At 44.5% G+C, this 117,423-nt stretch overlaps 10 protein-coding genes, 1 long non-coding RNA gene and 2 pseudogenes across 16 annotated transcripts; 7 read left to right on the top strand and 6 right to left on the bottom strand.

The window, feature by feature from the left end:
* Positions 1-12,693: 12,693 nt before the first annotated feature.
* On the bottom strand, positions 12,694-17,227 carry LOC133901817 (uncharacterized). Its single transcript, XM_062343326.1, has 12 exons — positions 17,020-17,227; positions 16,835-16,896; positions 16,364-16,432; positions 16,164-16,245; positions 15,583-15,653; positions 14,784-14,885; positions 14,614-14,703; positions 13,835-13,909; positions 13,716-13,748; positions 13,563-13,643; positions 13,351-13,410; positions 12,694-13,255 (listed from the first exon to the last, which is right to left on the bottom strand). Exons 1-12 carry the CDS (start codon positions 17,072-17,074, stop codon positions 13,088-13,090), a joined length of 948 nt encoding a protein of 315 aa, XP_062199310.1. The 5' UTR covers positions 17,075-17,227; the 3' UTR covers positions 12,694-13,087.
* Positions 17,228-17,322: 95 nt separating this feature from the next.
* LOC133901814 (putative BPI/LBP family protein At1g04970) lies at positions 17,323-21,846 on the top strand (annotated as a pseudogene).
* Positions 21,847-22,283: 437 nt separating this feature from the next.
* On the top strand, positions 22,284-25,827 carry LOC133901815 (tRNase Z TRZ2, chloroplastic-like). 3 transcript variants are annotated; one of them, XM_062343324.1, is made up of 9 exons: positions 22,284-22,774; positions 23,038-23,200; positions 23,276-23,346; positions 23,472-23,567; positions 23,653-23,766; positions 24,317-24,385; positions 24,505-24,579; positions 24,650-24,749; positions 25,386-25,827. In XM_062343324.1, exons 1-8 carry the CDS (start codon positions 22,373-22,375, stop codon positions 24,737-24,739), a joined length of 1,080 nt encoding a protein of 359 aa, XP_062199308.1. In that variant the 5' UTR covers positions 22,284-22,372; the 3' UTR covers positions 24,740-24,749; positions 25,386-25,827. The 3 variants fall into 3 exon arrangements, with proteins under 3 accessions (XP_062199308.1, XP_062199307.1, XP_062199306.1); XM_062343323.1 differs by having other exon boundaries at positions 25,474-25,827; XM_062343322.1 differs by lacking the exon at positions 25,386-25,827 and having other exon boundaries at positions 22,285-22,774; positions 24,650-24,998.
* Positions 24,827-27,866, bottom strand: LOC133901818 (uncharacterized). The gene is made up of 2 exons (XR_009906779.1): positions 26,437-27,866; positions 24,827-25,832 (listed from the first exon to the last, which is right to left on the bottom strand). It is a non-coding gene; the product is annotated as an uncharacterized LOC133901818 (long non-coding RNA).
* A 414-nt stretch (positions 27,867-28,280) lies between these two features.
* LOC133901908 (heat shock protein 81-3) lies at positions 28,281-31,787 on the bottom strand. The gene is made up of 3 exons (XM_062343442.1): positions 31,561-31,787; positions 30,868-31,290; positions 28,281-30,028 (listed from the first exon to the last, which is right to left on the bottom strand). Exons 1-3 carry the CDS (start codon positions 31,684-31,686, stop codon positions 28,478-28,480), a joined length of 2,100 nt encoding a protein of 699 aa, XP_062199426.1. The 5' UTR covers positions 31,687-31,787; the 3' UTR covers positions 28,281-28,477.
* Positions 31,788-32,843: 1,056 nt separating this feature from the next.
* Positions 32,844-47,014, bottom strand: LOC133902376 (sodium/hydrogen exchanger 6-like). Its single transcript, XM_062343961.1, has 22 exons — positions 46,819-47,014; positions 45,506-45,557; positions 45,322-45,381; positions 45,218-45,242; positions 45,046-45,131; positions 44,846-44,957; positions 44,649-44,711; positions 44,532-44,551; positions 44,362-44,456; positions 44,172-44,200; positions 43,405-43,436; positions 43,278-43,325; positions 43,134-43,194; positions 42,847-42,944; positions 42,697-42,772; positions 42,569-42,588; positions 34,517-34,614; positions 34,331-34,440; positions 34,028-34,114; positions 33,434-33,537; positions 33,159-33,253; positions 32,844-32,967 (listed from the first exon to the last, which is right to left on the bottom strand). The coding sequence occupies exons 1-22, from the start codon at positions 47,012-47,014 to the stop codon at positions 32,915-32,917; spliced, it is 1,620 nt and encodes a 539-aa protein (XP_062199945.1). The 3' UTR covers positions 32,844-32,914.
* A 3,757-nt stretch (positions 47,015-50,771) lies between these two features.
* LOC133902377 (uncharacterized) lies at positions 50,772-51,107 on the top strand. Its single transcript, XM_062343962.1, has one exon. The coding sequence runs from the start codon at positions 50,772-50,774 to the stop codon at positions 51,105-51,107; it is 336 nt and encodes a 111-aa protein (XP_062199946.1).
* Positions 51,108-55,446: 4,339 nt separating this feature from the next.
* LOC133901270 (aspartyl protease family protein At5g10770-like) lies at positions 55,447-58,184 on the bottom strand. The gene is made up of 2 exons (XM_062342576.1): positions 57,953-58,184; positions 55,447-56,942 (listed from the first exon to the last, which is right to left on the bottom strand). Exons 1-2 carry the CDS (start codon positions 58,137-58,139, stop codon positions 55,699-55,701), a joined length of 1,431 nt encoding a protein of 476 aa, XP_062198560.1. The 5' UTR covers positions 58,140-58,184; the 3' UTR covers positions 55,447-55,698.
* Positions 58,185-67,800: 9,616 nt separating this feature from the next.
* Positions 67,801-69,517, top strand: LOC133901174 (plant UBX domain-containing protein 10-like; annotated as a pseudogene).
* A 1,138-nt stretch (positions 69,518-70,655) lies between these two features.
* Positions 70,656-78,559, top strand: LOC133902102 (uncharacterized). 3 transcript variants are annotated; one of them, XR_009906829.1, is made up of 6 exons: positions 70,657-71,000; positions 71,104-71,140; positions 71,248-71,369; positions 71,480-71,543; positions 77,853-77,976; positions 78,140-78,559. XR_009906829.1 is itself a non-coding variant. In XM_062343684.1 (5 exons), exons 1-4 carry the CDS (start codon positions 70,764-70,766, stop codon positions 71,540-71,542), a joined length of 459 nt encoding a protein of 152 aa, XP_062199668.1. In that variant the 5' UTR covers positions 70,656-70,763; the 3' UTR covers position 71,543; positions 78,140-78,559. The 3 variants fall into 3 exon arrangements, 2 of the variants coding, with proteins under 2 accessions (XP_062199668.1, XP_062199667.1); XM_062343684.1 differs by lacking the exon at positions 77,853-77,976 and having other exon boundaries at positions 70,656-71,000; XM_062343683.1 differs by lacking the exon at positions 78,140-78,559 and having other exon boundaries at positions 77,853-78,101.
* A 6,345-nt stretch (positions 78,560-84,904) lies between these two features.
* On the top strand, positions 84,905-88,951 carry LOC133901568 (probable WRKY transcription factor 2). 2 transcript variants are annotated; one of them, XM_062342923.1, is made up of 6 exons: positions 84,905-85,491; positions 86,208-86,686; positions 87,134-87,304; positions 87,421-87,809; positions 87,901-88,098; positions 88,184-88,951. In XM_062342923.1, the coding sequence occupies exons 2-6, from the start codon at positions 86,231-86,233 to the stop codon at positions 88,716-88,718; spliced, it is 1,749 nt and encodes a 582-aa protein (XP_062198907.1). In that variant the 5' UTR covers positions 84,905-85,491; positions 86,208-86,230; the 3' UTR covers positions 88,719-88,951. The 2 variants fall into 2 exon arrangements, with proteins under 2 accessions (XP_062198907.1, XP_062198908.1); XM_062342924.1 differs by lacking the exon at positions 84,905-85,491 and having other exon boundaries at positions 85,500-86,686.
* A 492-nt stretch (positions 88,952-89,443) lies between these two features.
* Positions 89,444-90,257, bottom strand: LOC133901570 (uncharacterized). Its single transcript, XM_062342926.1, has one exon. The coding sequence runs from the start codon at positions 90,181-90,183 to the stop codon at positions 89,629-89,631; it is 555 nt and encodes a 184-aa protein (XP_062198910.1). The 5' UTR covers positions 90,184-90,257; the 3' UTR covers positions 89,444-89,628.
* A 1,370-nt stretch (positions 90,258-91,627) lies between these two features.
* On the top strand, positions 91,628-92,982 carry LOC133901569 (tricin synthase 1-like). Its single transcript, XM_062342925.1, has 5 exons — positions 91,628-91,832; positions 91,927-92,006; positions 92,107-92,251; positions 92,327-92,461; positions 92,553-92,982. Exons 1-5 carry the CDS (start codon positions 91,737-91,739, stop codon positions 92,844-92,846), a joined length of 750 nt encoding a protein of 249 aa, XP_062198909.1. The 5' UTR covers positions 91,628-91,736; the 3' UTR covers positions 92,847-92,982.
* Positions 92,983-117,423: the final 24,441 nt, after the last annotated feature.

A 117,423-nucleotide genomic window follows, 5' to 3' on the forward strand; every position in this document is an offset into this window, starting at 1 on the left:
GGTGGCCTGGGTGACGGATCCGATGACAGGAGACACAGAGACATGATAGGAGGGTGGCACGTGAGGGCATCCTGCCGAAGAGAAAAACAACTTTTGCACCGGGGTAGTCGACACGAGGAAGGGGTGGCATGTCATTCTATGAGTCGCTTCCTTTTTGCCTATGGAAGGGCAAATGATGACGGGGTAAGCCAGTTATTCTCCTACGGGACGTCATGGGAAATTGAAGGAATGCCAGGTAGACAACGGGATATTTAACAGGGAGATACGGTTGGATTTGGACTGTTGATTTCCATCCAAACACTACTATAGAATAGGTCATAAGTAGCGTCTCATCAGTGTCGATTCGAGCGTAACCAGTACTGTTGATGTATCAGTGCCAGTTCTTAAATTCCCGCGCGTAAACCATGATTGAGGCTCCAAGAACTGGCACCGATAGCCTATTAGTGCCGGTTCTTAGAGCCTCAATTATTGCTTGCTCGCAGGAGTTTAAGAACCATCACTGATAGTCACTATCGGTACCGATAGGAACTAGAATCGGCACCGATGTCTGTGTTATATGTATATCTAGCACTTAGCTGCTCTCCTTGTTTGCTCCATTTAGCTTGACGTTGCTCCTCCTCCCCGACTGTCACCTCCTCTCCGTCCGCAACCTCCTCGTCACGCGTCGGCTCGTCGCCTCCTCATCCTCGTCCTCGTCGTGCGTCGGCCCGCCTCCTCCTCCTCCTAGTCGCGCGCCATCCACAGCCTCCTCATCCTTGTCTTGCATCAGCCCGCCGCCGCCTCCTCGTCCTTGTCACGCGCCAGCTCACTGCCGCCTCCTTGACGTCCCCATGGCGAGCAACAGTGGTAGTGGAGGTGGAGGGTGTAGATCTAGGCAGCGTGGAGGCGGCCGCTCCATCCTATCTGGCTTCCCGGGTTTGGATGACCACCCTCGTACTGCCGGCCTCCAGATCCTCAACGGCGTATCCCCTTCTTACCCGGAAGGGCCACGAAACACCTGGGTTAGTTCTCAAATTCAAGTTAGCAAATTGTAGTTTGCAATTTTAGTTAGCCAATTTAGGTCATGAAAGTATATGTGTATTTTAGTTTAAAATATGTTGGCTTATTATTAGATATGTATGTCATGATATTAGATGTGTCGCTATATCGGTGTTTTAGATATTACCATAACTTCCTAGTGAGTAACTAGTTTGATACTTTCTTGTTCTGCAATTTATGACTTGACATAATTGCGAGATTATTCACATGTACCGCTTGATATGGTATTGACGTTTTGTTTCTCTAGGCATATAGACTTACCTATGACTTGTCATTGATACATCTGCATGCTAAAGATGAAAATTCCTTCGTTATAAATTATAAGAAGGTTAGTTAATATTGCAGTTTGTAGTTAACAAATTCAGAAACTAATATGTCGATTGATGTAGATGCTTCCTCATCTACAATGGCTACATGACATTATTACGGACCTTGGTGGCACACCACCTATGGTGACGACTACATTGGCTGATAACAATAAAATGAAGATCACTATCTCTTTTAGCATTGCTTTTCCTATAGAATAATATATCACTTTAACAGCATTAAGCTCCGAAACAGACGAAAGACTTATGACTGAAAGATCTGCTGTCCATACGCTTGTACAATCGGTCAACCTGCAACTTGGATACATATTTTCGAACTACCGCTATTTCAAATTGAAAGCGATTGAACAGAATGAGGATGTGCTTGCAATGACTTTTAGGCTCTCGCGGTTACATGCAGCTAAAATGGTTGGTGATATGAACCTGTAGTTTGTAGCTAGGATTATTCTAATAATATTAAATTTTTTCTCTATATTATTGCTCTTTGTCTGTAGGATTTTTATTAGAACACTCAGATGCGGATGGATCATAGCTTGACTTCAATCTTACGTCTTCTTGCCCAGCAGTGGGGGTACATATTACTTGATACTCAATGCAGGAATGTCCGGGAAGGAAAGTATCAGTCACACCTTAAATTTCAGTATGATAGTAACAGTTTTGTTATTTACGGAAGTTCAATGTAACTTCTATTTGAAGCAACGCTAGCGCGCTCATTTATGCACTGAATCATTTTGATGTAATATCTAGAGTTAAAATTTTAGATATCAACTATGCATATAATGGTATTTGATGTAATTTTAGAAATACATGTAGTTTGAATTAATGTATTGATTTTTTATCGTGACTTAAACATTAGAAGAATGGATGCATGTGCATGTGATGCATTTTAAATTGTGCAATTTTTTTGACTGCCAAATATCTATCAGTGTCGGTTTTATTTTAGAACTGACACTGATAATCAGTGTCAGTTCTGATTCCTAATATAGAATCGGTACTGATAATTTATTATCAGTACCGGTTCTATACCCGATATTGATAGTCACTAACTATCAGTATCGAGTAATACTAACTATTAGTATCGAGTAATCAATGTCGGTTCAAAACCTGTCACTGATGGTAATTTTGAATAGATACTGATAATGTATTCTGGATTAGTGAAGGGACTAGAAAACGCATGATTTTTTTGGTGAAGGAATCATGCGAAAGCTAAATAGAAACACACATTTATTAATTGCATCAAGAATTGGCCCTGGTTCTCTTTTCCCACCACCTAATCACGAAACTCACAACCGAACACTAGTCTACGAAGGAGCTAGTACTGGCCGGTTCGATGGATAGTCAAGGGTGAAGTCTGCACGCTGAAGGCACCCAGGACCCCAAAGGCAGAGAAACGATCGATCGAAGAAGGCGTACCATCGCATATTATTTTCGCTCCATCAATGGCTCTTTAATTCCAAGGACGAGCTAGATCGATCTAGTGTGCGTTTGTGCACGCACAACACAATCTGATCGATCTGAACGGTCCTGTACGCGACAATGTACCGGCACGTACATACACGCCGGCGTGGAAAGAAGCATCAGAAACGAGAAGAATTTCACGGCAACAAACTGAAATTTACGTTCTACTACTACGCCGTTGCTCAGCCGCAGCAGCTGTACCGAAACGGTATAGGTACTGCACTGACCGTCCTCGGGATCCGTTTCTCTTTCCCTGGCTGCACGTGTGGTGCCGCGAAACTAGTACGCTGCCGCGGCACCCGCGGCATCAGGAAAGATGGGTCATTAATCCGCCTCGGTTTGTTTAAGCAGCCTAGCTAGTTGATCCGATGGCGGCAGTCTCCTCCTTGAGCTGCTGGTTTTGACTTTGGTGGCACCAAGATGCCATGAGAATTAGTGTCCGAGACGCCAGGGAGATGGAAGCTTCGACACAGTAGCTCGTGTGTGCGTGTGTTTGCAAAGTTTGCACGCGTCGATCAACTGCTCTCTTTTCTCAATATGGGTGTGTTGGTTTACTTCAACCATGCGGACTGTATACACAAGGTATTTATCCGGACAAATTGGTGTAATTTTTTATTTGTTTAATCGAATCTGAGACTATATGAGCAGATGTAAAAGTTAATATTGTGATTGATTACTCATATTAATATGATTTGTGACAATTATAAAGTGAACATGTCTATATTTATGGATATAGGAGCTTGTATCTGACGGGTCAGACTGCGGAGTGAAACTCGATTCGGAAAATCTAGCTTCACTTTTAGACCAGACTGAAGCTTATATTTACATCCATCGGATCAATTTGGAATAGTAAATACGGATAACCAAACACATTTCTTTCTAATATTATACGCATTCATCAAATCAGGTGTCACAAATTCAAACAAGCAAACACACACTATATCGATCGTCATGCATGCAGTTATTTATTAATTCTTCTGGTGTTATGTCAGATGGGTCTGTGCTGGTGACCATTCAAAAATCTGCAGCTTGCATCGCGCACCACATTGACTTTCTCCTTCCATCCCAGTAAATAAGGCAAAGCTCAAACGTTTATTTAGGTGTCTAAGCTTAACCGTCCATGTTTTGGGTTAAGAAGCCAGATTCAAATCGAATGTGTACGTACTGTTACTATTTATAAAATTACTGTTCATTTTCTATTTATCGTTATTATGTTCATTGATAATTTTAGATAGAAAAAGATGCATATACACCCATCAGGCACAACGTAGCTTCGCCCCTGGGCCCCCTGCGCGTTCCAGCTCCACTCAAGGAGACCTTCAACAAGAGAATTAAGCACGCGCATTGCTGCACGCTTTCGACCGCGGGGCTCGAACTCGCCGTGATTTCGGTGTCATCCGACGGAATGGGGCCGACGCGACTGGCACACCGTCACCGCGCGCGTGCGCCTTGGGGGCGAGGAGAGAGCCCAAAGCGCACGCCAAAGGCGACGGCGAGGTGCCGTGTGCCTGGGCGGGCCGGTCGTACGGCTCGTAGCACCCCGTGCGCGCGTGCGTACGCATCCGTCGCGTCGGCGCCTGTCTCGCGCAGCCGACCGAGAGGACGGGCTACTGTGCGGTACCGACCGTGCAGGTTCAGAGATTCGCGCGTGCAGATTAATTACCGGCAGCTGGATGGAAAACGCCTACGTGTTGCCAGGTGCCAGCCAAGCTCTGACAGCCCATAGCAGCCATCCCTCGTTGGCCAAAATTAACTCCAAGTAAATGAAAAGGAAAAGAAGAACAATAGAGTTGGTAGGGAGGGGTTAGAGTAAGCGAACCCATGCACACCACCGAAGCACGGACGCCTTGCCGCCCGACCCCGTCGAAACCGCATAGGAGTACATGGGCTCTTTGTTGGGGCGAACCCCAACTCATTTTAACCCTCCGGCCCTTGCCCCGGCTCTCCCAAACCAAAACCCAGCCCCAGCCCCTCCTACTTGGCAGGCCCAGTTCCCTCCAAAAACACGCACTCACCAACAGGCGGTGGCCTCTGCCTCTTGGAGAGCTTTTTTTATTTTTATATTTTTTAACCTAAAAAATTAAATAAATAGCCTCTAAATAAAAAAATTTACAGAAATAGATGTCTACCGTCCAGCCCCTGAGAGGACGGTAAGGATGCCACCTTGCAGCCAACTGATAGGCGGGTAGGGTACTGTTACTGTGATGAACATTACTCAGTGCTCAATTTTTTATTCTCATCTCCTCTGTTTAAAATAGTGGTCTTTTGTTATTCCAAAAATCTTAAAAAATTTTGTACATGTTCCATAATATATGTGCAACCCGTTTTAACTAGATTCACTTAAAAATCATGTGTATAATTTAAACTAAAATTCTCTAAAAAAAGGGTACTTTATAACTTCTAGAAATTGTCAGGGCATCAAATAAATTCTCAAAAATCTATAAAAATTCACTAATATTCTTCTTATATGATGGACTAATTTCTAAAATTAATTTCAGCACTAGGTTTTTATAGGTTTGAATTCAAATAGAGTTAAAAGAAGAATATCACATGGAATTATAAAAATACATATAAATGGAGCATTACAAAGGAACTCATTTTTTCACCATATAACCTAGGGAAGAAATTAATTTTAGAAATTATTCCATCATATAAGAAGAATATTAGTGATTTTTTCTAGATTTTTTGAGAATTTATTTGATGCCCTAACAATTTCTAGAAGTTATAAAAGTACCCTTTTTTAGAGAATTTTAGTTTAAATTATACACATGATTTTTAAGTGAATCCAATTAAAATGGGTTGCACACAGATTATGGAACATGTAAATTTTTTTTTAAGATTTTTGAAGTAACAGAAAACTACTATTTTGAACAGAGGAGATGAGAAGAGAAAATTGAGCGCTGAATACTGTTCATCACGGTAACACTACCGTACCCGCCTCTCAGTTGGCTGCAAGGGCTACCTCTGAGAGGATGGTAAGGCCTGTGCTTGCCACCGTGGCATCCTTACTACCCTCTCAGAGGGTTGAGAGGACGGTAGGTGTCTATTTCTGTAAAATTTTTCATCTGAGGACTATTTATTTAATTTTTTAAGTTAGAAAATGTAAAAATAAAAAAACTCCCTCTTGGATGCCCAAAGCCCAAGTGTAACTGGCAGCACACTCCAGCTCGGGGCTGACCCAACCAAATGCACTTGGTGGGGTCATCGTCTTCACGGTGATCACCCACACCGATGTCGTTGAGCTGCGATTTGACACAACGGCTTTTATCGAGAGGGGGTGGGGCTGGGGGCTCAAGCGTACAACCCCTCCCAACAAAGTCTTTAGCCCTCTGAAACTGGACTGCTGGAGTGGCAAGCTCGCGCGACCGAGCCCGGTTGATGCGTTGATCGAGGCGCGCTGATTTAACTTGAATATTACTCCCTCTGTTTTTCTATAGTGGGTAATTTTGATTTTTTTTCATACTTTGACTAACAATTAGTTACTGTCGGGATGATAATTGACATTAATTCTGCATATACTAGATGATAGGTGTGTTGATTCACGTTTTCTATACGTGTATCAACCTAGACTAACAACACAAGTATTTATATAGGTTTAGATCTTCCATGAAATAATAGTCATACATCATATATATTATCTTATGAATTAGGTGAACTTATTACAAAATATCCTCTGTAAGCAAAGTCTCTTTATATATCAGGGGCAAAAATACACAAACAGATGGCTTATGCTAACCATATGGCAGACCTACCGTGACGGAGTCAACTAGCCCTAGACCATCATGATGTTGGATATGTATGGCTGCTCTGCTCTGGTCATTGTGCGTGTTATGTACCATTACCGAACACAGACATGCTCACCCGTCGAACCATCTCGCAGCATTAAATGCTACGAGACAGGTCACTGTAACTCCACACCACTCCACGATCATGCATCGCCGAAAGCAAGTGACTGGGGAAGGAGAAAACAATCGAGTATGTAGCATTAAATGAGATTTGACTGGGTGGGTGAGTACCTACTCTGGCTGGTCATAGACCTCGTTTCGTGACCAAGTGGCTGGTCGTGCGATGTAGCCGTGGTCTTGACAATACCTGTTGTTGGCTGACGCTTGGCAGCGCGGGACCCGCCACATGGAGTATCCATTATCTATTACACCGACAGTTACAAAATATTTATTGAAGTAAAATGGATATGGTATCATTAGATTTGCCATCAGAAGTACTTTACGAATGCTACATGCTTAGAGCTGTTTGTATATGTATTTGCTAGAAATCAATGGTCAAAGCATGAAATCAAAAGTCAAAATTGTCTGTTATTAAAAAATGGGAGAGTATTAACTTGGACAGCAGTATATTACTGATACTGTTTGACAGAGTTCTAGCTTACAGTTTCACATGATATTTTAAGGCTGCAGGTTATAATAAAATGATTTAAGTTACTATTTTTATTTTAAAATAGGAACAAGATGGCTCACCCATAGAGATGGCAATGAGATCAATCCCTGTCGGGGAATGCTTCCCCATCCCCGTCCCTATTTAGTTATTGGGGAACATCCTCATCCCCACGGGTAATTTTACGGGGAACTGGTCCCCAATGAGTATGTAAAATTGAATCATATTTGATTATTTCTATATATTAACAATGTGTACGTAGTATAAATAAGTAATTTATTGATGCATACGAGGGTAATTAATACAAGATTAATTAAATATCGTAGGTTAGACAAAAAGAATAAGAGTAATTTATTATTTACTATATGTAATGTAATATCTGTGTATTTATATACTAAGAAAAATATGTATATATGTGATATCGGGGATATAGCGAGGAGCGGGGATTGGGAACGCCTTCCCATCCCTATCCCTATATGAGTTCGTCGGGGGTGAAATCTCCCCATCCCCATCCACTAATAGGGGAATTTCCTATAGGGAATCGAGGATCAGATCCCCATTGACATCTTACTCACCCAACTACCTTTAGTGTATCCAGAGCTCTAGCTCCACGAATTTTAGAGTTAGCTAGGTATTCTTAGCTTCAGAAATTCATGTAGTTGTAGCTGTGGGTACACTAAGGATAGTTCGGTGAGTCATCTTATTTTTATTTTAGATTAAAAATATCTACTTAAACCACTTTATTATAACTTACAACCTCAAAATCTGACGTGGAGCTGTAAGCTAGAGCTCTCCTTGTTTGGCAGAGCTCCAACTATAGTTTCATCCCAGATCTAATGTTTATAAGCTAATATAAAGTACTTTAAGTATCTATTTTCAGTCTAGAATATAAATAAGATGACTCACTTAAATATTTCCAGTTTACTCTTAGCTATAGCTCTATAAATTTCTAGAATAGAAATACCTATCTCTAAACATTCTTAGATCTGAGCTTTACATGAAGTATGTATGGGAGATGTAGAGTTGTAGACGTTGGTGTTTTCGGATCTTATTGTTTTTTTTTTTTGCACCGTGCCGTTAAAACTCCACACTTCATGGGCCTCCATAATCCACAAGTGCGTGATGCTCTCCAACCTCTATCCACTCTACAAAGACGCCTTGGCTAGTTGGTCACGCAGGATAGCAAGGAAAAGTAATTTTGGAAGGCATTATACATATTGTTTGTGATATGTTTTAAAGGCGATCGTGTATACAGATTGAATTTGTGGATGAGATTTAATATGATTAAATGTCTATTAGGGTTTAGAGTCATGATAAATTTTAATGTGATTAAAAACTTATTAGCATGCTCTATATAAGAGGAGGCAGGAGCTATGGACACATGAGTTAATTTGGCCACTAAAACTCTCGCCGTCATCTCTTTCCAAGCTCCCTGCGAAACCCTAGTCAGGCACACGGTGCTAGCATACTGGCGTACGACGTTCCATCTCTGTACGTGTGGATACCATGGAGGCACTGATGCGATTGTTGCGGTGCTAATCGACGACAATGACACTAGGACGAGTTCGACTACTTCCTCTACGTGGTCGCGGAGGTGATCGACTACATCCACGTTGGTCTCAAATGTGGTCGAGGAACACACGGTACTGCTCAGAGCTGGTCGAGGATGCGATGCACGTGGTTGAGTTGGTCGAAGACGCAGTGCATGTGGTCGGGGCTGGTCGAGGACACATACAAAGTTGGATCGGTCTACTCCAACTCTTCTTTCGCTGCGCTGCGTGTCTAGTGGTAATGATCTATGATCCCTTACTCGCATAGTTCCTTGGTTGAACGTGATAGAGAAAATTGTTTTATGCTAGTGTAGCCTACCCGTTTCCTAACATATATGTACTCTTTAAATCAGTCTGGCCCGACGCTAGTGGCGCGGTGTCCCAGTGGCTGGTCCCGCACATCCGGCAGCGTAGCGCAGTGGCCTGACGGCTAGATCGGCGCTGGGCGGCCCGATGGTGTGCTGCTACGTCCTGATGTGGCAGGCCTAGCTCCGTGTCCTTGGTGTCGCTGCGGCTTCGTGTAGTGGATGACCATGGTGCGGCAGTCTGGTGGTGTTATGTGGTGGCGTGGTGTTCTCGAGCCCGCGCGTTGGCGTGCTGGGCGGCCGTCACGCCATGATCCTTCTCCCCGAGACCTATTAGCGCCGACGCACTCCATCTTCACCTGCGTCGGCGCAATGGTCGCTCGTGTGTTGATTCGAGGACAATGACTCACTGCTCCGATGTTTCATCCGCCTTGCTGCCAAACTGAGGGGCTGCCACTTCTCATCTAGAGTTTCTAGCATTACGTGCTCGCCGTGGTTAGTCTCAATCATGGGCAGCTTGTGGTTCATCATGTCGCTGCTTCTATTCTTCTATCTCAAACTTCTTGCGGCAGTGATCCGCTGCAATGTCTAGGCCATCTCTAGGTCTGATATGTTAGTGTGCCTTTGGTTGGGGTTTGGTATTTGCTTTGTTCGGCGGCTAAGTGGGATCGTGAACACCGGGTGAAAGCCTAGTTCGGTGTCCTTCCGATGCCAGCGCTGGAACATCCTCGGGCTTCGTTTCCCTTCTTGGAGGCGGTGATGTGGTATTTCCTACAGATCTTGGGAAGGTCTCCGGGTGAAAACGCAGGTCCAATGTTTCGGATTGGTCGATGGTGGTGTTTTTGGTGTCGTTCCCTCCTTAGAGGCGTCGTCTAGGCGAGACTATCTCCGCGGGTTCGACTTTCTTCTGCTTCAGGGTGTTGTCGACCATCTCAGGCCTAGTCTAGCTAGGCACATGGTTTAAGAGTTGATGTCATCTCTGCAGTGCTCTAGGGATAGTTTATCTAGGTAGTTTGCCCATTGTGTCTAGTGGTTTTCACTCGATTTTTCCTCAATTAACTAAGCAATTCAGTTTGTCAGACTTTCTTCTACAGTATTACTCCCCCGAACTATGCCTTTGGTCCGGATAACCCCTAAATTATTAAACCATCCATTTTACTCTCTCGGACTATCGATATCGGATCACTTTACCCCGTACAGTAGTTTTGTACTCGGTTTTGCACACGTGGCTGCCGCATCACCAATGAAAAAGTCCATTTTATTCCCCCGCCATGCATGCCATCCTCTCTCTCTCTCTCTCTCTCTCTCTCTCTCTCTCTCTCTCTCTCTCTCTCTCTCTCTCTCTCGGCCTGTCGCCGCCGCCATCACGCACTACTCTCCTCGCCACCGCCGCTTCTGTGCACGCCGCCAACGCCTCTCACTCCCTCTGCTTACTCCTTCCCTCCCATCTTTCCCTCACGGCCGACTCAGAGAGCAGCGCGCCAAAGCCACTGCCTGCTAAATCCCGACGCATCGTCGCTAAATCCGAAGTGCCGCTGCTGAATCTGTGACGCCCCTCACCGTCGATCTGCACATCGATCTGCCGGCGTAACGAGTTCACACGGCGGAGCTCACTCCTAGTCGCACTAGCGACAGGGGTGTGCGCACACGCACACGTGAGATGTGATGTAGCGCGGCATAGTTAGAGGCGGCGACGGCGACCAACGACGACGACGGCTTCGATGAGGGAAGGAGGCGGGAGCACGAGCTATTCCCCATGTTAGGGAACTCCCTGGTGGGGTTTCCCAAAGACGCTGAGGCGTGGAGGGGGCTAGCAGCAGAGGGGTAGCGTGGCGAGGAGTGAGATTTGCCACACGAACTCGTCGGTGGCGGATGGTGAGCGGAGGTGGCTTGCAGAGGTTCGGGGAGGTGAGGCGGAGGTGGTCGGCTCGAGTGGCGAGGCTGGGGCAGCTCCAACATGTGGATCAATGGTGTGCACATGCGGCGGTGGCCCCGGCGGACGATTACGGCAGCGAAAGAGGCTCACGACCGGTCTTGGTAATGGCGCGACGAGCGCATGCGCCAGGAGGGGCACAAGGGAGGGGAGAATAGGAAGATGACTCCAATTTTGGTGGTGGCTCACTGTGCTTTTGGTCGGCCGGGAAAGACTGTGGCGCGGCGGAGTGGAGCTTCGGGCTGTCGGTGGCGACCTCGCTTCGGTGCATGTTCGTCGGCGAAGCTCACACGCGCTTGAGCGTGGCCGCCCTCTCTCTCTGCTTTGGGTGGGAAGAAGAAACAAAAGATATATATATATATATATATATGTATGTATGTATGTATATATATATATGTATGTATGTATGTATGTATGTATGACGTGGCAGCCACGTAGCAAAAAAACTGGTGATGTGGCAGCCACGTGTGCAAAACCAGGTGCAAAACCACTGCATAGGGTAAATTGATCCGGTATTGATAGTTTGGAAAAGTAAAATGAACGATTTAATAGTTTATGAGTTATTTAGACCAACGACATAGTTCGAAGAGTAAAACAGACTTCTTCCTTTAATATAATATGCATATCTCCTGCTGGTTCGATTAGAAAAACACGATACAGGCTTGCTCCTACGCCCTCTTTGGCATTGTAGCTGATTTTCTATTTGCATCTATCCCAATATTCTTAGCGTAATCTGGGTCGCAGTCGATAATATTCTATTTTATGACGCTCATATGAATTACCTGCACCGAACCTTTACAAACTTTCGTATTTATTTGCATTTTTTGTCATCGCTGTGGTGTTGCTTGTAATCGCCTGCTAGCTACTAATATGTTCAGTAAGAATTCCTCGAGAGAGAACATATGTTCAGTGAGAAATCCAAGACGGCTGTAAGGCACAGAGGACAGAGACAAAAAAAGAAAAGAAAAGAAAAGAAAATGGCCCAACTACACCTGGGAGCTGAACGAATAACACAGACCAGAAATGCTGCGGACCCAGCATGGCACTTCGACACCGATACACCACGCTGTGCAGGGTGTACATCACAAACTGGACATATGTAACTAGCAATCTTTGTTTTCTAGAGGTGGAACCAACAATCTTTGTATTGTCTCATGTATAGCATGTTGGACCGTTGTGCAGTGCCTTCGGTTCGTTTCTGGTGAACATACGTACTTGAGGACTGCTCGTTCTTCCGGGTCTGGCCATGATAGTTCCGCGTCAACTCTCAACAGGTACAAACACGCGATGGGCACGACGGTGATAATACGGCTGACAACTTGACAATGTATGACCAAGCCTGTAGTCTCAAGTTATTGCGCTGTCATAGCTACAAATACAGGAGGCTCGTTTCGCAGCGCTCTATCACACGTATAAACAGCCTAACGTACAAAATGTATAGAGGGTTAAGCTTCAGCAATGTGACTCCCTCCATTTCAAAATATAGGACTTATTAGAATTCAATAAAATCAAACTTCGTAAATTTTAACCAACAATTAGTCAAATTATATACATGTTCAGTGTATAAAATATGTATCATATTTCACATATCATTTAGTAAGATAATTGTTTCGTAGAACTTGATAATATATTGTAAGAGAATTTAATGATCAATGTACACTTTGAAAGACTTTTTAAAATCCTAATAATAATACTCCCAACAAAAAGAAATGGAGTAATAGGTAAAACATTACAAAGAGGCAAATTACAGTTTACAGACCCCGAAACACCAATCCATGTTCCCTAATGTGTACCCCGTAGTTTCTCCACCAATTTGACAAGAAAAAAAGTGTTTTATTTATTCTTTCGAATCACTTGTATACATCATAGAAAGCATCAAATCAAACCACAAAATGAATCAAAATCCAAGAAAAACAAATGCTAAATGGGTGGAACCGGAGTTATTTTCAAATTAGACCAATGCCTCGTGCATGTGTATTCCGGAAAAATTCAGCCACTCCAGATGCAGGTTATTCTTCTGTGTTTTCTGAGTATCAGACAAAGCTACCAGGAAGGCAATGTACATCGCAAGCAGAGAGACTTTGATCACAAAGCGAGGCCTTCCTTCCGAAAGGAGAATCTGCTGGACCTGTGCACCGCGGCACTCTTTACAGCAGCAGGTTTCATGGGCTTTTCAGTGTCGCTTGTGAGTGTATTTGGTTTGGAGTCTATTTCCTTATGTTCCTTGGTGCTCTCCAGAAATAATTCAAGTCCCTAGAATATACAAGCCATCAAATAGGAGATTTGGCATCAAGAATCTCGAATCACCTGGAAGGAGGGCAAACAACCGAAAAGAAAGGGGCATATACCTTCACTGTCTTGTTTTCAAGTTGAGCTGGATGTGAAAGCTTGAGCTTTTCACTGGATTCCTGTGGAATGAAGAATAGTGATGGATCATCAAAAGAAAAACAACAGCAGAACAAAGAGAAATGTATCCTTACACGTTAACTTCACATGAATGAATAAATAAGAACGATTGATCGTGTACAGACTAGACAACCGGTATTAATTATCTGGCCACCTGAAAAAACTTGGAGCTTATTCCATCTTTTATACCTCCTGCGACTTGGCAGAGGTACCATATACCAGCATTAGCCACATCCTGTTCGGGAAACACAAGATGTTAGGGTAAGGAAAAACATGATGACATGGCTCACTAACTATATTCAGCTACCTGTTTGTTCTCAAGTAACTCGATCTTTCCTTCCTGATAACAAAAAAAACCAAGGTCAGGATAATCGAATAACTTTGACAACAGTTCATGACCAAGTTTAAGAGAATGCTCAAACTCACCAATCCAGCAACCATTTGTTGAATTGCTTCAATGTCAAATCCAATTTGAGACAGGTCATCTTTAACTTCATGGACCTTCACATATAGAACAAAACTATATGAATACCTTGAAACGACAATTACTAAATTGTATTTCATATATTGACAAATTACAAGTAGGGACAATTTCGTTTTTGCCATTAGCAGAGACTAAATCTTGCTTCCGCCATTGTCTTTTATCATGTTTCGTTTTGCCACTCCTTCTCCAATTTGATGTTCAGAAACGCCACCGCAGTTTGCAGCAGTATGGTCATGCTGGGTTGACTGTTATAGGGACTTTTATGTGACCATTATGCCATCGAGTCACTGCTGATGGGACCGGGTGTGAACCACTCACTGCAGCTGGGGCTCGGAGACCACGCTACTATCTGGGTCTCAAGTGTTACTTCACTTATTTGCAGGCTGGTTAAGGGCCCAGGTTTTTTATTTTAGGGCAGCTATCAACATATGGCCATGGCCCATGGATTACAAGTACCATCAAATAAAATCCCTGTATACATTTCGAGATGAATTACAGAAATTGAAGCAGTGTAAGTGCAGAACCACTTATGCAAATTCATTTTACACATACATGGATATCAAAAGGTATTAATCAGATGCAGGCATAGTATTGGAATAGAAATGAGCATTGTTGCTCAGGCTCAGCAAAGAACAGCCCTTCAGAGGCCCATGTGCATCATGTAAATATCATAATATTACTGCTCAGGAGTCAGGATTAACATCATCTTAAATGAACGAACCTCATTCCTAATGGTTTTGGAGACCTCTACTTGTTCATCCATTTTGCCATCCAAATTCTCAAGCCGTTGAGTTAGATGTCTTTTTGTTGCCTGAAATTAATTGCACTCAAAGGTCAGTAGAGATGACAGGTGATGCAGTAAACATTAAATGAAGTGGGAGTAAAGCATACAGCTAGTGCTGATGAAACTTGCTCCAACTGCTTTGACATGCTCTGAACAGCATTAGCCATGTTGCGTTTTGTGACAAACATGACATCTGAGAGAGACAATCCCTGCATGGCATTATTAACATGTAAGAAAGCCAAAGAGGAATAAGTGAAATTTTACAGGCATAATTTTTTGCAATTTATGTATTCTAAACATCAAGTTATCCATATTAGAAAAGATTAGTATGACTGCAATTTTTCTCCTATTGTTTGGTTTACATTCAGTAATTTTTTGTTAAATGGAAAATTCTCAACTTCGGGCCATCATTAGGATTTGAAACGTCTGATCGTCTTGCCTCTAAATCCTAGTGAATCCATCGGAAATTAAGTGCCAGTAAACTCGAAACCATGAAACTTGATCGGATATTCCATCACCTACCAGGAAGGTGCCATTATAAAATTAAGATAGATAATTCATCTGTGGTGTCCACATGGATGAATACCAATTATTCACATTTACAGTTGCATCCACGTAGAACCCTAGTGGAACTGAATGTTGTAGCATCAGTGAAATGATGCATAAATTTCTATATTAAAACACACAAAAACATAACTTTTAGTACTTACTGCAAAAAACAAAGCAGAATGGCTAACATCAACAATACAAAGGGAACAATTTTTTATTTTCTTTTATTCAGTTACAGATTCAATAAAAGGTTATCATGAAATAAAAAAAAGAACACAGACAACTTGCAAAGAAAAGAGTGAGGGAATGAAGGAAAATAATAATCCACTAGTCAAGGGCAAATATTTTGCATCTTACCTTCCACCACATATAGCAATAACCCATTGCTCCAACTGCAGCTGCGGGCAGTATGTAGAATGATAAACTGCCTGCAAAGGGAATGTGTTACACAGTTAAGCAATAATAAAAGAGCTTGCAAAAGGTGCCTTAGAATGAACGGAAGTTAGTGCTGTTTTCATAGCCTCATAGGTTTGTAAATGTTGTAGCCTTCAAGGACGCACAGTTCATTCAGTTGAATATACCAGCAGCATCCCCCCACCAATATAGTAAAATGCTATAAGCTAATAATCTACATGTCTCAAACTGTCAGCTTGGAAGTACTTCGGCTTCATGAATCACTCATTGTCAACTTTAGCCCTGAACATGCTTTCATGAGTTTTTAGCAGAATTACTACCCGGATGACCTCCTTTCAGATGTGGTCTCTGTTTTAGAAGAGCACATAGGGGCTTAAGTAACTATTTCCTTAAACTTCTGTGAACATTCATTGGGTAAATATCTGAAGTGAAACTAAAGCTTTACATGAACAATGGTTCTTTTCTTAGCTACCTAAGAGTGAAAATTGAGAAAGGAATGAAGAAATAGTCAAACAGGCACTTACCTCCTGAGTTCGAGTTGCCACTCAATATTGTAATGGGCCTTGATAAAGTCAAGTCTCTGACTTCTTGCGCTAAATTCCGGATCTACTCTCAAACACCAGCATGCAAAATTAAAATAAATTTTATCGAAATTGAAGGCACGAAGAGTGACTTCCATACACACAATCACGCTAACATGCAATAGATAGAAACAACTGCATACCTGAGCTTGAATAAGGGCAATGTCGTAGGGGCCAGAAGCCTGTCCTTGATTGACACCCTTCATAAGCTCCTAGAAACAAGAAAACACAGCATTATTTAAATAAACATTTCTAAATTTCCAAGCTTAACATGTGTGATTACAGGCGAAAGCTGAACAATATATATCAGCAAAATCTGTACCATGTGTATGGTACTATACCTACTGAGGCATAAATTATGCATTATTTTCGAATGCAAATGGTGTGCATCGACTAGCAGAAGTCGTTGATGCTGATTTACAATACAGTGCTAATCCATACAGGCAAAATTAATGCTCATAGTTACATTACCCTACTGCCAACTAAATAACGGCTTTAATCTTCCAAATCTCAACGTGCGAATACAATTAACAAGGCAGCCGCTTATGGACGAACCGCTTGACAACACGCGTAATCAAACGGAACATAAAATGGGGAGGAAAAAAATTACCGACCTGGAGCTCCCCCAACACATCAGACAAGCGTCCATTCCGCAGCAGGATCGAGCCCGTCATCCCTGCAGAGACACCAACTCACCACGTCAGGGATTGAAACAGAAGCCGATCGGAAGAAATCGCATCCAATCGGTGAGAGATTTGAAGAGGCGAGAGATCGAACGATGATGACGTTGAGAGAGGACCTGCGCCGACGAGAATGAGGACCTTGGAGGCGGCGACCCCTGTCTGCGTCGCCATGCCCTTCCGCTTTCCGGATCGCCTCCGGAAGGTTCTAGAAGGGGGCGAGGGCGGCGGCGGCGGCGGCTCCGGGAAGGGGAGGCAGGTATCTTTGGGGAGGGGAAAGCTTCGGGGCGAGAAGGGCGCTTGGACCCGGGACCTGACGCTTTCGTAGGTGACAATCACCAGTGGGCCCCACAAGTCGGTGAGGAGGTGGGTAGCAATTCTGCGAGCTGGCGCTGCGGCCTAGCTAGTAGCCACGTCTCCGCCACGTCGGCAACGGCGAGACCCAGTGCACCCCAATCATTCGACCCATTGCCGGATAAAACCCGCGCGGAGGTCGCCTCCTCCGCACCGCCACCGCGCATGTCTTCTTCTCCCTCACGCCACTCCCGCTCCCATCACCATCACCATCACCACCTCCTTGAACCCAAGCCTCGCCTCCTCGCCGCCATGGGCGCCCCTCTCCTCCAACTCCTCCTTGTCGCCGTCGCTCTCCTGCTCTTCACCGCCGCCCCCTCCGCAGCCGTGGAGGCCGCGTCTCCGCACATCTCCGCCGTCATCTCCCAGTCGGGCCTGGACTTCGCCAAGGACCTTCTCGTGTCCCGCGCCGCCGAGACGCTCACGCCTCTGAGCGTGCCGGACATCGAGAAATCCGTGAGCATCCCGCTCGTCGGGACCGTCCGCATGGCCGCCTCCGGGATCGTGCTCCACGACCTCGCCGTCGCCAACTCCACCGTCGCCGTCGGGGACACGGGGGTCGTCGTGGCCGCCTCGCTGCACAGCGCGAACCTCACCATGAAGTGGAGCTACTCGTATAGCGCCTGGGTCGTTACCATCTCTGACTGTGGGAATGCTTCGATTCAGGTATAACTGGCGAGATTCATGCGATGGGCTTGATGTTGGATTAATTATCTTTCTGATGCGTGGCTTGCTGATTGGTAGCTGTTCTAATTGCATTTTGTGATGTTGGCGGATGGTGCTTCATTGAAATGTTTGAAATCTCATTCCCAGATGTTCAATTAATTATATGACGACTAATTCACACTTATCAACATGTTTAAATTGGGACGTATATATACACTAGAGTCCTGGATGCTATCAAATTGAGTGATTCTGAAGGTGCTTTCAAGTTTCCACTCTCCAGAGGGTGTATCATGTATGGGGTACCGTATAAGCAAAGGCAAAACGATCTGGTTAGCAATGTGTATTCTTCAGTACCTGTTACCTTTTGAAAAATGAGATATGTGCTATCTTTCATTAGCAGCATGACATTTGTACTCGCGCTTCAACTCAAGCTAATCTAAACTAGCTTTCTCACACGACCTGTAGGATAAATTTAATCAGCTCTACATCATTTAGCACAAATGGAGTTTATATTTTTTTTTACGAATTAGATTGTTCTAAGCACCTATGGATGCGCCATATGCACCTTAATCTTAGAAGTTAGAACCTTGCCCAGCTGTATTTATGCAGTTAGGTTGCATTTTTGGTAGTTACAATATTCTTTGCTATATTTTTCTTTAGTACTAGACACTTTTGACATGTATGTGCACGAAGGAACAAGGTTTATCCATGAATCCTTTTCGCTAAGGTTGAAGGAATGGAGGTTGGGGTTTCCATGGGGATGAAGAACCATAATGGATCTCTCAATCTGTCTGTTATGGAATGTGGCTGTTACATGAAGGACTTAGACATAACATTAAATGGTGGAGCATCTTGGTTTTATCAAGTGTAAGTGGTTCACAATTTCATTATATATGTAAATCTTTGATAATTCGTCTGAGGAGATTCGCTGAATTGTTTTTTCCTGCACGCCCATAATTGGATAACAATGCACGCTTCTTTGCATTTCAAATATTATGCAATGATTTCAGATTTACTCTTGTTGTTACAGACTTACAGGATATAGCAGTTTATGCCACAAAATCTTTCCGAATCCTCTAGAATACTTCAATATGTGTCTGAAGTGAACCAAGCTATTTTCTTTATAGATGAATTTTAGTGCGCATATGCTCGTTTACCCAGATGACAACACGAGTAAGATGTTTCTTCCTCTTACTTTTTGTAGGTTTATAGATGGTTTCAGCAATCATATAAGATCATCAGTGGAAAATGCAATTACGAACAAAATAATGGAGGGTGCATTGAAGCTTGACTCATTCCTGGGCAACCTCCCAAAGAAAATTGATGTTGATAGTGTTGCTGCTATGAATGTGTCTTTTGTTAACGATCCACTCTTCAAAAGCTCCTCTGTTGAATTCGATATAGATGGCTTATTTATTCCATCTGATGGAACTGTTGTTCCGAGACACATGCTTCTTGGTGATATTGGATTTGCACCACCTCTTGGTAGCTCTTCAAAGATGCTGTGGATTTCATTGGATGAAGATGTTTTCAACTCTGTTTCAGCTCTCTACTTCAAGGTATATTAGAGTACATAAAATGTAATTCAGAGATAGAAGATGTTATCATGGTTGATGGAGACAAGTAAAACTAAATGCTTGATTTTTTCTTTTTTTGCCAAAAGAAGAATACTTTCTTGGCTGTATCAGTGTGGAGTTGTGGACTTCGACCTAGATCCTTTCTCTTGCTTGAACTGTAGTTGTTCTATTCTGATTGATCCTTTCTCTTGCTTGAACTGTAATTTTTCTATTCTGATTGATATTATACTTTCGATCATTCAGGCTGGTTTGCTGCAACGTATGGTGGACAAGATTCCTGATCAAATTCTTTTGAACACTGCTAGCTGGAGGTTTTTGATTCCTCGATTGTATCATAAATATCCAGATGATGACATGCTACTGAATATTTCTGCAATTTCGCCTCCCTTTGTGAGGATTACAGTGGATAGAATTGATGCCACTGTTGACTTAGATGTCACAATTAATGTTTTGGATTTTGGTGAGATAGTTCCGGTTGCATGTATATCAGTGGTGAGTCCTTTTTTCATTTTTCAGCTAGCTATTTTGTTTGCTTTTATAGCTAGCCGCTCAAGCCACAGCAGTAACCCGTTTGAAGTGGCATTATACTGCAGCTTCTGGATTCTGCCATCTGACATGTATTGCATTGTCCAGTTCATATTTATAACTCAATGATAATATTAAAATGAAAACTACTATTGTGTATACATTTTGCTTGCCCCCCCCCCCCCCCTACTAAATTGTTCTGCTTGATACGCACAACATATATCCATTGATTTACATGTGAAGCTTATAATATTTTACTTTTTTGTGTGCCCTTTTGAAGCTGTATGTATTGTCCAGTTTCATCCCTGTTCTATTGTAGTTACCCACATAATTCTTTTGCTTCTGTAGTCAGTTGCTGTTTCTGGAGCTGCAGTAGTATCAGGCAATAATCTTGGTGGAGGAGTTGAATTGGATTATTTCTCATTTACCTTGAAGTGGAGCAAAGTTGGCAAACTCCGCACCATTTTAGTTCAGGTAATCTTTGCCCAACTATATGTTTGTGTTGTCTTTACTTTTTCCTATTTTTGTCGCCTAGGGCAGGGCCTTCAATTGCATGCAGCGCACCCCTTAAGAAACGTGCAGCATGGAGATCATAATGTAATGCTAGCAAGAGGCAAGCTATGGGGAATTATGATACTATATTTAGGAATTTATCTGGTTTTCCAATAAAATTTACGCCTCTATGGTGCTAGCTAATTGAAAAATATCATCTTTTAATCGAATATACGTTTTTTATAGAGGTTTTTGGTATGTCATTGTCGGCCGGAATCTTTCAAAAGGAAATGCTCTAGGAACAGCACGGCATGATAGACACTTTGATCAGCATTCATACTGCAAAGCCAAAGTGTTGTAGTTTCGGCAGCATGGAGCATTTTTGTCTTTTTAACTCCGCTGGTCATTTGGTCTTATCGTCTTTGGTCCTTTAATAACATGATGTCACTATGTCAGAAGGAACATGTGCCAGTTACTTGTAGAGTTGCATGTAAATTTCGGCATTCATTTGATATCTTGTGTTGAACTTCACATCTTGCCTTCAGGATGTCTAATATGATGCAAATTTTTTTATACTCGCAGACTGTGCTGCGAATTTTCCTGAAAAACTTGTTTGTACCCTACGTGAACTCATATCTCGGGCAAGGCTTCCCATTGCCTATCATCAAGGGGTTCTCCGTCAGAGATGCATATATCCTCACTTCTTACTCAAGAATGATTGTTAGCTGCAATGTCGCCTTTCTTCAACCAGATGCTCTGCTCCCTCTCCAAGTCCAACGAAAATTTATCGTATAAAGTTGGTTTGCTGGTTGTATCGGCGAAAATATGGCAACCACCGTTAAACGAGTAGTGTAAATTCCTTTTTTTTTAAGAACCGGCCCCCCTTCCCGGAGCATTTGACGGGGCTTGGGTGGAAGGGGGCTCGAGCCCCCGTCGGACTGGCTCCTCCCATGAAGCTCTACCACGGCGCTACGTGTACGTCCCCATTAGTGTAAATTCCTGTACATAAAGTGTTATTTCACTGTATATCATATTGTTTTTAGTTGTAAATAACCGTGCAATGTATATATATGCCCATTAGTCGATAGATAGGAGCCACGCAAGTAGTCTGCTGGTTGAACTGTTATACTAGGTTTGAATGGAGGGAGGTATGGATAGTTGTAATGTACAATCTACGATTCTTCCAAATGAACAACAGGCAACTACGGCGTCTGTATATAATACAAAGAACTCCATATAATCTTTTGTTTCTGAATTTTCGAGGATTGTTGCTTTGGTGCTTGTTATCATAATGTGATCAGTTAATAAAGCAGCATGTTGCTCTCTCGGTAATGCTTTGTCTACTTAAAGTATTTACAGAAATGCTACTAAAAGCTGACGTGCTAGTGAAAAATACTCCGTGCTCGTGAATCAAGAGAACCCGATGTGCTGCTGAATTAGCATGCGACTGCCACTTCAGTCTCGCTGCTCTCTAGTCTGTTGTCTTTTATTTAAGTCTTCCAGCCTATGCTGTTGTCTGATTGTATCAGTCATTTGTAACAAGTCGTCCTTATATTCTTCGCTGTGACTGCATCATAATTCAAAAGCACAAATCCATGTCCTGGAATGTTCTTCATTTGTACAGTATTGTCGATTCTTGAACGTTTGTCTGGCATTTTACATGAAGATCCTCCACATCTCCACAAATCACTAGCTATTGACCCTGCAAAGTTATATTGCGACAAAGCAGGCGCTGCAGTGCAAAATTGCGTCTCGTTATCCCCGAGCCGAGCGAGCTCAGCTCACCAAAACGGCAAAACCCAAAAACCCCTCGTCGTCACCACTCACCACCTCTATATCCCCAATTCGCAGCAGGGAAATGGCGACCACCTCCCTCTTCTCCCTGCCCTCGCTCCGCCTCATCTCCCGCGCCTCCGCCTCCGCCTCCGCCTCCCGCTTCCAGACGCTCGCCGCGAGAAAGCCGGCAGCCTCCACCGTCAGCGGCGACGGCGGCGGCGGCAGAGGAGGCGGCGGGGGCGGGCTGCTGTCGGTGCTGGACCGGGCGCTGGCGGACGAGGAGGAGTACCGGCGCGCGCGCGCCCAGGTGCAGCGCAAGGGCGTGGAGGTGGAAGGGTACGCCATCGAGGGCGTCTCGGTGGGCGGGCACGAGACCTGCGTCACCGTGCCGTCACTGAACGTCGCGTTCGACATCGGCCGCGGACCGCACTTCGCCGTGAGCCAGGACTACCTCTTCATCACCCACGCCCACCTCGACCACATTGTGAGCGCCCCGGCCCCTGCTCTGATTTGCCTAGGCTCTAATTTCGCTTTTACTTGGTTTCCTTATGCATCCGAGATAAACTTAGAAGCGCCGTTGCTAAGTGCAGCTCTTACAGGTCTGTTAGAAATATCCCGTCCCAGAACAATGTTGCAGTTCTTGTAGGGAGAAAATGCATGATATCTTAAGTGCATCCGCATCCATATCCACTTGGACTAACTATCAGTTATGCTTGATGCATCAATTCTGATGTGATAACTGTTCAGGGTGGTCTTCCAATGTACATAGCAACTCGTGGCCTCTACAACTTGAAGCCTCCAACTGTATTTGTACCGCCCTGCATCAGGGATGATGTTGAGGAGCTGCTTCAGGTCCATCGTAGAATGAGTCAAATTGAGCTGAAAGTTGAATTAGTTGCACTAGATTTGGGTATGGATATCTTTTCATCATTTTCCTGTGTGTTTGCTCCTTGTTTGTTTCTTATGATGCAACAACCTTTTTCAGGAGAGACATATGAAATACGTAATGACCTTGTTGCCAGACCATTTCAAACTTACCATGCTATACCCAGCCAGGTACTGCTCCTTAAGTCAATTGAACTGTTAGAGTTAGCAGACATGTATCTTTAATTATTGAATATGATTTAATGCTTACTGCATTGTCCATCGTTTACCCTTTGTAACCTTTGAATGGCGTAAAGGGTTATGTCATCTACTCCATTCGAAGAAAGTTGAAAAAACAGTATGCTCACTTGAAGGGTAGTCAAATAATGAAATTGAAGCAATCAGGCACTGAGGTAAGCTATTGGCGTACTCTCAAAGTGGCCTACCCATGATTAGGAATATCTCTTACGTGTTATTCACTGCACGATTTTATATTAGATTACAGATACTATACTGTACCCAGAAGTTGCCTTCACTGGAGATACAAAGTCTGATTTTATTCTTGACCCACGAAATGCAGATGCCCTGAGAGCAAAAGTTCTCATAACTGAGGTATGGGCTTTACACCTCCAGTGTTCTGTGGCTACATTGTTTTTCCCCCTGACAGCACACTTAAAATGTCGCATTGTTGTTCTTGCTGCAAAACCTGTAAAAGTGATTGTTCTTGATGTGTATATATTATTTGAAGAAATAGAAATCAAGACTGAAAATGTGAAATGTTAGAATATTGGCCACTTTAGGGCCTGTTTGGAAGAGGGGGGGGGGGTGTTGCTCAATGAATTTTTAGAAAGTAGTTTAAATTATGAACTAAATCTTAAGGAATTGGATCCAAGTGCTAACTTTCCAAACAGCTATACAATAGAGAATGGTGTTCCTCAAATATCACTAGAGAGTATGTGTTAGAATGTGATCTTTGTAGTGTGGTGCCATTGCTTATATAAACCAATAATGTATTATTTGTTGTTACATACTGTAAATAAGAAAAGAACTTCGTTAGTTTGTTCATCAGATAATACTTCAAATCGGAAACATGAGAAAAGCAATTTGAACTTCCTCCAGTTTTTCTATCATTTAGTAGCATTATAATTTGGCAATTTTGCAGGCGACCTTCCTAGATGATCACATTGATGTTGAGCATGCTAGGGAGCATGGCCACATGCATCTGTCTGAGGTAACAATTACCATGCTGATACTTCCTACGCATGATAAGGGGTCCTGTGATAATTATGATGATTAGAGGAGATACTTGCTGGTTCAGTCACTAACCTACACCCATTATGTCATGAATAGATAATGGAGCATTCCCAGTGGTTTAGAAACGAAGTGATCGTACTCACTCATTTCTCAAATCGGTATAGCCTTGAGGTATGTTGCCAATAACGTATCAAATCATTGTCAATGATCAATTAGTCTGACCTGAATGATCATTTTGTAGGATATTCGACAGGCTGTTTCCAGGCTACAACCTAAGTTACATTCAAAAGTTGTTGCTCTGACAGAAGGCTTCAAATCTGAATATAGATAAGTGTATATAAGTAATACAATTGGTGTTTCTCGATCTTGCCCTAATTTACTGAGTGTATGTTAACATTAGGAACTTGCCATTTTGTTAAAAAAAAATCTACTTATAGATATGTCTGTGTTGTGCGCTCACTTGTAATTTTCTTATCTTTTTTCTCTCAGAAAATAGACTTTGTACAGCTTATTGAATATTTTGATGGGAATGTGTTTTTATACTTGCACTGGTAGGAGATTCTGTAAAATACAGAACCTTTTCTTGGATATTCTCCAGTTTACAGGACAAGGTGGAAATGATGTCTATTACAATACTCTGGAAAACTGAGGGTGAAATACATAAAAGAATATACTCTGCAGTCCTGGATGGAATATGATAGGCCTAAAGTGGCATATGGTATATTGCTTGATAAAGCAACCATCTATGCAAGCACATACATCAATTATTCTAGCACCATATGTACCTTCTCAGAAAAAATTTATCCAGTGACAGGCTTGTTCTTCATGAGCTTCTTTTCATGTAGTCTGGTAATCTTGATGTTGCATAGCAGACCAAACCTAGTAGTACCTGGTTATAACATAATGAGGTTTCTTTGGATAAATGTTTTCTTCACTTACATCCTCCGTGGATTCATCTTTGGTGGAGTAATCATCAGGATCTTTGCGTGCGGGAATGATGAATATGTCAGATTCGTCAGGTAATCTGAAGCTAACCCTCCTGGCTATGCTATTTTGGCGCCTCAGGGACATTCTATCGGTGGAGAAGCTATCCCTGACATTAGGAGAGCTGTTCTCATAAGAGCAATCCAGGTTCACTGGGCAGACCTTCGGAGAATGCCTCCGAGGAGAAGGTGCCCCAACTGCCTCGGCTTCGATGCTCTGCGGAGAATAAAGGATGTCTTCAAGTGTGTCTCGTCTTACTTCTGCTCTGCCCCTGGCTGTGTCGGTCTCACAGCGCCTCTGCTTCCCTTCCAGGCATCCGGGCTTCATTCTGCCCAGAATTGCTTTGACATGGCTAGAACCACAGCTCTGCGAGCCCATCTTTTCCCTCTCTTGTGAATGCTGGATGAATTGGTATGGCTTGACCAGTTCATGGTAGTGCTCTGGTAAATGTATTTATAGATATGTCATGTGCGCATGCTTAGTACCTTGTGCGTTGGAACTGAAGTAATTTGCCATCGTATACTTGGTTATGACAAACCTTGGTCATGTCGAACTAGGATAAACCATGGTGATTAGGGCAATGAATGTGCGAATGAGACAGGGATCACTTAGTTTGGATTAGCTTTTTTTTAAGGACTACAGTGGGGAAGCTCCTACTGTTGTATTTTATTAAATATAAAGGAGGAAAGTACGAGACTGTACTAGATCCAGCACCCTGGGCGAATAAGGAGACCAGGTCTGAACAAAACTAGGGAGGCAAAGAAAAGCACAGTAACACTATAAAGGGAAGAAAGCCAAGCAATAATCAAAGAAGCAAGCGTTTGGATTAGCTAGGCTATCGAATTTTTAAGTGAAATTCAAAGATAGATTTGGTGGTTGTTGCGTCGGTATCTTTGTGCCAACTAGGCATGTCAATCATGATAACCCTGTTTGGATTTGGAACTTCACAGAGGCACTAGCGGAGTATATGAAGAGCTATTTGGATTGGAATCGTGACAAGAAAAATGTGGATGGTAGTATGCAACTATGAAATTTTGTCGTTACCTGTGTTCAGCACATTGGGATTGGGTTGGAAGTCCAAGTGAAGTAGCGAACCCACAGGATATCCACTGCTTCTATGTGCTGCGTAGAGGATACCTAGAAACAGAACATCCAAAACATAGGTTTCTTCACTGTCCTATCATCGCAGTTGTATTTCTGCCTGTCTCTTGCCTTCACATGATTTTAAATTGTAGGACAGTGAAATACTCGGAAAGTGTAGTCCTCCTAGATTTTTTTTATTTAAAAATGAAGCATCTTCACTGCCTTTTCCTTTGCATAATTGTCGTTTGTTCCTCCCTGCCTTTTCCTTTGCACTAACTTCTTTTTTAAAGGTTTGCCTTCGCATGAACTGTATCGGAGTGATACGCTTTTGAACCACCTAAAAACTCAACAAGGAAGTTAGACTTGCTGTGGTTGATATATAAATTTTCCGAGCATGTAATATGGCATAATTCCACCGCACGTACACAAAAAAAGTTCTATTCATTATTGAAATTTGCTATTTTCTAGCACGTAGCGAACTCCTTATGTTACTTGAAGATGAGCTTGCTAATATTTTTAATCCATACTTTTGTCCAAATACAAGGCATGCCATGATGCCAGCAAGGAATATCTCTAGGAATACATGTATTATTGATTCTGTATTACTGATCCACGTGGTCAGAGCACGGACTCTATTTTCACTTCTTAGCATATAAACAAACTTGTACTAAAATTCGGTATGTCGGTGATGGAATTACCAATGCTTGATTGCAGCAGTAATCACAAACAGTATTAGGATATAATAAGCTACTCTGTTTCGTTCTTTGAACATAAGGACACAAGTATTCGAGTGGCAGGCAGGCAGGCGGGAAGATCAGCCTAAAAAGCTTGCTGATAGCAAGAACTCCAGCTCCATGTACTGCCTGCTAGTGTTGCTGCTGCTCATTTGGCTTGCTGTGCAGTGTTTCTGTTTCTGTTTGATCTAGAGCTATCCTAAAGGGAACTCTATTCTTCCTCTTTTTCTTCCTCCTTCTTAACCCCTGGTTTTCCCTTCTCCAGCGGCTAGGGGGAGGGCTTGAGCCCCTCCCGCCCCCGTAAGATCCGCAGCTGTTTGAATCATTAGCAAGCTGAACGGTGCAATTAGACTGATATATCATCTGAGTGTGCGATGGCATGTCACCTAGGGAGCTTCTCGACAAGTATGACACCGAATCAGCTACATACACCACTCTTATATCTTGTGGTAATGCTCACTGCTAAGGGTTTGTTCTACTTTTGTATTAGTGACTTGAATCGAAGTTGTGTTGCTACTGTGATAGCGAACCTCAAAGGCTCCCACTTTGCGGAGCGAGTTAAAATTTAAATAATAAAATTAACATTGCTAAGTATTCTGAAACAGAGGTAGTATGATAAATGCTATTAACACTATCTATGCTTGATTTCAGATTCGAGAAGATTTCAGATTCGGAAGAAAAAACTATGATACAAAATAACTAATATTCCTTCAAAGTATCTGAATATTAGATATTAAAAAAACTATTATAATTTCACTTAAAGTATTTGAATAATAATATTAAATACTTTTATTTTCACATTTTAATGATCATTATCTCTACAATCACTTTGATTACACCTTTTACTGTTTAATATATTATATGTGGATACAAATAAAGTAAAAAAAAATATCTATCTAACTAACCAAAACTGTATCTCCAACTAAAAAATATAAAATATAATTATCCGAGCCCTTGACTCTAACTTAAAAAATAAAATAAAAGATTAAATTATATAAATCCGTATCCGATTACACCCTAGTCTATGACGCACCAAGAGATTTGCTTAGCACACTAAGATAAAACAGAATATGGAAAAATCTACCATATAAGTAGCATTACGAATAATAACGACGAACTGTTCGACAGAGTACCATACGGAACAGCTTAACCACACTCACTGCCTGGGCAGCTGAACAAGACAAAACGGATAACATGCCAAAAGCATCGAACAGCAGTCAGATTAAGCTACGACAGGTAACTAGGGATAAATGGCAGGCATCAAAAGCTTAGTCGACCTCCTCCATCTTGCTCTCGCCGGCGTCGTCCTCCAGCGGCGGCATCTCAGCGTCCGCCTCAGCTGACTCGTCCTCGTCGATGCTCAGGCCAAGCTTGAGCATGCGGTGGATCCTGGTGCCGAAGGTGTTGGGGTCGTCGAGGCTGAAACCGGAGGTGAGGAGGGCGGTCTCGAAGAGCAGCATCACGAGGTCCTTGACGGACTTGTCGTTCTTGTCGGCCTCGGCACGCTTGCGGAGCTCGTCCATGATGGGGTTCTCAGGGTTGATTTCCATCGTCTTCTTGCTCGACATGTAGCCAGCCATGCTCGAGTCCCTCAGGGCCTGCGCCTTCATGATCCTCTCCATGTTGGCGGTCCAGCCATACTCGCCGGTAACAAGGCAGCACGGGGAGTCCACAACGCGGTCAGAGACGACCACCTTCTCGACCTTGTCGCCCAGCACCTCCTTGATGACCTTGCACAGACCCTCAAACTTCTCCTTCAGCTCCTCCTGTTTCTTCTTTTCATCCTCGCTCTCATCAAGCTTCAGGCCTTCCTTGGTGGCAGAGACAAGCTTCTTGCCCTCAAAATCCTTGAGCTGACCAACAGCATACTCATCAATGGCGTCAACCATGTAGAGAACCTCATAGCCCTTCTTCTTCAGCTTCTCAAGGAAGGGGGAGTTCTCCACGGCCTTCTTGCTCTCACCAGTGATGTAGTAGATGTCGTTCTGTCCCTCCTTCATCCTGGTCACGTAGTCCTTGAGGCTGGTCAACTCATCGCCACTCTTGGTGGAGTGGTACCTCAGGAGCTCAGCAAGCTTGCTCCTGTTCTGGGAGTCCTCGTGGATGCCAAGCTTCAGGTTCTTAGAGAAGGCCTCGTAGAACTTGTTGTAATCCTCCTTGTTCTCAGCAATCTCAAAGAAGAGCTCAATGCACTTCTTGACAAGGTTCTTGCGGATAACCTTCAGGATCTTGTTCTGCTGAAGCATCTCACGGGAGATGTTGAGGGGAAGGTCCTCTGAGTCAACAATGCCCTTCACGAAGCTCAGCCACTCAGGGATCAGCTCCTCGCAGTTGTCCATGATGAAGACACGGCGCACATACAGCTTGATGTTGTTAGCCTTCTTCCTGGTGTCAAAGAGGTCAAAGGGGGCCCTCTTGGGAACAAAGAGGACAGCCTTGAACTCGAGCTGACCCTCCACAGAGAAGTGCTTGACAGCAAGATGCTCCTCCCAGTCATTTGTCAAGCTCTTGTAGAAGGCAGCATACTCTTCCTTGGTGATCTCTTCTGGCTTCCTCATCCAGATGGGCTTCTGCTTGTTGAGCAAGGACCACTCATGAGAAACTTCCTTGATCTTCTTCTTCTTCTTTTCCTTCTCTTCCTTCTCCTCGTCAACATCCTCAACCTTGCCCTCCTCAGTATCCTTCTTCTCTTCCTCATCTTCATCATCAGAAATTTCCTTCTCAGTTGTCTTCTCAGTCCACAGGGAGATAGGGTAACTGATGAACTCAGAGTGCTTCTTCACCAAATCTTTGAGGCGACGCTCCTCGAGGTATTCCAACTGCAAGAGAACAGTTCATGGATGAATAAAAGCAACAACACTGGGTTCATATGAGAGCTATAAATAACTCGGTACACCAAACAAAGCATTATTAATTCCATCAAGGATTTTGACAGGAGATGCAATCATACAATTTGAAGTGAAACCATTTGGTGGAACCTATAAATAACTAGCATAGAGCAACGTGCATATTTGACTATTTGGGCAACATTATGAACAGAGGGAACAAAATGCATGTACTAAAAATAGAAGTGCAGGTAACAATTAGCTCAGTTTCAAAAATCTCTGTACTATAACATGTTACATGCCCAATTCTGCACGATACATAGATTGATGTAACAACGAAGAACAGAACCATAACTCTACCACAGCAATAAACGAAAGTTGGATACAGTTCTAATTTCCAATTAAGATCACGATTTGCAAAACAGCATGTTGACAGTAATAAAACAAATGGATTTAATAGAAGCAAGAGCCTCATCGGCATGACCATAGACATTAACACAATGAAGTAACAGCAAATTAATTAGGTCACCACAAAAGAACATACAAAATTCAGGTAAAGAGACTTTAGGAAGTAGACTCGATTTACATATTTTGATATATCCTTAGAGTAAGACGGATGACAACATGCTGACCAAATATGATATCTATCACTACACAATATGGCTATCTTATCATGAGCCTGAACATCTGAAGTCCACGAACAATAAATGAAATAAGCGTAACACAATCAATCTAGACTCGACAGATATGACCTTCTGCAGAAGGGAACTCAGGTGCTACTATCGTGTTGGCACAAAAAACTCCGGATCACAAGACTTGTACAGAGTGCATACCTGATCGTCCTTGAGGTAGAGCGTGATCTTAGTACCCCTGCCAAGCTGCTCCCCGGACGTGTCACGAGTAACGGTGAACGACCCACCGGCCTGGGACTCCCACACGTACTGCTCGTCGTCGTTGTGCTTGGTGGTCACAACCACCCTCTCGGCAACGAGGTAGGCGGAGTAGAACCCGACACCAAACTGCCCAATCATGGACACGTCGGCGCCAGCGGCGAGGGCCTCCATGAACTCTTTGGTCCCGGACCTGGCGATGGTCCCAAGGTTGTTGACGAGGTCGGACTTGGTCATGCCGATGCCGCTGTCGATGATGGAGAGCGTGTTGCTCGCCTTGTCGGGGATAATGTGGATGAACAGCTCCGGCTGAGCATCGAGTTTGCTCTTTTCCGTGAGGCTCTCGAACCTGATCTTGTCCAACGCCTGCAGAAATCACACAGAGAGAAAAATTTAGATCGCACAATCAAGCATCAGAAACAAAATCAACCGCCCCTCACGATCTACGAATCATGTTCAGAACTCGCGAGATGCATAGATTCCTACGGCTAACTAAAAGTCTACATCTCTCTCAGAGTCCAGATCACATAAGACTCACAAATCAGCACTTGAAACAGTAAAACCAAGAGATGGATACATATTCCGAGATGCTAGGGGACGAATGGAGATTGATTCCCGGGGGGGGGGGGGGCTTACATCGGAGGAGTTGGAGATGAGCTCGCGGAGGAAGATCTCCTTGTTGGAGTAGAAGGTGTTGATGATGAGCGAGAGCAGCTGGTTGATCTCGGCCTGGAAGGCGAAGGTCTCCGTCTCCGTCGCCATGGCGCGCCTGAGCTCTTCTGCTCTGTGCGTGCGAGGAGAAGCTTGCAGGAGGCGGCTAGGGTTGGGAGGGGTTTCGAATCGCGAGGGATGGTGGTGGTCGGGGTGGGAGGCTATTTATGTGGAGGAGCGGTTCTGGAAGGTTCTACATGGGCCTAGAAGCCGGCGAGGCTCGGGATCGCGTTGACTAGTCGCCGCTCTCCGGGTGGTTGCCGGTGGGCCTCGCGTGTTTGGAAAGGAAATGGGCCTTGTGCTCTTTGTGGCCCACCAAGTCCGGGGTTTCCATTTTCCTCTCGTGAAGGAACCGTGGACAGAGAATTTGGCATGGTAATAGAAGGTTCTGGACATTGGCTAGAATGTTGAGACAGTAAAAGGTAGGCCATGTTGTAGTGAGTACAAAACCGTGTACAATACGTAGTACTTGTTCGTAGTGACCATATTATGTGCCGTGGCACAACTCTAACTGAGGGCATGTTTGGCGGCAGGAATTTTACTGGCACTTTTAAAGAAATTAGTTAAGTGTATGCGTTGGAATGAAAATATATTAGACATGGTAACATAACATATTAGATATGATAACATCAAAGAGTTTGTATGAAGATATTGATATGTGATAGAATCATCACTGAACGAATATATCGAAAACGATGCCATCGTTCGATTTTAGATGGGATCTAAAAATTTACAATAAGGTTATCTACTAATTTTTCTTCTAATTTCTTTATTATTTTTATTAATAAAATAGATCTATATCCGTAGCCGATAAGGAGCGGGAAAGCAAAAATAAGATAGATGATAAAAATAGGTAATTATTGAATTTTAAGAGTTTTTATTAGATAAGAGTAGAGTAAGAAAAAATGACGTGTGAATTAACTTATGTTTTATATAGTATAGATTTTATTTTCGAAAAAGTTATCACGTCCCAAACAATTTGGAGGAACCTGCAACTGGCACGGGTAGACAAGGCATATGAAGGCAGATGCATTTGTACGCACAAAAATCCAACTGGAAGAGAGGGACCAGAACAAAATTTCAAGCTTCCACAGGAAGGGAAGCAGATAACGTGGTAGATTCCACACAATGTAATGTTTGCTTACATAATCCTAATGCTGAGCTATCCTAATGTACGACTTATATAGTGCTCTTGGTCTGAAATGTCTAATTGCACTTTCACTCGCTTTGATAGGTGCTGTGTAAACTCTAGAAGCTGATCACTTCATATCCGCAGCCGTTAATCATGTCCCTCCAAATCTCTAGGCCCTCCAGATATCGTCAATGCTTCGTCTGTATTTGCATCCACAGATACAGTTAGTCTGCAATGAATAGCTGAGCGAATAAAGGGCCACTTTGTAAATGCTGGTGAACAAGAAAACGGAATAAAGTAAGCACATTCCAATTTTATGCCTCTTCAAGGAAAGAATTCCTAAGCATAATTATAATAAGAAAAAGAGGAGGTAATGATATTTTTCTCTTACTGGGATCATCCTCAGCATCATCGTTATCGTCCCCAGTTTGAGAGGTAAAAATGGGAGTAAGGTAATTTTTGTCCAGTAAAGCGAAAGAGGAAGTGCTGCAAGAGAGAGAGTACATCCGAGTGAGTAGATGCACCTGGGTCTGTTTGCTATGTATCGAACGCAATCAATTAAAACAGTGTGTAGGACCAAGTTTTGTTGGCACTAATTTTCAGCAGGACCTAAAGGTTCTTCAAGAAAGCAAGTAAAAAAGGGTTGCGACATTCAATGGCAGATACCTTCTCCTTAGCTCTCTGAGTTTCAGTCTGAATTTATTTGAACTGGATGTTCCTTCATCATAATGTTGTCCCATGTAACCAGTATTGTTCCCATCAGAATTCTCCTGCATTTGCCAAGTACCTCGTTCATAACATGCAAACCACCAGTAACGCTCATGTGTTCATCAATGAGCAGGGAGATATGAAAGGATGAGCACAAGTTAAATACTCGAACTTTCAAAAAGAAAAACACAAGTTTAATACTCAAAGTGCATATGGTATTCGGCGACATCGATGATCCACTTTTAAGTGTCAGAATAGACTGGATCACTGGATAACTCCATTGTTTTGTACTAGACGGCAAGTAGGCTGCATTTAGGAGACAAACAATTCGGGAAGAATGAATGGAACGTAATGTGGGTGCATATTTTCTTTCTAGTACCATTAGGCATTAAGGTAATACAACTCAAAAGAACAAAAATGATTTTTTTTTCTTCGGAAAAAGAACAAACTTCTTGGTTTAAAAACTAGATGTCTATACAACAAAGAAACATGATGATGAAATTTGAATAATGAAAGTATATACTTGTCGTTGCTAACTGCAATAGTACTTGCCTCATACGGATGGTGATAACGATTGCTGTCCCCAACTACTTGTAGGGCTTCAAGCATGGTTCCAGTTGAGCCTCCGATCAGAAGTACCTTGAATGTTACAATAACAGTTATTTAGGGACTCTTCTTAATATCATTTTTTTGCAGGAATTTCACAAGAATCAATTCAGTTCTAATAGAATGCTCCAAGCGAAGGGCTAGGATGCTTCAGAAAGGCAGAATCATGAGGGATATCTCTCCAAAGTCCTTATAAATATTCTTGGTTCAATTTGGTATAAGTCCAAAGATATACATCCAGCAACTTACTGTTAGAACAACAATAGATGTGGTAGCAGTGAATATTGTCTCGCCATGTCCAGCAGGAAGGTCATGAACAGACTGAAGAGCAAGAGCAAAAGCCATAGCCCCTCTAAGCCCTAAATAAGCAAAAGCATCAGTATTTAGAAGGACAAATTTGATATTATCTGATGACATGTTTCATTGCATACATACCACTATACCAGAGAGCTAGCTGATACTGCCTAGGTATTTGGCACTGGGGTGGGCGTGCCAAATTCATTATGTATGAGCAAGAAAAGACATTTGCAGCCCTTCAAAACGAGAGGAGATGAGAACATTGATACTGTTAAGTAGTTAAGCAACCTAAGCACATACAAATAAATGGAAAGCATTCTCCAAAAGCTCCGCAATCAGGTTGACATATGTCACACCAAGCAAATATAACCACAACAACAATAACAGGCAGTTCTCTTTGGTGCAGGGCGATGGCGGCCGCAGCTGGCGCACTAGGCGGTCTCCAGAGCGCCGCACGTCTCACCAAGCAAATACAACCACAACAACAATAACAGACAGTTCTCCTTGGTGCAAGGCGATGGCAGCCAAAGCTGGCGCACTAGGCGGTCTCCAGAGCGCCGCCGCCCTGAGCGAGAGCGCACCCGCTTGCCTAGCCGTGGCGCTGGACGCTATGGTGGAGGCCGGCGGCACTCCATCTCAACCGACCAAAGGATCCGCCCAAATGTTTGTGGCGCCCAGCCCGAGGTTGCTATCGCCGCCTTCCGGGTAGAGACCGGGGGCCCAGTGGCCAAAGACGCGGCAACCTTGTCTGCTCCTAAGGCTGCCAATGGTTTGTCGGAGCCTCTATTGCCCCTGGTGGCTCCAATCATCTCTGCAGCAACGGTGCCCCTCCTAGCTATCTTAGCCAGCCAGAGGCCCCACTCATTTGCCCAGGCCAGGCCTGTCGTTGCCGCCTCCCAGGTCGGGACCGGAGGGCATGTGGCCGAAGATGTGGCAACCCTATCTGTTCCAAAGCCCGCTAACGGGCTGCCGGAGCTTCTGCTGCCCCTAGCGGATCCTGGCATCCGCACAGCAGCCATGCCACTTCCAATCCCCCGGGCCACAGGCAGACAGGGAGCTAATGATGGTAGGGATTCGCTGGGGCTCACATGTTGTTGTTGTACGTGAGGATCCCGAGTGTTAGTGCGATGAAAAGGTACACATCTCCATCCAGCTCTCCATACCGATCATCCTCGTCTGGTGGTTTTTTTGGCAGGACGCTCAATTCTCCTGGATGCAGCCATCAAAGGTCCTCCTCCTTAAGGGTGGCCGTTCTACCAAGCAGCCACAGCTCATGGAGGCCTCATCTCTGTTTCCTGTGGCTGCTCAAAGTGACGAAGGCTCGACACCCTATGCGCCAGGCGATTTTTGTAAGCTAAGACGTAATGCCTTGTCCGTGGCACTAGTATTTCTAGTAGGCCGATGGTGGTCTACACGCGTCGAGGGCGCAACAGTGCAGCATGCGAGCCTAAGCTGTTAGGGAGGGGCGCCATGGTTGTTGTCCCAGTCACCTAAGTGTTCACACGGCTACATCAAGACACGCTACCGGCTGCAGCTCTCTTATCTCAACTTCAGCAGCTAAGGATTGATGACTTTTGTGTGTAGGCTCCTATAGATGTCGTGTCAATCCCTGAAGCTCCCATTCAAGCGACGAATGCTGCTTTGTCGTGCCTGGAGATCATCCTGTTTGTTCCCTAGGTTGCAGTTCAGCCTCCTGTTGTGCCCCGTGCCCCTGCCTCCGATGACACCCGCTGTGTGCGCCCCCTAGCGACCCTGGGATGCCTCTTCTGTGCCCCACCATCACCACTTCTTGATAGCTCGCTGCTTGTTACCGCAGCGCAGCAGCCTGCGAAGGAGAAGAAGCAGCACAAAGTCTACAACAACAATGAGGCACAGCGTTGTGCACACCTCTCAAACAGGCGCCCAATGCCTTGTATACAACAGTCCCAACAAAATCTTTGTCGCAAATTAGGGCTTCTCCAAGATGAACTGCAACCTTTGGATGCTGCCTTGCAGGAATATATGGTGATGTTCCAGGGACCTCTGCCTGACCATGTCATTGCGACCCTGGCGACCATCTTTGGCATTAACAATGGCGTGGTCGAGAAGATGGATAACACGCTGATCGAGGTGGCGAGCAAGGGCGTGCCAAGCCTGGACAAGGCTTTGGCGCATGGTGAAGCCTAACTACTCTGGCTTGTTCAGGCCTTGCGTGTTGTATTTTGTCTCCATGATGCCACACTTAATCATATTTTGTCATGTCACAACCAAGTCGTCTATTGGCAGCCAGCAATTTAGGTCATCGACGCACCTGCACTCTACAACCCTTTCGAAGCTATGTTTTAATGGCCAACAATTTCGGTCAATTATATATGCGGGAACGCCTGTCGCTACTTTACATGTTTTGCTTTTATACCTTACCGTCTCCTCAGCGCCCCACTATGTTCGAATGGACCTGCGATGCTACCTTTTCCGTCACGACAGGCCCAAACATTGATATCCTAACCTAGAACGTCTGCAGCCTCAATCTTCTTGCAAAGAGAAGTGTCATTCGTGAGATCCTTTCAACAGCGCCTTGCCACTTGGCTCGCCTTCAAGAGACAAAATTGTGTACGGTTGATCATGCAATCGCTTCTCACCTTGGGGGGAATAAGCTATCAAACTATGCCTTCAAACCAATAGTGAGAGTTAGGCGCGCCAAAAGAGGCCTCCTTCTTTGGAATGACAATGTTCTGCACCTTGAGAACATCTCAGTGGGTGACTTCCACATCACAGCGGACGTAACTCTTAAAGAGTGCTCCACCTCCTTCCGTCTAACTACTGTCTATGGACCGGTCTGAGACAATCTGAAAGAGGACTTCCTAAATGAGCTTAAGGACTGTAAACCAGCTTCGAGCTCCAAATGGCTTGTCCTTGGGGATTTCAACCTAATCTACAAATCGAGTGATAAAAGCAATGCAAACTTAAACTATAGGCGGATGGCACAATTTCGGCAAGCCCTAAATGCATGTGAGTTGTGTGAAATAAACCTTCAAAACCGCAAATTCACTTGGAGCAATGAGCGACAAAGCCCAACCTTGGTTAGGCTAGACAGAGTTTTCTGCAATGTGGAATGGGATGCTGCCTTTTGGAAACACATCCTTCTCGCTGCGCCCACCTCCACTCAGATCATTGCCCGCTTGTCCTCTCAAGTGCTGAAGTCCCAGGCGTCCAAAGTCTTTCAAATTTGAAAAGTTCTGGACCCGCCTCCCTGCCTTTCTCGACATCGTCACTAAGGCATGGAACAGGACAACTTCTCATCTTGACCCCTTCCACATCCTTGACCACAAGCTCCGTGTGACGGTGAAGGAGCTTAAAGCATGGAGTAAACGTCTAATCTCGGATGCTAAGCTCACTCTCCTCATGGTCGTGGATGTCATCTCCCACTTGGACAAAGAGCAAGAATCAAGGGAGCTGTCCTTTAAAGAACTTCACCTATGCTCAAGGCTTAAAAGACGAATCTTGGGTTTGGCGGCTATTGAACGAGCCAGAAAGCGACAAGCTTCTAGAATAGCCTATCTTAAGGAAGGGGACGCAAATACAAAAAAATTCCACATCAGAATCAATACGAGGAGAAGGAAAAAGCACATACAAATACTACAATCGCCAAAAGGGTGGGTCACCGGCCACGATGACAAGGCAACTATCGTGCAAGATCACTTTGCTGCGATGCTGAAGCGGCCTACGCCTCGCTCCATGGACCTTATTTGGGAGCGGTTTAGTCAGACCTCTGCTGATTTGCAACATATGGCCACACCTTTCATCGTGGAGGAGATTTTTTTTCTCGAACCGACAGGAGAGCTGTCCATCATTATATTAAGGAGGAGATGGAAAAAAAAAGTACACCAACACCCACACCCCACATACACAGGTTCTAGATGTACATACGCGCCAATGAAACAAAAGAGCGACCTAAACACCGACTGACTCATACCAACAAGTAGCTTAGCCCATTGGCGCCTGCAGAGTACCATAGAGCGGACTCCACATGGATCCTATGGAAGACGTTCATCATGTCATCCTTGCAATGCCCTTTGATAAGGCACCGGGGCCAAATGGTTTCATCGGAATCTTCTTCAAAAAATGCTAGGGTATTATTAGAGAAGACTTTGTTGCAGCAGCACAAGCTTTCTGTCACCTACGTGCCACGGGGTTCAATCTTATAAACTCGGCTAACATTATCCTTCTGCCAAAGAAGGAGGAGGCTGAAAAAAATCTCCGTTTATCGCCCGATTAGTCTTATCTACTCCGTAGCGAAGATAGTCCTTGCGCTGCGCCAAGCCCCCTACATGGACTCCCTTGTCTCCCAATGCCAAAGTGCTTTCATAAAGCGTCGCAGCATCCACGAGAACTTTATGGCGGTTAGAAACACAGCCTGTCATTTCCATCGTAATGGCACATCCACCTTGTTCTTAAAGCTGGACATTGTCAAAGCTTTTGATTCGGTTCATTGAGAATTCATACTCACCCTTCTCCACCACATGGGTTTCCCAACTTGCTGGTGTGATTGGATTGCCTGCCTCTTGAGCATGACCTCTTCAAGAGTCTTCCTCAACGGAATCCCAAATGTGCCCATTCTGCATGGAAAAGGGCTAAGGCAAGGTGATCTGTTATCTCCATTTCTCTTCGCTTTGGCTATCGATCCTCTTCAGCGCCTCATTAACATGGCAGTCGACGAAGGGCTTATAAGCCGCTTCAGAAATCATACCCCTATGACACATATCTACCTCTATGCTGATGATGTTACGATGTTTATAGCCCCAAAGCTTGAGGATGCCCGTACTCTGGTGGAAATCCTAAGTTGTTTTAGTGAAGCTTCGGGTTTGCAAACAAATTTCCACAAATATCCTGTCGTGTCGATAAGATGCAAAGTTGTCCCCTTACGTGATATCCTCGCTGCGCTTCTTGCAAAGATGGTTGCCTTCACCATAAAGTACCTTGGGCTTCCCCTATCTGTACGGCGACTGAAGCGGATACACTTTCAGCCGATTCTTGATATGGCGCGGGCCTCTCTTGTTGGGTGGAAAGGGAAGCTTATGGCATCGAGTGAGAGGCTAACTCTTGTCAGGTCGGTTCTCTCATCTCAATCGATCTTCTTCCTGTATGTCACTAATCCTCCAAAGCAAATCCTTAAGGCTCTGGACAAGATCAGAATGCACTTCCTCTGGGCGGGCACGAAAGAGCTGACGAGTGGCAAATGTAAAGTCAATTGGAAGCGGGTTTGTAGATCAACGGGCCTAGTGAAAGTGCATCTAGACCCACTAAGTGGGTTTTGGCTTATTGATGACAAAACGATTAAGGATCTAATATGTTTATCTAAGTTATGAACAGATCTAAATCTAAATTGAGAAGACATATGACGTTTGACGCCCTTCGAAAAGAAAGGAGAAGCAACTAGGAGTACTCAATAGGATTTAAATTCTTTTATTTTTGAAATTGAGTCTAGGATAGCCGCTCTATTAAGAGGGTTGCATTTGATTGCTTGATTAGTGTCTCAATGCTCAAGATATCCTTTAGAACCAATAAGTTGAGAGACACACTCACCCACGGACACCGGGTTTGTTTTGCAAAGTTCACTGAGTCCGGAGTCTCCGGTAGTTGGTGAGTTTTAAGGCCGAAATCTCCGAGGGAAACTCCGCCAGAGGTCAATCGGTTAGATCTTTATTTTTATTGAAAAAGACCGGAGTCTTCGGTATTCACCGGATACTCCGGTAGGAGAAAATGTTTTAACCGGAGTCTCCGAGGGAGACTCCAGCATGGGTGTCTCAGTTAGTATTTATTCTTTTTGATAAAAAGACCGAAGTCTCCGGTGTTCACCGGATACTCCGGTACCTGGAGAGGCCGGAGGGTCCGGCAAGTCTCCAGACTCAGTATATTCGATAGCCCTGTCAGGACCGGAAACTCCGGTGTTCACCGGAGACTTTGGTAACTTAACAGAATTTGTAACGGCTAGTTCTGACACGTTCTGTGACCGTTCTGACGCCGTTTTTGGATTTGGGACTGGATACTCCAGTGTTCACCGGATACTCCGGTCAGGTCTGACAGAACAGTAACAGCTAGTTTTTGAGAGAGGGTTATATATACTCCCACACCCCTTGACATTAAATGATTGCTGTTGCTGGTGAACTCTAGACTCCTTGAGCATTCTAAGAGCATTCAAAGTCCCTCCAACCACCTCTAGTGCTAAGTTTTGTAAAATTTAGTGAGTTTGGGTTTGGAGTGAGATTAAGCCACTTGAGCATTGAGTTCTTCCTCGAGCATTCGCTGTGATCTTTACTCTTGAAGCTTTGTGCTTCTAGACGGCAAGGCGTCGCACATAGAGCACCCAATCTTTGTGGAGTGCTACGGGAAGTTTGTAATCGACTTCAAATTGAGTAAGAAAATTCTAGCTTGATCTTTGTGGTCGCTAGAAGAGGATAGGGTTGGAAAAGACCCGGCTCTTTATGAGCTACTCAACGGAGACGTAGGCACTTCTTTGTGAGGTGGCCAAACTCCGGGATAATCTCTTGCGTTCTTATTTGTGCAATTTACTTAATCGTGTGAATTTGTGAATTTACATATAAGTTGCCTTACTGATCACCTTGCTAGTATTAACTATTGTTTAGCTCTGTGATATCTAGTAGACATAGCTTCACCTTTAGTTTTTAGCTGCTCGCTTTAATTCACAGTTGTTCTTAATTTCCTGTATAGACCGGAGACTCCGGACCAGACCGGAGTATCCGACCTTCACCGGAGTATCCGGCCGTTTTAAAACGATGTTTTAGTTTTAATTTTCAGAAAAACCTATTCACCCCCCTCCTCTAGGCACTTTCACCTAGACGGTCTAGGCATTCTTAACATAGAGAGCTTTGCCAGAAGCCTACGGCTCAGATGGCTTTGGCAACAATGGAAGTCCCGACCTCTGTTGGGGGTGGGGTTGAAAATCCCTTGTAATGATATGGATGAGCTCCTCTTTGCTGCGTGTACCACCATCACTATTGGGAGTGGTGAGCGCATTTGTTTCTGGCAATCAATTTGGCTTCAAGGGCAACGCCCAATGGATTTAGCTCCTCTGGTGTTTCATAAATCAAAGGCCAAAAGTTGTACCCATCAGGAGGCCATTACTAAGGACCTGTTTGTTTTAGCTTTGGATTCTGGAAATCAGATTTTAGATTCTAGATTTTAAAAGGCTGGATTGTAAAAAGCTAAGGGTTGTTTGGCATCTGGATTCTGGGATGGATTAAATGTTTGCTTTGGTTGCCTAATAATGCTTCGATGTTGGACCCTAAGTCCATGGTGGGAGTCACTGCCCGCTTTATCGCGAAGATGGTGGATCTTTGGATTGCGGTCGAGAGAGTTGAGTTGCGTCCAAGTGTGTGCGATGATATGTCCTAGAAGCTCACACCTTTAGACGAATATTCGTTCGCTTCTGCATACAAAGCACATTTTTATGGTTCCTCTGACACTGAGTTTCAGTCAATCATCTGGAAGGCCTGGGCCCCTCCAAAATGTAATTTTTTTGTGTGACTGGATCTTCAAAGTAGATTTTGGACTGCTGACAGGCATTCTCATAGAGGATAGCCTCACAATCCAATCTGTAGATGCACCCCAGAAAGCCATTACCATTTATTCGTGGAGTGCATATTCTCCAGAAGGGTTTGGGACCTCATTGCAGATTGAATTGACCAACCAACTTTGCATTCTTCATCGTGGATACACTCAACCTCCATGCTCCAATGGTGTAGATCTCTTATAGCCAGCCCAAGCATCCCTAAAAAGGGGTTAAAATCTCTTATTGTCCTTTCCTGCTGGGAACTTTGGAAAGAGCGTAATGGGTGGATTTTCAGGAACATCGAGCAATCTACGGTTACCTTAGCCCAGCAGATCAGAGAGGAGGCAGACATTTGGGCATCTGCAGGAGCGCGGCGCCTAGGGCGCCTCTTTTCGGGAGAATAAGTCTTCCTGCCTTGTCCGACCGGTATTTTCGATCGGCTTTTTTTTTGTTCCTCTGTTCTAGCAGTTTTGTAAACTTTGCTTCTCCTATTTAATATAACAGGCAGTTCTCTTGCCGGTTTGTTTCGGGAAAAAAAAAACCCAACAATAACAGCAAAGCCTTGTGTACCAAGAAAGTAGGGGTAGGCACGTCACACCAAGAAAATAAGTGCAAAAATAGTTCAGTAGGCCAAATGTTACCTTGCAACTAATATGAAGATCTGCATGCCATTGACAAACAAAAGATTAAGGAAGCAACAAAAATAGTAACACATTTCACAAATAGTATTAAGAGTGGAAGTTGGTGGTCTAGTCAAATAGAAGGATACAATTGAGAAAAATATGAATCCAATATGTGACCAGCTTTGACGTTCCATTGCAATATCGAATCCCATGTATATGAACCTGCATAGAAGCATAGCCAACTCATCATCTAGAGTTGTTTGATCACGCATGCTGAACTATAGAATCTAACTTACACGAAAGCTTCTGCCAATGATGAAAGAAGATGGAAAAAGCGAGCAGTAAAACGCTGAGACTCTTCTGATAAGTTATAGAATGTGTATCTCTTCATCACCTGGAGAAAAATCTTCTGGTAAGAATCTTTGAGGGTTTACAATCCCGTAAGTTAAACTTAGTAAAGTTGAAATATTGGAAGTTACAATCCCAGAAGACAAACAGATGGATTTTCTAAAAGTCCAGTAACCAAGTTTTGCTTACAAAGTTCGCAACAAGACCAAGGCAACACTATCAAAGTTTAACTTACAATCCCGGTGAAGAGAATAGAAACAATGCCGGACAGACCAACACCTTCAGCTAGCATGTACCTAATACAGTTGTCAATGGCTCGTTCACTAACAGAAACCTTCAAATGAAAGATAACACTAAATGAAGTTCAAAGAAGGCTTACGAGAAGTATGGGAAAAGCACAAACAAGCAACTCTCCATGTTATAAAGGCTGAAAATGATGTGAAGTTTAGTTGCCTGTGTGATAAACTATTATTTGAGACAAGTTAGATGTGCTAGATTTTACTTACTTCTCAACGCCCAGTGCTGCATACTTGAAGAGGTTTGACAGAATTAAGGAGTAACAAGGTTGAGATGTGAGTTGAGCAAAAGTAAAGTCCAAACTACAAAAATACATTTATGTTGAGCAGAAGAAGCTTTTCTTCACAAGATGTTTTTACATACATGCGTGTAAAGAGTTAAGATTTGGCTGGGCTGTGCATAAGGTTGTCAGGTAAAAGGCAAGTGCTTTTATCTTCTCCTTGTAATCCTGAAAATTAATTCTCATGGTACATCCTATACAAAAATAGAAAGGGCTCTGACTTCTTAGATCATCCTACATAAAGATTCTATTTCTAAACAGTAAAAAGCAGGAATTAGCCATGGTAATCGAGTTATGGATTATTATAGTGATTCCAAGTGGCATGTGCATCTGCATTGTAAAGGTGGTATTTCAGTGTATTCTTAAAGAAAATAGAGCAAAAACTGGCGTGTATACTGAGTTACAAAACAATAAAAAAACAGGGCGGCATCCCACTGAGTGCTAGGCTATGGCTATGCAATGAAACATTTCCAAGGAACTCTTGGCATTGGACTGTTTACCATTGGCAACTTTATCAGAATAATCAGGCCACCATTGACTTTAACTTGCATGAACGACATTGACAAAGCAACAACAGATTTCTCACAAAAAGTAAAAGGAGAAATAACCAGATTTCTTTTCATAGAGTAAAAGTTTTAAAAAAGGATAGGGAGAAATAACCAGGTTCCTTTTCATGGAGTAAAAGTTAAAGGATATGAGAGCAGAAATGAATCCAACACCAATGCCTGCACGACAAAAAGATCATCAAAATATCAAACGTTAAACAATATATAAATGCTTACAGGCAATCATAAGGAAAACTAGGAGCCAATAATCTGATTATGACGGGAAATTCTACAGGCTGCTGGGAATGTGCTCTGAATATGATTAAAGAACTACGAAATACCTGATGACATTGAACCGACAAAGTTCTCGAGAAATCTCAAAATAACAAGCAAAAAGTTCTGGCCGGAAGAATTTGTCCTCATAGATACCATAGTCCTGAAAGTTAATGGTATTCAAAATGTGATTTTGAAAACACGTGCGCCAAAAGTAGCTCAGGAATAACATTCTCACCTGTACAAGGATATAGCCACCTTAATTGCCAGACCATAGGTGGGTAGCAAAAAATGTGTAAGCATCAGTAGACAGATTAAAACAAAGGGTGTTAACATAGGAAAAGTTTATGCATACAGCATCATTTAGAACTGATTCTCCAAAAACTAGCGCATAGAGATTCGTATCAGTGCCAAGTTCCTGCAATTCCATGAACAGTACTTAATTGTTTATTTCAAGTTAGCATTAAAAATGAACAGTACGCCAATGTTTGTTTCAATATAGAAGTAAAATGCACATAGTTATTTGTGTATTTGAGAAGTGGTGGCAGAAACCTGAAATATAGACAGCACAGTTACAGGATCAGTTGCTGACACAAGAGCACCAAACATCATACATTCGACCAGAGGCAGCCTGTAGACAATGTATATCAATCCACCAAGGTAGCTGCCAGAAGAAAGTGCAGAATTAGAAGTCACTTATCAATGGAAGAAATAGAAGGGAATATGCATGGAGGCAATAGAAATGGGCTTACACTAGAAGACCTGTAACAATGGAGGCGATGAAGGTTCCCAGGATTGCAAATGTTATGATAGCACCAAAGTTCGAAAAGAATGGTTTCTACCAAAGAACAATAATAATTATATAATTAACCGCAACCGGTAGAACACTAAACAACTAAGGGGCCTCAAGAATTCAACACTTACTGGTGCTAAGCTGAATCCGGACTGGGTAAGATGCAGTCAAGTAAAACAAAGCAAACTTCCCAAGAAGAATAAAGAAAAAAGGAGGAGAATGTAATAAAGGATATAATATAATTGGAGGTAGTAGGAAGAGAAGGAAGAAGTCCTCCTGAAAATTAAACCATCTCCTGAATTAAGAAAGAAAGTAAACAAGCATCAAATATGGTTCAAAATTAATAATGACGATGTTTTGTGGTCTACGGAGGCAAATTGGTAAACCAGAAGGAATAGAAAAGGGTGTAGTATATAGACCTAGTACTTTTCTGAGTATTTGATATGTTTGCCAGACCTCCAACAATCATCCCTGACACAATAAGATATTAAATATTTTCTCAATAACATGGTGCTTTCCTAAAAGCTTCATTTACCACTAGAAACTTGTATAACAATTTACAATTCATGTTCAAGATACCCTGACTATATGAAAAAACAAGGACAGAAGCAAAAGCTCCTAAAGTTCGTCATATATATAGTCCACAGAATAAGTCAAAATAATCGAAGGGTAAACAAGAGACAGATCAGTTATCAGCTATCTGAATGTCTGTGTTAGGTTTATAAGTAAGCACGTTAATTGCTTAATTTCTAGCAATTGAAATGGCATGTGTTACACACCGTAGACATTTTTCACAAAAAAAATGCAGAAAAGATTATTTCAGTTTTATTAGAGTGAGCAGATCGAAATAGCAAGCAAGAAGAGCCCATTGCACCTGACAAGAATGTTTAGACAGAGGACTACCATAGCTCCAGCACATAATGAGCCCTAAGGAAACTATCACGCGTATTTTTTGACGTGTCATGAACTGACCAAAAATATCTTTACTAACTGAAGCATGAACTGTAGTGAATGTAGAATTAGCATGTTATCGAACTCGGCAAGTAATCCATCTTACAAGCAGGTTTGTCTTTAAGGTGAGTAGAAATTATTAAAACTAACAGTGAATTGACAATTCATCCAAATAGCACATCATTCGTCTTAGATCCTAAGATATCATAAAAGCTAAACTAGTAGATTTTGTAGCAGCAACAAGATGTCAAGCTACAGACTTATTTGCTACTCCAAAGCCCACACCAGTTACAAACAATCGACACGCCCATCATAAAGAAACATGTTTAGCAAATTAGCAACCTAGATAAACACTATTGAGTAATGACTAATTGAAGTATACACAGTAGCACTGCCGTGCATGCATCCGTGTTCATCTGATCTATGCACCCAAGGCCCGAACAAAACACAGCTCGTAATCATACCATAACTGCTTGTCGCTGAACATTGCTTTGGCTGAACGCTTCACGTCGCAACGTCTCATCACTGAACAAACAACTACAAACCCCCTAGGCTCCTACCAATCCACCCCCATCTCACCACCAAACAGCTGGTACGAGCTCAAACGGAACGAAGACATTTTCCACGACCACGACGATCGCGGCGATGTCGGGCTCTCGGCTATATCCTCATGACTATAACCCTTACTTCGTAGTGTGTTGATCGGCATTTCGAATTCGAACGTACCAAAACAAAACCCTCCGAGGATCAAAGGGCGGCGGGCGGGGGTATGGGTACAAACCGATGAGGAGGGAGGCGCTGGCCTCAGGGAGGTAGTAGAACTTGCGGCGGCGGAGGAGGTGGCCGAGCACGAACGAGAGCACCAGCATCGATATCTGCAGCAGGATCCCCACCCCCGCCGCCTGCTGCTCCTCCACCGTCCCCGCCCCCGCCGCACCATCGTGCGGCGCCGCCGCCGCGGCAACCCCCGTCGCCATTCCCCGCCTCTCGAGCTCCTCTCTCCGTCGCCTCCGATGCTTCCGTTCGATCCGTGCGCGTTTCGTTCGTCGGTTACGCGGACGACGCCTCCTCTCCTTCCGTTGCGGACTGGACTGGACGGACGAGGAACGGAGTACCGGAGTAGATGGACGGTTCTTGATGCGTTTTCTGCTGATCTGACGGGCTGGATGGGCTATATGGCGTGCGAGCGCGGGTCGGAGGAGTTGGTTGCGGGCCCCGCTAGCATCGCGGGCGGAATGGAATCGGCGGGAAGAGAGATGGGTTTGGGCCGTCCAGCTGGGTCGGACAGAAGGGAAGCGGTGACGTACTGACGTGCACCCGGAGTCGACTGATACAGTTAGAATTTCTATCAGCGGTCACTGACACAACTGGACTTGGATTTGGATCTACTTCCTGTCTGCAGGATTTGGATTCAGCTTTTCAGAATTTCTATTCCAAACTTTTTTTCTTACAATCCCTTAGAAAAACCTTTTTCACAAAATCAGCCCAATTAGCGAGGTTGCTCACGCTAATAACATGTTTAGTCTCGCTGTAATATATTATTATGATAATGTTGGACTAAAAATAGTCTTTTAGCTTTTTTATGAGGTTAGTGTCATTTAGTTATAAAGTGCGTAAAATTAGAAGAAAAATAAAAATTATATTAGTAGAAGAGAAAAACATTTATGCTCCAAACTTGTATCCGAATTGTAAACATATATTAGTTCGATTCGTATACATTTTTATCAAATATCAAAATCATGCATAGGTATAGGTAGTCCAACTAAAATCAGAATAGATTTGCTTTGCTTGGTGGCTGCTTGATGTGATGATCGTAAAATACACGATGCTTCTTAATATATTATCTTAGTAAGAATTTTTAAAATATTATTATTTTTTATTATAAATTTTAGCTATTGATTAATTGTATTTTACATGAACTCTTTATTTAGGTATTTGATTTTTAAGACTATATTTGATATGGATCATTCTTTTTTTCTATTATAACTATTATAACTCTAATTTTAATTATTATTTATTTTATTTTATTTGGACTCTTTATTTAGATATTTTGCTTTTCAAACTATATAAAAATCGAACGGCTAATTTTTCATAATTTTTAATTCAAATTTATGTATTATTAATTGTATCTGATAGGTACTCTTTGGTTTCCGAATTTAGCTATTTATTAATAATATTTGATATTGACTCTTTGGTTTAATCTAAATCATTATTTATTCATAACAATAAGTGGTCTAGATCATTTTATTTTTCCGATTAACGTGGTAATTTCATGATTTTGATAGTGAATATGATGGCTCTTTTTTCTCTCAAATAATAATATAATAGAAAAACCTTTTTTGGAAAAGAAAATCCTTGCTAGGATTTTTATAATACATTGGATTGTAAGAAAATACTTGCTTGGATTTGGGTCCGGCTTTTCAGATTTTCTATTCCAACCTTTTTTCTTACAATCCCTCATAAAAACCTTTTCACAAAATCAGTCCAACTAGCAAGTTGGTTCACGCTAATAGCATAGTTAGCATCGTGTAATATTTTATCACCGTAATATTTTATTCAAAATTAATCTATTTAGCTTTTTTACAAGGTTAGTGTCATTTAGTTAAAAACGTATAAAATTTGTAGAAGAAATAAAAATTATGTTAATGGAAGAGAAAATAACTATTTTTCAAAGTTATATCTAAATCATATACATGTATTAGTTCGATCCATATATATTTTGATCAGCTATCAAAATCATACATCAATTGTAGGCAGTCAAACCAAAAACAGAATAGGTTTACCTTGTTTGCGTGCTATGTTTTACCTACTGCCTACTTGATGCAACGACTTTGAGCTACACGGTACTTATTAATCTATTATCTTAGTAAGAATTTTGAAAAAAAAATTATAAAGTTTAGCAATTAATTAATTGTATTTTATATGGACTCTTTATTTAGCTATTTAATTTTTATATAATTTGATTTTTTTTAACTATATTTGATATGGATCTTTCTTTTTTCATTATAACCTTAATTTTTTTTCTTTTTGATTTTTTATTTAGATATTTTGCTTCTTAAATCGTATAGAAATCAAACTGCTAACTTTTATATTTTTTAATTTTGAATTTAGTTATTTATTAATTATATTTGATATGGACGTTTGACCACCTGATTAGGGCTATTAAAACAGCTTGAGATTCGCGAGCTACTCAAACTCTACTCACTATTGACTCGATTCAAGCTTAGCTCGAGATGGTAAAAACCCAAACTCAAGTCTAGCCACAAGCTCGAATAGTTCATCAAAAACTCTACTCACTCTAATCGCTTTCAGTCGAGATGTCCATCCATTTTAGTAAAATTTATTTTTTAACCTTACCACCAAACCCAGAGTCTAATCGTCTAACCTTAACACCATGTGATTACATACACATGTGATTACGCACGGAGAAATGGCACACCTGATCAGATTATCAGAGGAAAGTTGAATCGAATCATCAAAACTAGGTCGATTTGGAACTGGAAGAGAGTGGGGGAGTTGCATCCATGGCATTTTGCTCCCTTCGTCTGCTGCGAGCTGAGACCTTAGAGGCTGGAGGCTACTACGAAAATGGCAAGAGAGGAAAAGCGCATAAGGTCGATAAAAGAGTAGTGGTTGAACTGAATACCTCTCGGCCAAGAACATGGCCGGTAAGATGCTGCGGCGAGTGGCGGCGCGCCCTACTGGAGGGGGGAGGAAGGAGGCGGATGACGTATTTCCGGAGAATGTGGTCTCGACAAAGCTGGTGGATTCAGCGAACTTGCTCGTCTTGCTCGACGCACCGGAGCGTCTTACATTGGCGGACGTGCCGGAGGCCAGCAGCGAGGCGTTGCAGGGACGATGAACGCCGTTCAACGGCCGTTGTCGAGCCGACGGTGGCCATGCAATTCGAAGAAGTATAAAATTTTGGTTTAACGATATTGATGGCAGTGCTTGTATGTTTGAGAGCGTTGACTGGCCAGGTGTTCGTCTGCACTAACTAGATCGTCGCACATGATGCGGGCGCTCATTTGTATGGGAGCTAGCCGTGGAAATCTCCTCGCGGCGTCCTTGTTGCGGAGCACGCCGATGCCCGATCCACGGAGACCACTAAGCAAACAGCCACCGCAAGCTCTACAGGTCCAAGCACTCCCAGGACCGCGCGTCAGCGACGAGGCCATCCGCCACTGATACGTGGCCAAAACTGGCGACTGTCGGAGCGCTTCACCTGCATGCAGAGCAAACCCTCTGACCATATTGCCGCTGCGACTCAGTTGGAGCAAAACACTCGATGACAATCAACCACCAGTCACTACAACGTTGCCAGAGCTGGAAGAGTTGAAGGTACAACTGGGTGCTGCACATGTAGTCTTTGCGTTCCTGAAATCTTTGCTTGTTACGAGCTTGTCAACTCGCTAGATGCTACACTCTTCCTTGAACCTAAAAAATGCAAAAATAATAAATATAAAAAACAAAAGAGGAGACGAGACTCGAAAAGCCTCGAGCCGATAGAACAGTGCGTGTTCCGGTCGCTGCATGGCACGTGTGCAAGAAGGGCACCTCTCCGCTCTCCACGTCGCTCTGTAAAATAGCCACGTGGCCATGAGCGTGGAGTGTTAGGCTTCTAGCTCGACCCGACGACCTTTATAAATGGACGTGTGACCTCGCAGTGTTGGATCGCCGTATCGCACAGGAGGGAGCATCTAATCCAAGAAATCGAGCGAAACATCCACGACAATGGAGGCGACCAAGGAGAGGCAGGAGCGCAAGGCCGCCGGCGCCCAGGAGGCCGACACGGTGCAGCTGCCGACGGAGACGAGCCCGTACGTGCAGTACGACGGCCTGGAGGACTACAAGCTGCGCGGCTACGGTGCGCAGGGACACCTCCCCGTCTCCGACGTGCCCCATGGTGGGTCCGGCACCGACGCGCCCACCGTCCCGGGCACCGCCGTCCCCGTGGCGAAGCCGAAGCGCCACGACGACGCCCAGCCGCAGCGAGACCAGGGAGGAGGAGACGCCGGCCGTCTCGGCGACATGGCCACCGACGCCATCAACCGCCACGGCGTGCCGTAGCTGGCTTAGTTTGGCGAGCACTCTCCTCAGCGCGCGCGTTGTTGGTGAAGCGCGGACATGAGCTCGTCTCTGTCACTGTCAGTGTATGTAGCTTCCAGTGTAAGCATAAATAAGTTTGCAGGTGTAATACTACACTGAACTTGAGATGTACTCCAAAACTGAAACTGTTTGCAGAGTGTTCTGCTTCATGCATGGCACTATCGAAGTATCGATCATCTTCTTCCTCTTTTTGGTCATCTTCTTCCTGTCTTAAGCCTCGCCGTGCTCCCCCGCTCCATCCACCTCTGGCCATCTCCAGCGGCAAGGATGCCCTCTCACTAACCTAGCGTGCCAAGATGTCTTCGTCTCACCCTAGCCTACCAATTCTCCTTCGCCGCCTACCAATTCTCCTTCACCCGCCCATGACCGATGGCGCCCACCCTATCACTAACCTAGCATGCCAAGACATCCTTGCCTCACCCTAGACCACCGGCCATCCTCCGTCGCCCACAACCGGTGGCGTCCCTGCCACCTTGCTACCCTGTGTTTGCCTCCTTTGCAGGATCGGTCTATTTCTCTAGATATCCCTCTAAGCCTGGAAAGTACCACACAATCCTGAAACCCCATCCCTAAACCTCACCACCATCATCGTCTAATTCATGCTCCTAAATTTCAGGCACCTGAAAAAATGATTCACAGAAAGCTAAAGAATAGTGATTAGAAGGGGTTGAAGAAAGTTCGAGAGGAAACTTATCAATTGGAAAGGGAAACTTATGTCTGCGGTAGGTCGTTAGTACTTCTAAACTCAGTACTGAGTTGTTTTCCCGTTTTTTGATATCCTTCTTTGAAGTCCCTCAGGGTATGATAAAAAAGTTTGGATTATCTTTGATCCTGATTTTTTTTGCAAGGAGATAACCATAAAAAGAAGTATCGGCTTGCTCGATGAGATCCTATGCTAAAGATTTAGGTGGATTAGGCATTACTAATATATTGGTTAAGAATATTTTTCTCCTCAGCAAGTGGCTTTTTAGACTGCTTAATGAGGATAAATACGTAGATTGCAAATCTCACACTCAAGTTGAAGTAAAACCAGGAGATTCTCACTTCTGGTCTAGACTTATAAAAGAGAAACATGAATTCCTCGTATGGGGATCTTTACATAGTAAGGATGGATGACAAATTAGATTATGGAATGATATTTGGTTGGGTAATACCCCTCTGTGTGAATAATATCCTTCGTTGTATAATGTGGTTAGAAGAAAACAATTCATGGTGGCATAAGTCATGAGTTACATACTGCTAAAGCTCTCGTTCTGAATGCCAATTATTAGGGATAAACAAATTACTTGGCATAATATGGTGACCAAACTAGTGCATGTTTATTTATGCAATGTCTGAGACACTTTTATTTGGGGTTTGCATGCAAATACTAAATTTTCAGTTCATTCTATATACAAACAAATGATGACACAAGCCATATCCGTTCTAGCAATAGGTCTATGAAAGCTTAAGCTCCCACTAAAGATTAAGGTTTTCTTGTGGTATTTATATAGATGAGTGATTTTGATGAAGGATAATTTGGTGAAAAGAAATTAGAATAGTAGCTTAAAATATAGCTTCTGCAACCACAATGAAAACATACCACTTTAAGTGTCATCTTGCTAGATCCATTTGACACATAATCGCTATTATCTTGGGAATCCAAAAATATAGCATTACGAGCCACGTAATGTGGAATTGACTAAGTAAGAGAGGAGCTACTACTAAATCATGAGTTTTAGTAAGGGTAGCTACTATTTTTTATCTATATAGCTCTGCTATAATTATATTATATTCAATAAAAAAGCTTAATATGACTTTGATGCATGTAACTTTTTAGAAATCTATTGGTTACGTTTCTGAATGTTGCTATAAAAATAAACAGAAATAAAAGATATCCTGAATGCATATCATTATTTGGAGGTGGTGACTATGTAAATTTTCACCAAAAATAAGTGGACGTACGATCCTAAGCTATGTGGTTAAGTTTTTTTATTTCTCTTTTTATGATAAAACATTATAATAATAAACACAGGCTGTATATATCGGTTGATGAACAAGCCAGAACTTTTTCCTATATTTTAAAAAAAGTTATGGATTGCCATCCCAAGCCGATATGCCAACTGAAAGAGTCAGATACTCAGGTATGCATCTCATGGCGGCGACCTTATTCAGCTCAACTGCGGGGAGCGGTGGTGCAAGTCTGGATTCCAAGAGATACTGTAGACCGGAACAGCAAGGAAACTCAGAGCACGGTGGACGAACCAAAACTGCATATGCATATGTTGCCTGGAACATTTGGAAAGAGAGGTGCATACGAGTTTTCGGCAACAAATTACGACAAGACATCGAGGCGTATGATCAACGAGTAGATCTGTCTTTCTTCTTTTCATCCGTGTCGGTTGTGTTACAGAATTGTAGTGTCGAATGGCTAATTTTTGTCTTCTGGCCTGGCACCTATAGATAGCAACGGGACGGGTCGAGGTGGGTGTAGTAAACCCACGTCCGACCCGAAACCTATCAATCTCAACCTGATCCGAGTCTTAAATGAGAAACGAGCAAAAAATGATACCCAAATCTGCACCCGTTGGATGGTTGTCGGGTTTCGGGTGCCCATTGGATTTAGGATTCCATCTCCTTCCCCGCCCATGCCTGACCGTTGCCTCCCCCGTCCCTGGCCGCCTATTCAAGTCCATCCGAGCCCACCTCCTTCCTCCACACCTCACCACTTGAGCACCACCTCATCCTCCTCAATCGTCGTCGCTGGCCACTCGTGCTATCACCGTTGTCGGTCGGCTCAGATCCGCTCCACTATGGAGTAGTAGATCGGGCCATCGCCAATCCATTTTGCCATCTCGTCGGAGCTCCGCCGCCCCTCCACCGCTGGCGCCCCCTCCTCTATCAGCCGCCTCCCCTCCACTCCATCTCTCTCCATAGACGCGACTGATTTTTCGCCGCCGGCCTGCCACAGCCGCCCTGCCCCCCACTAGTCTGTTGCCCCCGGGCGTCGATGCCGCCTTCTTCGATTGACTCCGCCCCTCCGGTCAATGGGGGTGGCACGAAAGGGGGGGAGGGAGCGTGTAGACGCAGGGGGCCAAACGGGCGAGTGCGCGGCTTGGTTGACAATCGCATCTCGTGTGGAGGCAAGAATAAGGTAGGCACGCGGGAGTGGTTGTCTAGCTGACGGGCGAATGGATAAGTGGGCGGGGAGTGATTGACGTGATGGTGGACAAGTCGGATACCCACGAAGTAAACATTAAACTCGCATCCGCACCCGTTACATATCGGGTACCGATCTATCGGCGAAAATTTTGGTGCAAACGACCAACTGAGTGCAACTGTGCAAACAACTATTATAGGCCGTCCAATCCGTATCCAACGGTGGAAAGTGATTCCACCATCCCACCACACTGATTTCTCAGAAAACCCCCTAAGCGAATTCAATTTGTCACGAGGTGGTCCTTTGTCTTGCCTTCCCGTAGCCGCACCAAAATTTCCCCTTTTGCACGGGAGTAATCTCACGAGGCGGCAACAGTGATGGCATGGAATGTGGTGATCCAGCGACGGCATCGAATGTGCCGATCCACGCTCACCACACTCTTCATGCTCCTGTCCAAGAACCCGGCGGTGGCGGCCGTCGTGCCCACGGAGACCGAAAGCGAGACGACGCCATGCACCTACGAGCACCTCAAGGGCCTGCACTACTAGTGTGAACTACAGCTTGATTACCAATGCCATATGCCAAGCTTTGCCGTGGATAAGAGCAGGCTCAAGTTGCCAAGCTTTGCCGTGGATAAGAGCAGGCTCAAGTAGTCAATAGTTCAGAATGACGGGGCGACGAACTTCTCGTGGCCATCTGTGGAAGCCTGGCATCCAGTATCGCAGCATGGATCGTCAATGCTCTGCGCCGCTCAAAAGAAGGTGCATTCTTGGGTGTAGTACAGGTCCTTGAGGTGCACGGCGTCGTCTTGCCTCTGGTCTCTGTGCGCTTGGCAGCCGCCACCACCAGGTTCTTGGACAGGAACATGAAGAGCGTCGTGAGCGCGGATTGCCGTATTCTAGGATGTCACCGGATTGCTGCATTCTAGGTCACTGCCGCCACGCCGCTCTCGCCATCGCACCACCCGTTGCGGCTGCAGATGGGCAAGATGAAAGACCAACTCGTGACAAATTAAATTCGTGTGGGGGGTTTTTATGAGAAATCGGTGCGGTGCTATGGTGCGATCACTTTCTGCCGTTGGATACGGATCAGATGGCCTATAGTCGCTGCTTGCACGGTTGCACCCAGTTGATCGTTTGCACCAAATTTTTTGCCCCGATCTATCAGATCCATGGACAGGATTTAAAACCTAAACCCACACCTACCGAGTACAAAACCTACAAAGACCCAAACCCACTGATCTGATTATCATCCCTATTGGCACCCTAGCTGTCTGCAATATGTAAATATTACTACTGCTTTCTTCTATAATGAAATGGCAGAACAACTGCCCTGTTTCCTCAAAAGATTTTTTTATTGCTTTATCCAATCAGAGATGGCGTACATGTGCCACGCCGATTGGCTACTCGCTACTCAGCTGCAGCCATTGGCGCCGAACCCGATCTTCTGGTTGGCCACGTCGTAGACCACCGCGAACGTCTTCTGCTGCGTGTTCCCGAGGATGCCGATGGACGTGTCGTCGCCGTTGGACGCGAACGCCAGGCATGCCTGCGATACCTTCGACACGTACAGCACCCCACTGAAGTCGAGGCTCATGGTGGCGCCGCCCGCGAACACAAGCACCACCGACGGGATCTGCACCGTCGTGTGCCCGGTGAAGTCGTAGCACGTGTCAAGGATGGACAGCGCGGGCGCCCTCTTGTACTTGCCCATGAAGCGCGCGAACGCCGACCGGAGCGCGGAGTAGGCGTGCGCGGGGAGCCGGGTGATCACGGTGCCCGAGTCGATCACCGTGCCGGCCGTCGCGAACACGGCCGAGGGGACCTTGATCGCGCGCCCGGCGACCTTGATGCCGACGAGGTTGAGGTAGTAGAACGACGGCGTGTCGCTGCGGGTCACCATGGCCGTGAACTGCGAGTTCGCCGGCGCGGCGCTTCCTAGGGACAGGTAACCCGTGGCATTCGACAACGACGGCAGGCAGTAGGAGAACCCCGCGCCGTACTTGGCCGCCGCTTGCGAGGCCAGCGACACCTTCTCGCGGCCGAGGCCGAAGAGCCCGTCGGCCTTGCCGAACAGCCCGGAGTCGTCGTCGCCGCAACCAAAGACGAACCCCGGGAGCGTGTCGGACGGCGCCAGCGTCAGCGTGTCGCGCACGAGGTTGCCGTCGGTCTGCGACTGGTCGCCATAGACGACCTCGTACCGGCACTTGTTGTCCGACGAGCAGCTGTGCGAGTCCAGCTCCTGGCACTCCGGCGCGCCGCAAGGCACGGTGGCGTACGTCGACGACTGCGCCGGGTCGAAGAGCGGGTCTTGCTGGTCGTAGCAGTCCCTGCACGGCTTGCACTGTACCCACGACAGGTCGCTGCCGGTGTCGAACACCACCGAGTAGTCCCTCGCCGGCGTCCCGAGGCCGAGCGAGATGAGGTAGTTGCCGGTGCCGATAGATATGCCCCTGTACGCCGGCAGGGACAGGCCCTTCGAGGCACGGGCCGGGTTCATCGTCGTTGACCCGCCGGCGATCTTGCGGTGTATGGAGTCAACCCTGTCCTGGTCCCGGTCCAGGATCTCGGCATGAGACGGCGCGCCGCCGCGAGCCAGCAGCTGCGAGCACGGGCCGTGCCGGTGCACGACGCTCAGAGCCGACGAATTTGACGTCGCTGCACGATATGAAGAACGAAAATTAGAATCGCTTTAGGTGACTTCTGAAAATTTTCATATCGGTACTGTAGCACAGTACAACTCCAAGAAAGTACTCATGTTGAATTTCTAGGGGTAGCCATTGGGATGCATTGTAGATTCGCTGCAGTTAACACCAACAGGAAGTCATCAAATATAACGCAAGAAGAACACAAAAATTCTTGGAGTACTTGCTCTACGGTTGGATGGTCACATCAAGAAATTCTCTTGTGCAACTGTTGTCTTCGCATGGTGTATTATTTTTACTTTTTCTGTACCTAACGGTGGTGGTCAGTAGAGCAAAACAGCCAACTTGTCAAAATAGGTACTTCCCGTTGTTGAATTGACGCAAAGCTAAGCCGTGAAATTTTTACATTTTGATCTTTTTTAAAGCATATTCTATAAATAAACCCTTGCTTCCAGTTAACTAGCAATATCCGATAGGATTTATAAAGATTCCATTTGCATGCCTAATGTAAGGGGCCGTACTTATTTGATAACCTGAACAAAACACTAGGAATTCAGAATACAATTAATATTTTGCAGTACAACATTTATACTAGACGTGTTATCTAGGAAGAAAACAATGAGTTGAACATAACCCTACATTCAAGTATGTCAACGAGGTTATACTCAGTTGGTTGGGATATTTCTGTAAAATATATTTATTTAAGTTCGAGTTCTAGATTTGATATAGGCGTTCGTATTTTTTGGATATTTTTTTACAAGGAGTAGTACATATACGTATGAATATGTTCAGTAATCAAAGTATGTGCTCGTGTTACGTCCAATTTATATTTAAAAAAGTATCTCAACGAGATGAAAATTCGTTTGGTACCGTTGCAAAGATCATCTGAGTAAGAAAATGCATGCCATCGAGCGTCCAATTTAGACGAGCTGATTTTCTCAGAACGGTTGCGAGTTACACGGAGCTAATTTCTCGACGATGAAACAGAGTGCCAGAGTGCGAAGAGAAGGAAACGAACGCTACCTGTCGCAGCCGTGCAGACCGCGCCGGGCAGCAGCGAGCTGACGCTCACGACGTGCCAGTTCGGCACGCTGCCGCTCCCCGCCGCCGCCGACGCGCCGAGAAGGCGAGGAGAGGCGAGAGCTGCCAGCGCGAGAACGACCGCGAGGCAGCCGCCACGGGACGGAGCGCACCGCGTCGCGGAAGCCATGGGTGCTTTAGCCAGCTGCTGCTCTCGCTCGCCAACAACTCCAATGATCAGAACGCGCTTGAGACGACGAGGCGACGCGCTGCTGCTTATATAGTGCTAGCTGGGTGCTGGCTAGCCGCGCCGCGACTGGCCCGAACCACGTCAAAGTCTTCAGCCGTGGGAAAATTAGGCAGTGCGCCACACACATCGCAGGCGGCAGGCACCGCTCGATCGCCGAGCACGACGAAATTGCGCGACGACGAGTGCGGGGTTCAACTCGGGCGTGGTCTTTCCCATGCATGCGCCACCGAAAATGCAACTCCGTATGTCCTTTCACATAACTTGTGTATGTTTAATGTGTATCACTCACATCTGATATTCATCAATCGGTCAATTCTCTTACGTATCTCGTATTTTTTTCTACCTATTCAGCGTGAATCTTCACATAAATACACGGTCCTAATAAACCACACCTTGTATACTTTAGTGGAATTCTCGTGTACCATGCGCCACTAGTGGCGGATCCAACCGGACAAAGCAGGTAGGGCGAACTTGAAGACGAGATTAAAGAAAAATATCTTGATTAAGATAATAATTAAACGAAGCGAACAAGTTCAAATCATGTGTAAAAAGCTCTGCCCTCGAACTCTAGCAATGTCCAAACTGTATATAGAAAGTAACTCAAACAAAGCTCCTTTCAATGTATCTGATGTTGTTTCTGTGATATGCTTAAGACCAAAAATCTTTCCATAACCTTTCATTCTTTGTTCACGAACCTACACAACACCACAAATAATTACTACAACATCACAATATCACAATTCAACACATAAATAAGAGCACTAACCTCACAATCACGTACATCTGCTCCTTGATTGATATATCGCAATATTCATCGATAAGAATAGAGAAAAAACCATCACCAATCTCTTTCTTTATCTCTTTGGTTATCTCCTATGCACAACTCTTTGCAAGGTCCTTTTGAACTGATAGTGCAAACATACGAACATTTTTAGGACACAACTCCTCAAATGCAATCCTCACTTTCTCGTTTCTTTTTTTTTTACCAATCAATCATCTCAAGAAAATTACCCTTGTTCGATGAAGAAGAAGATTCATCATGTCCACAGAATGCATGACCTTGCATTAGGAGATAGCTTGCACAATCTAAAGATGCAGTTAAATGGATTTTATATTTGGCTTCTAATTTCTTGCTACGAGTCGTCACCTTATATGACACACTAGCTGTCCAGAAGTCATCGAAAACTAAGGGTCAAATTCAGAAGAAATTGCTTGGTATAAAAAGGAAGACTCTTGCATTTAGATGGGAAGGGAAAAACAAGGAAGCTGAGAAGGAACTGAGAAGGCGAAAGTCTTGGAGCAGCAACTGACAGAAATTGAAGAATCGAGTAACTTTGTTGCTAGCCAACAAGTCATTAGTACTGCTGGACATTAGATTAGGAAAAATAAAACATCATATTAGGGAAAATAAACATAATGTTCAGCATGTCTCTGGTGTTGGTGCCGGTGTGCTCCCATCACCAGTAATCAATACAATGAAGAGGGATGTTTTGTTGCTAGTGCATGCAAATGAATCCGGTGTATCATTGGGTACACTAAATAGTTCTCCTAGCAAACCGCAGACTGAGACAATCGTTTCTAAACAAGGTCATGCAGCGAAAGGAAGTAGTGATGGAGCGCCCTGTTCTTATCGCGGCCAGCTTATACTGGTACCTTGGGAACTAAAAAGGGATCACATTCATCTTCTAATGTACTTGATCATAAAGAAGCTCAGAAGGGACATGGAGACGATACTCTTAACGATGATTTTACTTCATAAGCGAAAAGCAGTTGTCTTTAAGAGAGAAGGGAAGATGGCAGAAGCAAGAGAAGAATTGAAACTGGCTAAACTCTAGAAAAGCGTCTTGAAGGTGCTCAAAATAGAACAGGGTGGATGGTGGAGATGACTACTTTCTCATCTCAACTGCCCAAATGGTGAAATGGGTCTCTTCCTCAGCTCGGTGGTAGACTGGTGCTTCTTCGGTTCTTCCTCAGCTCTCAGCTCGTTGAATCACCAAAATCCATGGGGAGGAGGGGGTTCCCGCCGACGGGGAGCTCGGGCGGCCGCCCATGCTCGCCCTAACGGTGGATCCACCCCTGCACGCCACGAAGCCTTTTCCTCGTAGCCAATGGCGATTCTACCATCCTCTCTTCGCCTGCGAAAGACAGCCGGCCTTATCCCAAACCATGGGCCCCACCACCCTTCGGTCCACCGACCATGGTCCATGGCGGACCACACACCGAGCCCACCCTCAGTCCACTGAGTTCACAAAATCGTAATCCTGTTCTTTTTTAGGATTTCTAATTCTCGCAAATTTTTGATGTCCATGTTTCCTCCATTTTAACTCTAATTTTGGCGATTTTTTTGCCGATATTTCTCTAAAATCATAATCTATCTTCCTGTCAAATCTTGTAATTTTTGGAGTTCATTTAATTTTCTCACTCGGTATTTAATTTGTGTCGCCGTGTTTCATTAGAAATACTTCATCCTTTACTAAATAAAGTTGAGTTAGTTAATTCTATATCCATGTTTAGTTATAATGGTAGATTAGTTGTTTATCTTAATCTAACTTAAAAGTAGATTTAATTTTTTATTAATTAAAAATAGTTATTGGAATAAACTAAAGAACTAATATTTTAATTTTAATCAGAATAGTTTGTTATTTCATGCTTAATTCATAAGGTTTAATCTTAGTTTAATTAATGTAATAAGATTAATGAGTATAGAATAGAATATAATAATTTAACATTGGTAATTAATTAATTAATTATTCTCTTTTAATAATTAATTAATTAGATTAATGCAGTAATTTAGCGTAGTTAAATTAATTTCATGCATGTTTTTACCATAGCAATAGTGTGTGCCTTAATTAGAGTGGTCATTAAGTAACACTAAGTAAATAAGTTTAAGTACTAGATAACCTTTAGTACTATATGTTAGAATAATTAATCCGACGCTTAAGAACATATAATCGGCTAAAGGTATACTTACGCATATATGTATAAGTGCTCGCATACATATAGATGTAAGTATCACATATACGTTGATATCGATACACGTGCACTCACTTACACGTAGAAACCATAAATTACCATCTTCCGATAGTTAAGCTAATAGATGCTCACCTAGTCGATAGTAACTTATTTAGATTTTCTTTTAAGTTAATAAAATAATTAGGCTAACAACTTAATCTAGCTTCACTGGATAACCTCACTAGTCTCTTAATGTTGGTTCGCTAAGCTTAGAGTTTGTAACACCCTAATTTTTCCACTTTTGAAAATTTCTTAAAATTTGCTAGAATTTAATATGAGTTTAAATAATTGAAAAGGTAAAACCCTATTTTATATAAAAGAAAAACCCATTTGATATAGGATATATTTGATTATTATGTATTCATGCTGATTTAGGCAAGCAGGGTCTTTATTGGCTTTTGCTGGGTTTTGTTTGAAGTTGCTTTGCTTAGAAATAGATTTAGAAAAGGTTTTAGGAAGCTAAAACCAAAAAAAGAAAAGAAAATAATAAAAACCCTTCCCGGGCTACCTTTTTTCCCTCCGGCCCAAATCCCTCTCCCTCTCTCATTCTTTCGGCCTCAGCCAGCCAGCTGGCCCTTTCCTCCCGCTCTCCTTCCGCCTGGGCCTCGGTTCGGCCCAGCTCTGCACGCCCGCCAGCCCGTCGCGCCGAAGACTCCCGCGCAGAACCCGCCTTTGCCGCCACCGTCGTCTCCGACCTGGAGTCCGCCTTGTCGCGCCGTCGTCCAAGTCCGAATGGAGTACAAGCCGCCGTCTTTCCCTTTTTTCGTGTGAGACCTCGCCTATTTAACCAGGACCCCTCTCCCTGATCTCATCTCGTCCCACACCCGCCAAGTCCCGAGCCAATCTCGCCGAGTTCAAGCCCCACCGTCGCCATTGTCACCACCCTCGGTTGAGCACGCCGCCGAGCCGCCCTAGCACCGTTGAGCTTCACCCGAGCAGCCTAACAGAACCACTGCCATCCACCGAAGCTCTCACCGCTATCGTCTTGGTTCCCACGCCGCCGAAGACCCCTTCCCGACGAGATCCTGGGGTCCTCCGTTGCTCCTTCCGTCGCCGAGCCCATCTAGTGCCGTCCTGCTCAAGGTAAGCCCTAAAACGGACCCACCGTGTTCCCCTCTTCAAAATCCGCCGCTCGCCATTGCCGCTAGCAGGTCGGAGCGCCGTCCGACATGTTCTCCGGCCGTCCGTCGCCCTGAGCCCCTGGGTGGCCGCAGTCTCCTTTCTTCCCCAGCCAGCCAGTCGTCCAGAGCCGTCCGATCTGAAACCTATGGGCCGGATTAGATCTAAACTCACCCTTTCGGCCACCAATCACATACCGCCACCTGTCCACTTTAATCTAGTCAGCGTTTGTGCCACACCAGCTGCCACCTCGCCTTGCCAAATCAGCCGATCTGCTTATGTGTCAACCCAGTCACCATGCCACATCGGCAAGCCTGCCCAGTCATCGCCCAGTTAGCTGCCATGCATTAAATCTAGATTTTTTAATATAAAAATAAATCTGATAATTCCTAGAAATTGGTAATTTTGCAAGAAAGTCCCTGAACTTCTCTGTTTTTAGCAAAAAAGTGCATGTCTTTTTACAGATTAGTCCCTAGACTTTTCCATAATTACAATTAGGTCCCCTGCTTTTACAAAAAAGTCCCTGAACTTTCTATTTTATTCAAAATAAGCTATTTTCTTTTTCAGATTAAACCCTAGAATTGTTTTAGCCCTAACTTTTTCGTCGTAGCTCCGTTTTAAGCGATTCTTGTGCCGATAGATTCATTTTTCGGTGCTTTTTCTTTCTAGATAGGTTTTATCTCGTTGTTCTTTTGTTGTGTGTTCTGTTCTTAGTGTATCTTATTTGTGTGTTTGTTAGTTATTGTGCGATCAGTCGACAACGCCTCGTATTACTTTGAGGAACATCAAGACCAGGAGCAAGAATACACTGAGCAGCAGCAAGGAGAAGGCAAATGTCCTTGATCATCTTGAACCTATGTTTTTAAATATTTTATTTTATAAAATTGCATACAATATCTGTCAATATGATGTGTAGTCACCTATGTTAGGATTTTACCTAGATTTTCCCTTATCATCCCTTGGAACCTAGATGGTTTATGGTTAGGTGTCTTTTATGGGTAGATTGCTTAGCTATGCTTTTGGGATGTTGAGAAGTGTCATAATCTTGACTAATGAACATATGCAATAATGGTCGTTAATGTGTTAATGGTGTAGCAACACGGAACCGTAGGCCTTGAGCAAAGTGGTTTTGATGGTTATCATAGCTATGATGTTGGTTTAGTGTATGCTCAAGTAACCTAAGTAAGAACCGGTTCGTGGAGCGACAACCCAAGAAGTAATGTACCAACCACGAGACTGATATAGGTAAGGCGTGACATACTGATTAGAGTCTATCCAGTGTGTGTTGTGTCAGCGCAAGAGGGGGCTTCTAGGTAGGAGTTGAACTTGCGTAAAGCCTGGCGGTGAAACCTAGTGGGCAGACACATATTGGATTAGTCTCTGGTTCGTGGAAAGTGTCATATAGTGATTCTTGGCGTCACACCACTAGCGTGTGTTAAGTGTTTGCGCAACACGGCAATATGAAATTCACTGACTCGTGGGGAAAGATGGATAACCTCTGCAGAGTGTAAAACTGTTATAACAGCCGTGCTCACGGATATGAGAGACTTGGATCCTCACATGATTAGTGGGTGGTGGTTATGGTTCTGGTACAGGGAGTACTAGATGGTTGTGGCTTGGTTATAGTACAGGGAGTACTGGTCGGTTATGGTGTGTAAGGTGGGGAGCCTTGTATGCTGGGTGTTGAGCTGTATGGGTTACATTCACTTAATGATTGCTTAATGCTTTTGAGTTCAAATATCTTTTCATTACTCGCATTTACGCAAATATACCATATGTTAGCCTATTCTTGATTTAAGCTTGCATATCGTTACTTTCCCACACTTGCTGAGTACTCTATGTGCCCACCCTTGCTTTCTCCTACAAAACGTATGCTGCTCAGTGAAAGACTTTGAAGATTTTCAAGATGACGACCTGATGTTCTAGGAGCGTGTCTTCCAGTCAGTGCCTGTGGAGTGCTTGGTCGCCGATGTTATCGTCCCACTGTCATCGTTTAGATGTTGTCGTTTAGTTTAATTTTGAAGTTGTTTAGGTGAAGTCTTTATCCTGTAATAAGTGAACACTTATAAGTTAAAGTATTGCTTTTGTTACTTCACCTATGACATCCTTATGTGTGTTAAACTTTCTGGACACACATAAGCTATACTTGATTTTGTCCGTTAAAACTGGGTGTGATAGAGTTGCCGATCGTCTTTCTGTTATGTTAGCTTTTGTCGTTCTTCTTTCTCTTTGGTGTTTCCTTTGATTTTGTTATAGTGTTTTGTTGCTTAATTGTTGTGCGCTTTTCGTTGTTAATCTGCGTAGGCTCAAAGTCAAGGTTCTAAATAAGAACGTGATAAATGAACTGAAGGCAAGACCCAATGATGAAGAACCTGGGAGACTCGAACGACAAGACCAATAGTAAATTGACCTTAGTGAAAACAACTCATATCTTCTTGATCATATTGAACCTATGTTTTCAAATAATCTATGTGATCAACTAAAATTGGACTTATTATCATATATGTTATGTATTGCATTTTCTTTCAAACTACTTGTTGTAGTTAATCCTATTAAACAATTACCATGCCTAAAATATCATCATCTAGAATACACATAACCCTATGAATTACCTGTCATTATCTATATTAATGTTAGACGATGCCTTGATATCTTGCATGCTTAGGATTGAATACAACGCCTCGGAGACGTCGCCTTGAAATGCATCTCTTTGAAGATATCGCTTCGCTGTTTATCAAATTAACTCATATGTCATGAATCCTTGATGGTTGTGAATTCCGTGATAGTTATAAAATCCTTAATGTCATGTGGGATATGAAGGGTGATGTGTAAAAATGGGTGAAATCTGTTTTAGCGAGGTAGGTAGAGTAGTCCTTTGGTCGAGAATGCTCTTGGGACTTGAGTTACCTTTGTGGTATTCATTGCTGGGAGATACCTACCCTATCCGTTTAAACATCAAATCTTGCGCTGTCATGCTGAGCCACCCCCTAGCAACCATGCATCCTGTATGGGCAAGACTTAACTTTTATTTCACCGGACTGGGTTGGGCATCATACTAGGAGGCTGAGAGGTACGAATAGTCAAGTGACATTCTGGGCCTTTGTTTGAATGTGCAAGGACCGGCAAGTGCTTAAAAATAGAACCTGACATTTAGTAAAAGACCTTTAGTATTTGGGGTAATTCTCATAGAAAAGCCCGGTAGAAAAGGTGATTAAAGTGTCTCGATATGATTCGCTCCTCCACTTGCAAGGGTTGGAGGCTGAGCATATCATATGGGTACAGTGTATAACCTCTGCAGAGTGTAAAACTATTTGAATAGCCGTATCCATGGTCATAAACATGTGAATGTATGGTCACGCTTGATTAGACTCTGGGTGCATGTGTCCTGATGAGCGAGTATGTGGACTAAATGTCTGTGTGATGAGGTTACTCGCTCAATCCGCTAGAATCTATGTAGTACTATAGGTATACCAGATGTGATGATAGGGACTACGGAGGGAGGTATAGCCCCTCCCAAGATTGCAACCCCTCCAGAAATACTTGTTACTTGGTTTTTCTTATTCAAACTGTTTTAAAGTTTAACAGTAGAGAACCTAATTAAATACCTGGATAAAATTGCTTTATGCTTAAAACTATAACATAAAGCCCTATACTTGAATCATCCATTATGCATCTATCAACACCTTTAAGTAGCATATGATTTGTTGAGTGCCTTCCGTATCCAGTCTTATTGCTTTTAGACTGTTGAGATGGATATTGTAACATCCTGAGTTTTAGCATGTAAATTAATTACAGATTTTACTCCAAATTAAAACTTTTTATGTTTATTAAGCTAACTAAACTCAAGGAAACATGTATATGTATATGAATATATATTATATACCAATATGTATACATTCATATATATTAGATGGGCTAAGTATTCTAAAATTTCACTAAATTTATTTCCAAAATAGTCTCTACGTTAGATTGATTCATGTATTGGGTTTGAAGTTTTTATGGTTCTTTGTGTGGAGATTTGAAATTGAATATCTCTCAATTTCATATATACTCTTAGATTCTATTCAGCTCAAATCCAATTCAAATTCAAATCCCTTATCCAAATCATCTCAGGAAACTCAAGATTCAAGTTCAAATCATAAGTCAAATATGTTTAATTGAATTGATCTTAATCCAAAGTCAAATCTAAATTCAAATCACACATTTGAATTGAATCCAAAAACCAAAATTTCTTTCCTCTTCTCCTATTCACCCTAAGCTCAATCTCTCTCTCCCTCTCTATTTTGGCCCAAGGTGCAGTCGGCCCGGTCTTCTTTCCTCTCTTGCCCACATGTGCTCGGCTCAACTCCCCTGAGCGCTCTCCCGGCCCAGCTCGCCCGCGCCGCACCGGCCTGCTCCCACATGCGCTCCCACGTCACGCGTCGTGTGGCCATCCATGTGTCGGCGATCTGTCGACTGCCCGCGCCTTTCCTCCCTCTCATCTAGTGTGACCCAGCGCCGCACCTCGCTATCTCTAACCACTGCGATGCCCAGCGAGCCACTTACCTCTCTCACCTGTCCCGTCGCGCGCTCCCACTCCCTTTCCCCACTCTTAGCTCTCTCTCTCTCTCTCTCTCTCTCTCTCTCTCTCTCTCTCTCTCCTGCAACCCAAAGCCCTTGGCGCCAACGACTTTTGTGATCGCGCATGCGTATGGACGGCGCAGGCCTCCCATATTGTGGGGAAAATGGTGGGCGTCATCCGCCACCTCGCCGCAACGCTGCCCGTCGACGTCCGCCCGATGTCACGTGCCCACCGTCTCTCTGCTCACTTCTCTCCCCTCTTTCATCTATAAATAGCGCACCCGACTCCTTCTCCTCCCCCTTTTCCCCTTTCGTCGCTGCTGCACCCATTCTCTCTACCGCAGCTTCACCGTCACTGAGCCACCGTCGACATGCTACCGAGTAGCTCTAGGAGTCTAACGCCGTCCCTGTACCGTGGCTCGTTCGCCAGAGGCCCGACGAGAGCCGCCCACGCAAGAAGACCAAGCTGCTCCACCACTTCGACATCGTCGCTCCGCCGACCAACTTCCAATTCTCACCGTCTCAACATCCGTGAGCCTTCCATTCCCCCTTTAAGGCCGCGTAGATAGCATGTAGGCATCCCGTAGCTCCTTCTCATGCGTAGCCGTAGTATTTTGCCTCCGCCGCTGTGAAACTGTCTGCTACCGGTGTGCTTTTGCTCTGTATTTTGGCCAGCCATCGTGCCGTGACGCCTAGAGGCATAATGCCTCTTCTCTTTGCAGGTTGGCACAAAATGTATCACAAAATCTTAACTGCTATATCCACTTATGTGATTTCAGGTTCAGTTAAAAAAAATCAATTCACCATGTCTAGACAATACAAACTCTCTTCTTTTCAACGACGCTCGGTATACTTCTGCTCGACCTATATATACCGTCACGACCCTATGGCAACCAATCACACACTAACCATGCCCTCAGGTTCAGCAAGGGGGAATGGCGCGGGCGAGAGCCTCCGGAACTGGAACTTCTGCAACGACTTCGCCCGGACCCTGGCACGGCTCCCGGCCAGCATCATGGAGGTGCTGTCGAGGTCGATCCCTCGCCGCCGGAGCCACCCGGTTCAGCTCCGGCAGCCACCGCAAGTGCCTCCTCCCCCTCCTCCGCCGTTTGTCCCCGAGGAGCTGTTCTTCTTCAGCGTGTTGGAGCAGCAGTACGGTGGCCACCACCCCTTCTTCTACGGGTGCCGCTTCGCCGACGCCCTGAGGGCCTCGCGGAGGGAGGGCAAGCTCGTCCTCGTGTACCTCTACGATCCGGACCACCCCTACACCGAGCCCTTCTGCCGGAGGACGCTCTGCGCGGACGTGGTGGTGGAGTTCCTCGACGCCAACTTCGTGTCGTGGGGAGCCGTCAGCGGCAGGGGGGAAGGGCCAGGCATGGTCGCGTCGCTGCAGCCCGGCAGCTTCCCGTTCTGCGCCGTCGTCGCTCCCGTCTCCGATGAAAGCATCGCAGTCCTACAACGGGTACAAAGCTTTTACAATCCCGTTCTTTTCTCACTTGTTGTTTCGGATATCAACACGGCGCGCGATATTCAAATTAAATATGTTCTGTGCTTGCAGTACGAACTGCCACAAACTTATCTCCCTGCAGGTAGAGGGGCCAGTTTCACCCTCGGAGCTGCTGGAGATCTTGCAGCGCACCATTGATGAGCATGGTGCAGCTTTCAGAGCCCCTAGGACTGACGGTCAAGCTGCAGCATTCAGATCCCCCGGGACTGCCGAGGAAGAAGAGAGGAGGATATCGGCTCTACGACTACAAGTACAGAATGCAGCTTACCTCGAGTCGCTTCGGAAGGACCAGGTAGGTAGTCATGCCAGATTGCCAGGTCGTAGTGCTCTGAGGTCTGAGCATCCTACATTCCTACTCTGATGAGCTTATGAACTCTGCCGGCTGCAGGAGAAAGAAAGATTTCGAAAGAGTCTGCAAGAGGGAATTGCAAAGCCAACGGCAAACAATGATCTTCGCCCAAGATATACTGGCCATGTAGCAAGAGAACCTCCGAAGACGATTCAGAGTAGAGCACCAGCTCCGAAGGAAACTGCACCTTCACACAGAACTGAAGCAAACACCAAGGTATGATATTTGACAAATTTTGCAGACATAGAGTATTGTTCTTTTTCAAGAACACGCAGGGAGCTGCGAATTTTGGATAGTAAGACAGAGTACTCTAATTATCCATACAGATTCTCTGACCTATGGTTAGCAGATATGATACATGCTATTTTTTCCATCTAGTATATATATATCATTATACAATTGGCCAACTTAAGACTAGGATTTTTCAGAAGCTAAATGTAACATTCCCAACTAGAACAACTTAAATTGCAGCATATTTTATGCAGATAATGATAAGGTTTCCCAACGGCGAGAGAATGTAGCAGAGCTTCCGCCACACGGACACCATCAGAGAAATCTACAGGTATGTCGATTCCTTGGGCATACCAGGCATCGGAGGCTATCAGCTCGTAAGAACCTATCCAAAGAAGACTTACGATCAACAGCAGCTGGGGATGACTCTTCGAGACGCAGGTTTCGATCCAAGTGTGACACTGTACATTGAGCAACTTCAGTAAACGTGCTGTAATCACGAAACTGGTATGAATTTCAAGCAAACGATGCGATGGAAAGATCTGATGATATATGCCAGAAATTTAGACAAATTATCTGTACATATTTCTTTACTGAAAAGCCACATGTTTGGTACTAGCTGCTCTCCAAAGATAAGCCAGGGGAGAAGGCCCTAAACAGGGACTTCGAAGACGATTGCATCACATATGGATACATGTATTGGATCCATACGGATATGAAGATATGTTATTTTCTCAGAAAACTTAATACATAGATACATTTTATTTTTTTAACATTAATTAGTTTGCAGTGCATGATTATATTATCTGAATCACTCAGATGCTACTATTGCCAACATATCCTATTAAACGCATATGTCTATATTTAACTGTTTGCATATGAGATGACAAAATATAGTTCAAATTATGCAATATTCACACTAATTTGCTTTGTCGCCTTCACATCATGCAAAATTATTTCCATTTCATATGAATTATAACCACCAGCTAATTTTATTAACTAATTAACCTGAAAAGGGAGAGAGCCAGAGAGGAACTCACAGCCACCGCGGCTAGCGTGCGTGCGATGTGTGGGCGGTGGGCAATAGTTGGCATGCTGGCATGTGGACGGCTCTACGAGAAGGAGGCGTACGGGATTGCGGACGAACGCTAGCATGCGAGACCGCGGATGACTTGTTAGGTCATTCGGGCGCAAATAGGCTGAGCCATATCCCCGAAGTATCGAAGAAGTATTCAATTGTGTGTCCATAATTTACATAATTATTATTTTTCAGATGCTTACCAGATACGTATCCAACAAGTATCTCATATGTATCGGTAACAAATATGGATATAGCACCTTCTAAGTATCGGTGTTTCAGAGACATTCGCTCCAAACTACACATTAATTAAAAAAAGTTTTCAAACACAATCCAAAGAGATTGATTCTTTTTTAAATACAAATTAGTCTTACACAGCCATATACATACATCACACTCACGCCCATCGACACACAAGGCGTTGATTCTAGGTAGTACTTCGCTATTCGAAGTGCTTCAGAACTTAAACAACTCGCATTTCAATGGAGAGGCAGCTAAAACTTGGTTGGGCCATTGTAAGTCCAGCCCACATACCTCCTCAAAAGTCCGGCCCATTAGTCACCAGTCCACCACTAATCTGGGCCACTTCAACTTCGTGAACGTGGAGCAGCATTTCTGGCCACCAAAATCCCTGCTTTCTTCTGAGACAAAAAAGATAAGGTGGGCCCACCCGGCAGTGTCTGCTCCCCTCCGCACCCCGCAACGGCCATGGCCTTCGCCGCCGTCCTCCGCGCCAGCCACCTCGCCGGGCTCCCCCCACCGTCCGCCTCCTCGCCGCCGCCATTCTGCTCCACTCCAGCCTACGCCCACCTCCCACGCCTAAGAGTAGCAGCAGCGCGCGGCGTGCGGTGCCGGCGCCGGGGCCGCGTGGCCGCGGCGATCACCGCGTCGCTCGACCTCACCGAGGACAATGTCCGGCGGGTCCTCGTCGAAGCCAAATCCGAGGTAAGCCAACTTCCTTGAATTCCTCCACTTCAACTCCCATCGAATGCCGTTCCGGCCTCCAACTAACGCTAATGCTAATGCTGCGTGGTCTTGTGCTCTTCAGCTGGGACAGCTGTTCGATACGTCGGTGGGCATCACAGGTGAGGGCCGGGCCGCGCCCCTACGCCGCAATGCCAGTTGGATTGAGAATGGGTTCGTAACTGTAATTTGATTCTCCTTTTCGTGGATGGTTGGTTGGTGGTTGCAGGGCAAGTTGAGCTCGCGGAGCTGGATGGCCCGTTCGTCAAGCTCCGGCTTAAGGGCAAGTTCTGGCACACCCGCGCTACCGTGGTCGCGAGGATCGGCAACTACCTCAAGAACCGCATCCCGGTGAGGGTTTCTCAATTCTAGTGTCCTCTTGCTCCTGCTTCCGTCGGTGGAGGCAAGTGTAGGAGAGTGTTAATTAAGATGGTGATCGATGAGATTTTTTGTTTGGGCAGGAAGTCTTGGAGGTGGAGATAGAGGACGAGAAACAGTTGGATGATAGCCCCGCGGCTTTCTGAGGTATCAAATGATCACTAATTAGTTCGATCTTGCGATTTATCAGTGTGTGCCAATTTAGGTTCTAGAAAAAGGAACACACTTGCAATCTTCACAGTTTATCAGTACTCCTTGCGATCTTCACAGTTTATCAGTAGTCCTTGCGATCTTCAGAGTTTGTCAGTAGTCCTTGCATTCTTCAGAGTTTACGCTTACATTGTTTAATCTTAAGTCTTAACAGTAAGCTTGCCAGCGCGACTCGCTCTAGCCTTGATATAAATTTATTTCACCACTATTTTTCTTTGTATATATTATTGTTTCTTACGTAATCATTTTTTTTCTCGAACACGCAGGAGAACTGCGCATAATTATATTAAGAAGAAAAGGTCCAAACGGACGAGAACAAACGCTCTCAAGGCGCCATTTAAACACTTATCTCACCACAAAATAAAAACACTACCCCTATTACAATGGCAAGGCATCATGGCCATAGACTACTAAGTCCTTTTGCACCTGCCAAACACCACATCTTGGCATCATCTTGGATGTCCTGCAAGATGGTGTGAATATTAGGAGAAGCGCCCTCGAACACGCACCCGTTTCTATGCTTCCATAGCCACCATGCCGTCAGAATAACTAGCGAATTGAAACCTTTTCTATGCTGCATGGGAAGTTCGTGTTGAGCTCGGCGCCACCATTCTTGAAAAATCTGATCATCTTGGTTTGATGTGAGCTGATGTAGACCAACAATGGAGAGCATTGAGAACCAAACACCCCTAGTGAAAACATATGAGGATAGGAGATGTTATATTGTCTCGTTAGCTTGATCACAGTGTGGACAAATATCAGGATGGTCCAGTCCACAGCGTGTCCAACAACAGTTGAGGCTAGCCAACCACATAAAAAACTTGCATCTCGGCGGCGCCCAAGTCTTCCAAATAAGTTTCCAGGGTTCAAACTCCACAACGCCAATAAAGAACTAGGCATATGCAGACTTAGGCGAGAACTCACCGGATGGAGAGGGTGCCCAACGATGCTGATCATCCACTCCCTGATTGAGTTGAACCTCACTTACAATGTCCCAAGTTAGGAGGTACTCCAGGAGTGCTTCTGAAGATAAACCACCTCCGATGTCTCGGACCCATCCATTATCTATCAAAACCTCTAGTATTGTCCTCTTGTTGAGAAATCTTTTTGGCACTAGCGCAATGAGCGAGGGAGCAAGGTCGCTCAATGATTTTCTGTGCAACCAACGATCAGTCCAAAATAGTGTCCTTTCTCCACTACCCACAATGGAGATGATTGAAATGGAGAATGTTGCCGAGGAGCTAGGATGCACTTGTAAGTCGAGGCCTGCCCATGGTCGATCTGGTTGTGTTTTTTCAACCATAGCCATCTCATAGGTAGGGCCCAACCCAATGCTTCCAGATTATGTAACCCGGGACCTCCCAATTCCAATGGCCTGCATACTCGACCCCATGAAACCAAACAATGACCACCATTTACTTCCTTGCGACCCTTTCATAAGAAACCACGCCTAATCTTATCAATTGCTTTAATCACCCATTTAGGAAACTCCAAGGCGATGAGTTGGTATATGGGTATAGCTGTGAGCACTGATTTAAAAAGGGTAGCTCTCCCTGTTGGGTGCATCATGGCTGCTTTCCGCTCCCCGGCAATTGGTCAGCTATCTTGTTAATCAAAGGATGGAAATTAGTTTTAGAGAGCTTCCTCATAGACAAAGGCACCCTAAGGTACTTGCACGGAAAGTTCACCACGTTGCAAGGCAAGGAGGCTTGGATCGTGTCAATGTGCTGTTCTTGACATTGAATTGGAGTCACCGAACATTCCTTATATTGGTGACAAGGCCTGACGCCTTTCCAAAGACCCGAAGAATTTCCTTTATGAGCTCCAAGTCCTCAACACATGGATGCAGAAAAAGAACCACATCGTCTGCATATAAAGAGATTCTCTGGCTAGACCCCCTCGCAAGGAGCGACTACAGCAAGCCGAGCTCACTTGCTCTTGTGATCAAAGCATTTAGAACATCCATGATAATAATGAAAAGCATGGGAGGTAATGGGTCTCCCTGCCTTAATCCCCGTTAATGAAAAATCAGATCACTCGATACTCCATTAACTAACACCTGTGTTGATGAAGATCTTAGTAATTTAGAGAACAGGTTGCACCAGATCGGACCAAAACCTAGAGTGCCTTAACACCTCCAAAAGAAAAGGCCAAGACACCGAGTCGAAGACCTTGGTTATATCCAGTTTGATAAGGACTCTCGACTCCTTTTGTCTATGTAGTAATTTTGCTATCTGCTGTACCAGCACAAAGTTATCATGTATACTTCTCCCTTTGATGAAAGCACTTTGATTCGAAGACACCAAGGTCGAAAGTTTTGCAACAAGCCTGTTGGCCAAGATTTTCGTGACAAGCTTAGCAAAACTATGAATTAGACTAATAGGCCGGTAGTCCTTAAGCTCAAGTGCATCAACAGTTTTAGGCAGCAGCGTTTATATAGGCATAATTGAGTAGGTACAACTTGTTCACATTACCTTGCATTAGCCTGTTGAGAGCGGCCATGAGATCCACCTTGATGATGTGCCAAGGAACCTTATAGAAACATCCTGTATAGCCATCTGGACCCGGAGCCTTGTCCGATGGCAACGATTTGATTGTTGCCCATACCTCCTCTTTTGAATACTTGCTCAAGGTCCGACAAATCATGGGGCGCTTGATAAAATGGCTGAAGATTTAGAATACACTCTCGTTGTACTACTGTGCCCAACAGGTTGGAATATAACTCCCAAATTGCCTCTTGCTTGTCCTCTTGCCCAGTAAAGATCTTGTCTGCTACTTTTACCTTCGCCATGAAATTCTTGCGTTTCCTGTACCTAGCATGGTGTTGAAAACAGGAGGTGTCCGCATCACCCTCTTTCAACCATCCCAACCTGGACAACATCCATGCCATTGTGCGCTCAACGAACGTTAGGCCAAGGGTATGGTGCTTTAGTCGCCGACAAAGCCAATCCTCCTCGCTTGAGGGAGCATGAGAGTCCTGAGCGATTTCTAGCCGGTGCAAAATCTCCTTGGCATAATGAAGCTACTTGATGTTTCCTATCCTCCGCTGGCTCCATGATTGCAAGTCACGAGTGAGTCTCTTCAGTTTGTTAGAGAATCTTTGCAGTGGGTAGGACAAGGAATCCCTCAAGTCTCAGCTAAAAACTCTCAAAATGAAATCGCCGTTTGCCTTGAATATTACCCTGGAGTCCAAGTAATAGTGGGCAGTGATCAGAAATCATTGATGCTAAGCTTTGCAGAATGCAATAAGGGAATAGTTGTTCCCAATCAGCCGTGCCAAAAACATGATCGAGTCGAACCAAGGTTGACGCTTTCGTTTGACCAAGTATACTTTCGCCCAAGGAGAGCGATCTCTGTCAGCTCCAAATCGTCGAGAAATCAGCGGAAGCGACCCATCATGGCCCTGTCAAGATTGGAGTTATTTTTATCTTCCGTCGTGTAAATAAGGTTGAAATCTCCACCAATTGCCCATGGTCCAGAGCACCCTGCCCTTGTAGAAATTAGATTTTTCCATCATCCGATTGAGGGCCATAAACCCCTGTGAACCACCATGGCGGCCCATCTTGAGACTCAAATTGAACCGAGAGAGAGTAAGTATCAATACGTGTTCTCACCGCTTGGTAAACGCTACCCTTCCATGCCAACAAAATCCCCCCCTCCCTCTGGGGTTCCTTGCGCTGGCAGCACGATGAACTGATCAAAATCAGAACCAAGAGTTGACATAACCATATGTCGGGAGATAGATGCCTTTTTCGTCTCTTGCAGACAAACGACATTTGGTCGAGACTAATTGATCATGTCGCGAACGGAATCACGCCTAGACTTGCAGTTAAGTCCCCTCACATTCCAAATGAGCATATTGGATATCATCATCATGAACAAAATAAAAATACGACTAGGAACAACCAGTGATATGAAATCAAAATGCATCAACGACCGAGTCCAGGAAACGGCGTCGTCGCGCGGAGCTTCACCATTCCCTAGCACCGTCCATCCAAACAACGCCGTTAGTGCAACGATGTGGGCTTGGGCGAGGGGTTTGTCAAAGAGGCTACTATACTTCTCCATGGCTTAACCATCAATCTCCTCTTGGTCTTGAACCACACCCATGCATTGCATTATGTGTCCTTGCGTTCGTCTCATTGACAGCAACGTCACGCCACGCCCTTGCTTCGCCAATCTACTGCTTCGTCGAGGTACATAGTCTGGCGGGAGCTGCTTTACCCATCGCTTTTGAATTGCAGTTCATCGGAGAAGCCAATCAGCGGCTCGTGTTACCCCAGCAATGAAGGGTTTGGACGAATTGGAGAGTACCGGGGAGGCTTCCTGCCGTTGGGTCTGGTGGGTGTGACGTCTACTGAAAACATGTGTGATCTTCTTGGGCTTAAGGGAAGGAGTAGTATCAGGCCCAGATAAGTCCCTGGACCCTGTCGTGAGCTCGAGAGCCGTGGGCGGATGCTGCTCATTCCGGATGGATGCGTCTCCAAGTCTGGGCTCAATTGCGTCGACGCATGGGATCCCAAAGACCGGAGATAGCGAGACAACCGGATCCTCTCGTGCAATGTGGGCGACAACAATTCCTCCCGTGTCCCTCCTGGCACAGCACCCGGTGCAGAGGTCAAACTCTCCACCGCAACCATTGGCTTGGTCGCATGCAGACTGGCGGGCTCCTCAGGCAACGTAATAGAGGCGCTCGTCACATCATCTCAATGCAAATTCCCAAGTCCCATCGGGGAGCCTAACAGGCACTCAAGCCCACACCAACGCTCGCTGGGGGACCTGACGTAGCCACCATGCAGCCCGACGGTGAAGCCGGGTTGGCTAGGGAAGGATGCGAAGTGTCGGTCCCGAGACTGCTCCACGACCGTGGGACCGGCAAGCCGAAACGCCACCGTGGGACTGGTCAGTTGAGGTGTGACCGTGGGACTGGCTAGATGGAGCTTTGTCGGAGGGTTGGCCGGGCGGCTTACCGCAGTCGGGGCTGCGAGGATGTAGCTCGATACGCCGGCGATTTCGTGGAACATCGTCCTCGTCCGATGATGGCGTGGACTCACTTGGCAGAGACCCAGGGCCTTGAACCCTAGAAACCAGAACCTCAATTTTGTACTCAAGTATCCTTTTCCCACACAAGTTCTATGCCGTCGCAAGCTCCACTGGTTCCTCAACGAGAAGGCTAAGCTCCAGCGGGAAGGGACCCTGGTGGTAGGTCCAAGCAGAGAGCTGGAACCCGTATAGGTCGAAGCACAGTGCCATGGATGGGTGGATTTGATCCAGCAGAATGGGCTCAACAACCTCTTTGTCATGGCGAGCCCACATGCATGCACTGGGACTCCGATGAGGGTTAGGTCAACCTTGGTTGGCAGCAGCCAGCCTTCCGCATGCGCGAGCCGTGACTAGTGTTTGATGAGGCAACTGAAATGCAGTGTATGAATAGGATCACCCCCGTTCCTGACCCGCCCCGCCGTCGCCGCGACTAGAAGTAGCATTAGAAAGTTCTCAGGCCTCGCACTATGAATTGCGATAACGGCTACATCCAGCTCGAAATGAACAACAATGGCCGCCACCGCAGCATGGGTCGACACCGGTGGTCTAGAGCCAATCACCGTCATGAACACTGCACGACGTAGGTCTTCTTCCTCTCTAACCAGCTTCACCGTGCGATCGATAATGCACCGGTAGACTGAAGGGGCAGTGTTCTCCGAAGGTGACGCAAGCCCCCCGCCAATCCCGTCCGGCACCATGCTCTGGTCAGGGGGAGAGGCGCCACCATCCCCGGAGCCAACAGCGGTGCTCACGGATGACCTAGCACAAAGCGAACTATTCTTTCGCCTTTACGCAATCATTTTGAATAAACACAATATCCAGTCATTATCACGTAGACACTGTCAACGGCCTAAATCTTTCTCTTTTTCCATTGATTAAGGTGGTAATTTCTTGGTCTTGACAGAAAAGAAGATGGCTCATTTTAACTTTGTTATAGTAAGATAACAGAAGATTACTTGGCGTTATCAACACTATAATTCGTGAATACATGAAGTCTATCTTCATTCGCTCATCATTGAGCGCATCTGACAAGAACATTCACCATACCCAATGTAAAAACCTGAATTTCTGAAGTGGACTTGGAGCACCAAATGTGCTAGAACTGACAGTTCTATCATCTTTCTTTCCTAGTCACGGTTCCAACTTCAGGGATTTACAGTTGCGTAGATGGTTTGGTTTACACCAGCTACACTTTGATTGCAGATATCCAAGATTTGGAGGTACCTATCCTTGCATTAAAAACCTGCAAGATACTGCTGAGGGGACCTACTTTTGGAGAAGTGTAGTGGTTTTTCTTTCTGGGATCATCATCTTGTGTGTGAAAAAGGTCTACCATTAATGTGTTCCTGCTTTGACTCTATATTTAAATTATCACAGCCTTTCAAATGATGTTTGAGCTGTTGTGATCATCATACATCATTTCAAATACTATTTTCATCAGTACGCTCCTGTGTTGACTTTGTCCTGTGATGTGGACAACCAATTTGCAGGACGAGAAGACGTCTGCATATATAATCGCTCACAGAATTAATGGTCCTTCATCGCGTCATGGTAATTCCAGTTTCATTCCCAATGACAGCGTATGTGACACTTTTCTGTTCTGAATTTCTGATATCTTATTTCTGTCACTTTTTCCGGCACCTACTCCTTATGTTTATGCTCATGAACTTGCTGAAAATGAGTCGTGTTCCGTGTTGAGCTCTACAATCATGTGTTGAGCATTTCTGTATATGAATCCTTTCGGACCCAGTGTAACCCTGTGAAAACGGTAGCAGATGGTTCCCCATTGTCTTAACCACGAAACCCTGCATCGAAAATTCTTGTTGCTGCTTTTCTGGGCATAGATTTTAGCATTCTTGTAAAATGTTTAGGCATCAGTGAACTATATAAAGAGCGAACACATTACGTCTCCTAGCCATTCCATTTCAGGTTTCTACTGAAATCACTTTAAATCTTCTTGTGTTTTTGAGAGAGACCGTTTGTTCTGGCATGTTTAGTTCCTGGTTTGCATGAAAACCAATGGGAAACTAAGCTTTGAATTGAATCTAGATGACATCCATCGGAGATGTTGGAAGCCCTAGTCATCAAACACATACTTTTCCTTAAGACGAGTCCTGTGAACATCAGAGATACCTCAAAACTTGCAATAGAACGCGACATTACTGACCAACAGTGCTAATATAAAGTGTGAGTGAAATGGCCCAACGCCAAACTCAAAACCTCCCACTGCTCTGTCTGTGCAGCACTGTAGCCCAGTAACGTCCTGCAACTTCAAATCTGACAGGCAGATGCCGAGCAGGCGCCCCTGCAGATTCGGCTGCAGAGTCCAGACTGCCATGATCACCCTTGGGATCATTATCCTCCACCGTACACCGCAGTGCGCTGGTGACTGGACCTCCCCTGTCAGTAGCACTGCACGCATCGCTCTTGTCCGGTACGACGTTGCTGTGGTCCGGTCCTCTCAGCCTGGCCAGCGGTTTCAGACTTCAGGCCAGAGCGTGATGTGTTCGGCTCATCACTCATGGCTAATCATTTGGTTAGCGGGGTGCTCGAAGAAAGAATCTTTACTTAATTGCACCCAAATTATCATTTGGTTTTCTTTGTGGTGCAAACCAAACCACATCATGGAGCTGAATTCTTTGCAAGGGAAGGAGGAGTGCAGAGTGTGCTCTGAACCCTCTGGGAATGCAACTCCGCATGATGTTGCGCACTCTGTATGATCTTACGCAAGGTTGTCTATCTTTCCGACTTATATGTATCTATCTCTTAATTCTCTCATTTATACTATGATTTTTTTTCTTACCTAACCCTTTAATATGAATCTCAATCTAAATAAACAGTCATAGATCTACTTAATATAAATGAATGGTCAATCATAGGTTCACATGACTTGGTAGAATTTGTTCCTCTCTCTCCTCGGATTGTGCTCTCCCTCTCCTCAAGCTGCTTCTGAATTATGCAGACCATTAATTGTTTACTCAGCCTAGTCTCGAACTGTCGGCCAGATTAGCGAGGATCCGGTTCCATATCAGGCCAAAAGGGAAGGGGAATAATCGAAGAAAAGCGCTCGCCACAAGACGCCGCTTTGGTCTTAGTTGGATGGAGGAACCACGCCAGTATTATAGGCAGATTAAGTTTCTGTTTGTTTGAACTTTTGTTTTTAGTTTTTTTTAAAAAAAAATTGTGTTTTTTTTTTGTCTAAAAAGGTATTTTTGAAAAAAGATTGTAGCTTCTACAATGATTTATTGGCTTTCTATTATATAGCTTTTGATAAAAGCGTTTCCCAGTGAGCTTCTCAGCTTTAGTTCATTTTTCTCAGAAGTAGACTTTTGGTTTCTTCAGAAGCCACTTCTCCAAAACACTTTTTGTTCTGGCTTCTATCTTCTGCTGCTGTTAGAACACCGTTTATTCCGGCTTCTGACTTCTAGCTTCTGATAGCAGCAGAAGTTAAATCAAAAGTAGGAAACAAACCGGGCCTCGGAATCGCAAAGGCATTAGCTTTTTGGTGTGATGCAAAGTCGCTGCTCTTACATGTGATCCCACGTGAGGCGACCTTATTTCCGATGCTTCCAAAGAGTCAAAGACCAAAGAAGGATCAAGAATATCATGCAGTTCATTTGTATCTATTTCACGGACTCTATGATTGAAGCAAACTCGACCGTATTCAGTTCTTGTTATCCTATTAAATCTCCCCTTTGGCCGAAGGCTAGCACCTCTTTTCGGGGCGATGCATACTTAACCTAAGCGCGTCGTCTTCAGCGGATACTGGAGTTATCAGGGAGAAGAAACGCTAGATAACAATCTTTATAGACCATAACCCAGGTTCAGTCAGCTATTTTTTTTTTCAATCCTAAGCTTTCTTCAGTTAACTACACTTGTACCATGTGTGTGTCTTCCTATTGGACAGGCCAAAGGAGACCATGACATCAGGCAGCCGCGGTGATCTTGTGACTTGTAGAAGACAACTCCTATCGTCTCACTAAATTGTGATTAAGAATTGCAGATCTCCCTTTCAAAAAAAAAAAAAAAAGATTGCAGATCACTGACCGTGTGGCAAACTGCATATGGAGTATCCATGCCGCATTAAACAAGCTCTCGACAAGAAGTTTCTTCCCATTCCCTGCATGATATATGGCGTGCTCTTGCCATTCCTAGGATCCATCAAATTGGTGCCTCCGAGGAAGATTAGACGTAGATTACAAGGCATATTTGTTTAATTTGTTTGCTCGTGCGCCTGGATTCCAGGTCGCGATTTGGGGGAATCCTTGTTGCGTTGCGGAAAGATGCCCGTCGATCGGTGGACGAGTCTGGCTCCAACTGTCCTCCGGCTCCGCCATGGCTGGCGCCAAAAATAAAAAATACTGCGCAGTGCCCAGTACGAGTTGTACTGCTCCAGTTTATAGTTTCTCTCGCGAGGCAGAAATCCACATGCCAACTGCCACCCTATTGTCTGAAAGATTTGCGGCATACAATATTACCGAAATTTCTTGTTATCGTCACCCATTTTGTTATTCTAAACACTATAGGATAAGAAGTTTCAGGTCATATTTAAGACGAGAGAGTTTTCCTAATCACGTGGAAATTGGACTGCTTATATGAAGATTTAGGAGGTGTTCGGTTAGCTTGTCTGCTCGTCTTGCTCGGTCGAGCAAGGCGAGCCTTGCCAATGTGGAAGAGCGAATTTGACTCTCACGTTGGTGAGGCGAGCATGGGCACCGAGACAGCGGGCAAGGAATCTCAACGCGCCATTTCTGGCTGCCGCGGGCAAAGCAAGTGGCATGGGCCACCAAACGCGCCCCTAGTAAGCTAGGGGGTTTTGGATGGGGAAAAATGCAAAACCCCTCTAAAAATCACTTAGATTTTAATTTTTCTCTCAAAAGTTATTTTATTGAAAAAACCCCCTCAAAGGTTCGGCTTTGTTGCAAAAACACCTCAAAAATTCAAAATTTAAAAAAAAATCAAAAAAATTCTAAAAAAACTAGAGACAATTCTAAGACCTTTTATGAATTTTTTTTATAAAAATAATATCCTTCGCATCGTATTTCATGGAGAGGAAGTTTGGAAAAAAAAGAAAAACGTACAACTCATTTATTAATTCGAGTTAAATGCATAGTTAATTATTTACTAATACAAAAATCATGAAACAAATTTTTTTAGTCTTCTTACATGATCCTCTATCTTTTAAAAATACATGAAATCTTGAAATAGTTATTGTAACGTGTAGGATTGAGAAAATGTGTTGCAGATAGATTAATTCATAACTAATCCATAACACCCCAAAATTAATGAAACTACTTTTATTAGTTACTTAAACAATGATTTGTGTAGAAAAAATAATGGTAGACATGACAAAGTTAAAATAACATGAGTTCTGTTCTTCAAAAGGTTTTGAAGAAATTTGTCTCATGTTTGATCTGGTAGCGATTAAAGAATGAATCTTGCTCTGGCGAGTTTCGGTGGTTGGTCTCTACCTTTTTCTGTCTCTTGGCTAGTTTGTCTTCCTCTTCTTTATATTCGAATAAGTGGGCCAATCTGGCTTTGAACCGGATTGCTAGCCTAAAGCTAACCGTGATCGTTCTAACAGAACCTTCGTTAGAATTCAGGCTTGCTTCATCAAATTGAAAGATACGGCGCTCCTTTTGGTGATCCATGGTTGCATTTCGATTCTTTTTAAGCTCTGCTCTCGAAAAGAGAAAGGAGACTGAGATAGGGGTTGTTCTTGGTTTTTCCAAGGAAAGCCTGGTTTAATAAGTAGTTGTCTTTTTCTATTTGGATTTTTGCGAACAGGCGTTTACATGAGATTAGTTGAGTAGGCTGCATATTTTTCTTTTTTTTAAACTTCCTCTCCATGAAATATGATGCAAAAGATATTATTTTTTTAAAAAAAATCATATAAGATTTTAGAATTGTCTCTAGTTTTTTTTTATTTTTTTTTTGAATTTTTAGGAGGTTTTCCAACAAAGCCAAATTTTCAGAGGGTTTTTTTAATAAAATAATTTTTTGGAAGGAAAGTCAAAATCCAAATGATTTTTGAGGGGTTTTGTACTTTTTTTTTCCCATCAACAGCTGTATCTTGTCAGTACGATTTATTCCTTTGTGCCATTCTGATTTCTGAGTGATAGATGGGAGCCCAGGTTCAGTTCAGTTCAGTTCAGTCGAGCGCACGCAGAGCAGATCACATGCGGTGCAGTCTTGCAGCACGGTCGGAGACAAAAGCGAAAGCCAGTTGGGTTCTCGGCAGGCTCTGCGGACGACAGCGCGCTTTGCTTGGAGGACAGCAATGATTCCGCTCGGTGCGTTCCTCGGTATAAGTTCTGGTTCAGGTCTTGTGGCTTGCCCGGGAGATGATAATATGATATCTGATTCTGTCTTTTAGGTAGGGTTTAGTCCGTGAGATAAGATAGGATATAGTGTTTATCTGGTTTTTGAGTTATTTGTATGGAGAGTAGTATTATAAGATGGTTCAAAATCAGATAATATTTTTAATGATTTAGAATGGAGCTATTAAAAAAATAGTTGAATACAATCATCTTATTTCAAACGCGATACTGATGATGTGATTGAAATACTAAAATAGACTTGTTTCATCTTACCCACCAAACAAATATCTATATACGAATAAAATCATCTTATCCTTAAATATATAAATAAAATCATTTCATCTCACCTCGCTTTTCAAACCAAACACCAACTTAAAGTTTGGCAAATGAGCTTTGGGCAGGATCAGTTTAGTTCAGCTTCACCTGAATGTTTGGGAAGCAATTATAGATTTTTTTTCCTCTATGACTTGTACTTCATGTTTATAAAAACATCATAGGCATTTTGCTGAAATTTTCCAGATTAGATAAATTTTAATCTTCCAGGTCAAAAAAGAAAGTCTTTCTACATTTTAGCTGAAAAAATGACTTCCAATTTTAGCAGTCTTTTCTTCCCAAAACATGACTCCTACTCCTGCTGCAAAAAAGTTGCCAATTCACCAACCATGTACTCATGCCAAGAGGAAGGCATGGACCCAAAAGAGGGACTCCCCCCACCTAATTTTGCTGAAACTTGTCGCGGAATCAGAAGAGTTCCATTTGCATTTGGACAAAGACATATCTGAAAGTGACCTCCATACTCACAAACAGCACTAAAACCTCACGTGGATTATCCAGGTAATTGAGCTTATGGTTGACACTGCATGTTTGCATCAATGCAAAGAAAAAAAATTCCGGAGCAGCTAACTATTTTATTTCTGTGTAGGGATGACGGTTCAACCTACGGATGCATGCAGGTTTTGCATCCGGTGGGATTGGGTTCGGTGCTAATTTGCACCTAAAGGTTCAATGGATTAGCAGCCCGAGAAGATTCAGCTCAGGTGCAGGGTTTATATTACACTCGAGAGATCAAATTCCTATAACATTTAGAAATCTCAGCTCTAGTATCTCACTAAGCTCCATCTAACTAAAGAAAGGAATTCTAGCTCCACTAAGAGACCACTATAGTACCACCAAATTTCCATTCCTTTTTCACACAGCCACCACGTGTAAAACCACATACCACACGGCTCGCTACCTCTGCCTCGTGCCCTTGCCTACTGTACTCGTGCTCCTATTCGTCCCCATCACGCCTCTGGCATCCTCGCCTCACGCATCCTCAGCCCTCTAGTACTCCACACGACCACGCCCATGGCAGGCCAACTCTGACGTCGCAATACGGGACGGTTGATGCACTCTTGCCCATCCACATCCCCGCGGTGCCGTCCTGGCAGTTTGAAGTCCTACGATCAAGATTATTTCTCCCTAACTCAATAATTACAGATGCAGTTTTTTATTAGCATTTCGGGTTTCGTTGCGAGCAAGTTTTTGCTCCATCCACTCTGAACCTGACTCATTACCATCCCTATGAGTGATCATCAATGTAGGTAGGGACAAAAACGCGGCAGACGAGACGGTTTACGCCATTGTCAGTGCGCTAACTGCATACTAAGGTTAAGACCTATGACTGCTTTCGTCAATAGTGTGGACTAAAAAGTGATGTAGATTAACCCAAGAAAAATGAACAAAGAAAAAAAATCACTAACCCTACGTGCAGACCTTGTGAATCTCAGGCTTGACTCGAACCTAGCGAGCTCGAGGTTGAGGTGCCAAGCTGCTTGTGCTCGGCTCATTTACTATCCATAGTCGTCCATTGGAAGAGAACAGGAAGAAAGGGAACAAAAGAGAGTTACAAACCCACAGCCACACAGCAAGTAGAGGGCAGCTTTCGCCAATTAGAGCCCATTGCTGGCAGCTAAAATCCTCAAGTCTCCCTTCCCACCCCTCTCCTCCTCGGTCAAACCGCCTTTCTCTCTCCTACCCTTCTCCCTCCCTCCTCTCCCTCTTTCTAAAAAAAAGTAGCGCCCGGGGAACCGAGAAGTTGGAGAAAGAAAGGTGGAAAGAGGCAGCAAAATCTCACTTTGTTGACAATTCTCTTTTGTTTTCGAATTCTTTGTTTTCTGGGAGGGGTTCTTGGTTGGTGGAGTGGAAGCTCAGCTCCATTTGTGCCCGCGAGATCTTCGTTCCCCTCGCGTGCAGCTTTTGGTTGGTGAAAGTGCGAGAAGAACATCGAGAAAGGGAACCCAAGGGTTCTGGTCCAAATTTTTAGCTGTTCCTGTTCTCGGAGAAGAAATTCGGTTACTGTGTTTTGTTCGGACTGTTCTGCTCCTTTTTAGGTAAGAGCGAGCAAAGCACATGATCCGTGTCTGATCCTGACTGCCTCGTCGCGCTCTACTCCAATCCATCCACCCTGCTGCTGCTTCGCTTTTGGGGAGAGAGGAGGAAGCAATCATCTGGCATCGGAGACCTCGCCCAGCCCAGTTCAGGTGCCAGTTGGAATTTCTTTCCTGCTTTTATTTTGTTGATGGGATTGCACTTTTTCTCTTGCATCTGCGCTCGAGTATTTTGATGAAGGCGGCTTGGTTGGCATCGAAATTGCGTGTTTGAGAGCTGTTGGGGTTTGATGAGATCGTTTGGCATTGCAAAGCTTGCGTCTTGGTTTGGATTTTATTTTTCTCATTTCAATTGTGAGTTATCTTTTTTCGCCTAAAAAAATCGCTTCTTTGTGGATTCATTTGCGGGGATTGAGTGCATGGTTGGGGAAAGTTTGCAGCTTAGTTTGTAATTTGCTTGCTTGAGCAGTGGGTTGGATTCTCCATTTCGTATCAAACTGTATGCTTTATGTTCTCGTAAATGAATTTACTGGTTTATTGTGTAAGGGTTGCAGTTTGTTTTAGTTGTTTTTTTTTTATCTCTTGAGCTCCTATATTTGTTTTTCTCATTTCTACATATTGCCATACTGTTTGTCCATGGAGTTTACTTGCTCCGTGTACTACTGCATATATATGACTTTTCTTTCATTGAGCTCCTATATTTGTTTTTCTCATTTCTACATATGGCCATGCTGTTTGTCCATGGAGTTGGGGGGGGGGGGGTCTTTTTTGGGGGGCTCAACTTCACTATCGAGCATCTGATGTTTCTTTTCGAAGAAAGAGCAGCCTGATGTTTCGACAGGCCTAATGTGGTATTCATGATACTTCAGTTAAGAGGTAGATTTCTTGCCGCATGGCCGGCACAAGCGACCACGGATCTCTCATGGAGGAGTGGATGCCGCCCCCCACACCAAGCCCAAGAACACTCATGTCAAGCTTCTTGAATGAAGAATTTAGCTCTGCTCCATTCTCCAATATTTTCAGTGAACATGGTAACCGCAAGCCTCGTGATCATTTCGAAAAGAGCAGAGAGCTTGTGAATTTGAGCGAGGATGTGCCTGCTCAAGCTGCAAGAGCCACATTTCAAAAGGATATTTCCCTGGAGTCAAATATGTTCAGTGTTAATCAGAAATCACACTCGCATGGCGGTTTGGCAGAGCGCAGGGCTGCGAGGGCTGGTTTTAGTGTTCCAAGAATTGATACTTCTCGAGTTGGTTCATCCACAGTTATTCGATCACCTGTGTCAATTCCACCTGGTCTTAGCCCAACTGAACTCCTTGAGTCACCTGTTATCCTTTACAATAAGATGGTATGTCATGTTTCCTTAATTGGTTTTCTTGTGCTCTCGAGATTTATCTATTAAACTATAAATCAAGGTTTCAATAAACCATAATTTGAGTTAGCACTAAAGACTTGCAAGTTGCAGTTTCTAGACATGAGTTTTGTGCAGTACATTCATTTTAAAAAAAGTTTTGTGCAGTACAGAAGAACACTGATTGGAACACTGATTGGTATGTACTGTGTAGAACATGGTTTTGTGCAGTATAGTTGTTTATGTGACTACAACATTGATTGATGTCTACTGTGCAAAACATTGTATCCTAGAAATGATTCTCTGGTTGGCGTCTTAGAAGCTCGGTTTCTATTTTGATTTTATACCTGCGAACTTTAATTCAACACTCGCAAATACATATCTGTGCTTGTCTTTTGATATTTGCCGTGTGAATGTAGCTGAACTTGTTATAATCTATTGCAGGCACAACCTTCTCCAACCACCGGCAAATTGCCATTTTTGATGGCTAAATATGCTAATTCAACAATATCACCAGCTGCCAAGATAACTGAAGATTGTACATTTGATAACAATGTTTTCTCCTTCCAACCCCACTTAGGTTCTAAAGAGCCAAGTTTCTCAACTGCAGAAAAGGTATTTTCCTTGACCGTTTTTTTTCCTTCTTGCCTTTCAGTTTTATTGCCAGCCTCACCACCAAAACCTCTTTTTTCTTCATTCATGGGCATCGAAAAAGTTTTTTTTTCCTACAGGGTTACAGTGCTTATCAGCAGAACCAGTCCTTGTCGAATATTCATCAGCAGGAATCCAGTCTTCAGTCAAACTTTACTGCAGTCAAGGAGAGCACTGACGAAAGAATTGTTAAACCAAAGACATCTGATTTCATGTTCGGTGTTTATCACTGTTCTGCTGGCGAACAGGAAGATGGTGAGACAAACCAAAATGTGCAAGGTGAAGATGTTGAGGCTAGCCCAGCTACTTGTCTTCCTGTATCAGAGCATGGTGATGCATCTATTGTGGAGTCTCATGATGCAGTTGATGTCTCGTCAACACTGTCGAACGAGGAGGATGAAAGGGTAACACATGGCACTGTTTCTATAAGCTGTGATGGCGATGAAGATGATACTGAATCTAAAAGAAGGTTGATATTGCCCACTATTGAACTACTTAACTCATGCTTCAGTCATTATATTGAACCCACTGATATTCAACTCACTGATATTCTTTTTCAGGAAGCTGGATGATTTAGGAGCTGCTACTACTGCTGCTGCTGCTGCCACCAGTACCATTGACATGGGAGCTGCAGCCTCAAGAGCTGTCCGGGAGCCTCGGGTTGTTGTTCAGACTACAAGCGAGGTCGACATTCTAGACGACGGGTATCGGTGGCGTAAATATGGGCAGAAGGTTGTTAAAGGCAATCCAAATCCAAGGTCACACTTCCATTACCATTTCTTACACTAAATGACTGTATCGTCCATCCTATGAAATAAGTAGCATCATTTCATTTGTCTGCAGGAGCTACTACAAATGTACACACCCTAGCTGTTCAGTGCGCAAGCACGTTGAAAGGGCATCACATGATCTGAAATCAGTCATCACGACTTATGAGGGAAAGCACAACCATGAAGTTCCAGCAGCCAGAAACAGTGGGCAAGCCAGCTCTGCTTCTGGCAGCGCTCCATCTGCATCACAAGCTAGTAGCTCTCACCGTAGGCAAGAACCAGCACAAGCCAGCTTCACTCACTTCGGTGGCACTGCTCCTTTCGGCTCCTTCGTTCTCCCACCAAACGGCCAGTTGGGACCAGCAATAGGCAATTTTCGCTTCGGGATGGTTCCGCCAGGCATGGTGATCCCAATGCCCTCTCTAGGATCTCTTGCTCCAACAGAGATGATTGGAAATTCATCAGCTATGCAGGGGTACCCAGGGCTCATGATGCCAGGAGAGCTGAAGGCGGAGCCAGTGTCGCAATCGGGCTTCCCAGCGGTAAATGCTGCCCCATCAGCTTACCAACATTTGATGAGCAGACCTCCTTTTGGTCCTCAGATGTAAATAATAGAAAAAGAAGGGGATAGATTTGTTTCAGCTTGTATACATGATAGTAAAACCGCAACATTTATCTGTTCTACTGTTCACGAATCCTACTTCTTTTTTCCCCTTCACGCATTCCTTTGAAGCAAAGAATGCTGAGGATGATTCCCTTTCTTTCTGCTGTAACCAGGAAAAGGATAACTTGAGACGATGGAAATTTGACATTAATCAATCAAAACTTCTGGTTGTGAATACTGTCTGATCACTTGTGCTGTGAGACTTGTTATTTTTGTCATGGGAAAGTAGTAAATTGATTGCTGCTCAGTAATCCAGTCGATAGCTTTCAAATTTTGCCATTTAACCGCATGTATATTTGCCTGTTGCTACTGGTGAATTTTCAGGTCCAAGAACTGGTGAACTTTCTTCTTTTCCTTTCTAGGGGAAAGAACCGGCAGGAGTTCAAAGCACCGGAAACAGCAAAGAGAAACAGCGCAAAGAACAAATCAGGTGCCGCTGTTTGAAGCCAATTTTGTATGTATTTGGCAGGCTGGTTGTCATTCTGACTCCAGGAAAGACCTGATTGCTCCTGGAACTACTGAAGCCTGAAGACTGTTGCCTCCATGGGGGCATAGAAGAAGAAACAAGGTGCATTGACATCTCACAAGTCAAGTAAACAGGCATGGACTCGCACGGCTGGTCGCACCGGTCGTCGGCGACGGCACGCCCTACCGCGACCACCACGAGTAAGGCTTGCAGCCATGCATGCATGCGTGCACAAGAATTGAATGCCATCGACGAATCGATCTCGAGTTCGTTGTAAACTCGTAATAGCAGCAGCTTAAATGAGTTGTCGATTTTGAGTTGAGTTAATTGTAAACTCGAGTTAACGGCCGCAGAATGGATGTCTGCAGCAAGCCGGTTTTGTTTTTGATCAGCACGCGGGGGCCCTCGTCACGGAGCCGTCGAACACGACCACCTCGTCGCCGGTAGCCACGCCGTGCCACTCGAACGACCGCGCCTCATCCATCACGTTCTGCCGGTGTATGAAGAAGTAGGCGCCGTCGCGAGGAAGCGGGAACCCATCCTCCCCGCGCGCGCGCTCCAGCTCCGCCCTCAGCGCCGACACCGCGGCGCGCGCGCCCACGGCCACCTCCACGCGCCCCGCGCCGCACCGCGACACCACGGTCACCCGCAGCGTCGGCGAGCCCTCGCCCCGCCTCTTGCTCTTCTCCTCTTTCTTGTTCTGCAGCCGCCCGTCGAGGACGACGTGGATGACGGAGCCCTCCACGATGCCGTACCTCTCCGTGCCGCTGCCGCCGTCGCCGCCAGCCTCCGCAAGCACGTTGCCGTTGTGGACGAGGAACATGGCGGCGGCGGGCCAGCCCCGGCAGCTCTGGAGCTTTCGCTTGATGTCCTCGACGGTGTCGAAGAAGCCCACCTCCATCTTGAAAGGCTCCTCCCCTGAGCAGACGAAGCTCACGTCCATGGCCAGCTACCAATCAAGGTACTGGTAGCAGCAGGCTAGCGGCAGCCATGGACATGGCTCGGCATATATACCATGGACAGAATGCACTACTTGTGAATCCTGGATTCACCAGTCCGTTTCGATCTATTGGGGCCTGCAAGAATTCCCAGTGAACAGAACAGAAAAGTCACTGGCCTTCAGATTGTGTTCATGATCAAGATGCTTGTACTCTCTTGAAGCTGCCATGCAAAATGAGGCCACTGTCCTTGCCTCCCTTCACAAAATGGGAATGGCTACTAGACTGCTCGGCATGCCGTTTTCTGCCGAACTACTCCAAATCACGAGGAAGCATCTCATGAGCAAATTGTGATCCAACACAAGTCCTCGCTCTCACCATGAGCAAATTGTGATCTTTTCTTTTTCTTTTTAAGCGAGGACGTGTGCTCTGATGGAACCAATTTACTACACTTTTGGCAACAGGTACCCATGGCTCTAACTTCTAAGCCCACTCGCGTTGGAAGCCCAATATACCCAAAGACAGAACATTGCAGGCCCAATCCTTCTTACAAAAACAATCAGCCCAATTACCCGGTATTTGCCATCTCACTAACAAAGGGTAGCGTATCTGGTTAACCACTAATTAGCAAAAACCAACACTGGCATGTTTGGTAGAGATACAATTCCTGGATTCATACATGATCTAGAGTTTATAAGAGAAGATACATTGGTCCGACATATTATTTTTTAGTCTAAAATTGTAAATAAAATGACTCATCGGAACATCTCGGGTCTACTCATAGCCTCGGCTTCAGCTATATCTAGTTTTGGTAAGTACTCTGAAAAAACGATTAAAAAAGCTACTAAGAAAAAGATCACAGCTCTAGCCTGTACAAGAAGACGTTGTGGCCCGACGCCTGGCGGTGCCGCCTTATCAGTTATGCCTTATGCGTCAAGGCATGCCAGCTCCCGGTCGCCGATGACGGCGTCATTATCTGCCTATCACGCTCAAATACACAATTCAAAATAACATTAATCCTAGAGTTCAATTAATACTGATGCACATATGATTATAATATAATTATGTTGCCAATTGACACCACACTACCTCTACTTATCCTAATCTTCTTGCCGGCAAGGTCTACTTTTAACTACGATAGTCGTCTACTCTCAGAAAAAAAAAAACTTTTGGCTACTATAGTTGTCTACTCTCAAAAAAAAAAACTTTCTGTTACTATTTTCGTTCTGTTTTACTTGTTATTTAAGACATTGATAATCTTTAATAAATACGTTTCATTATTATTTTTGGTAACTATCTTTTAATAAAAATTAAAAAAATTAGATTATATTAAAGTATTTTTTATAACAAATATATTACTATCATTTTCATATATCAATTTTTTTAAAAATTTAACTATATTTATTTTAGTACGATATATAATTCAGAGGTAATACTAGTTCTAAAATAAAATGGATGGCAGGCGGTCAGGTGTCCAATCGTTCAGACATTGCCTTGTTGGAAAGCACGCGTCCCACTTGCAACAGCATAGCAGGCGAGCAAGACCAACCGTCGGAGGATGGCCGCCACCGGCGCCGGAGGAGACGGCAAGAGCGCGGCCGCAGGGAGAAGCATCCACAGCAAGACCCTCCTCAAAAGCGAGCCACTGTACCAGGTAACGTAATCCGTCGGAAGAACCAGAATCACCACCTTCACCTGACGAGACTAACGCTTCTCTCGTCCGCTCCACTTCGTTTCTCTTCTCCCAGTACATACTGGAATCCACCGTGTTCCCTCGCGAACCCGACTGCCTGCGCGAGCTCCGCCTCGCCACCGCCACCCACCCCATGTGAGTGAGGATCCTCGATCCGTGCGTTGGCGTGTCCTTGAGCAGTTCTTGCGCGGTAAGTGTTTGACGTTTTGTCCCGATGGGCCGAGACGCGCTGCAGGGCTGTCATGGCGGCGTCGCCGGACGAGGTGCAGCTGTTCGGGCTCCTGGTCGAGATGCTCGGCGCCAGGAACGCCATCGAGGTCGGCGTGTTCACCGGGTACTCTCTGCTTGCCACCGCCCTCGCGCTCCCCGACGATGGCAAGGTCAGTGCATCGCCTGTTCGCTTCGATTTGCTAACAGCATGATTCGGTCTCTCTGATCTCCGTGCTTGGTGGCAGATTGTAGCCATCGACGTTAGCCGTGAGAGCTACGACCAGATAGGATCGCCGGTGATCGAGAGGGCCGGCGTGGCGCACAAGATCGACTTTCGAGTGGGGCTCGCGCTGCCGGTGCTGGATCAGTTGGTAGCCGAGGTGATTTCCCTCTGCATTCGTGTGCACGCACATAATTGTGCAGATGTGTTTGCGGTGCAGAGGTGATGTCGCTGCGATGTTGGCTTTGCAGGAGGGGAACAAGGGCAAGTTCGACTTCGCGTTCGTGGACGCGGACAAGGTCAACTTCCTCAACTACCACGAGCGGCTGCTGCGTCTGGTCAGGGTCGGGGGCCTCATCGCCTACGACAACACGCTGTGGGGCGGTTCGGTGGCGGCGTCCCCCGGCGAGCCGCTCTCCGAGCAGGACCGCGCGCTCGCGGCGCTCACCAGGGATTTCAACGCGGCCATCGCCGCCGACCGCCGCGTCCACGTGTGCCAGCTTGCCATCGCCGACGGGCTCACTCTGTGCCGCCGCGTCGCCTGATCAGCGTTCGGCGCCCGTCCCGGAACGCAAAGCTGTGACTCTGGTCTGGACTGAACGACGGCCACGGTTTGGAATAATAAACTGATGTCGAGCGAGAATAAATCGTTGATGCGCTTGCGCGTGTCTGCGTGTTCAATCTGTTCGTGCTCCTAGCTTCTCGGCAAGAATCATTGTGCAGCCCGTCGGCCCGTGACGCAAAGCCGGCTGCTCTTTCCCGGCGGGCCATGGCGCACGGGCGTCGTGCACTCGTTCCTCGTGTGGTCTTAGATTCACGCCACGTAGACATGTGTTATAGCATCGACGAGTTACAGCACAAATCAATGATATCTGCGACCGGTGCTGCGAGGCACTGGTGTAAATTTTTCCCGTAGCACAGAGCCCTTACCCCAGGGCTCCGAATGCGCCTTTGCAACTGAGCCCAGAGTGAGCTAAGAGGCGGCGAACCCAACCACTGCATCGTGCGGCCCAAATGCAGTTTTGCCCATCTGAGGGCAGCGCCGGCGGCCGGTGGTCCGTCCTCTCAATGACGGACTGACATCTTGACTTCAGAGGCACCTTCGCGAGTTTTCCCCAAGCTTCAGAGGTGAAAAGAGACGCTCAGGCGATTCTTCGTCCCGGTGTCGATTCCGCCGGCGGCCTCTTGGGGTGCCGAAGTGGGAGGGGGGCGGAGGAATTGACGCCTGGTATAGGTAATAGGCTTCTATTCTAGTAGTTTAGATGTAGATCTTTTGAAGCTGGGTTTCTGGAGCTTGTTGGAAGTGGTGGCGGTGTTGGTGGCCAAGCTGATGCTGCTGCTGCTGGTGGCGGACATGCGCGTGACTGCCTCGCTCGTGTCTAGTTTGTCGTCAGCTGCGTCTGCTTTCGTGGATCAAGTCACTGCCGGCTCCTTCAAGGTTGTCTCCCGTGCTCAGTTTTTAGTCAAGATGCTTTTGTTTTCCGCCGTTGGCCTACTCCTCGACATGTGTGTATTCTCCCTCCAGCGATCTCTAGAGTCGCCTGTCACACTTAGATTTTCAGATTTTTTAAATTTTTTAAAAATTATAAGATTATTAAATAGTTTTACCAGTAAGAATAAGTTTAAAAACTATTTTCATAAATAATCAATCAATATAGATTATTATTTCTGGTGCATTATATGTTGAGTTTTGTTAGAAACTAGGTAAATATATTCAAGTTTTTTTCTTTTCTTTCTCTTTGGTTTTTAGTTTTGAAAGGTTTTTACAAAACTCAATAGTGAATAAGTTAAGGGTCTTAATGGTTCGAATTCAAAATTTTTGGATTCATCATCTATTAAATCATTGGTCATATCTGATCATTCTCTAGTTTAATTTAAATCTTATCCGAATTCTTGTTTAAAGTCAATATTATTTTCTCAAATCCTATCCAAATCTAAATTCAAATTCAAACCTAATTTAAATTTTTTTCACAAAAGTTTCTTTTGTAAACCCTAGATATACTTAAAATATCTTTGAGCTCAATCTTGCTTAAGTCCAAATTCTTACCCAAGTCTTCTAGAAGACTCAACAAAGGATCCACGGAATCTGCAAATTTTCACGGAGTTCTGAACAACCTCATCTTTTCATGAAGTTTCAAAGTTTAAAACTGGCTCAAATGCAAATCTTGACAATACTAAAGTTGTAGGTATCATCTAGAGCTTCGATATAAACCTATGGAAGTCCCATTTTGGATAATGGAGCTAGAAGTTATGGCTCCCAAAATTAGTACTGCGCAGATAAGTCTGAGTTCAAACAGTTTATCTTGTGGTTTATTTTTAAAAATCAATATGGCGTTTTCAAAAGTTACAAGGGACCCAAGTTACAATGAATACCAAAGTTGTAGATCTTTTTGAGTACTACAATTTAGAGTCTAGAAACGTTCAATTTGGAGTCCGGACGGTGGAGATATCATCCTTGGAATAGAGAGCTGTGAAAAAGGAAATCCTAAACGACTCAAACTTGAACCCGATTCTTGTCCGGCTGTGACTCCACCGCAACCAACCGCCCGTAGCCTTATAAATAGGAGTTGCATGCCCTCTCCTATCCCTATTCCACACCCTTAAGCCCTAGACGCCGTTGTTACCCTGTCCATGAGCCGCTATTCGCCGAAGCTGCCGCCGCCTATGATGCGCTACGTCGTCTTCTTCCCGAATCCTCCTTCCTCGACCATCGAAAAAAGGTGAGAACCCCTTCTTCTCCTCCCTTACTACTGTTTTATCATCATACTAAATCCCTAGCTAAGACCTAGCACCGGTCAAAGCCCGATCTACACCGTCACGGTCGTTGATGTTGCTGACAACTGCACTGTAGCCGATTGGCATCGACGTTCCTGGCCAACTAGTGCACCATTCACCATGCCCTTTCACCAAAGCATGACCCATGATGTTTCCCACGCCCTCACCATCTAGGTCGGCCAGTAGAGCAGCCAAACCACCGGAAGCAAGGTCGACATGTCCACTGTCCAGTTTTTGGACGCGTTCTGCGTGCGCACCGGATTTGCATTCGTGTTCTCTGTCAATCCAAAAGTCGTATGGATGCACCAACCACATCACAGCATGTCCCATCAAGTTTGCTACGTGACCCTAGGATTCCATCTTAGTTGTGCAGTGACACGATCGAAACGCGATTGCCAACCACAGCATGTCGCAACCGTCACCCATCTCATCTCCACTGATCATTCTTCCTCTCAGGGGATGATATACCAAAACCCATGCTGTAGCATTGTGTTCCCAGGAAATATGAACGTCTTTATTCAGACGGTTTCTTAAATTTTATAGCCAATCTCGGGGAACGCGAGCGTCTTTGTTGCTTTATCTGTTCGCGGTCATCACCAAACCTAGCAGCATTCATCGATGTTTTGCCGCTACCTCAGATGACCCCTTCCAAAACCAACCATACCGCTGAGTTAGTCTTTCCGCGTTCTACACCATACTTCCCTCATTTCACTGAAACACCATCGAAGCCAGACATCGACGTTAGTGACTATGCGCCCGATCGCCATCTCCGATGAAACCCGAGCAACCGCCGCTACGCAGAGTCACCGGTATTATCCTTAACCTAGAAGCGCAACCTCTGGCCATTTGATCCATCATGTTTGGTGAAAGTGCCTAGAGGGGGGGGGGGGGTGAATAGTTTTTTCTGAAAATTAAAACTAAACAGCGGATTAAAAGCTACCGGATACTCCAGTGAAGGTCGGATACTCCGGTAAGTACGGAGTATACGGTCTAGTCCGGAGTCTCCGGTCTATACAGGATATCAAGAATAACTAAGAATTAACGCGAGCAACTAGAATCTAAAGATGATACTAAGTCTACTAGATATCACAAAGCTTAAACAACAATAAATACTAGCAAGATGATCACTAAGACAATTTATATGTAAATTCTCAAATTCACACGATTAAGTAAATTGCACAAATAAGAACACAATGGATTATCCCGGAGTTCGACCACCTCACAAAGAAGTGCCTACGTCTCCGTTGAGGAGCTCACAAAGAGCTGGGTCTTTTCCAACCCTATCCTCTTCTAGCGACCACAAAGATCAAGCTAGAATTTTCTTACTCAATTTGAAGTCAATTACAAACTTCCCGTGGCACTCCACAAAGCTAGAGTACTCTACGGGTGACGCCTTGCCGTCTAGAAGCACAAAGCTCCAAGAGAAAAGATCACAACGAATGCTCGATGAAGAACTCAATGCTCAAGCGCCTTAATCTCACTCCAAACCCAAACTCACTAAATTTTTGCAAAACTTAGCACTAGAGGTGGTTGCAGGGATTTTGAATGCTCTTGGAATGCTCAAGGAGTGTAGAGTTCAGCAGCAACAGCAAGCATTTAATGCCATGGGGTGTGGAAGTATATATAGCCCTCTCTCAAAAACTAGCTGTTACTGTTCTGACAGACCTAATCTGGAGTATCCGGTGAACACCGGAGTATCTGACCTCAATTCAAAAAATGGCGTCAAAACGGTCACAGAACGTGTCAGAACTAGCCGTTACAATTCTGTTAAGTTACCGGAGTCTCCGGTCCTGACAGGGCTATCACTCAGATAAGTCCGGAGACTTTGCCGGACCCTCCGGCTTCTCCAGGTACCGGAGTATCCGGTGAACACCGGAGACTCCGGTCCTTTTATCAAAAGAGTAAATATTAACCGAGCCACCCTTACCGGAGTCTTCCTCGGAGAGTCCGTAAAAAAAATTTCTCCTACCGGAGTATCCGGTGAACACCGGAGACTCCGGTCGTTTTTAACAAAAATAAATGCCTAACCGATCGAACTTTGGCGGAGTGTCCCTCGGAGACTCCGGCCTTAAAACTCACCAACTACCGGAGTATCCGGTGAACACCGGAGACTCCAGACAATTAAAAATAAAACGGAACCGAGCATCCTCTGCCGGAGTCTGACTCGGAGACTCCGGACTAAATACTGAGTACCGGAGTATCCGGTGAACACCGGAGACTCCGGATTCAGTGAACTTCTGTCTAACATCTCAGTGTCCGTGGGTGAGTGTGTCTCTCAACTTATTGGTTCTAAAGGATATCTTGAGCATTGAGACACTAATCAAGCAATCAAATGCAACCCTCTTAATAGAGCGGCTATCCTAGACTCAATTTCAAAAATAGAGAAATTTAAATCCTATTGAGTACTCATCGTTGCTTCTCTTTTTTTTTCCAAAGGACGTCAAACGTCATATGTCTTCTCAATTTAGACTTGGACCTGTACATGACTTAGATAAACATATTAGATCCTTAATCGTTTTGTCATCAATAAGCCAAAACCCACTTAGGAGGCCTAGATGCACTTTCAGATGGTCGAGACTAGATTTCAGCGTATCCCTTCTTTAATCCAAGACGTTACTTGCATAGCATATCAAGTCAGCACCACATAATTCTGCTTAGCTTAGTCAGTAAAGTCTAGTGTGTCATACACTTCTTAAATCTTGTGCAATGATGTTGTCAAGCTTGATGCAGTGATTGTGCAATAAAGCCTTTTCCTATAGGAAGATAGTTCCGGTAAATCAACATTTCATTTTCAGTCTAATCCATCACCCGAAAGTTGTACTCTTTTCATCTTAACCCTGATTTAGGTGATTCTTACGTCTAAATGTTTCTAAAATCATACCTATCCAACCATACTATTTTTAAAGTGTTTTAATGATGTTTGGTATGTTGTTCTTAGTGTTTACTTTATGTTGTTTGTCGGTAGTTCCTGTAATTAGTTGATAGCGTTCCTGAATAGTTCGAAGGACTTCAAGATCAAGGTTTCGTCAACACTGAGTAGCATTGGGTAAAAGGCAAGTGTCATTGATCATCTTGAACCTATGATTTAAACTATTTTATTTTACAAAATTGCATGCAGTGTCTGTCAATATGATGGGTAGTCACCTATGTTAGGGTTTTCGCTAGATTTTTCCTTATCATCCCTTGAAACCTAGATGGTTTATGATTAGGTATCTTTAATGGGTAGATTACTTAGTCATGCTTTTGAGATACCGAGAAGTATCATAATCTTGACTAATGAACATATGCAACAATGGTGGTTAACTTATTAATGGTTTTGAAACATGGAACCTTAGGTCTTGAGCATAGGGATGTCGGTGATAGTGATCAGGGTTATGTGATTGGTTTAGTGTTTGCTCAAGTAATCTAATTAATGACCGGTTTGTGGAGTGACAACCCGAGAAGTTATGTACAAACACGAGACTAATATGGGTAGGCTTAGCTGATTAATTAGGGGTTTTCTAGTGTTGTGTGGGCTAGATATGAGGCGTGGATGAGGGAAGTTAATTCTTAGAAACCACATGGCACAAGAGGAGGCTTCTAGGTAGCAGCACCTGGTGGTGAAACCTGGAGTGTTGGTGACATATACTGGGAGGATTCTTTGTAAAGGCTTCGTAGTGATCTCCTGGTAACACACCACTGACGTGTGTATAGTTCTTGGCCAGCATTGCAACATGGAGACTTTAGTCATTTGCTTGCATGTGATGAAATCACGACTCGTGGGAAAGTTGTACAATCTCTGTAGAGTGTAAAATCTGATATATCAGCCGTGCTCGTGATCATGAGAGACTTGGATGCTCACATGATTAGTTGGTTTTGGGTTTGGTTTGGTCGTGGTTATGGCTATGGTGATGGTTATGGTTTGCAAGATGGTTAGTTTTGGGTGAAGTCTAACAGTTGGATTAATTGGGATACATTCACTTAATAATTGTTCAATGCTTTTATAGTTCAATTGTTTCTTTACTTGCATTTATGCAAATATAACTTGTGTTAGTCTATTCTTGATATAAGCCTGCATATCATTATTCTTCTATACACTTGCTGAGTGCGTTATGTGCTCACACTTACTATTTTTTCCATGCCATGTGACATGTGTGGTGCTGCTCAGTGAGAGAAGATGGTGAAGACTATCAAGACGAGATTATGACGTTCTAGGCGTGTATTTCCCGGTCGATTGCCTGCGATGTTTTTAGGCACCAATGCTTCTGTTCCGTTGCATATATCTACATAGAAGATAATATATGTTAATTGCTATAAGAGTTTAATGTTTATTTTATAAAAGTATTGCTTTTGTTACTTCACTTGTGATGTCCTTATGTGTGTTGAACATCCTGGGCACACATAAGCGGTATCTGGTTTTAGCCGTTAAAAAACCGAGTGTGACATCATCATCAGATCCAGTGTTTCTCCTGTGAGGTTTGTCCTCCACCTATCCGGGAAATCGGGTTGGTGTCTAGAATCTACCTACTCCAGCGGTTTTATCCTCTTTTGAGTTGCTTTGTTGTTTGACCATGTGGGATTGCCTGTGATGCTTGATGCATCTGATCTTGCGTCGTTCGATGATGCTTCGGCCAGTGGCACTGAAGTGTCTGAGCGTTCAACGGTTCAAATGCATGTCTTTTGATGTGCTACTCGTGGCATTGAAACTTCAAAGCTTCTTCGACGGAAAGGGTGTCGGCTTTAAGCTACAGCTCCGATCACCAATGACGAAGATGACCGGGAGACCCTTGCAAGGACCACAATGTATTTTTTTTTAATCTTTTTCAGAAATGTCGCTGCAAGGTCTTCGATGTAATCTTTTACATAATATATGAATGAAGATTAACCAGGTTTCTCAAAAAAAAAAGACAGCTTGACTTTAGCCTCCCCATCCACCGTTCAGGAATTATATACATACATACATACATATATTCAAATATTTTAAGATTACATCCCCATTTGAAAAATAATAAGGTCTACCCTGCAGTCATCCGTTTAACAGGCGAGACCTTATGGGCTCCGGTGCCAGCAAACTTGATAACCGGAGAGAGAAATATCTCACCCATTCAGTGAGTGAGAACTTGATCTCGCCCATTCAATGGGCGATACCTTCATCTTACCCATACAACGGGTGACATATTTGTATCGCCCGACCTCCCAAGCGACATATTTGATTTAATTCAATTACAAAAATATATGTATAATTAGTTTTGTAATATAGATTTTGTATTCAGTAAATCGAAAAATATTACACATTCATTCGGTGAAAAATGGTAGTTGTTCATACAGTTGTCCAAACGGTTCATTCTATCCTTAATTTTAGTTGGATGCCATTTTATCGTTATTTCTTTATTTAGTTGGTGTAAAAGTGTGTAATTTTTTTTTATGAAGTGACTTCGTGAGAATACAAAATCTAATTTGTCGAATAATAATAGTTATGAAGCACAAATATCATATAATCCGGTATGAAGTTTACATACGCTGATAAATATTATATGAGACATGAGGTTTTTTGTCTTGCGCGAATAGACCATAACCATAATATTTGCTCTTTCTCAAGGCATCGGAGCCCTCCACTTAGCGCGACGGGCACTCTCCCATGTAATGTTTATCAACGTATGTAAACTCTATGCCGGGTTATATGATATTTGTGCTTCATCACTACTATTGTTTAACAAATTAGATTTTGTATTCTCAGAAAGTCACTTCATAAAAAAAAATTCACACACTTTTACAGCAAAAAATAAAGAAATATCGATAAAATAATATCCAACTAAAATTAAGCATAGAATGAACCGTTTGGATAACTGTATGCACAACTACCATTATTCGCCGAATGAATGTGCAATATTTTACAATTTACCGAATACAAAATCTATATTTAAAAAACTAATTATACATATATTTTTGTAATTGAATTAAATCGAATATGTCACCCAGGAGGTAGGTGATACAAATATATCGCCCATTGTACGGGTAAGATGAAGATATCACTTGTTCAACGGACGAGATCAAGTTTTCACCCGCTGAACAGCGAGACCTTCCTCACTCCGGTTATTAAATTCGCTAGTAGCCGGGGCTCACAAAGTCTCGCCCGTTTAACAGGTGACATTATTCTCGCTCGTTGAACAAGCGCTGGTAGGGTAGACCTCATTATTTTTCAAACGGACATGTAATCTTGAAATATTTTAAAAAAATAAAAAAATCCACCGTTCAGCTCATCCACTGACCCATTTACTTGGACGACCCATTTACTTGCCCAGCCCATTACTCAGCCTAGTAACAAATAAAGGCCTCGGCTCCTTTCTGTATTTGGTACTGATGATTTATGGAGGGAAAGAGAGCACAGGAGGCTAGTTTTGCTCCAGATAAAAACTACTAGACTGACCTTTTTACATTCCTTTGTACTTCCCTGGAGATAAGAAAAGCCAGCATAAAACATCATGAAGAGGAAATGTGTTGATGTCCCACCAAATCGCTGAAGTGATCGGAGTTGTTCGGGATGGATCCAACAAGTAAGTGGTACTAAACCTTTGATGCTTGTTGTCCTTTTGTGATGATATTCCGATCTTCCTTTGCATTTAAATTGCACTTCTGATTTTTTTTTTCAGTGTAAGAGTAGAACCTAGCTGGGTACTTCAAATTGGCATGAAATTTGAAATTTTGGATGAGGCTTGGATGTTCAAGGTTTTCTATGGAGGTCAGATAGGCTTTGACGTTAGTAAGAGGTATGCAGATGAAAGTAGGGTGGATGTCAAAGATCTCATCTTGCAGATATGTTTGTTCAAATGAGGGTCAATGAAAACAAGATAAAAGAGATGATTTAACAAGGTATCCTGAGAAGAAACAATAATTGGTTGTAAGGTTCGTATGGGTCTCACCATAAATCAGGAGGTAGAAAAATATGAAGTGTCCGATGAAGTTCTAGTACATAATCATGCATTTCACTTGTCGGAAACCCGCCATCTGATGGTATCACAACGAAAAATTACAAAATTGCAAGCTTTTGAAATTGAAACAGCTGATGATTATGGGGATTGGATCAAAGGCTGCACATGAGTTGGCCAATCGCTAAGTTGGTGGTCCACTTAATCTTAGCTGCACCCGTTGTGATCACAAAAAATATTTGCGAACCAAGCACCAACGAGAGATGGCATATGGTGAAGCAAGAAGTATGTTGATGTATTTTCAAGACAAAATTTCCGAGAACCCTTGATTCCAACATGCTTTGCAAATGGATTGTGATGAACAAATAGCAAACATATGTTGGGCTGATGCAAAAATGATCGTTGACTATGCATATTTTGGTGATGTTATCACTTTTGATACTACTTTTGGAACAAGGAGTACATGCCTTTTGGTGTCTTTGTTGGATTCAAATATTTTAGAGAAACGGTCATTTTTGGTGCATCTCTTTTGTATGATGAAATATTTGAGTCCTTTAAGTGGCTCTTTGAAAGTGCATATAGGCCCACTAAATGGGTTTTAGATAATTGATGATAAATGATTAAGGAACTAATGAGTTAAATGAGAATATGAATAGATATTAGTCCAATTGAAGATGTTAAAAGATATTGGCGTCCCTCAAAACGAAAAGAGCAGTGGCATGTAGTTACTCAATAGATTTAAATTCTTTTTATCTTTGTATTTGAGTAGGAGTGTCGTACTATCAAGATAGGTGGGTTTAGATTGACTTGAAGATATCTCAGTGCTCAAAGTACCCATTTAGACTGAAGATAAGAGACACAAATCAACCCACGAACACCGAAAACTTCTACGTCTTTGTCTGTACTCGGATGTTTCGAGCTGACCCTGATACTCCGGGTTGCCGGAGTCTCCGAGTTTAGCTCCGGCAAGGGTGCTTGATTTTGGTTTTTAAGCAAAGTCGGATGCTCCAGGTTGACCCGAATGTTCCAGGTTGCCGAAGTCTTCGGACTTTGCTCTGAGCAGAAGTGCTTGGTTAAGGTCTAAATGTTTTACCCAGAGGTTCTGGGTTGACCCAAATATTCTGGGTTCTGGTGTTTCATCCGGACACTCCGAGTTGAATTCCGGCCAGGGGTGCTCGGTTACACGTTCAAGTGTCAACCCGAAATATCCGGGTTATGCCAAAAAAGCATGTAACGACTAGTTTTTGGGGGAAAGGTATAAATACCCCTTCACCCTCTTATTTCTTTTGTTGCTGAACTACCTTGATACAAAAGCATTCATAGCCCTTTAATATCTCTCTCCATTCATCTAGTGCTTTAATTCTTGCAAGGATTTAAGAGTTGGGTGTCAGAGAAAGAGATTGAGTGCAAGTAAGCAAAATTCAAATCTTGAGCACTTGAGTTCATCATCAAGCCGTCGATTCGCATTCATTACTCTTGGAGCTTGGAGCTCTTAGACAGCTAAGCGTCACCCGGAGAGCACCCAAGCTTGCGTAGTGCCCCAGGAAGTTATTGAAGGTCATCCTGAAAGGACAATGATGTCACCTAGAGGGAGGGAGGTGAATAGGCGTTTTTACAAAAAAATCATCCCTTTTTACTGTTGGCCTAAACTTGCAGCGGAAAATAAATTAATGGATTTTTCACAAGTAAAAATCCTAAATATGTTAGGCTCAACTAGTGCACAATCGCCCTAAATAAGTTTAAAAATTACAATCCTATGGTGGTAAAGATTATTCAAAACTAGCAAAGGATATGCAAGAAAACTCGAGATGAAAAACCTAAAAACATTGTTCACCGGAGGTTCCAGGTTCAATTCGGAACTTCCGAGTTCAGATCTGATTATACAAAATTTGGATCTTCCGAGTTAAATCCGGAACTTTCGGGTTTTCAGCAGAGAATGAACTCGAAACTAAAATTAAAGGACGCATAAGGAGTTCTAGCTCAAACTAAATGAACTCGTGTGTTCCAAATAATGATTCTAAGTAGATCCACGGAGAACCTACAATCAATTTCACACGAGTAAGTAGATCGAGCAAAATGCATAAATGTTGAGAAAGAACTCAAGAACAATGATACAAGAGAGGAGACACAATGTTTGTTTTCCGAAATTTGGACACCTCCTCTAGAGGTTACTACGTCTCCGTTGAGGGGCTCGATCACACTTGAGCTGGGTCTCTCTCAACCATTTTCCTCTCCAAGCTCGGTCACACTTGAGCAGATTTTCACTCTTGATTTCTTCCCTTCCGAAGGTAGAATTGAAGTCTTCACAAACTTCCCGCGGCACACCACAATCTTGGGTGCTCGCTGGTGATGCCTAGCCTCCTAAGGGATTGAATCCCCAAGAGTAACAAACACTTTGTGAACTTCTTACCGATGAACTCGAGTGCTCAAGATGGGATTTAGCTCACTTGCACTATATCTTTCAATCTCTCAACCAAACTCACTTTTCTTCTCAAATCTAACACTAAAATGGAGTGGGAAGACCTCAAATGGCTTTGGCTTTGGAGTATTTCGTGGGAGCACTAGCAACAAATGAAGAGAGGGAGTGAGGGGGTATTTATACCCAACCCTCCCAAAACTAGTCGTTACATGCTTTTCTGGCCTAACCCGGATACTCCCATTTCAACCCGAAACCTCTGGGTTGGCATTTGAGTGCATAACCGAGAACTCTTAGCCAGAACTCAACTCGGAGGGTCCGGATAAAACACTAGAACCCGGAACATCCGGGTCAACCCGGAACCTCCGAGTAAAAGATTTGAACTTAACCAAAAACCCCTGCTCAGAGCAAAGTCCAAATACTCTGTCAACTCAGAGTATCCGGGTCAACCCGGAGCATCCGAGTTAACATAATAGACCCTAAAAAAAATGACGATAACTTTTGATCCCGAAGTCCAATTTCGACGATTTTGGACTCTACAGAAAGCTTATTCATAGGGCTACACATCTCAACTGAATTCATATTTTTGAACACATTGGATCAAAATAGAAACACTCCAAAACCTAATTTGAATACTTCTACACTTTCCACACTTGACTCCTAAAGCAGACTCTCACTTTGGGTTGGTTAGAAACTCTTGAGCACTGAGACACAACAATTAGCTTTACGATGTATCTCTCTTAATAGTGCGGCATACCTATACTCAAATTCAAATGTAAAACTCATTTGAACCAATTTGAGCCTTTGAGTACCTTCAAGTACTACTTATTTCTTTCAAACCTTAAGGCTTACCAACTTCTATATTGTATTCAGCAACGTTGTTAATCTATAGGTATTGTCATTATTTACTAAAATCACACATAAGGGCTAGATGCGCTTTCACATCCTCACCTCCGCAAGGGAAGAGAAACACTTGAATAAGCTCAAGCTCGATCTTTGTGGTTACTTGATAAGGAATAGGGTTGAAAGAGTGTTTGGACACGAGAAATCCAACTAGAATTTTTCAGCCCTAGGTGTAAGGGTGCGGGCGTGCCAGTGTACCTAGGTACACAAAATAAACAGACAAAAGATAAAAGGTAGGGAACACATTTTATTCATATTAGATAATACAAATATAGGTTCCCATATGTGTTCACGTGCTCCATAGCCTGCTGACGGCAATCTGACTTGGGCAACGTGGTCCTCTCGTTACCAGGGCCTCGAAAGGCTCCTAGTTAATTACATCCGTGAGTCGAGCTCACATGACACCTCCGATTAAGCTGCGTACGTGATCGTCTTCTTCGGTCTTCGCTTTGCGTTCTCCATGCATGTGATGATGTGGTTGGCGTAGATGAGGGCGTCAGCGTCATCCATGGCCTCATAGGTCCATGAGCTGATGGTAGTGCAGCTAATGCGTTAGCTGCACCCGCCCTGGTCGTCTATCCTCGTCGGTCGCAAACGGCACGTAGTTGTTGTAGTAGATGGAAGAACATGCATGGTAACGCTCGGCTTGTCCGATTCGATGACTTGACAGCGTCATCGAGGTGAGAAGCAACGGAGAGGAAATTGGTGAAAATAATTGTCATGTAGTAGATGCGCGTAGACCGGGAAACTCCCCGTGGTGCCTTCCTATTCGAGTGCTACGCTTCAATCTGCTTGCATGCAGCAGCACACGTGCATGCACGTATTCACTAATGCAAGCACGTACACATGCATGCACTAGCTCGTGTATGTATGTTATTTGGCCTCCCAGTTGCTCGTGATGACGCTGGGGGCTATCATGGTGACATCAAGAATCTGTGCGACGGCGCGGCACTTTGATAGCCTTGGCATCGGTGACATCAACTCCTCCGCGGCGGCATACATGCTGAACTCCGTGGTTTCAGCGTTATCATCGTCAACTCGCAGGTAATCTCGACGGTCTTGGTGACATCTTTGGCGGCCTCAGCACCGATCTCGGCGATCTCCTGGAGACGGTTGTGGTGACGTCGGCTGTTCCGCCGGGTGATGAACGCGGTAGATTGGACGGCGAGTGTCGTCGCCTCGTATGATGAACAGATCGCAGTAGTGGAAGGCTTCGCCATAGGCAGTACGAGGGTGAACTCCAGTAGCACCTCTAGGAACGATTGCGGCGGCCCAAGCCGCGAGCACAACGACGTATTTCACTAGGAGGGCGACCAACTGGATGTCAGCATGGCTCAGGCTCTCGACGACCTGGCATTCTCCGTGGTGGACTTGGCATTCTCGGCTACGGCATCCATGGTGGCGAAAGGCAGGCCACGGTTCCATGCATGCGATCTGAGGGAGAAAAGAAAAAAATAGAAAACATCAAAACGCATTCTCACCCATAGCTGACGTGACCTCCATCTCCTTCATGGCTACTGCTTGTGCTTTTCTTCACGTCGTGCTCCTAGCAGATGGTTTCTCTGCCTTCCAATCCTTAGCGAATCAATCTCCAAGCTCCGGCTGATGGTCCGCGCCTGTGTAGTCGTCCGTCGGGGATGTCAGCTAGTCGGAGATCAACAGGCTCCCGGCCGACGTGGTGGTGGCAGGATGACTGCGTGCGCGTAGATGTGAATGCGACGGGGGTGAATGAAAATGGATGTGTGTTGGGATCTTCTTCTTGCCTCCTCACCTTGGCATGGAGAGAAGATGTCCTTTTATAAGCAGCAGCTGGGGCAGCCCGTGTGGAGAGGGCATCACGACGGAGCGCCGCCGCCATTCTGTTTAGCAGGCGCGCGATTCTCGAAGGTGGTTGAGCTAATCCACTGGATGGCGTGCGAGTGAGCCAATCAGATCATGCGTCGAGAGATACGAACAACCCGGCGAGTCGAAAAGCTGGTAGCTTCTCGGTGCTCATCTCGTATTGGACGTACGCATGCATGTACACTCTAGCTAGCTCAAACTGCCACACGTAATGCATGTCCCATGCATGAAGTTGCTTTGCTTTTTTTTTTCCTTCTCTGCTCATCTCGTATTGGACGTACGCATGCATGTACACTCTAGCTAGCTCAAACTGCCACACGTAATGCATGTCCCATGCATGAAGTTGCTTTGCTTTTTTTTCCTTCTCCTCGCTTCCTGAGTAGTATGTATGAGCTCATATCAAAATATATGATTATACTTTCGTCGAGCGCTCTGCATATCGACGAGTTGAGAGGTTCGTCGATCCTGTATTGTACGTACGTGCAATCGTGCGCAGGCTAACTCACGGGTTAAGAACAGGTGCTGTCCCACGACTCCGGCCGCGCTGTACGTATTCATGTACGTATTTTGGAGAGAGAGAAAAAAAAGAATGTGGTTTGTGAATGCACGCACTCTTTATTATGCATGTACGTGAATGCATGACGAATGCCCATGCAAGTGTTTGCTTTCTTTCTTTCTTTTTCCTTGCTTCTTGGATATCACACATGTGAGTATGCATATCATCTTTAACACATACACTGATGATAGAATATATCTCAAGGTTATGAACAAAATATCATCAAACAAATGCCCCCCGCCAAGTAGAGTTTGAATACGGAACGAATTCAAATGAGACTTGGTGAAAAAGGAATTTCGGGCCGATACGGTGCATTGACACAATGCAGCCTCGACCAGCTGGGATTCAATCTTTTAAACACGGGCATCGCTGATCATAACAACCTCCTGATTGTGCACCCTGGATGAATCCGGCTCGATCTACAGGCACCTCCCGTTGTCCAGATCACGTATCTGTAAACCTGCACAAAAAACAGATCACTTTCCCGTGGGCATATCTGTTAGCTCTCGGTTGCTCATATCTCCACCAATCAATTGGTTTAAATCTATGAGCTTATCTCCTGCGTCCTTCCTACAAATATATGTGCCCACGAGACCAATGAATTGACTCATCATAAGAGCACCATCTTTACTTCTTTCTCCTTCAGTTTTCCTGACGTAGGAAAGGTACATACCTCTCTTTCAGCACCATTGCTTTGCAGAATAGACTTCAAGGTAGCCGGTCGGCCGGCGGCACATGGCACGCTAGCGACTCTGATCATTGACGCGAGGGCGCTGATCCTGGATGGAGTGAGAGAAACAGCAAGCAACAAGAGGAGGGTACAATAATGACATACATTATATTGCATGCATGCTCACGTGTATATGACCTGATACCTCTGAATTCTTATCATCTTGGTTATTCCCGTATCAGCACACTTCCTTTCCTCCTTGTTCATGGCGCACGGTGATAGTAGGCGTGCATCATGGGAGTACCCCTCCTCAAGGAAGTCTACCTCAGGTAGCAGGTCTCGCAGCGATCGCCAGAACAAGGGCAGGGAAACTGAACCCTTCGCTAGGAGGTCGAGCCAAGACGAGAGGGTATCTCACGACAGGCCTCTTGATGGACGCGATGGGGAGCGTAATGGGCGCGAAGACAAGCGCGCCAAGAGAGAAGATAGGTCATCGGAGCACTCTGACATGAAGATGAGCCCGGTGAAGAGAGGGCGTGATGACAGGAACAACGATGGTGGCGGGCATGGCGATCGATTGGCCAAGCGCTCTCCCGCGGAATCGAGCTTGACGAAGAAGGCGCGCGACGACAGGCCGCGCGATGACAAGCGCGATGGCAAGTCGTCGGAGCGCTCCTTCTTGAAGACGAGCTCGGCTGACGACAAACGCGGCACCTTGACTAGGCGACCGAAGTCTTCATCTAATTGCATCATCGAGCCTTACACCGAGCCAAATCCTTCTTCCTCGCGTGACCTAGAGAGCAGGCTCCCCAAGGCATGCGGAACTACGCAAAAGAGAACTCGAACATCTACACAGAAGGTGACTTCCAGTCAAACCTCTCCAACTCCTTCACCGGGCCGCATCGACGACTATTGACCTCCTTATTCATTGGTGATTCTCGCGCAGGTCAAAGGTACCATGCCTGACGAAGCGCCATCAGGTACACTACTCGACAAGAACGTGAGTTATGAATGAAACACCCCCCTTGCCAAGGCCCCCCTTGCTGGGAAGGAATTTGACGTAGGTCTTGCTCACATCTTTTTCTTGTTTTCATATGCTGCCATGCTGACCTTTGGGCATGCCTGATGGGAACAGGGGGTCCCGATCTTCCGTCAGGTGGGGATAACTAACGATTTGGTGGAGATTTGACACAAACGATCCGGCTTCCAATCAATAAGATTCGAACTCCGCAATCGCAGCACCACTTCTCCTCGGGTTATCAACCGTGCGCTGCGCGATTGACCTCGCCACGAAGGCTAATCCTTGCCTGCGAATCGAAGACACAAGCAAGAACCAAGAAGAACACAATCTGGAAAATTGCAGATGAATTGATTAAGCTCACAAGTTGGGGTCTCACAAACCGATCTAGCGGCGAACTGTTCTTGACAGATTAACTTAAGCAAAATCCAGCCCTAAACGATGGCTGTTTATGGAGACTCTAGGGTCGCGCAAGACCCTCTGGACGCGCCCCTATTGGGCTCCAACACGATACAAGGCCCAAAGACCAAAATACGACGTCGCATCGCCGAGACAGATTCTGGACGTCAACTTGTTCGGACGATTCCCGTTAACTCCAGATGAATTTGAGCCTGATACTGGTGCCATTGGAAGCGTCTTGAAATTATCTTTCCATCCATCTATAGTACGCCCAAATCCGACTCCGTATGCAACCTGGGCGTCCGTTTTAGTGCGGGCTGTTTCTGGAGTCCGAAACAGAAACGAAATCGAATCGGTTTGGTCCTCCATCTTGAACCGGACGTCCGCGCTGGCCCTCCACGCCTCGAAGGCCTTCTCCACGCCCTTGCTGGTCCTCTCCTGTGTTCCTAAGTACAATTAAATCATTAGGTAGCAATTTATTCTCAAACTCACAAAAAGAATTGCTTAGGAACGAGTTCACCTGTAAATTTAAGAGTCGAGCGCGAGCGCGAGTAATTGGACCTTGCACAGCAACTTGAGGAGTTTCGTTTGCATCCGTAGGAGGGATGTCCTCATCATCCTCCCCCTCTTGAAAAGGAGTCGTCCTCGACTCAAGCTCATCTTCTTCTCCCAAATATGGCTTCAAATCTGAAATGTTAAAAGTGGGACTAACCCCAAACTCGGGAGGCAACTCAAGCTTATATGCATTGTCATTAAGCTTTGCCAAAATTTTATATGGACCAGCAGCACGTGGCATCAATTTAGACTTTCGCAAATCTGGAAATCTATCTTTTCTCAAATGCAACCACACTAAATCACCTGGTTCAAGTTGAACTTCCTTTCTACCTTGACTACCAGCAATTCTATACTTTTCAGTCATCTTTTCTATGTTCTCTTTAATTGAAGCATGCAATTTCAAAATAAAATCAGCACGCTCCGTAGCATCACTATGTACTCGCTCAGAAGTAGGTAGAGGCAAAAGATCAATGGGAGCACGAGGGTTAAAGCCATACACTACCTGAAAAGGACTTACCTTGGTGGTGGAGTGAGCCGCCCGATTATATGCAAACTCAACATGAGGTAAACACTCTTCCCACAGCTTCAAATTTTGCTTCAATATCGCTCGCAGCATTGCAGACAATGTTCTATTTACAACCTCTGTCTGACCATCTGTTTGTGGATGACATGTTGTAGAAAACAGCAGCTTTGTACCCAATTTGTTCCATAGCGTACGCCAAAAGTGACTCAAGAATTTTGCATCACGATCTGAAACAATAGTAGAAGGCATACCATGCAAGCGAACAATCTCTTTGAAGAAGAGGTTAGCAATATGAACGGCATCATCCGTTTTATGACAAGGAAGAAAATATGCCATCTTAGAAAAGCGATCGACCACAACAAAAACACTATCGCTCCCCCCTCTTTGTCCGAGGCAATCCCAAAACAAAGTCCATAGAAATATCAGCCCACGGAACCGAAGGAATAGGAAGAGGCATATACAAACCATGTGGATTCAATCGGGACTTAGCCTTTTGACACGTAGTGCATCGAGAAACAAAGCGCTCGACATCACGCCGCATCCTAGGCCAAAAGAAGTGTGTGGACAGCACATCCTCCATCTTCTTAGCACCAAAGTGGCCCATCAAACCACCGCCATGTGCTTCCTGCAACAACAAGTGACGAACGGATCCAACTGGAATGCATAGACGGTTAGCTCTAAACAAGTATCCATCATTAAGCACAAATTTATTCCATGTACGTCCCTCTTTGCAATTCAAAAGCACATCTTTAAAATCATCATCTCGAGCATATTGTCCCTTAATCGTTTCAAGTCCAAAAATACGATAATCAAGTTGAGACAACATGGCATAGCGTCGAGACAAAGCATCCGCAATCACATTATCATTCCCCTTCTTGTGTTTAATGATGTAGGGAAACGATTCAAGAAATTCCACCCACTTAGCATGTCTACGATTCAGATTCGTTTGGCAACGAAGATGTTTAAGTGATTCATGATCCGAATGAATAACAAATTCCTTAGGCCATAAATAATGTTGCCACGTTTCTAAAGAACGAATGAGAGCATACAATTCTTTATCATACGTGGAATAATTAAGAACAGGCCCATGCAATTTCTCACTAAAGTAAGCAACGGGTTTACTTCCTTGCATCAAAACAGCACCAATGCCAACTCCACTTGCATCGCATTCAAGCTCAAAAGTCTTACCAAAATCAGGAAGTTGGAGTAGCGGCGCGTGAGTAAGCTTGCCTTTCAAAAGAGCAAAAGAATCCTCCTGTGGCTGCCCCCAATGGAATGAAACACCCTTCTTGGTCAGCTCATGTAAAGGGGCAGCGATGGTGCTGAAATCCTTCACAAAACGGCGATAAAATCCTGCAAGTCCAAGGAAACTCCGCACTTGTGTCACCGTTGAAGGCGTTGGCCAACTCTGAATGGCATGCACCTTGGCCTCATCCACCTCAATGCCCTGTGGAGTCACAACATAGCCAAGAAACGAGACTCGTTCGGTGCAAAAGGTGCACTTCTCGAGGTTACCAAATAAGCGCGCGGCTCGCAAAGCATCAAAAACAGCACGTAGATGATCAAGATGTTCAGATAAACATGTGCTGTAAATCAAGATATCATCAAAATAAACCACCACAAATTTGCCAATAAATGGGCGTAAAACCTCGTTCATCAAACGCATGAAAGTACTAGGTGCATTAGTTAACCCAAAAGGCATGACTAACCACTCATACAAGCCGAACTTGGTTTTAAAGGCAGTTTTCCATTCATCGCCCAATTTCATTCTAATTTGGTGGTAACCACTGCGTAAATCAACCTTAGAGAAAATCTTAGAACCACTTAACTCATCAAGCATATCATCTAATCGAGGAATAGGATGACGGTACCGGATGGTGATGTTGTTAATGGCTCTACAATCGACACACATGCGCCAACTGCCATCTTTTTTTGGAACCAAAATGACAGGAACAGAACAAGGACTAAGGCTCTCACGTACATACCCGCGGTCCAAAAGGTCTTGGACTTGGCGCTGAATCTCCTTAGTCTCCTCAGGGTTGGCCCTATATGCAGCACGGTTGGGCAAGCTCGCTCCAGGAATCAAATCAATTTGATGCTCAATCCCGCGAATGGGAGGAAGGCCTGGAGGTATCTCAGAGGGGAAAACATCTCTGAACTCCTGCAAAAGGTTAGTCACAGGTGCAGGGAAAGTGCTAGCAATATCATCAATGGAAAATAAAGCATCTTTGCAAATCAAGGCATAGCAGCAAGTATCATCATCATGAAGTCCAGAAAGATCAGATTTTGTTGCAAGCATGACAGGGGCTTTCAATTTAATTGCTTGCTGATGTTCAGGTTTAACATGAGGTTCATTTTTTGCACTTTCAGCTCTATCCTTTTCAGCTTGAACAATTTCAGCAGGAGTTAAAGGCAGCAAAGTAATTTTCTTTCCCTGATGCATGAAGGTGTATTTATTACTTCTACCATGGTGACGTGCATCATTATCATATTCCCAAGGTCGACCCAACAAAAGAGAGCATGCTTCCATAGGTACTACATCACAATCAGCAAAATCAGAATATATACCAATGGAAAAATGCACGCGTACTGTTTGTGTTACCTTAACCTTGCCGGAATCATTAAACCACTGAATATGATAGGGGTGTGGCCGTGGTCTTGTGGCCAAGCCAAGCTTCTTGACCAAATCTAAACTCACCAAATTGTTGCAGCTTCCTCCATCAATTATAACACGGGCACGTCGATTGTTGATGACGAAGAAGGTTTGGAACAAATTATGGCGCTGCTGCCTCTCTGATTGCTCAAGCTGAGTACTAAGGACACGCTGCACAATAATGTTCCGGAAACCCGCCGTGGCAGCACCACCCAAAGCATTGGCATCATACATGTTGTCATCGCCGGAAACGGCACTCGTGTCATCATCCTCATCAACATCCGAAGCACTAATGTAGCCATCATCTGTAGCAATGTACGCCCGTTGGCTAGGGCAATCCTTCTTCACGTGGCCAAGCCCATGGCAGCGGTGGCACTGAATGCTCGAAGTGCGACCACTGGAAGGCGCTGAATCTGATTTCTTGGCGGGTACCTGCAAAGAAGGCTTACCAGCGGCCTGAGCTGGTGGTAGTAGTGGTGGTACGCGGGCACTCGAAGGAGGTGCTGATGTAGTCGTCTTTGGCGCATAGGAAGCGCCAAAATTACTCCGGGTTTTATGCTGTTGGCGTCCCTGCAATTCCTTCTCTGCAAGCATAGCAAACTGGAACAACTGGCCGACAGAGTTAAATTCCTTAAAATCAACTATGTCCTGAATTTCACGCCTCAATCCCGAGTAAAAACGACAAATGGAATCCTCATTCCCCTCCACAATGCTACAACGCATCAACCCCTTTTGAAGGTCACCATAATAATCCTGCACAGATTTATCCCCTTGCTCTAAACGCATCAATTTCTTACGCAAGTCTCTATGATAAGATGGGGGAACAAATCTATCACGCATAGCCACCTTAAGTTCTTCCCACGTGGTAGGTAAAGCACCATCTGCAGCTAAGCCCGTCCACCAAATGATAGCAAAATCTTTAAACTCACTAGTGGCTTGTCTAACTCTATGTTGCTCAGGCACAAGGTGGGAACAAAACTTCTGCTCTACTGTCATCTCCCAATCCAGATATCCCTCAGCATCATAATGACCCGAAAAAGATGGTATTGTGAATTTAATCTTAGCATAAGGATCATCGGGTACACGATTATTATTACCATGCTGATGGTGAGCACCACCCATACCTTCTGTGTTGGTGCGGAGACGACGTCGTAGGCGTGCTTCCTTGGTAGCTGCTTCAACGTAATTACCGTTGGCATCAAACACCGCGTCATCTGGAAAGCGTGGACCGGTGTTCTGTGGGTGTGGAGGTGGACGTGTCTCCAATGCAGCAATTCTATCAGTGAGCTCGGACACCTGTCTGTCCACCCGCTCCAGCATGGTGCCAAGCTGCATCGCAATAAGCGCGTCATGGACAGACTTGCGGACCGTTTCCTCCATCTTTTCCTCCATAAGCTGCCGAGCAACTTCTAGCTCTTCGCGACTGACACATTCGTTGAAATCTATGGGAATCTTCATATCATCTCCTGCCATTGTAAACACCAAAAACAGGAACAAACAGTGAAGGTTATCCCTAATAATCCAACTATGCTCTCTCTGGTAATCCGACTACGCTCTCTTTGGTGGGAAAAGGCACACACTCTAATGCGTCTTACTGAGCGCTTACAAGTATCTTACGAAAAACACAATACAGAGGACGGTACAATCGGAGGCTGGTTCGTGATACTTACCGAGAAGGAGTGAAACCGCGATTGCAAGGTCAAAACTGTATTGATCAGAAGATGATATGTGGAGCTCGGAGGGCACACAAAAAAAAAATATGTGAGTGGAACACAATTCAATAACAGATAGCAATGCTGAATAAAGGTCCAAAGTACACTTGTCCTAGTTGCTGGCCTATACGTGTCCTAGAACAGGAGTGCTAACAAGGAAGGCTCGAGTATGGATAGGAGAAACAACAGCAACTCACGGACTAGGCAAAAACCAGCACAATTCAGCAAAACAACCTCTCTGGAATCGAGCTCAATAGACGCTATCGTGACAGCCAGGCACTAGTAGGAATCAAAATCTTTCACTTTTTTCTTTTATTTTTTTGATATTTTTTTTCTCCAATAGGCACACTGGAAAAGGAACCACACAAAGTTTCAGCTCAATCAGACTTAAGATGTGGCCTAGGAAATTTCTGCAAAATCTTTAAAAAGCGTGCCAAAACTTCGAAGCTCGAACAGACAATTTTCTGAGACGAATTTGGGGATTCTGGGAAATTTCGTGTAGATGTCCGTAGAATCAAAAATTTCCTGATTCGGAGTCCGTATGAGGGAGTTATGGCCGTTTGAAATTAGGGCTTCCGATTATGATTTTCAGATGGGGAAAAACACAATTGGATTGGCGGTGGGGGGTGATACGGTGGCAGCGGATATATGGACACTGGTCTGGAGTGGCGTGGTGATCTGGGTAGGTGTATATGATGGTGGAAACTGGTGGAATTGATGAACCCTAGCACCGGATCAAACAAATATGGTAGGAAAACGACGATCAAAAAAAATTGCGCGGCTATGAGCTGTGGAGGTGGCGGCTAGGGTTGCAAAGGGGAAACACAATTGAACTAAAACACGCACTAAACCAGCAACAAAGACACGACTAGGACATAAACTCAACACTACGGACTCTGAAAGTGACTATGCAAAGGCTAAACACGGTTGTAGGACGGGTAAACTAGAACCTAAATTTTTTGTTTTTGTGGACTATGGGACGAAAGACAGAAACACACGAGAACTAGGGTAAGCCTGACGGTTATACCTGAGTCTCTGATTACCACTTGATGGGAACAGGGGGTCCCGATCTTCCGTCAGGTGGGGATAACTAACGATTTGGTGGAGATTTGACACAAACGATCCGGCTTCCAATCAATTAGATTCGAAACCCGCAATCGCAGCACCACTTCTCCTCGGGTTATCAACCGTGTGCTGCGCGATTGACCTCGCCACGAAGGCTAATCCTTGCCTGCGAATCGAAGACACAAGCAAGAACCAAGAAGAACACAATCTGGAAAATTGCAGATGAATTGATTAAGCTCACAAGTTGGGGTCTCACAAACCGATCTAGCGGCGAACTGTTCTTGACAGATTAACTTAAGCAAAACCCAGCCCTAAACGACGGCACGACGGCTGTTTATGGAGACTCTAGGGTCGCGCAAGACCCTCTGGACGCGCCCCTATTGGGCTCCAACACGATACAAGGCCCAAAGACCAAAATACGACGTCGCATCGCCGAGACAGATTCTGGACGTCAACTTGTTCGGACGATTCCCGTTAACTCCAGATGAATTTGAGCCTGATACTGGTGCCATTGGAAGCGTCTTGAAATTATCTTTCCATCCATCTATAGTACGCCCAAATCCGACTCCGTATGCAACCTGGGCGTCCGTTTTAGTGCGGGCTGTTTCTGGAGTCCGAAACAGAAACGAAATCGAATCGGTTTGGTCCTCCATCTTGAACCGGACGTCCGCGCTGGCCCTCCACGCCTCGAAGGCCTTCTCCACGCCCTTGCTGGTCCTCTCCTGTGTTCCTAAGTACAATTAAATCATTAGGTAGCAATTTATTCTCAAACTCACAAAAAGAATTGCTTAGGAACGAGTTCACCTGTAAATTTAAGAGTCGAGCGCGAGCGCGAGTAATTGGACCTTGCACAGCAACTTGAGGAGTTTCGTTTGCATCCGTAGGAGGGATGTCCTCATCAATGCCTATTTCCTTTCTTTCTCTTCTTTTAAGTGGCTTGATGAAATAAGCTTGGATGACATTGATCAGCTCCTAAATGATGGAAACTTGGGGCACGCCACTTCGATGGGAGGGGTTCAGCTCACCGTTCCAGAAAATGATCATATCAATATCCCTGATGATGACGACTCACCAGTCAACGGCGGTGCGCTCCCAACCGCGGCTCCTACGCCTTCGACTCTCATGGCGGC

The sequence above is a fragment of the Phragmites australis genome, chromosome 20 (genome assembly GCF_958298935.1).
Source record: "Phragmites australis chromosome 20, lpPhrAust1.1, whole genome shotgun sequence".
In the NCBI taxonomy this organism is placed as follows: Eukaryota; Viridiplantae; Streptophyta; class Magnoliopsida; order Poales; family Poaceae; genus Phragmites; species Phragmites australis.

Bases quoted from the DNA above. Each gene is read 5' to 3' on its own strand.
- LOC133901817 (XM_062343326.1), bottom strand. From the start codon at position 17,074: ATGGCGACGCAGACAGGGGTCGCCGCCTCCAAGGTCCTCATTCTCGTC. The intron at 16,246-16,363 runs GTATGCAGTTGT...GTTTGAGAGTAG, and splicing joins TTGCCCTTATTCAAGCTCAG to ATCCGGAATTTAGCGCAAGA. The intron at 14,704-14,783 runs GTATGCTTTACT...AATTAATTTCAG, and splicing joins AAGTTTCATCAGCACTAGCT to GCAACAAAAAGACATCTAAC.
- LOC133901815 (XM_062343324.1), top strand. From the start codon at position 22,373: ATGGCGACCACCTCCCTCTTCTCCCTGCCCTCGCTCCGCCTCATCTCC. The intron at 23,568-23,652 runs GTAAGCTATTGG...ATTTTATATTAG, and splicing joins TGAAGCAATCAGGCACTGAG to ATTACAGATACTATACTGTA. The intron at 24,580-24,649 runs GTATGTTGCCAA...ATCATTTTGTAG, and splicing joins CAAATCGGTATAGCCTTGAG to GATATTCGACAGGCTGTTTC.
- LOC133901908 (XM_062343442.1), bottom strand. From the start codon at position 31,686: ATGGCGACGGAGACGGAGACCTTCGCCTTCCAGGCCGAGATCAACCAG. The intron at 31,291-31,560 runs GTAAGCCCCCCC...TGATTTCTGCAG, and splicing joins TCATCTCCAACTCCTCCGAT to GCGTTGGACAAGATCAGGTT. The intron at 30,029-30,867 runs GTATGCACTCTG...GTTCTCTTGCAG, and splicing joins TCTACCTCAAGGACGATCAG to TTGGAATACCTCGAGGAGCG.
- LOC133902376 (XM_062343961.1), bottom strand. From the start codon at position 47,014: ATGGCGACGGGGGTTGCCGCGGCGGCGGCGCCGCACGATGGTGCGGCG. The intron at 42,773-42,846 runs GTAAGTTAGATT...GCTTCTATGCAG, and splicing joins TCATTGGCAGAAGCTTTCGT to GTTCATATACATGGGATTCG. The intron at 34,441-34,516 runs GTATGTATGCAA...TTGCTTATTTAG, and splicing joins GCTAGCTCTCTGGTATAGTG to GGCTTAGAGGGGCTATGGCT.
- LOC133902377 (XM_062343962.1), top strand. From the start codon at position 50,772: ATGGAGGCGACCAAGGAGAGGCAGGAGCGCAAGGCCGCCGGCGCCCAG.
- LOC133901270 (XM_062342576.1), bottom strand. From the start codon at position 58,139: ATGGCTTCCGCGACGCGGTGCGCTCCGTCCCGTGGCGGCTGCCTCGCG. The intron at 56,943-57,952 runs GTAGCGTTCGTT...CATATCGTGCAG, and splicing joins GGTCTGCACGGCTGCGACAG to CGACGTCAAATTCGTCGGCT.
- LOC133902102 (XM_062343684.1), top strand. From the start codon at position 70,764: ATGGCCTTCGCCGCCGTCCTCCGCGCCAGCCACCTCGCCGGGCTCCCC. The intron at 71,001-71,103 runs GTAAGCCAACTT...TGTGCTCTTCAG, and splicing joins TCGTCGAAGCCAAATCCGAG to CTGGGACAGCTGTTCGATAC. The intron at 71,370-71,479 runs GTGAGGGTTTCT...TTGTTTGGGCAG, and splicing joins ACCTCAAGAACCGCATCCCG to GAAGTCTTGGAGGTGGAGAT.
- LOC133901568 (XM_062342923.1), top strand. From the start codon at position 86,231: ATGGCCGGCACAAGCGACCACGGATCTCTCATGGAGGAGTGGATGCCG. The intron at 87,810-87,900 runs GTTGATATTGCC...ATTCTTTTTCAG, and splicing joins GATACTGAATCTAAAAGAAG to GAAGCTGGATGATTTAGGAG. The intron at 88,099-88,183 runs GTCACACTTCCA...ATTTGTCTGCAG, and splicing joins AAAGGCAATCCAAATCCAAG to GAGCTACTACAAATGTACAC.
- LOC133901570 (XM_062342926.1), bottom strand. From the start codon at position 90,183: ATGGACGTGAGCTTCGTCTGCTCAGGGGAGGAGCCTTTCAAGATGGAG.
- LOC133901569 (XM_062342925.1), top strand. From the start codon at position 91,737: ATGGCCGCCACCGGCGCCGGAGGAGACGGCAAGAGCGCGGCCGCAGGG. The intron at 92,007-92,106 runs GTGAGTGAGGAT...GACGCGCTGCAG, and splicing joins GCCACCGCCACCCACCCCAT to GGCTGTCATGGCGGCGTCGC. The intron at 92,252-92,326 runs GTCAGTGCATCG...GCTTGGTGGCAG, and splicing joins CGCTCCCCGACGATGGCAAG to ATTGTAGCCATCGACGTTAG.